This window comes from Neofelis nebulosa, chromosome 8 (genome assembly GCF_028018385.1).
Source record: "Neofelis nebulosa isolate mNeoNeb1 chromosome 8, mNeoNeb1.pri, whole genome shotgun sequence".
In the NCBI taxonomy this organism is placed as follows: domain Eukaryota; kingdom Metazoa; phylum Chordata; class Mammalia; order Carnivora; family Felidae; genus Neofelis; species Neofelis nebulosa.
The window spans coordinates 103,540,901-103,685,079 of NC_080789.1; the positions used below are offsets into that span (position 1 = coordinate 103,540,901).

Genomic DNA, 144,179 nt, shown 5'->3' on the forward strand with positions numbered 1-144,179 from the left:
ATACACCACATTTTCTAAAAAGAATGCATTTTTTAATACCAGAAGGTGAACTAAAACTGGTGGAGTTCTCGACTAATTCTTATTTTCTATCTTTTGCTGACTCCAGAGCATTCATTCATTATAGAGAAAGGCAAATAATTCTGTTTTGTTGAGTGCCCTCTCCTGATGTACATATCAGGGGCCATCATGATGTAGTGTCTAAAACATAAGCACAAAGGATTACAAAAGGGACATTATTTAATGGAAACTTTCAAAAGAAAGATGCCAAGAAAACTCACGTTGTTAGCTATATACTTAATTACTTCAGGCATTTGCTTCATACATTGATGGCCAGATCTCCTACATCCCATTGCCCAGGCTGTCCCAGAGCAGTGTGAAATCCAGACAGACCTGTGTTTATTTTATTTTTTTTTTTTTTTTAATTTATTTTTGGGACAGAGAGAGACAGAGCATGAACGGGGGAGGGGCAGAGAGAGAGGGAGACACAGAATCGGAAACAGGCTCCAGGCTCTGAGCCATCAGCCCAGAGCCTGACGCGGGGCTCGAACTCACAGACCGCGAGATCGTGACCTGGCTGAAGTCGGACACTTAACCGACTGCGCCACCCAGGCGCCCCCAGACCTGTGTTTAAATCGCTGCTCTGCATTTACTAGCTGTGTTTGACCTTGAGGTACTCATGTTCCTCTCTGAGCCTCAGCTTCTCATCTGGGTAAATACATGGGTAATAATTTAAATGATTAAATGAAGTGATGAGATTAAGTATATAACACTTTTGCCTGGTTATTAGTCCAGAGAACAAAACTCTCCCCCTTTACTCCCCACACCCACAACCACAAACAAAAAGATGTTAGCTCTCTTCTCTTAGGGTAATATTTTCAAATTGTGATTCTGTATCAGAATCCCTGTAATCCTTGTTTAAAATGCAGATTTGTAGACACATCCCCAGAATCAGACTCTCTGGTTGTAGAGCTTGGGAATTTACATCTTTTAAGCTTACCAGTTAATTTTTATGCTCACTGAAGACTGAGAACAATGTCCTTGAAAAGAGTTCTTTAACCCCCCTTCCCTTTTCTATGGAATAGGACATATTCCTTTTCACCTATGAGGAGTAGAAAGAATATGTTCATAGAATTCAGGGTATTCTTTGACATAGAATGCCATGAAGTTAAACAAGATTGCTCTTCTGCATATGCACCATTCCAATATAATAGCAATTGGAAACAAACTTTGTTTTCATTGGATTTGTTAATGAGAGACCTGTGCTGATGAAGTCAAAGTCATGCACTAACAGCCTTGTGAACACATTTTCTTTCCTCTTATTTAAAGGCAACTGGCTGCAGCCTTAAATACACCACTAAAGCTACTGTCTCAATGCAAGCCCATCTCCAGTGCTGAATGAATTAAAACTCAAACTCTGTACAATGTGTTTCAAGAGCTTTAAGAATGCCCAGTGTTAAGGGCACCTGAGTGGCTTAGTCAATTAAGTGTCTGATTTCAGCTCAGGTCATGATCTCTGGACTGCAGAGTTTGAGCCCCATATCCAACTCTCTGCTGTCAGCACAGAGCCTGCTTCAGATCCTCTGTCCCCCTCTCTCTCTCTGCCCCTCCCCTGCTTGTTTTCTCTCTCTCTCCATCTCTCAAAAATAAATAAACATTTTTTTAAAAAAGAATGATTACAGTGTTAGAGATCAAAACTTTATTTTCAAAGAATTATGTACAAAGATATTCATCAAATCCTTATTTATAATCCAAAAAATAAAATATTGTGTAACCATCCCCCCAAAACTACATTTTCAAGAATATTCACAAGTTCAGGAAATGATTTATCATTAAGTGATTAAAAAAGTAAAACACACACACACAACACATCTACTTATAGAGCTGTTTGGTCATCTATTTTTAAATAACAAACTGTAGAATTTAGCGGCTTAAACAACAATCATTTATTATTTCTCACCATTCTGTACATCAGAAATTTGCACAGGGATTAGCTGGCTGGTTCTTCTGCTCCAGGTGTCATCAGATGGAGTCATTTACTTAGTTGCATTTAGCTGGTGGTGGTGCTGAACTAGAAGGTCGAAGAAGATTTTACTCACATGTCTGGCACCATGGTGTTCGTCCAAACTCTCTCTCTCTCTCTCACCCTGTGTCTAGCTTAGGCTTCCTCAGAGCATGGTGGTCTCTTTACATGATAGCTGGCTTCCAAGCAGAAGCCTTCCAAGAATGCAAAAACAGAAGCTGCATATCTCTTAAGGGTAGGCCATGGAAGTTACACAATCAGCCATAATCTGTTGACCAGAACAAGTCATAGACCCAGCCCAGATTCCAGGGAAGAAGATATAGGCTCTACCTCTGAATAAGAGGAATGGCAAAGAATTTAACCCATGTTTAATCCATGACAATAGTGTTAACCCAATTTTTAAAATGTGTTTATATGCACTGAAAAAAGACCAGAAGATGAAATAACCCCAATACAAAACATGTAACCAAATCTTAGAATGGAAAGAAGAGTTAAAAAGACCTATATAGATATTTCAGAGCTATCCACCTTATCTTCAAACTCAGTAGTTTGAACATTAGCTGAAGGTAATGTAGTTCAACGTTAGTTGAAGATACAAAGAAATGGCATGGAAATTAAACAAATATACTATAGAAGTTGAAAGGAAGGAAGGAAGGAAAGAAGGAAGGAAGGAAGGAAGGAAGGAAGGAAGGAAGGTAGGAAGGAAGGAAGAACAGAAGGCAGGAAGGGGAAAGGAAAAGGGAAAAAAGCAAAATAGAAGCAGAAAAATAATCATAGCATGCAAATGACAGACAAAAAAAAAACCCAGTTTGGAATAAAATGCAACCCCAGGAAAAGAAGAAAATCCTTCACAAGTGTTTCACACTAAAAAACAACCTAAAGAAAATGTGAACTCAATAAAAACAAGAACTTAAAGATGAGATGATTTTTTTTAAAAAACAGACTAAGACAAAAAAAAAAAAAGAAGAGAAATTGTAGATCCAAGGAAACAAATAGAGAAACAAAGCAAGATCATTATAAAAGTAATAAATAGATAAGAAACAGAACAGATATACTACCTATGAGAAAATTTGTTACTGGAAAGGCTTGAGCTGGTGCCAGTGAATAAAGAACACAAAGATAAGAACCAACAGCAATTAGAAAATAAGAGATATGAAGGAAGGTGAAAGACAACTCAACATAAGATTTTTGGTGTCCCTGATGTAGAGAAGGAAATAAATGGAATAGAAATAATGAAGATATAATACAAGAATTTTCCCGGAAATGAAGGAAGAGTCAAATCTGCAGATTGAAAGACCACATTGATTTCATGAAAAACTGACACACAATCTTCAACACCAAGATACGTCCTATTCACTTATTAAACTTTAAGAATTCTCACACAACCTGAAAATGATATGAAATGTGAAATTGATATAACACAAGCATCAAAAATAGCTAAATAGTTCCCGACACTTGGGAAGTCCTTCTAAATAAAAAATCCAGGCATAAAAAAACAGTTCACCTCTAAGGAGGAAAAGTTGAGCTGACCTCAGACTTCTGAGAGCAGTGTTTAACACCAGAAAATAGTGGCTCAATATTTACAATGTTTTGAGGAAAAAAAATTGTTCCCAAAATTACAACCACCAAGAAGAAGTCACTTCACATAAAGGCCAAAACTCATAATTTCTCCAACCTGAAAGAATTTAAGAAGACAGCACCCAAGAACTCCACTTCGGGTGGGGGGTGACTATTTTAATACAATTTTATATATAAATATTAATCAAAATAAAAATTCAGGAAAGGAGAAACAGCTGGAAAAGTATTGATGGTAAGCACTGAAACGGTTAGATACTGAACAGACTATAAACAATTGTAGAAATTATGATTACACAAAAATTTTGACATTGTAAACTTTGATACGCTTTTGATAAATTTTGACAATTTAACAATACACTTAACAAAATTAGGGAGTGGTAAGGAGAGAGAGGACACATGAGAAATACTAATTATTTTCTTATTATTTAATTTTTTTCTTATTTCTTATTTTTCTTATTTTTCATAGCATTTACCCAATCAAAATTGCCTAATTTAAATCAGTTCCCCCAAAATATTTAGGCAATAATTATAATAACCACTTAATGTTTTTCATAATATTTTCATAATTTATTTTCTTAAATGTGAAAGGATTTTATCAAAACAACATCTTTTGTGCAAATGATACATTTAACTGAAGTTTACCAATATCTTCACCGGTTTCACCTCCATCTCTTCTTCTGTTAAATCCAAGGAATATCTAATTAAAACACTTTTGCTTAAAACACAAAATATATGGGCATGCCTGGGTGGCTCAGTCGGTTAAGCATCCAACTCTTGATTTTGGCTCAAGTTGTAATCTCGTGGTTCATGAGATCAAGTCCCACATTGGGCTCTGCACTGACTGTGAGGAGCCTGCTTGGGATTCATTCCCTCTCTCTCTCTTTCTCTCTCTCTTCCTCTCTCCATCTCCCCTGCTCACACGGGCTCTCTCAAAATAAATAAATAAACAAAAAATAGAATATATGGAATGATCCCATTTTTATAAAAGTTCTTTTGCTAACATTTCTACCTACTCTTCTGTCCATAAAGATTCTTACAGATATGTCTGGAATAATGCTCACTGAAGGATGGATATTTATAGGTGGTGGGTTGTCTTTTACTTTGTTCTTTTGACATTATTTTCTTAAATATTTATGAGTAACTTGTTTTCACAAAACAAAACAAAAAAAATATTTAAGAAAGAAAAATCGGAAGAAAGTACACCAAGCTGTAATTATTTACATTCAGAGAGACTGGATATTTTTTAACTCTATACTTTGCTATAGTTTCCAAAGTTGCTCATCTTCCAGATCACAGTATAGTCATCGTCACTTCCTCCTGGTTATTCACTGACCCCCGTGCCTGGATGGGACCCACTGCCACTCCTTCTCATGGGTCTGTGCTCTATGCCTATTATAACATTATCCCACTTTGATGATACTGTACTAATAAAATTATCTTTCTTCCCTGCTAACACTAACCATTTGAGAGCAGAGGCCACATCTTCACTTTTTTACTGTTAATGTGTCACACATAGCCACTCCAATAAATATTACATAAATTCACATGCTGAAGTTGTATCACAGAGCAAATACCACAGCCTCACACAGCAACAGCTTTTTTATATTCTAAATTGACTCCTTTGCTTTTGCCAAACTTATCAAGCTGTAAGGTATGTGGACATTTTAATGAGGAAATCATTATTTTAAAAAACTTTCTCTTCTTCAGAGCAGTGTTAGGTTCACACCAAAATTGAAAGGAAGGCACAGAGCTAGTCCATATGTTGTTTGCATAGACTTTCCCATGATTACTCTCTCCCACCAGACTGGAACATTTGTTAGAACTGACAACTCTACACTGACACATCATAATCACCCAAAGTCCATAGTTTACATTAGGGTTCACTCTTGGTGTTGTTATAGATGCCGTGGATTTGGACAAATGTATCAAATGACCTATATCCATCATTACAGTATCATACAGAGTATTTTCACTGCCCTAAAAATTCTCTGTGCTCTGCCTACTCATTCCTCTTCCCACCTTCCACCCCAACCTTGACAATCACTGATCTTTTTACCGTCTCCACAATTTTGCCTTTTCTAGAATATCATACAGTATGCAGCTTTCAGATTGGCTTCTTTCACTTACTAATATATATTTAAAAGTTCCTCTATGTCTTTTCAAGCCTTGATAGGACATTTATTTTTAGCATTGGATAATAGCCCATTGTCTAGATATACTACAGTTTATACTACAGTTGCTTCCAGGTTTTGGCAATTATAAATAAAGCTGCTATAAACATCCATGTGCAGGTTTTTGTGTGGACATATGCTTTCAACTCTTTGGGATAAATACTAAGGAGCATGATTTCAGGATCATATGGTAAGAGCATGTTTAGTTCCATAAGAAACTGCCAAACTGTCTTCCAAAGTGGCTGTGCCATGTTGCATCTCCACCAGCATAAAATGAGAATTCCTGTTGCATCACATTCTCACCAGCACTGGGTGTTATCAGTATTCTGAACTTTGGGCATGCTAAGAGGTGTGTAGTGGCATCTCTGTTGTTTTAATTTGTATTTCCCTGATGATAGAAGATCTGGAGCATCTTTTTTTAAATTGAGGTATAATTGATATATATATATATATATGCACATATACATGTATACATATATACATATACATACATACATACATGTATACATGTATACATGTATGTATGTATGTATATGTATATATATGTATGTATGTGTATATATGTATGTATATATATGTATATATATCTATAATTAGGTTAGTTTCAGGTATACAGCATACTGATTTGATATTTGTATGTAATACAAAATTATCACCACAATAATTCTAGTTAACATCCATCACTGTACATTGTTACAAAAATTTTTTTTCTTAGGGTACCTGAATGGCTAAGTCAGTTAAACATCCAATTCTTTTTTCAACGTTTTTTTTTTTTTTTTAATTTTTTTTTTTATTTTTGGGACAGAGAGAGACAGAGCACGAACGGGGGAGGGGCAGAGAGAGAGGGAGACACAGAATCGGAAACAGGCTCCAGGCTCCGAGCCATCAGCCCAGAGCCCGACGCGGGGCTCGAACTCCCGGACCGCGAGATCGTGACCTGGCCGAAGTCGGACGCTTAACCGACTGCGCCACCCAGGCGCCCCAAACATCCAATTCTTGATCTCAACTCAGGTCTTGATCTCAGGTTGTGAGTTTGAGCCCCATGTGGGCATGGAGACTAGTTAAAACAAAAAAAAATTTTTTCTTGTGATGAGATCTTTTATGGAACACCTTTTTGAATGTTATTTGCCATCATCTTTGGTGATATGTATGTTCAGGTTTTATGCCCATTTTTAAAATTGTTTATTTTTTTATTAAAGAGTTTTAAGAGCTCTTTGTATATTTTGCACAACAGTTCTTTATCAGATGTGTCTTTGGCAAATATTTTCTCCCAGTTTGTCACTTGTCCTTGTCTTTCTCAGAGCAGAAGTTTTCATTTTAATGAAGTACAGCTTATCAATTATTTCTTTTATGGATCGTGCCTCTGGTGCTGTATCTAAAAAGTCATTGCATACCCAAGGTCATCTAAATTTTCTCCTATGTTGTCTTCTAGGAATTGTATAGTTTTGCAGAGGAAATAATTTTTTTTTAATTTTTGAGTATAAAAGACACACAATGCTCCATTAGTTTCAGTGTACAACATAATGATTCAACTTCTCTATACATTATGCTGTGGTCACTACAAGCATAGCCACCATCTGTCACTATACACCATTATAATATCCCTGACTATATTCCCTATGCTGTGCCTTTTAATTCCATGACGTATTTATTCCATGCCTGGAAGTCTGTATCTCCCACTCCCCTTCACCCATTTTGCCCATCCCTCTACCCACCTCCTTCCTAGAAACCATCACTTTATTCTCTGTATTTATAGGTCTTATTTTGCTTTTTGTTTTTTTATTCATTTTTTTCAGACTCCATATATGAGTGAAATCATATTATCATATGATTTGTCAGTCTGACTTATTTCACTTTAGACCCATCCACATTGTCACAAATGGCATAATCTCATTTTTAAGGCTAATATAAGGTATTATATTAGGTAATATATTATATTAAGGTAATATATATACATATACATATATATATGTGTGTGTGTGTGTGTGTGTGTGTGTGTGTATACCACATCTTCCTTGTCCATTTGTCTATTGATGGACATTTAAGTTGCTTCAGGCAACAATTTTCAAATTGAAAATGTAGCCCCTGATTTCCCATTTTTCCGATTGGACAAGACAGTTACACATTAACCATATAAGTCTTCCTAAAGCTGAAAGCCTTATGATTGGAGCAAATGAGGATTGATGATGGTATTCCTTCAAAATTTTTCTCTTTGTTACCTGATAAACACATCATTTTCCTTTTGAGTTTCTTAACTAATTAGCCAGGAACAGCACCCTACATCCATTCTTATTATTGTCTTTCTGAACTTTAAAAATATCCACATTCTCTATTTTCATTTCCTATTCCTTGTACTATCCTTATGACACATAGTCTAGTCTCCAATCCCACTCCTTTGAAACAGCTCTTTGCAAAATCATGAATGAAAAGTGGCAAATTCTCGTCTCTTAGCTTATGTCTCCTTTCTGCAGCATTGGACATGTCCTCTTTCTGGAAATCTTGCTTCCTTTGGCCTCCTTAAGACCCCACTCTCCAATTTTTCTTTCCCTATTCTTAATAATTAGCACACTCTGATCTTGACAGGGAACTTAAGACTTCCTCTTCACTCAACCCTTGGGAATGGAATCTTGGATATAAGTCAATAACAAAATGGACTTCCTTGAGATATCACCTTACACCTGTCAGAATGGTTAGAATCAAAAAGACAAGAAATAACAATATTGGTGAAGATGTGGAGAAAAAGGAACATACTCATACACTGTTGGTGGAGATATAAATTGGTGCAGCTACTGTGGAAAACAGTAAGGAGTTTCCTCAAACAATTAAAAATAAAAATAATCATATGATCCAGTAATTCTACTGTTGAGTATTTACTGCACCAAAGTGAAAACACTAATTTGTAGGGTGCCTGAGTTCCTCAGTCAGCTGAGTGTCCAACTTCGGCTCAGGTTATAATCTCATGGTTCATGGGTCCAAGCCCTGCATCAGGCTCTATGCTGACAGCTGAGAGCCTGGAGCCTTCTTCAGATTCTGTGTCTCCCTCCCTCTCTGCCCCTCCCCTGCTTGTGCTCTGTCTCTCTATCATAAATAAATAAACATTTTAAAAAACACTAATTTGAAAAGATATGTGCATCCCTATGCTTATTACAGCATTATTTATAATAGCCAAGATATGGAAGCAACCCAAGTGTCCATCCATAGATGAATGAATAAAGAAGATATCACACACACACACACACACACATACACACACACACACAGTGTGTGTATACACAATGGAATACTACTCAGCCATAAAAAAGAATGAGATCTTGCCATTTGCAACAATATGGATGGACCTAGAGGTTACTATGCTACGTGAAATAAATCATAGAAAGACAAATATCAGGTGATTTCACTTATATGTGGAATCTAAAAGACAAAGCAAACAAAAACAACTTTTCAATACAGAGGACAAACTGGTCATTACTAGAGAGGAGGTGGATGGGGGAATGGGTGAAATAGATAAAGGGGATTAAAAGGTACAAACTTTCAGTTATAAAATGAATAGGTCACATGGTGACTACACTTATCATCGTGAGCACTGAGTAATATATGGAATTATTGAATCAATATATTGTACACCTGAAACTAATATAACATTACATGTTAATTATATTTCAAGTACATACATACGTATATACATACCAAAACAAATGGACTCCTTCCTTTGAGGGAGTCCTGAGAGTACACTGAGTTCCTGAGAGTAGCCCCTGGAACTTTTTAGTAGGGGGATTAAATAAACTACACATGGAAGCAGTAGGGGATAAATCAAACCATACCCACTGCTCAGCCACTAAGATCCCTTTTTTTCCTTCCTTTCTCTCTTGGCTCCTTAGAAACCTAGCAATCTTCAGGGTAGGGCTGGAGGGAGAAGAGACTAGATCAGCTCTGCTCCAGCCTTTTGGAAAGCAGCCATTAATTCTTCCCTTTATTGTAATACTTTTGTCTCTTCCTTTGGGAATTGGAGAGGTAAGTCCCCAAGGATCAAGAGCAGGATGGAGGCTTAGAGGAAAGAGGCCAAGAAAAAGCTGCCTTGTCTGTGTTTGTTCAAAATCTCAAGTTAAAGTTAGTGATGCCCTCAGGACTTATGTACTACCTGGGGAAGCTCACAAAAGTTCTGCCTCAGAATGAAGACAGTGCATTCACATGTCGCATTTTCTGTACATCCTCTGTTCAGAGTCCACTATAACCAAAGCTAGTTTACCCAGGAATTGGGTACTCAGGCTTCTCAGCTAAAACCCTGTGAGTAACATTTCTTGATCTCCTTTGTGGGCTCCTCTTCCTCCACTCTCTTCTCAGTTGTTGATATTCCCCAGATACCCAGGGCCCTCCTTTGTTAGCCCATGTGTTCTCTGGGGATGATCCATCCCTAATATTGTTTCACCTATCACTGTATCAGAACAACTCCCACTTCTCTACTACCACATCTGATCTCTCTCCCTAGAGCCATACATCTCCTGATGTATCCAAACCCAACAAGACCACACTCATCATCTCTCCTACCAAGACTTTGTAGTGTTTTCTTAGTCTGGTGATGATGCCATCAGCCCCTGGAGGCACTCAACTCAGAAAACCTGGGATGATCCTTGGCGCCTTCATTTCTCTGACCCCAAAGTACAATCATTTATTTCTTTCAGTTCTTCTTTCTACATTTTTCATAACCTTATTTTGTCTAGCCCCAAATGGCCTCTGCCTTAGTTCAGCCTGTTCTCATTTCTCATCTAGAATATTCTGAAAATTTTCTGACTCCCTACATGTTGAGTTGTTTCCCTCAAATCTATTCATCACACTGCTACCAGAGTGATCATCATGAAACACAGGTTTGACTATGCTGATTCCCTGCCCAAAATTGCCAGAGTGTCACCATAGGCTGAAGTTACACTCAGAATGCTTTAATGTGTTACAAAAGTCCATTTGTAATCCAACTGTGCCCTCCTTTCGCCTTATTTATCAATACTTCACACCTTCTTTTATGTTGTGGTCATTGCAATTCTCACAGCTCCCAAGGATGTTGTGTTCTTTTATGACCCTGTCCTTTCAATGTGATCTCCCCTTTAAAAATAATCTCCTTTGGGGGCACCTGGATGGTTCAGTTGGCTGAGAGTCCAACTTCAGCTCAGGTCATGATCTCACAGTTTGTGGGTTCGAGCGCCACGTCGGTTCAGAGCCTGGAGCCTGCTTCAGATTCTGTGTCTCCCTCTCTCTCTGCCTCTCTCTCTCTCTCTCTCTCAAAAATAAATAGACATTAAAAATTTTTTTTAAATAAAATAAAATAATCTCCCTTCTATCACACCTTGCCCACATGGCTAATTCTTACTCCTTTAAAACTCTGCTCAGCTGTCGCCCCTTCTGTGAAGCCCAACTTGACTTCCCCTGGCCAGTTTTGAGGATCTTCCTCTTGGCTCCCAGAGGTCTTTGAACACACTTCTTTCATGACACAAATCACAGTAGCTTTCTCTCTAGCAGGTGACTGTCTTCACTATACTGTGGGCTTCTTAAAGGCAAGGATAATATCTCTTCACCCATTTATCTCTGAATCTAGCACAATGTCTATATAAGGCATTTACTATATATTCATTGAATGATTGGATAAATATACAGTTCATCTCACCTTGACATATCTTTATGGGGTAGGAACAGAAATATAACATGCACACACTTAATCAGAGGCTGTTGGGTACTTTGAGGAAATACAAGGAATTAAAGGGAATGTTGAGAACCAACTGTGGGTCAAGTACTTCACGTATGAGGTCGATAGTATATCCCAATTTTACAGACATGTTAACTAAGCACAGAGAGTCCAAGTTACTTGTCCAAGATGGCAGCCAGTAACAGGGCAGGCAAAGATTGAAAACCTCCTGTCTATAAGACATAAAGTCAGAGCTCTCATGCCACATGGCCCATCAGAAGAACCCCAGTAATACCGCCTTGCCTTCAGGATTCGCCACTGTAATACTAAGAAGACTGAAGAACTGGGTACAACTCATTGGCTGACAATGAGACCTTGAGTCAGTCAATTGTGTTTTTCAGGTCTCAAGTTTCTCATCTATAAAATGAAGGTAATAACCCGTCTCTCCTCCCTCACAAAGCTGAGAGAGCTGAGATGAAGTTAAAGTGAGGTCATATGGCCTTGTTTGAAAGACACCAAGGGAGTGAGCGTTACCTCGATGGTTGCCATAAAGTCATAATGAATGAATTCCTCAAAAATATGAAAACAAGCCCAAAGGAAAAGGCTATGTCCTAACCAATGCCTCTCTTCAGGGAGCGTTGCAGTGCTGTGTGGAAGGAAGCCCTTGAGTGTGGACAAGGCTGGTGGGGATGGCTTCTTCCATGAGGTGAGTCGCCCCCGTTCTGAAGGAGGGGAGTCCCATGTTTTGAAAGACAGAAGGGAAAAGGAAGGGAGAGACTATGGCACAGCTAAGGCAAACCTCAGCTCCAGGAACATGGTAATGTAAAAGGGAGTTGAGTAGAACAAATCTGTCTTCCTGGAGTGGGAAATCTGAAATAACTGGAGACAAAGAGTAATCTGCGTGGAACCGCACAGCCTCTCGCTGCTTCCGATGCCATTTCACACCCTTTGAGCATCTGTCCCAACCTTGGGAAGGAGACTGGGCAGGAGCCATTATTCCCACTGACAAGTAGGGGACTGGAGGATGTGGGGAATGAGTGTCCAAGCTTAGCTGGTCAGGTCACAATGCTAGCAATGGGCTGCGGCTGGGATTTGAACCCAGGTTTTTTGTTTGTTTGATTTCTGTTTGCCTCTCAAGGTCATTGTCAAGCTGAGGAGGAATTGGTTCCTTCATTCAGTAAAAACTTCTTAAACACCTAAAATATACCAGGCATCAGAAATAGCTCAGAAATAACAGTAACTCCGAAAGTCCCCCGTAGGGAATTCTGATAGCAAGTGAGAGCCACGTAGGAAATACCTGATGCTGTGGCAGGAGGTTGGGGTTTGGAAAAGAAATAATAATGACAGTAAACATTTACCATATTGCCAAGCAGGGCTACGTGACCACTTGACATGAGATTACTGTATGTGTCATATGATTAAATCCTGTCAGTGACCTCATGAGGCAGGTACAATGATTATCTCCTCTTTCCATATGAGGACACAGAGGCCCCACAAAGTGCAGGAACAACAAAAACGGCAGGCCCGGTGTGGGGCATAGCTGGGCTCCTGACCCCGCCGTCTAACCCAGGGCTTGCATTAGCTCCACACCTCCGCTGTCGACAGGGGATGGGCTGTGGTGGCCAGAGAACAGAGAGCAAGGGCTGGAGGTGTGAGGCTGAGCTCTCGCTCACTCTCCCCTACACACCCAGCTCCTCCCAATCAGGCAGCCAGAGCATCCTGTCTGTCCCCCACCCCCACATCTCAGCAACCATGACCTCCAGCAGGCTGAGGGGAGGCCTGCCTCCGGAAGCCCCAACATCCTGCGTTCTGCTGAACCCACAACGTGTCAGGCCACTCGTCCCAGCTGCAGCACACAGACTGGCCTGACAGGCTGGGGCTGAATTACAGCCCCTCGGCTAGAAATAGCCCTCTGAGAAGTGCGTGGTGGCTACGTGTCCACAGGGAGGGAAGGAGGCAGGGCAGGGGAGCCAAGGAGTCCCAGGATCCTGAGATAACACAGGTCCGGATGTGCAAAGTCCCAAACACGGTGGGCTGGCCTGGGTCACAGGCTCAAAAGAGGTGAGTGGGAACCAGGATGTCTGCTCCCCGACGTGGGCTGCGTGACAAGCCCCAGGCATCCTGCGAGGGTGGGCTGGGTTCCGCCGGGCAGCCTTTGAGCACCAATCAAATCAGTCAGACTCTGTGTGTCTATGTGTGTGTGTGTGTGCATGTGGGTGCATGCAACAAATGTGCACACATGCACACACGGACACACACACACGCACAGCTCCTCTGCAGTCCAAAGTTTCTATTGTCCCTTCCCTGGACAGAATCCTCACTTTAGAAGCATCACTGTCTTCTCTCTGGTTTTGATCAAAGGTACAAAGTGGGATGACAGAAGACAGCTACCTGGCAAAGCCCTGCAGGCAGAGTAACCAGGGGCTCTAGACATTGTCCCTTCTTCCCTCATCTAGAAAAGAACAACTGTCTTCTGGTTGAATCCCTTTATTCAACGAGGAACAGAAATGAGGTCCCTAAAAGTTAAGATGAACTTTCCAGAGGCACACTTCCCCGACGCCTGCCTCCAAGGTCCGCTCTTCCCACCACATGACATGAGTCAGTAAGTATAACACCAGGGCTGGAGACAAAATAGTTGTGCAAGGAATGATTCCAAAGCCTTCACTGTTAACACTAAGAAGAATTAATGTCCCTGAGCTGGAGGAAAGTGAAACTATGGGAAACCACACTCTCCTACCGCTGGGCCAGCACCAGCACTATGGAAGGAAGCGTGGATCCGTTTGCAAATGGCTCATCCAGTGACCAAATGCAATTTCCTCTATTTCCACAGCATCTCCCCCTCTGAGGGCACACACAGCCACCACACCTTTCTCCACAGCTCCCTGGGTGGCCAGTGGCATGGACAGGGCATGAAATACCTGTGCAAAGGAGATGAAAAGAATCACCAGCTACTCATAAGGCAGCCTTGGAATCTAGATGGCCTAATCCCCTTCCAATGAATTTATTCCAATGAATAAATGTAGATGTGCTGTGGTGGAAGAGAGTCTTGCTGAGAGAGTCAGAAGCCTGATCTTAACCCTGAGCTCAGGCACTAATGCAGCCATGTGACCTTGGGCAAGTCATCTCCAGGCCTCAGTTTTCCTCATTGTAGAAAAAGGCTACAGTGAGGATCTCCAAGGCTCCCAACATCCATTATGAAGTCCTATGTTTCTATGATCCACATAAAGAGGAAAGTGGGGGAAACTAGTAGGGGAGGGAGGGGAAGAAAATGATGTGGAAAAAGAATAGATTGAGAATTCACAAAACTCTTAGGCTCAGAAGACTCCAGGTGAGCTTCTGATTCAGAAAGACATGAAGAGGAAACATGTGGGGGTGCCTAGGTGGGGAGAGCTCATGGGGGAGGGCTCACGGGGAGAGCTCAGTCACTCGGGCAAGAACTTCACTCCATGACATCTGGCCAGCCAAAGAGAGACCTGCTTTCCTATGACTTGTAGCAATAGACAAAGTAGATGTTTCTAAAAGGGACAAGTCAGATACCCATTATGAAAGTAGTTTTGAAAAGGTTTAAAGTTCTATTTAAACATGAAGCAAAAAAAGAAAAAGAAAAAAGATTTTCTTGGAGGGTAAGGAGTGATAAAGAGAAAGAGAGTCGAGAAAGCCCCTGGAAGTGTGAATATATGCAGGATTTGGCAAGGCGGGAGTACAAATGGACAGATTTTATGCCGAGAATCCTTATTTCAAAAGCTGTGTCTCCCACACTTCCCAGCTCCTCTGTCTGACCTAAGTCTTTGGCTTTGCCCTGAGTGGAACAAACATAACCCTGTGCTTATCACTCAAAGTGAACCTTTTTTGAAATCATTTCACACAGTCTGGGCCTCTCCCAACCCAGAACACATGATGTCTTATCTCCCTCAGTGGAGGTGGAGGCCAGGAGAGGGTTTCCAGTAAGAAGAAGGGCGGTAGCGGAAAGGAGGAGGGGTGAGGAGTGGGGAGGGAAGGAAAAGGGTCTGGAAGCTGCAGCTACTGCCCCTCTGTTCCCTGGTCTCAAGCTGTTCTCCGACCTCCCGGTCACCGGGGCTCCCCGGGGAAGGCACTTTCACCTCTTCTGACCTGCCGCCTAAGCTTCTTGTTCGGGCACCAGTGTCGAGGTGGCACAGCATGGATTTGGGTCATCTTACAGAAGGCATCTGTATTTCTTTCTGGATGGAGCATATAATGATTCTATTTATATATTGAGATTTACATTTGAGTACATCTGTTGCGCTGAGACTGCTGTAATAGTGACCCATGCTATAAATTATAAAATATGTATCATCATATTATGATATTAAATATTAGATTAAAGCATTTGCCTCCCCTGAGTTTATACCTAATCTGTCCACCGACAGAGAATTTAAACCCCTCCCATCCCCATCCGCAGGTAGATGGTCAAGTGTAGCAGGTGACAAAGCAGACAATTTGGGGAGGGCTAGGGGCTGGAAGACAAGACCCTGTCCTTCCTCCCGGAGAAACCCCCAGACATCCCACATCCCACCTCCCCAGTTTACAGCTAGAGAAACTTAGGTGCAGAGAGAGGAAGTGATGTCCTTAAGGTCATACAGATTTAAAAAGAAATGAGTTCTAGTTCTGATAGGGAAGCTTGCTCCATGTGACAGGGATGGCTGAGAGATTTGCTTGTGTCTTATTTAAATAAATTAAAGTTAACTAACTAGCTGGGCACAGTGAAATACTTGTTTTAGCGAATTTCGTGGATCTGATCCTGGAATGAATTTTTAGTGCATTTCACCGATCTGATCCTGGAATGACTCGTTCCAGGTAGTGACTAAATTTTATCACCTGTGGAGACGCCATTGCTGGCCATTTTGAAATTTTTTAACGTTTATTTATTTATTTTGAGGGACAGGGAGAGCAGAGCAAAAGAATCCCAAGCAGGCCCTGTGCTGTCAACACAGAGCCTGAGGCCAGGCTCCATCTCATGAACTATGAGATCATGACCTGAACTGAAATCAGGAGTCAGAGGTTTAACAAACTGAGTCACACAGGCACCCTGGTCATTTTTTAAAATATACTTTATTTTTTAGAGCAGTTATAGGTTAACAAAAAAACTGAGCAAAAAGTACAGGGTTCCCCTATACTTTCTTCTCCTCTCCCCCATCTTGCACACAATTTTCCCTATCATCCACATCTGTCATTAGGGTGCTACATCTGTTACAGTTGATGAACCAATACTGACACATGATTATAAACCCAAGTCTGTAGTTTACATTAGGGTTCCTGCTCTTTATGTTGCACATTCTACCGGTCTTGGCAAATGGTCATATCCTATGTCCACCATTACGGCATCATACAGAGGATTTTCACTACCCTAAAGATCCCCTGTGTTCCAGTTCTTTGTTTTGTGTGCCCTCCCAGTGCCCAGCTCCCCTGACCGTGTAGTGGCTCACACAGGGCACCATGTGACTCCTACCCACACAATAGCACAGAGGCCCCATTGTATGTGGTCAGCTCTAGGCCCTTGCAGCCTACGGAGCCCCACTCACCATGAAAAGCCTTGGCTCCTGAGGGATGCTCCTGGCTGTAATGGTCCTGAGGCTTTCTTGCTTCTTCTCATCCTCAGTGTATCTTCTGTCAACTGTCACTGAGCTCTGTCTTCCAATTCTTCTCTCTTTAGAATTCTGATACTCAGTATGGTTGTCGTATACTCTTGAAAAGCTTCAAACTTCTAAGTAAACAAGTACCCATATATGCTTAATGGGAGCATATTTTTAATTAGATATATGCTTATGTTTTCATTCAATACTCTCAAGCATTTGTTATTCTTATGAAAGATTTTCATACTGGGGCACCCGTGTGAGTCAGTCGGTTGAGCGTCCAACTTTCGCTCGGGACGTGATCTCACGGTTCATGAGTTCAAGCCCCACATCAGACTCTCTGCTGTTAGTGCAGAGCCCACTTCAGGTCCTCTGTCTCCCTCTCTGTGCCCATCCCCCACTCTTGCTCTCTTTCTCAAAAATAAATAAAAACATTTAAAAACTACTTTAGGTGTAATAAGTTCAAAATAGGTGGTGAAATTTAATGTCATGCATTTGAAAATCGAGGCTTATTTTCAAAAAGATCAAGTAAATAGCACTCAGGTGCCTATACTTCTCATCAACAGTCACTACCGAGCCATCAATGTCAATATTTATAAATTTACAAGGTCACTGGAAGCTTGGGGGTTTCTTTGGCAAGAGTGGCAGGAGAGGAGGCCATTGCCAGCTGAAACTTCTAGAAAAGCACGTCAACATTTTCTATGGTTTTGAACTCCTCTCTAGGCCTTGATGTTTCACTCTTGAGCTCTAGGCACCCTTGGAAAAGGGCCTGCCCTGAAGACACATCCTTCCAGGGGCCTTTGTTCTAGAAATGCTACCATGACAAAAGTAAGCTGGAAATTTTGTCTTGGGGAGGAGAAACTGAAACAAGTCATCTGGAAGGGAAGAAGGGAAGGGGAGGAGATTGGCCCCATGTGGCAAACCAGTTCTGGACTCTCCTGCGGTGACCAGCTGGTCCACCTCACAGGACTGTCGTGACTATCAGATGAGACATTAGATGTGAATGTGCAGGTTGCAGGTTGTCAAGTGCTGGAAAAATACGAACTATATTCTGCTCAGTGCGTTGTAAGCTCCTTGAAGATCAGGACTGTAATTTTTCCATTCTTAGGCTCCCCTAAAGATTTTCTACATAGCACTAGCCATAAAATTGGCTTTCAAACATTTATGTGTTGACTGAATGGATACATTAGAACAAGAGAGAATCTGCACCCTCTAGATGCAAAGACTTATGCAAGGCTCTTTCCTCACCCTCTCAGGCTCCTAAGGAAGCTTCTAAGGAAGAACAAGATGCGGGAATGGTACTTTTATGAAGACTTTTATGTGGCTCCTCCACACACAACTTTGAGAAGAAACAACCATTTGTCCAGGATGACTTGGATATCCATCTGTCCGAACCCACGGAGTGAACAAGAAGAAGATGGTGAAACCATTCCCGCAATGATGGAGACGAAGTCATGAAGAGGCAGGAATGGTGAGGGAGCAGCAGCCTATGGTCCTACCATCTATAGATGGAGTCTTTAGGCAGAGTATCAAAAAAAAAGAAAAAGGAAAACACTGAGTCACCCTGAGATTACTCCTCAGCTCCTGCTCTTCCTTCACCTTGATTCCTCCAACATTTTTTCTTCATAGCCTAGTAAACAGGATAATGTTTTCTGAAAATTTTTGCCGAGTCTTCCCATTGAGAGAGATATGACCTTGGCAAGATACTCCTCTTTAGTGCCTTCTCAGAGGGCTCTGAGAAAAAGAAGTCAGAAGATATGGGAATAGAATGAACTTGTGGGAGTAGAGTCCCCAATTCATATTTAAGCCTTTTCTTTTAAAGTTTAGTTATTTATTTTGAGAAGGGAGTTGGGGAGGGGCAGAGAGAGAGGGAGACAGAGAATCCCAAGCAGACTTCACCTTGTCAGTGCACAGCCCAATGCAGGGCAGGGTTTATGATCCCATAAACCTTAGATCCCACAAAATCTTAACCAGAGCCAAAATCAAAAGTCGGACACTTAACCGACTGAGCCCCCCAGGCACCCCTGTACTTAGAGCCTAGATCCTATGATTGTGAATGCAGGGACTGGGACAAAAGGCCCCCACAAAGTCCCCAGGGCAAGTTCTACTGAAGCCAGAGCAGGGGCTTCTAGAGCGAGCCAGAGAAGAGCAGGTGTGTCCCTACCTGCTTCTTTCCAGGCAGCTACCTGGGAACCAAGGACAGTGATACTCAAAACCACAAAGTGCTGGCCTCCTCCCTGATCTCCCTGCTCCCATCTGGTATCAGTGTTTCACATTTGGCTCCCAAGGTCACAGTAGCTCCCAGATTCTCTGACCTGAGCTGTGACAGCTGAGTCCCCCTTAGGTGGAAAGAACAGGAACCAACTTACTCTGGACTCACATCTCACCCTCTGAAACTTCTAAGGAGATGTCACACATATCAGGCTCAGGAAAAAGGCTGCTCAGGGTCACAGTGTGCTAATGTGGTGTTCGTTACTAAAATTTCCTAGAGAGACCCATTTACATCTTAAACTGCGCAGTTAGGCTGGAAATCCTGAAAGGAAATAAAAACTGAGCAAGCCACTGAAGGGGGGCTTGGTCTCTGTGCACTAATTCCAGTGTATGGCTGGGACTCAAAGCAATGCTTTGGATGTATCAAGTATATCCAGATTTAGTACAGATTTCTGCCATTATTGGACTCAAACTTGGCTTCCCAAATGTTGATTCCTGAATCCTACTACATATCTTTGAGTTCTGGAACCTGCTTGCCATTTGGAGAGAACTTTGGTCCCTCCTCTCAACTCCTGCCACCATCCACTGAACACCTGAAGAGTTGTGCATGACTGGGTTTGCATGTGTATACTTGCTACAGCTTTCAAGACCTTTGATTCCACAAAGCAAGGCCACAGAAAATTATCAATGAATTCATTACAACAATAGGGCAAATCATTATTCCTATAAGAAGTTTCCTTTCATTGAACAGAAACTGTGATTGCTCTGCACTGAATCTGCTTGCATTCTCCTGAATCCTGAGTGTAATTTCCCCATGTTCTCCTAAAATAGACCTTGTCTTTTTCAATATGCATCCCCCCTCCCAGCCCAGCATCCCCTATATAGGTGCACGCAAAGGGACCCTCATTTGAAGCATAACTAATTGATCAACTGTTTGTGGATTGTGATCCACCTTGTCACAAACCTAACCTTTAAGATCATCCCAGTAGCCTCATGTTGCCAAGAAGTTCCCAACTAGCTTGATTGCTACTGAGCAGACCTTTCAACTCCACAGAGAGGAGTCACCAACTGATACCAAACTGGGTACCTCTGAAGCCCCTAGTAAATATGTTTGGTGCATGGGTGTATGGGTACATGGATGCATGCATGGATCCATGCATGGATGGTTCATGCTCTTGGTCAGACCCACCAAGACAACATACCTGGGCAGTCTGTCTTTAATACATTTTTCTGAGAAGTTTTATAAGGCCAGAATATTAGAAGCTCAGAGTTTGAAAGAGTCTCTGAGTTCATCTATTCCAATTCTCTGTCGATATAGGAATCTTCTTGACAACCTCTTATTTCTTGAAAAGTCCTTCAGTATCATTAACATCAAGGAGGGTGGCAGGATCTCCCAGGTAGCTTTGGGGAAAAGTTTAATAGTTGGGCTTCACATTCAGTATGTCTAAGGTTAGTGTTGGGGTAGTTATGGTGATTCTAATGGGCAGGCAGTTTTGAAACACACTGGTAGGGAATTCAGCCAGAAGCTGCCATGTGTGCACACGAATAAATCCTCTCCTCCACTCTCAATGTTTCCATATCTCAATGGAAAGGATTATTCTAAGATTCTTGTACCCCCCTTTGCTTTTGCCAAGTGGAGAATGCTTCTTATTCCTGCACCCCACACCCCATTCCCATCAGAAATAAACTTATCATCCTCGGCTGTCTTCTACCTTCAGATCCAGTTGCTAGGCATTCAAGGCTTCTTCTTGGAGGGAAGTATGGAAATGGATTAAGTTGCCCCATCAATTCTCTTTCCTAATAAGACAAATTGAATCAGCCAGGGAGGTGCCCCCTCTGATCACTGCAGGAATAGAGTGAATAACCATGTACTCTTCCTGAGACACCTGCAATTGTCTTCCCACCGTGCTCTGGCAGATGTTGGCAAGTGCCCCTTCCCTGTCATCCTATCAGGCCCCCTCAAGTCTCATTTCCCTCAAAGCCCTCCTTGGCCACAGCATCCACCCACTGTGCTCTCACCCTTTTCTGAAAGTCATTAGCATTTCCTTCACATCCTGGTAATTTAGCTCTTCTCCCACAGTGCTTTGTATTGAGCAAGGTTTTCCTCTACTCAGTTATACTGTAAGCTCTTCGAGGATGTTTGTTCTGTTTTTTATTCCTGGAACTCCTTCCTTTCTTCTCTCTTGCACAGAGAAGATTCCCAGTATCTGCTGATTGTTTCACAGGTACTTCCCTTCTCTACATCTTGCAACAAGGAAAGGAAATATGGTGTTATCAATTAGCAAGTGTTCCTGAATGATCTGTATTTCAATTCTGAAACTTTACTATTCCTTCAATTCTCTAAGATGTGGTACTCTAGTTATGAATCATTCTGTTGCCGTTATTAAAGAAAGCTGTCTTATATGGCCTAGATCATCTACCTAACTTGGGGAGATAGCACGCCGTATCCTGGAGACACATCCTGGGTAAAGGCCTGTATTTACTAGAGAAATTGCTATTTGCACTTTCTTACCCAGTCCTGGTTCTTGTCACCTTTGCTCTAACATGTTGTGTGGGTTTGTACATCTAGCAAAGTCCTTAGGAGGTCTGGGTCTGGGGTCAGACTTCCCAGATTCAAATCCAACCCCTTCCACACACTGGCTGTACATCTTTGGGCACGTTATTCAAACCACATGCATGAGTTTCCTCATGTGTGTAAAAGGAGGTAACAGCATCTCCTCAAAGAGTTATGAAGACGGAATGAGTTGTTACAAGTAAAGCCCTTAGTAAGCTCTCAAGAAGTGTTGGTCATTGCTGGAGAAGCAGTCTAGGGAAACACATGGCCTTATCCTAGCTCTCCCATTTATCTGCTTTGTGACTTTGATTTTTAATTTTTTTAAATGTTTGTTTATTTCTGAGAAAAATAGAGAAGGAGAGAGACAGAGCACAAGCAGGGGAAGGGCAGAGAGAGAGAGAGAGAGAGGGAGACACAGAATCTGAAGCAGGCTCCAGGCTCTGAGCTGTCAGCACAGAGCCCACTACAAGGCTCAAACTCATGGACCATGAGATCATGACCTGAGCTGAAGTCAGAGACTTAACCAACTGAGCCACCCAGGCTCTCCCTTATCTGCTTTGTGACTTTGGACATATGAACCCATGATTGCCATTTCTCCATCTATACAATCAAAATATTGATAATGCCTGGTGGAACTATCTCACAGGGTTGCAGTGAGATTCAAATGAGCTAATACATATCAAAATATCTTATAAACTATCAAAACTTACACAAACGTAGGATAACAAATGGCATCTCTTTTGCCTGCACCTGTATGATTGTACATCCTATTATGCTTTGTGTGATACCTTCTTGTTTCTGCCTCCTCCATTAGCTTGTGAGCTCCCTGAGGCAGAGACCACACCTTGCTCTCTCATCTATCAACCATGAAGTCCAGCCTGACACCAACATGCATTCAGTGAATGGAAAATTGGAAGAGGAGCAGTCTCCTTGTGGGTTTATTTTTCTGATATGTGTTCCAGAAGTTTGCTCCCCATTGGACCGCAGGTGCTGCCACTATCGCCTCACATCAAATGTAGCTTCCCAGAGGGCACACCTGTGAGCAGGGTCTGCAGGGAAGTGTCCAGTGTCCAGTGTCCAGGAGCCAGGCACCCAGGAGACACTAACTGCAAGGACACCCTGTCCACTCTGCTCCTGATACCTTTCTGGGTTCCAATCCCCTGTGCTCAGTCCCCAGTCTTCCCAGCTTCATGAGGTCTCTGATTTAGTCTGTGTATTGTTGGAGGGAACATAATACCAGTTTAGTTGCCCTTAGGCAGTCCAAACCAGGAAAACTGAGAAATCAAACCTCAGAATTTCATAGAGTAGTGGTGACCTCAAGGCCTGGTTTCCTTTCTTCCTATTTTGAAATCTTCCCAAGGTGGCAAGTTTGGTTTTTGCACCTCTGTTCCCAGCTCCCATATCTTCATGAGGAGGGGTCTCAGAGGGTGCCCTCTGCCTGATGGTTTCCTGTATTATTTCTGCAACTTCAAAACACCCACCTGGTGCTGTGCAGGGAGAAAGCCCCGGATACATAGCTGCTGATTGGAATTAAAAGGACGGAGAAAACCAAAATGAGTAGACTCAATGGGAGATTAATTGCATAGGAGTCTGTTGACTGCATGACTGAAGCTGGATTTTTTTCGGAACCGCTGACTGCCTTCACATTTCCTGGTGGAAGTGGGGCAGGTCAACAGACAACCCAGAGTCGTAGATAACTTTTGCCCACACATCATTCACTTTTTGGAGCGTTGGCTTGAAATTGAGGGGTGTGTGTGTGTGTGTGTGTCTGGAACGACGTGCCTTCCGTGAGCCTCCGAGGTCTCTGCCTTCTCTTCCAATGGGCTGGTTACAACACAGAGGATGTGGACAGTGGAGTTTTTCCTGTTTGATGTCACACATCTACCCTTTAAAAATCCGAGGGAAAAAAGGAGGGAATCCAGCCTAGGATCCTCACGCCAGATACCCACAAAGAAGAGGAGAAAAAGACCAGGGAGTCAGGGAGGCAGTGTCAGGTTTCAAACTCTAGTCAGCCATTCAGAGCTCCGTGATGTCAGGGACCCGCCTTGGGCTCCTGGTCTCTGTCCTGTGCTGGGTAGTCAGAGCCTATCCTAACACCTCCCCGCTGCTGGGCTCCAGCTGGGGTGGCCTGACCCACCTGTACACGGCCACAGCCAGGAACAGCTACCACCTGCAGATACACAAGGACGGCCATGTGGATGGCACACCCCATCAGACCATCTACAGTGAGTAGGGGTTTCATCTGTGCTGGAAAGAAGGGGGAGCTCCTCTGTCCACCCACCTCCAAGGGGCCTGGGGAGGTCTTGGGCTAGACCAGAGGACTAATCCAGCCTCCTAGCTTCTTGCCTAGAATCTACATGTGTGTGTGTGTGTGTGTGTGTGTGTGTGTTTAAACCTGGGGAGAAGATTCTGCCACCTCCCCAATTAGTGTTTACTTGTTTCTCCCAATAATTTACTTTTTTTTTGAGAAAAAGAGAGGGTGCAAGTGAGCAAGGGGCAAGGGGGGTGGGGGGAGAGAAAATCCCATAAGGCGCAAAGAGAGAGAGAGAGAGAGAGAGAGAGAGAGAGAGAGAGAGAGAGAAAAGGGGCTCATGCTCACCCAAAGTGGGACTCGAACTCACAAAACCGTGAGATCATGACCTGAGCCAAAGTCAGATGCATAACCAACTGAGGCACCCAGGCACCCATAAATAATGTCTTAACTATAATCCCTCTTCCCACAAGGGCAGCTACTCTTGCTTTGTCTTACCCAAAGAGTCCAAAAGTGTACAGAAAGAAAGGCAACAAAGTGGAGAGGGAAAAAGCCAGGCAGGCCATTGACATCGAGTTTGGCTCATAAACTTTGGACAGGGCTAACAACAGAGGTTGTCAAGAAGATTCTTGTATCAGACCAAGGATTGGAATAGAGGAACCCAGGGGTTCTTTCCAATTCTGAGCTTCTAATAGTCAGGCCTTATAAAACTTCTCAGAAAAATGTATTAAAGACAGACTGCCCAGGTATGTTGTCTTGGTGGGTCTGACCAAGTGCATGAACCATCCATCCATCCACGCACCCATGCACCCATGCACCAAACATATTTACTAGGGGCTTCAGAGGTACCCAGTTTGGTATCAGTTGGTGACTCCTCTCTGTGGAGTTGAAAGGTCTGCTCAGTAGCAATCAAGCTAGTTGGGAACTTCTTGGCAACATGAGGCTACTGGGATGATCTTAAAGGTTAGGTTTGTGACAAGGTGGATCACAATCCACAAACAGTTGATCAATTAGTTATGCTTCATATGAGGGTCCCTTTGCGTGCACCTATATAGGGGATGCTGGGCTGGGAGGGGGGATGCATATTGAAAAAGACAAGGTCTATTTTAGGAGAACATGGGGAAATTACACTCAGGATTCAGGAGAATGCAAGCAGATTCAGTGCAGAGCAATCACAGTTTCTGTTCAATGAAAGGAAACTTAAAAAAAATTTTTTTAAACGTTTATTTATTATTGAGAGACAGAGAGAGACAGAGCATGAGAATGGAAGGGGCAGAGAGAGGGGGAGACACAGAATCTGAAGTGGGCTCCAGGCTCTGAGCTGTCAGCACAGAGCCAGATGCGGGGCTCGAACTCACAAACCGCGAGATCATGACCTGAGCCGAAGTCGGACGCTCAACCAACCGACTGAGCCACCCAGGCACCCCAGTGAAAGGAAACTTCTTATAGGAATAATTATTTGCCCTATTGTTGTAATGAATTCATCAATAATTTTGCTCTGGCCTTGCTTTGTGGAATCAAAGGTCTTGAAAGCTGTAGCAAGATACATGCACATGCAAAGCCATCTGGGCACACCTCTTCAGGTGCTCAGTGGAGATGAAAGGAGGGATCAAAGTTCTCTCCACATAGCAGGCAGGTTCCAGAACTCAAGGATATGTAGTAGGATTCAGGAGTCAACATTTGGGAAGCCAAGTTTGAGTCCAATAATGGCAGAAATCTGAATAAATCTGGATACACTTGATGTGTATTCATTTTTTTTGATGTGTACTCATTTTTTTTGCTCGTTTTTTTTCAATGGATATTTAACAGAATCTTTCACTGAAGGGAACCCCAAAAACATGTCCTTTGGAGCATGACATGGAGTAGACAGTGTTCACCGGCTGTGTGAGCCATGTGAGGTACAGTGTGTGTTGCTCAGCCTATGTCATGAAGCAGACAGCCTGAGTTGTAGAACTCAGCCCCAGAGAAGGCACTGATACTAATTGGGAATGAATTAAAATGACTGGGAAGAAGCAAAATGAATGGAACTGATTTCAGATTTTTTTAAAAAATAGAAATTGGTTTTTGTTTTGCTAGATGTAGATGGTGTCTAAGCATGTGTCTCTAGAAATTGACACAAAGCTGCATGGGGGCGGGGGGTCAGGGGGGTGGGAGGGAGACTTACTTTTCCCAGTTTATATAACTCTCTGTACTATTCAAATCAGTTACTGTGTGTATTATAAAAATAAATGTAGACACTAAGTTCAAAAGTAACTTAAAAAGTTAAGGGGAAACACTGAGACATGCAGATAGGTATCACAGGTAATTCACAGACTGGTGAAGGATTTGCTTTCACCCTGCTGGAAGGTGTGTGGTGTTTCCCCCCTCCTAATTATTACATATTTCTGGTGAAATCTGATTCATTTGATTATTGTGCTTTAGTAAATTCCTGATTAATAGTTGAGTGTCCAACCCATCTTTGAGTTGCTGGTCATCGTGAAATTACCTGCCCTATAAGATTCTATAACTTCCCTTGGGACTCACAGCACTGATGTCAGGGAGACTCTCTGACCTCTATGTCTCCTGTCCCACTAAGAAGAGGGCCACCTTCTCACTCCTCACCAGCCTTGCTTCGTAGAAACAGCAGAAGAGATGCTTAGTACCCCTGGTTAATATCACTCCAGAACTCCTGGTATATTTCCTTCTTCCGTCTTCCCCACTGGCACTTTTCTTTACCCAAAGCTGAATTATCCTCGGGCTCTTTCTTTATTATTATTTTTTTTAAGTTTATTTATTTTTGAGACAGAGAGAGACAGAGCATGAACGGGGGAGGGTCAGAGAGAGAGGGAGACACAGAATCGGAAGCAGGCTCCAGGCTCTGAGCCATCAGCCCAGAGCCCAACGCAGGGCTCGAGCTCACAGACCGCGAGATCGTGACCTGAGCCGAAGTTGGACGTTCAACCGACTGAGCCACCCAGGCGCCCCATCCTCGGGCTCTTTAAACTTACAAACTCTTCTCTTTCTTTTGGGGAGCTCGAAGCACTTTACATCTATCATCTCATTTATCATTTACTGGCTATGAGAATAGAACAGAGCCAATAATTTTCTACTTATAGAGCAGAGTGGAGGCAAGTGGCAGTAGTAAAATTACTAGCATTTAGAAATGTTTTTATTGTGGATAAGAATATTATCTCATGACATCCTCAAGATGACCAAATGAGATAAATGAATTCCCTACATATGAAAAACAAAGGTTAAAGAACTACACTGGCTTAAGTTCACCTTGAGGACACCCTGACCCCAACCCCATGCTTCTTCCACATGCCAGTCCATTGAGCCCACCTGGCTGCAACAGGTAGTGGTTCCAGTAGCCAGTGATTTGTGCCTTCCTTCTGCCAAATTCTGCTCTAGAATCTGTGCAGCCTGTGAAAACCTGCTTTCTGAATGGGCAAAGGGAAGGCAATCTGTCTCTAACATTTTCTGCGCTTTCTCGCTAGCTCATGTTGGTTTGATTCAAGTCTGTGCATCCTTTGTGGTGGCTGCTTGCTGTTCCCCTGCAGGCGGTTTCCTACTAGGACCAGCCCTGGAGCTCAGGAGCACAGGTGGCATGCACACTGCCCCCACTGCCCCCAGCATGAAGCCCTCGTGGCTGCCAGAGCTCCCGAGTGTCATAAATGGCAGACCAGCACATGCCACGTAATGCCTGCCATTTCCCAACGCTTTTTGAAGAAAGTCCCTTTTCCAACCATGATAGCATTTGATTCTGACTGGAACCCCACAAAGCAGGCAGGACCACTACTATTATTCTCTTTACCCAACTGAGCAACCCAAGGCTAGAGCAATGACTTGTCCAAGACTACCAAGTCAGTAAGTAGCATAGATGGGACCAGAATCCAGGTACCCCCATTCCTGGGTCAGCTACCCTGCCCGGACACACTCAGGGGCAGCGTGACTTGGGGTTCCCATGGGTCACAGCATGTGTCTGGCACTTGGTTTCGTCTTCTCAGGCTTGTGATGATTCCTGTTGGAGGCAAGCTGCAGGGTCATGGAAAGAGGATGTTAGAGTCACCATCCTGCGTTTGAATCCTGCCCTTAGTTCCCTTTTCACATAAATTGGGATGCTGCTACAAACCATGTTAATGCTAACATCAACAACATCATAGTTGTTCTGAGAATTTAAATATGTACAGTACCTAAAAAGTGCAACACTAAGTCTATTTTTTTCCCAAAGTGGGTGGGGCAAAAGCTTATATTTTACACATTCCTTTTGTTTCCCTCAGGGCTTGCCATAGAGTTAGCCATATATTTGAGACACATAGGCAGTCCTTGTTATGGAGCAATTTAAATACCCCCGGCACTTCCCATACCCCACCCCGCTTCCAGAAACTTCCCTCAAGGCTAACCCTTAGCAAAGCTTGAAAACAAATTAACATTTCTCCTCAACCATCTTGCTTTCTCTTCTTTCTGGGCTTGCTCCTGCCCTCTTTCCTTCTGTCCCACATCATTCTAATTTCTGTCCACATGAGGCTCTATACTCAGCTAGTGTCTAAGTATTGTTTGCTACTCTCCTCAGAAGTCTCTGTATTGAGCCGACACAGGGTAAGAGGGGGAGACATAGGTGTAAGTCATCCCATGAGGCTCCACCACTTACTGGGCACAGGTGCTGGACATTTACAATATCTCCACATGACATTTCTGAAAAAGAAACTTGAATACCTGCCTGGGGGCTGTGAGGCCAAAGGAGAACCATATGGGAATTCTGCAGTAGGCAAATGCAAGTGACCCCAAAGACTTAAAGAAATGATTTCTAAGCAGAAGATGTCAGGTAATTAAAAAGCATTTGGGGTTGGGGCGCCTGGGTGGCGCTGTCGGTTAAGCGTCCGACTTCAGCCAGGTCACGATCTCGCGGTCCGTGAGTTCGAGCCCCGCGTCAGGCTCTGGGCTGATGGCTCGGAGCCTGGAGCCTGTTTCCGATTCTGTGTCTCCCTCTCTCTCTGCCCCTCCCCCATTCATGCTCTGTCTCTCTCTGTCCCAAAAATAAATAAAAAACGTTGAAAAAAAAATTTTTTTAAAAAGCATTTGGGGTGGAAGTCTTGTTGAATTGTAGTCTTGCCACAAAACAGAAAGCTTTAGATCATACTTAATCAGTCCTTGCTACAATGCATCACAAATGGTTAAAATTGCAAGTCCCAATGAGGGCAGGGCGTCATCAGTTATTTAAAACATAGGTAGTACATGTGGATGTCAAGCTCTTGTTGGAGCCTGGTTGTTGAGTGGGGGCATGGAAAGACCATGAAGGACAGCACTGGAGGGGACACCACCAAATAAGAAAAGGACACAGAACAGCAATGAAGATCCAAGAAGAAATCACATTCATCCGTGGTATCTATTCGACATAGAAAGATAAACCCTCGGCTCCTAAACAGCTCACTCATAGGGAGGCACTTAGTAAACGTGGCTAAGGCAAGGTGAATGAAATGCATGCTGTAATGAAGGTGTGGGCATTAGTTCTGATTAGGGAGATTAGGAAAGTCTTCATAGAAAGTGACATCTGAGCTTGGCCTTGAAAGATGAATGACTTCAATAAGCAGAGAAGGGAGGGACAGATCGGTTCTAATACAGTTCTTGACACATAATGGGTGCTGGGTGATGTGTCACTGACTACTGTATACTTTCCTGGGTGGAGCTCAGGCTCTACATGCAAGCCAGATCCTTGAAAGACATCGCAGCATAGACTTAAAAATTACAAAAGCCCAGGGCGCCTGGGTGGCGCAGTCGGTTAAGCGTCCGACTTCAGCCAGGTCACGATCTCGCGGTCCGTGAGTTCGAGCCCCGCGTCGGGCTCTGGGCTGATGGCCCAGAGCCTGGAGCCTGCTTCCGATTCTATGTCTCCCTCTCTCTCTGCTCCTCCCCCGTTCATGCTCTGTCTCTCTCTCTCTGTCTCAAAAATAAATAAACGTTAAAAAAAAAAAAAAAAAAAAAAAATTACAAAAGCCCAGAAGGCATGGGAGAATGTGATGACCACCACAAACATTAAGAGGTATTAGCCAGGCAATGGGGAAAATAAAGAAACATGTGTCCAGCACAGGAGTTTGGAGTGCTCTGTACAGACAAGAGGAGAAAGTAGGAGGCAAAGAGTGGGGGCGGGTAGTTTGGAGGGGAGAATCCAAAGAAACGAAGCTGAACAAGTAAGTGCAAGAGGAGTGAAGTGAAAGGAAATCATCACCACCCTTAAAATCAATCAAGGGAGGGGCACCTGGGTGGTTCAGTTGGTTGAGCATCTGGCTGTTGGTTTTGACTCAGATCATGACCTCATGGTTCATGGGTTTGAGCTGCATTGAGCTCTATGCTGACAGTGTACAGCCTGCTTGGGATTCTCTCTCACTCGCTTCCTCTCACACACATGTGCATGTCTTCTCTCTCTCTCTCTCTCTCTCTCTCAAAATAAATTTTTAAAAAATTAAAGTTAATCAAGGGAGGTTTCATGGAGGTGGGTTTTCAAGAAGTGCCTGGAGATAGGAATTGGATGTGCAGCCAGGTTTCGACCTGGATGGTTTTCTCCACAGGTGCCCTGATGATCAGATCGGAGGATGCCGGCTTTGTGGTGATAACAGGTGTGATGAGTCAGAGGTACCTCTGTATGGACTTCAGAGGCAATATCTTTGGATCGGTGAGTTTCTTTTTGTGCTGGTCGCCATTTAGAGATAATTCATTTCTTCACCAGAACATAAAATCTTACAGCTTAAAGATTCCATTTTCAGTGCTTGGTGATATTGCCACCGAGTGATGTAGTCAATCTAAGTAGGAGATGCTCAGGTTTATACACGGGGGTTTGAACCCAGATAGTCTGGTTCTGGAGCCCGGGCTCTTGGCCTCTAGAGTGACTGCCTGTTGGCACCCACTTTTGTACCTTCACAGCACCTTGTGCGTAGTGAGAAGCCTACTCTAGTGAGAAGCCATTGGCTTCTTCCCGATTCTTTCACTAGACCTTCTTGACCTTAGGCCGGTCCCCTCTCTTCTCTGAATGTCAGTTTCCTCACCTGGAAAAAGTGAAGTGGGATCTCTCTGCAGTTAAAGATCTCTCATTAAGGATCTCTGTCTGCCCCAACTGTGGTTGCTGGTGGGTCAGATCGGCAAGCAAAGGATTTCCCAAACTACCGGTTGCAGGCATATTCCAAAGGGTTTTGATATCATACAATGGTAGGACCGCTCATCTCCGGAGCCTCTTACCACCAGACAGACCCGCCAGAAATACCATGATGGCAATGACTTTCTGTTGTGCTCGCTGCTATGTCCCAGCACCTACAACACTATCTGACCCGGAGTAGACAACTCTCTGTGGGACAAATAGAGGCACCGACTTAAAATATCTGCTGACCACATTTAGACCTACTGATAGTCCTCATCTGGTAAAACACTCCATGGAGTTAGAGGATTCAATGAAATCGTGTGTGAACGCCCTAGAAGGCATTCGGTGAAGGCCTGTACTAAGTTAGTGGCAGAGCCGGGGCTCAAACCTAGGTCATCGGTGGCCAGAGTTCACCCAATCTCGGATAGGAGTGCCCTCCCTTATGTTTGGCCCTACAAACTCCAGCCCCCTCCTTTCTCCAGGTGAGGAGGCAGACCCAAGCCAACTTTCAGCGGAAAGAGGGTTGAGAGGCAGAGGCCCAAGTGGCCTCCAAGTTGGCCCTGCCTCCAGAAACGGGCCCAAAGTGCTGCCCGCTGTGGCCAGCCCAGCCCCAGGGACCCCGTGCTGGCCCCGCAGACCAGGGCCACCGCTTCCCCCGCCCAAGGGAACGAGGGGTTCAAGACGCCTCCCAGACCGAGCCCCCAGAGGCCGGGCAGGCCTCACCGCTCTCGCTTTGCCCCTCCAGCACCTCTTCAGCCCCGAGAGCTGCAGGTTCCGACAGCGGACGCTGGAAAACGGCTACGACGTGTACCACTCCCCGCAGCACCGCTTCCTCGTCAGCCTGGGCCCGGCCAAGAGGGCCTTCCTGCCGGGCACCAACCCGCCGCCTTACTCCCAGTTCCTGTCGCGGAGGAACGAGATCCCCCTCGTCCACTTCAACACCCCGCGGCCGCGGCGCCACACCCGCAGCGCCGAGGACGCCGAGCGCGACCCGCTGAACGTGCTGAAGCCCAGGCCCCGCATGACCCCCGCGCCGGCCTCCTGCTCCCAGGAGCTCCCAAGCGCCGAGGACAGCGGCGTGGTGGCCAGCGACCCTTTAGGGGTGCTCAGGGGCAACAGGGTGAACGCGCACGCCGGGGGGATGGGCGTGGAGAGGTGCCGCCCCTTCCCCAAGTTCAACTAGGGAGACCAGGAGCGGAAGGCGTGGCCGAGCCGTCCTTGCGAAAGCCGCACGGCCTCCGGCCTCCGGCCTCCGGTGGGACCTGGGCCCTCTGCGGTCCCGGAGCGGGAGGGTGGGGTGAGGTGTGCGGGAGCCTGTTTCTCTCTCCGACCACCAGGAGGGCCCCGGGAATGCGCCTTTGAGGCCCGAGTGGTGGCGGTTAGCTGCCTTCCCCACCCCACCCACACCACCTTTCTGAACTTAGAAGACCAGAAAGAGAAACTAGAAGTTTCGCCCTCATTAAGGAGGGAGGGATTCATTCATTCCCACCACCCTGCCCCAACCAGGCTGGGCGGTTTCTCTCCCCTGTGCCTCTCTTCCTCGTCAGTCTAGCATTAAAAACCAAGCAATGGCTTCCTGAGCTCACTGCTGCCAAGGTGACGGGAAGAGCGAGTACCAGTTAGCTTCTCCACTGCTCCTTACATTTAGGTTACCTGCCTGGGCCCTGTTGGCATTTGAGTTTGCAACGCTGACCTAGGGCACTAACGGAGGAACTGGGCAAACGGCTAACAATCCTAATCTCAGGCCTTCGCCCTTCCTTAGAGCATCTCTGGAAAAGAGCTGTCAAAAAGGTTGGTAGCAGGCTGGTGAAAATGGAACTAGAATGCTCGAAGAACTGAGGCAAGAAATCAGGCTAGGAAATTCAACCTCCCTACGGGGCAGGGACCCCTTGCCACATTCTTTCCCCTTCTATGCAGCCAGAGCCTGGGGGCCCTGCCTGTTCCCAAGCGGTCTGTGATACAGCCCTATGGACCCCATCTTTGGCATTAGTGAATGTGGCCTGAGGAAGCGCTTTGGCATGGGCTCCTGAAAATCTCCCCTGCTAGGAAATAAAAATAAATATTTTAAATGGAAATAAACTGAAACTCCCCTAAGAGGCATGCGATGAAGCCTACTTCCAGGTCGAGTAGTACCGCATTTGGGATGACTTACAAAACTGTAGTAACACGAGGGGGCCTTGGGACAACGGGACTGCTCTGGGTTGGGCTTTCTGTGGACTGGCAGGCTGTGTCCTTATGTCTAAGGGAAGGGGTATCAAGGGCTCAGGGGGAAAGAAGTCCAGTAATCAGGGGACTCATGTGTAGGCATTCCACAAAGACCAAGCTGCCAGCTCTTCACTATACTCTCTTCACGGCTCTGCAGCAGTGGCTAGAGTTAGCTAAAACTGCCGGGCTGGCAGGAGTCCACTCGGAGTCTTTGTCCACTTGCAAATCCTGGGGGCATTACCTGAAGATGGTTCTCAGTCCCGGGAAAACCAAACCTCACTTACCAAACAGCCGAGGCGCCAGACAGGTGGCCCTGACGGCTCAGCCTCCCCCTACACGGCCTTACCACCTGCTTCACAAGGGGGCCCCATGTTCCTACCTCTGTTCCTCTCAACCTACAGAGCAGGATGCTAACAAGCAGAGGAGATTTAAACAAGTTTCTTCCCACTTTGTTTTCTTTCCACTGCCATCATGCACCCAGCCTTAGAAATTGATCCGTTATTTTACTTATGAAACATTGGACCACTGTTTTCACCTGAACTTGAAGGACTAGTGCCCATTCTGAAACACTAAAACTATATATACTACTATATAGCAGTGCATGGCAAATATTTTCTTGATAGTTTTCATTTCCTTTCATTCATATTATACTATATAAAAGCTATTGGAAGCTCCCCAATACTGACTAGATGTAAAATCCCAAAAGGACTTTGGTAGAAAATTGGTTGTGATCTTATAAACCCAATACCATTTATTAGGGGTTTTTCCTTTGGCAGGAGCCAAGGCAGTCCCCATAAATTTCTATGTTCCTTAGCATGTGGCAATATTTATTTATTTATTTGGAAAACTTGCCTATCGCTCGATATTTATAGATATTTATAAAAGTGTAACCCCACCTCTTTTCTTTCTTCTGTTTAAAAGAAAAATAAAATTTATCTCAGCTTCTCTTAGCTTTTCCTTTCTGTATTACTACATGAAAGCATGTCGGAATATGATAACGAAAGGGATTATGGGAGGGCAGCATTGTGAAAATCCAGATATAGCAATATTGAATTGGAAAAGAGTATCAGAGTTTTAAAATATTCAGTCCTTGCTATTCATAAATGGACTCAGCAGTTTTGTTTAATTCAGACAGAATTACTGAAAACAAGGAAACTTTCCTATCAATATTGAATTTCTGATCACTCTAGCTCTAAAGTGTTTTCTTTAAGGAGAGAATTTTTCACTTGGAAAATACCAACAGACGTAACCACATCAATATCCCAGTGAACCAGCTACTATGTACTTGACACAGACACAGTGTTCCTGCCCTGAGAGTCCAAGCCATGGACTCTATGTCTTCTCTTTTTGACACTGGTGTCCCCAGAATTTCTTCTTTAGTCTCTATCTGACCAACTACCAAAACAGGAAGCAAAGATGACAATTACACATTTATATCACAATTATATACAAATACACATTTGCATTCTAATTTACCTCAGCTCAAAACTAGTTTTTCCACTGCCTGATGTTAGCCTCTCCCTTGTAACAATTAACACAGAACTTAGTATTTCTGAAATAAAAGGCAGAAGGGGTAAGAGATTCTGTTTCATTTCTGGCCTGAAGGGCTTTAAAATCTGATAACCCAATAAAATGGAACAGTACCAATATAACCATTTTGCAATAAATAGGCCTTCATTCCATTATAGGAGAATTGAACACTGTAGAGAAAAGTTAACATGTGGACATATCCCCTGCACAAACTTGGAAGAGTTCTTTTCTGTGTCCATGAAAGCTCTCCCTAAGGAAAAGGAAATTTAAAACTTTTAACACAACATAATTAGTGGAGTAAGGATGGGAGAAGGCAAGTGAAGAAATCTGTACATATCACTTTCGTGATACATTATATAATCTGGCTGCTAGAAGCTTCAGAGATCTAAACATAGGCAGGATGCCCAGTATTTAAAGCCCAATCTTTATCTTGTCCACAGAATTATAAATCCTTGCAGGATAAAGATAGCATCATAACCCTCATACGTATTTGTACAGATACTTAATGTTTATACAGAACTTGCATACATCTTAACTAATTAAGATGTAACCACATCTTAACTAATTTAACATGTAACCACATAGCTGCCACTTCCAGCCATCACAGGGTAACTGGTAATGGATGTGCTGTCATGCCAAAACAACTATAAAACAAAATATATGGGGCAATTGTTTCCACATATGGAGTGGCACAAGACTCTGATCTTTGGGAGAAAAGAAACAAGTCCCATGATCATCCCCCTTCTCTGTCCTCGGAACACATGACAGGGAGATGGAACCCAGGCAGGGTGGCACCCGCACTGATCTGAAAAAGCAGCTGGACACTGGGGGGCAGGGTAGCTGACAAGAGAGAGGTCTGCATGAGCGCTCACTGCAGGTCTCTGGCCAAGGACGGGGCTGCACCTGTGGCAGGGCCAAATTCAGCAAGACCCTACAAAGACCACCTGCCACAGAACTGGGAGATAAGCAGTGAGTGATACCAAAGGCCATAAAATGCTGAGAAGTATCAGAAATCCAGCTAGGCCAGGGCACAGGGGCTCACTGAGCGCATCACCATTTAACTGAGATGTAGAAAGGCCACATCTTAGAAGGAGTGAGCCCCAGAGAAAAGGACGCACCCTAAAACTAAATTTAAAATGGAATGAAATAGGCCTGCTGTAACAGAGAATTACACCATGCCTGACAAGGCCACAATGGTCTGCTGCTAATTTAAGTGTCTTCCTGTACAAATGAGATGCCATTTAAAGGAAGATGACATAAACCAGACTCCATGCATGGTCTCATCCACACTCTATGAGAAATAAGGGAAAATGGCCCACAGTCAAGAGAAAATGCAATCACTAGAAAGCACCCCAGATCTTGGAATTAGCAGGCAAGAACTTTAAAGAGCTATTATAAATATGTTTAAGGGTTTTCAAGGAAAGTATATCAAGGAATACATAGATCAGGAATCTCAGGAAGTTTTTCAAAAATCTAGAATTGAGGGTGTCTGGGTGGCTCAGTCACTCAAGGCATCCAACTCTTGATTTGGGCTCAGGTCGTGATCTCATGGTTCATGAGTTTAAGCCCTGCATTGGGCTCTGTGCTGACAGCATAAAGTCTGCTTAGAATTCTTTCTCTCTCTCAAAATAAATAAACATTAAAAAGATTTTAATATCTAGAATTGAAAAATAATAACAGAAGAGAAAAATGTATTAAATGGACTTAATAGATTGGAGAGCTAAGAATAAATATCCATTTAATATAAACAATTAATATAAATTATCTAATCTGAACAAGAGAAAAAAAGTTTTAACAAATGTCCAGAGTCTCAGCAATCTGTGGGATAGTATCAAACTGCCCAAAACATGTGTAAGTGGAGTCCCAGAATGACAGTAGCAGAAAAAGTTTAAGAAATATTTGAAGATATAGTAGCCGAAATTTCCCCAAACTGGTGAAAAGTGAATGTACTAATACAAGCTCAGAAAACCTCAAGCAAAATAAACACGAAACCTCACTTCCGTGTATCAGTCAGACTGCTGAAAAACAAAGATAAAATCTTGAAAGCTGTTGCAGATTTTACATACAGGTAAACAGCTAGAAGTATGTATATGTACATGTATATATGGTATACTTCTTTCCCTTGGTTTCTTTACCACTTAAAGCAAAAATTATAATGTGGTACTATGGGGTTTATGATATAGGAAGGTGGGTACATATGGCAAAATTATCCCAAAATGGGAAGGGTAAACAAAATGGTTGCAGGATGATAGCACTCTATGTGAAATCATCACACAGTATGACCTGTATGGGGTAAGTTATGAATATTGCATACTGTAATTCCCAAAGAAACCACAATAATAATAACACAAACAAGTATTGGCAAAAAGCCAACGGATATATTAAAAGGGATTACTAAAAAAATATTCAATAATTTCAAAAGGTAGAAAAGGAAGTAGAACAAAAATCATATGGAACCAAAAGAAAAATGACAGTATAAATAAATCCACTCATATCAATAATTACAGCATATAAATAAATAAAAATACCCAACTATGTGTTGTCTATAAAGATGGATGGAAAGGTACTGTATTAGTTTGCTAGGGCCAACATAACAAAATACCATAGACTGGGTGGCTTTAAACAACAGAAATTTATGTTCTCAGAGTTCTGGAGGCCAGAAGTCTGAAATCAAGTCTGGCAGGGCCTCTCACTTCGGCTTAGAAATGGCGGTCTTCTTGCTTGTTGTCCTCACATGGTCCTCTCTCCGTGCACAGCCAACACTTAGTGTCTCTCATTGTCCTCTTCATTTAAGGACACAAGTCAGATTGGCTTAGGGCCCACTCTAAGCCAGTTGGCCTCATTTTAACTTAATCACCTCTTTTACAGGCCCTATGTCTAAATACAGTCACATTCTGAATTATGTGGGACTAGGACTTCAACTTATGAACTTGGGGAGGAGGGAAAGGGGCACAATTCTCTCAGTGAGTAAGCAAGGAGGCAAAGAAATCAGCAAGGATAAAAATATCTGAGCAACACTATTGATGAATCTCATATAATTTACATTCAAAGGCATTAAACCCAACAACTACAGAATACATACTCTTTCCAAGTACATGTGAAATGTCCATCAAGATATACGCATGAAATGTCCATCAAGATATATACGCTGAGTCAATAAACAAGTCTCAACTCAAAAATTCAAAATCTTACAGAAAAAGTAAAATGATTGAATAAATAAAAAAAATGAAGAAAAGTCCAGTCTCTCAGGCAAAATTCCAAAAAATTTATGTAAATACTCTGTCCTCAAGGAGGGGGGCATAAACCCCCACTGTGCACACTGACTTTCTCCCAAAGGGTACAGAGTATGGAAAAGGGGGAAAAAAGCACAACTTCACCATGGAGAAACCTCACAAGCACTATCTCAGCCAGGTGATAAAGGTCAACATCAAAATCAACATCAATAATCAAATGAAGTAAGTAATGTTCATAGTATGTACTCTTGATATGTGATAAAAATAATACTTTGCCTCTGTGTTCTTCTCTCAAAAAACTATAACCCAACTCTAATCATGAGAAAAAAATCAAATTCCTATAGAGTTCTGACAAAACATCCAACTAGTGCTCCTCAAAACTTCCAAGGTGATCAAAAAACAAAGTCTGGGCACCTGGGTGGCTCAGTGGGTAAAGCATCCGACTCTTGGTTTTGGCTCAGGTCACAATCTCTTGGCTTCATGGGTTCAAGCTCCACATTTGGCTTTGCGCTGGCAGCTTGGGATTCTCTCTCCCTCTCTCTCTGCCCTTCCCCCACTCAGGCTGTCTCTCTCTCAAAATGAATAAACTTAAAAAAAAAATCACTATTTAAAACAAACAAAAAAAGTTTAATAAACTGTCACAGCTAAGAGGGGCCCCTAAGGAGACATGACAACTAAATGTAACATAGTATGAAATGGGATTGGGAATTCTGGAACAGAAAAAGATACCTGGTGAAAACTAAGGAAATCGATAATGCATCAATAGTGATTCATTAATCGCAACAAGTGTACTATATTAATGTATGATATCAATAATAGAGGAAACTGGGGCACCTGGGTGGCTTGGTCGGTTAAGCGTCTGACTTCAGCTCAGGTCCCGATCTCACGGTCCGTGAGTTTGAGCCCCGCGTCGGGCTCTGTGCTGACAGCTCAGAGCCTGCAGCCTGTTTCAGATTCTGTCTCCCTCTCTCTCTGCCCCTCCCCTGTTCATGCTCTGTCTCTGTCTCAAAAATAAATAAACGTTAAAAAAAAAATTAAAAAAAAATAATAGAGGAAACTGAGCATAACATACATGGAAACTCTTGATATTACCTTTAAATTCTTCTGTAAATCTAGGGGCACCTGGGTGGCTCAGTCGTTTAAGCATCTGACTTTGGCTCAGGTCATGATCCCACAGTTCGTGTGTTCGAGCCTGTGTTGGGCTTTATGTTGACAGCTCAGAGCCTGGAGCCTACTTCGGATTCTGTGTGTCTCTCTCTCTCTCTCTGTCCCTCCCCTGCTTGTGCTCTGTCTCTCTTTCCCAAAAATAAACATTAAAAAAATAAAAAATAAACTTTTCTGTAAATCTAAAAGTTATTTTAAAAACAAAGTCTATTCATGGGCACCTGGGTGGCTCAGTAGGTTGAGCATCCGACTTCAGCTCAGGTCATGATCTTGCGGTCAGTGAGTTCCAGCCCTGCATCGGGCTCTGTGCTGACAGCTCGGAGCCTGGAGCCTGCTTCAGATTCTGTGTTGCCCATCCTCTCTGCCCCTCCCCTGCTCCCCTTCTGTCAAAAATGAATAAACACTAAAAAAAAATTTTTTTAAAGTCTATTCAAAACATAAGAGACCCTTAAATATGGAGAACAAACAGAGGGTTAGTGGAGGGGTTGTGGGAGGGGGGATGGGCTAAATGGGTAAGGGGCATTAAGAAATCTACTCCTGAAATCATTGTTGCACTATATGCTAACTTGGATGTAAATTTTATTTTATTTTTATTTTTTTTTTAAATTTTTTTTCAACGTTTTTTATTTATTTTTGGGACAGAGAGAGACAGAGCATGAACGTGGGAGGGGCAGAGAGAGAGGGAGACACAGAATCAGAAACAGGCTCCAGGCTCCGAGCCAACAGCCCAGAGCCCGATGCGGGGCTCGAACTCACGGACCGCGAGATCGTGACCTGGCTGAAGTCGGACGCTTAACCGACTGCGCCACCCAGGCGCCCCGAACTTGGATGTAAATTTTTAAAAAATAATAAATTAAATGAATACTTCAAAAAAAAAACAAACCCAAAGTCTATTTAAAAATGTGTATGGAAATACAAAGGACACGAAACAGCAAAAGAAAAGGAAAATAAAGAATCCAAAAATAGACCCACATTTACACGGTCAATTGATTTTTTAACAAACGAGAGCCAAAGCGATTCAGGGAGAAAGGAAAGTCTTCTCCAATGCTGATGGAATAACTGAATATTCGTGTCAAAAACCATCAACCTTAACCCCTTATACAAAAACTAATTCCAGATAGATCAAAGACCTAAACATAAAACAATCTCCACAAGCCAGGGTTAGGCAGAGATTTCTTAGAAAATAGGAAACCATAACCATAAAACAAACACAATGGTAAATCAGTCTTATGAAAATTCATAACTTCTCATTAAAAATACTACTTAGAAAAAAAATATTATGTGACAAATATAAAAAAGAGTATTATGGATACACAAAAGTATATGCTCACGCACGCACACATATAGCTGACAAAGAACTTGTATCTCTACAATATATAAAGAGCTCAATATCAAAAACACAATTTTAAAAAAACAGACATTTTGCAAAGGAAGCTAGCTATACATATAGGTAATGAGTATGTGACAAAATGCTCCATATCATTAGTGAACAAGAAAATGAAAAATTACCACCTCTAAAATTGAAGACTGAGGATATCAATGTTGGTGATAATGGAAAGCACCCAGAACTCTCATTACTTCACTGGTGAGCATTAAATGATACAACCACCCTGGAGAAAGGTCAAATTTTTTGTATATTAAGCATACACCCACAACTACCCTCCTAAATGGTTACCCAAAAGGAATGAAGTCATATGTTCACAAAAGACATGGTTAAAAAAAAAAAGTATTCTTAGCAGCTTTCTTATAATGGCCCACAAAGTAGAAGTAATCCAAGTGCTCAACAACAGAATAGACTGTGTATATACGCTGGAATTTAATGTAACAATAACAAGGAAGACAAGATTAGCAATGAGCACACCTGGCATCCAGATTTTGGTTTCTAAATGCCATTTCCGCTAAAAGGAACGAGGCTCTTTGGAGAAGTGGATTCCCAGGACTGGGGCTGGGAAAGAATATTCTGAGTAGAGAGCACCTTGTTATGCCGGAAAGTAAAGACGTGCTTAAAGAATGATGGGAACAGATTAACAGAACACAAGAAGCATCCTGAAAGGATTCCCACAGGACACATCTGGGACAATCTTGAGCACAAAATAACAACAGGACTGGATTCTGAGTCACTGAATATCCCTGAGTTTATAGTGATATAAATAAATAGGTAGGGAAGATGGGAAAGTTCTTTCTTTACTTAAAATACCAACTAATAAATACAGAATCAAAAATGGAGTTAGAAAATAATCAGGTGGAGGGGCACCTGGGTGACTCAGTCAGTTAAGCATCCGACTCTTGATTTCAGCTCAGATCATGATCTCAGTTTGTAAACTGAGCCCCATATCCGGCTCTGTGCTGACAGCACAGAGCCTCCTTGGGATTCTCTCTCCCTCTCTCTCTCTGCCCCTCCCCTGCTGGTATATGTGTGTACACATTTTCTCTCTCTCTCTGTCTCTCGAAATAAATAAATAAATAAAGATTTAAAAAAATAATCAGTGGAGACTAACAGAGAGAGTAGAAACTCACGAGGAATCACATAAATAGCAACTTTATGGTGGACAGACTTGGTGATACATCACATATGTCCTGATGAGACTCATCAAGGACACATCCTCTCTAGGGTAATTCCAACAAAAAGCACAACCTGAATCTAATAATGAGAAGTATCAGGAAAAAACAATTTTTTGTGTACACACACACAATTTTTTTTTTTTTAATAACAAAGTCAAGAAAGACAAAGAAAGACAAAGAAATGGCTCCAGACCAGAGAGGAATGAAGAGACCTGACAGCTAAATGCAGTACATGGTCCTGGACTGGATGCTGAACTGGGGAAAAATTAGCCATAAGGAACATCAATGGAATAATTAGAAAACTTTAGATATGGTCTGTGGACTAGATAATAGACTGTATCCATATCAAATCTCTGTGGCTTTCTATGAGAACATCCTTGATCCAGGGAAAACACAAGAGCCTGAGGTCCCACCTTACTCTCAGGTGTCAGGGGGGAAACACACACACACACACACACACACACACACACACACACACACAGTGAATGACAAAGCAAATGTGGCAAAATGTAAGCAAGTGGGGAATCTTGGTAAAGGGTATACAGGAATTCCTTGTATTATTCTTGCTACTTTTCTGTAGGTTTGACATATCAAAACCAAAAGGCTACCAAAGCAGATACACATGGACATACATTACTATAATTATTCTCCATTTAGTATAAGGAAACAGCAGCTCAGGCTATTAAGAGACTTGTTCAGCCACAAAACTACTAGGAGCCAGGACTAGAACTTGCACACAGGTCTTCTGACCACATACCTTTCCTGTGTCACTGACTGCTCCCATTAGATATTAATCAATCAACAAATGCTCTCCATAATCCTGAGCATAGGCCACAGGGTCACACCACCTCCCCATCCCCTTAGTCCTCCTCTGCCACCACTCTCCCAACTCCCCCTGCAGGTCAAACACGCAAAGCAAGATCCCTCCTCAGGGTCTCTGCACTCTCAACTCCCTGCCTAGGGTGCTCTTCTCCTGGAGACCAGCAGAGCTCACTCACGCCCTTCACAACTCTTGAAAACACCTTAGAAAGCCCCCTCGTACTTACCCTTAATAAAGCAGCATCCTCCCTCCCATCTTGATCCCCTTACCTTGCTCCATTTCTCTCTCCCATTGACCACACTCTGACATGTTACATATTTATCTGTCTTCCCTGAAAGACTATACACTCCTCAAGGATGGAGTCTACTTTTTGTCCATTTCTAGATATTTGCAGCTCTTGTAACAGTTCTAATAGTTCTTATAACACCTGGCATGTGTGTGCCATGCTTGAAAAATATGTATTGAGGGACCAGATAAATGAACAAATGCATGGGATTCCAAATAAATGTGCAACTGAATTTTTCTGGAAATTGATTCTTAAATGTATATGGAAGAATATAGGTGCACAAATAGCTAGGACAACTATAAAAATGAAACAAGAAAAATGGCACAAAAATAGCCACATATAGCAACACAACAGGAAAGAGTCCAGAAATCAACCCTACATATACGGTCAATTAACCTGTGACAAAGGAGTCAAGAACACGAATGGGGAAAAGATGGTCTCTTCGGCAAACAGTGACGGAAAAACAGCACAGCTACGTGCAAAAGAATGAAACTGGACCAGTTTCTTACACCATACACAAAAATAAACCCCAAATGGATTGAAGAACTCAAAGTGAGACCTGAAGCCATAGAATTCCTAAAAGAAAATATAGGCAGTAGTTTCTTTGACATAAGCCATAGAAACATTTTTCTATGTGTTTCCTCAAGCGAGAGAAACAAAAGCAAAATATAGTATCTTGCTGGACTACAGCAAAATAAAAGGTTTTTGCACAGCAAAGAAACTACCAACAAAATGACAAGGCATCCTCTCCCGAGTGGGAGAGGATATCTGCAAAAGATAATCTGATCGGAGTTTAATATCCAAAATATATAAAGAATATATACGACCCAACACTAAAATAATGAATAATCCAATTAAAAATTGGGCAGAAAACCTGAAGAGACATTTTTCCAAGAAAACATACAAATGGCCAACGGATACATGAAAAGATGTCCAACATCACTCATCATCAGGTAAATACAAATCAAAACTACAATGATGGGAAATGCAAGCTGGTGCAGCCACTCTGGAAAACAGTATGGAGGTTCCTCAAAAAACTAAAAATAGAACTACCCTACGATCCAGTAATTGCACTACTAGGCATTTATCCAAGGGATACAGTTGTGCTGTTTCGAAGGGACACCCCCATGTTTATAGCAGCACTATCAACAATAGCCAAAGTATGGAAAGAGCCCAAATGTCCATTGATGGATGAATGGATAAAGAAGATGTGATATGTATACACACACACACACACACACACACTGGAGTATTACTCGGCAATCGAAAAGAATGAAATCTTGCCATTTGCAACTACACACAGATGGAACTGGAGGGTATTATGCTAAGTGAAATTAGTCACTGCAAGACAAATATCATATGATTTCACTCATATGAGGACTTTAAGAGACAAAACATGACAATAAGGGAAGGGAAACAAAAATAATATAAAAACAGGGAGGGGGACAAAACAGAAGAGACCCATAAATATGGAGAACAAACTGAGGGTTACAGGAGGGGTTGTGGGAGGGGGGATGGGCTAAATGGGTAAGGGGCACTAAGGAATCTACTCCTGAAATCATTGTTGCACTATATGCTAATTTGGATGTAAATTTAAAAAAATTAAAATTAAAATTAAAAAAAAAACCACATGGCTGGGATTAAAAAAAAAAACAAAAAAAACCCAGTAGGTCCTTCTAAATATTTAAGAAATGTTGAATACATGAATTATATAGTAAGCTCTTTTATAAAGAGAACTACTTTTTTTGTTCATATTAAATTCTCAAGATTAAAAAAAAAAAAAAAGAATTACAATGAGATACCACCTCACACCTATCAGAATGGCTAAAATAAAAAGCACAAGAAACAACAAGTGTTGGCAAGGATGTGGAGGAAAAGGAACCATTATGCACTGCTGGTGGGACTGCAAACTGGCACAGCCACTGTGGAAGACATTATGGAGGTTCCTCAAAAAATTAAAAATGTAATTACCATGTGATCCAGTAATTCCACTACTGGGTATTTACTCAAAGAATATGAAAACACTAACTCAAAAAGATATCTGCACCCCCATGTTCATTGCAGCATTATTTACAATAGCCAAGACATGGAAGCAACCCAAGTGTCCATCAACAGATGACTGGATGAAGATGTGGTGTATATATGCAATGGAGTATTACTCAGCCATAAAAAAAGAGATCTGGTCATTTGCAACAACATGGACGGAACTAGAGTGTATTATGCTAAGTGAAATAAGTCAGAGAAAGACAAATACCATATGATTTCACTCATGTAAAAATTAAGAAACAAATGAACGAAGGGAAAAAGAGACAAACAAAAAAGCCAATACTTAAATACAGAGAACTGATGGTTACCAGAGTGGGGGGAGGGGATACGTGAAACAGGTGAAGGGGATTAAGGGTACACTTATCATGATGAGCACTGAGTAATGTATAGCATTGTTGAGTCACTATATGGTACATCTGAAACTAATAAAACACTGTATTACACTTTAATTAAAAAAAAAAAAAAGAAAAAGGAAAAAGAAACCAGAGGAGTTATTCACCCTACAAGAGATCCAGTTGCAAAGTTACAGTAACTATGATACTGTTATGGGAATACATAGCTCACTAAGAACCAAGTCCACAGACTCCAGCAAATATGGGCCCATGGGGGTATGAACAGAGTAGAACCACAAATCATTTGGAAAGTAGAGACACCTAATAATGATGATGGGGCAACTTTTTCACCACCCGGAAAAATAATACAAAATTGAATTCTTACCTTATGCCATACAAAAATAACCTCCAGATAATCTAAAGATTTAGCATTCAAATAATCATCTAAAGCTGTAAGAAAGCAGGAGGCCTACCTTTAAGAAGTAGGAAAGGCTTCTTAAAGACAAACCATAACAAAACAGGATACAGGGATCTGACTTAACGCAAAAACACTGACATGAAAAAAAGCTTGATAAACATATGTAAAAGGCAAGTAAATTGTAAGATGTTACAATGTTACCTCTGCAACTCACTAAGAAAAAGCCAAATTGTCCAACAAAGAAACCAAGCAAAGAACATATATATACCAGTGATTCATTAGTGTGGAGATCCTGTCAATACACACAAGAAAAAACACCCAGAGTCATCAGCAATCACACAAAGGCTCATTAAAACAGTGACATTATACTCTTCACTCATCAGAGTCAAAGGATTTCACTAGACAGTATCAAGTGCTAACAGAAATGAGGAAAATAGGAACTTTCGAGTATTGCCAGTAAGACTGAAAATCAGGACAGCCATTGTGAAAACCCATTTGACTCTTGTCAAATTGGAGACGCACCATTTTTTATGACACAGTGCAAAGAGAGATGCAGAAGGCTGTTTCTAGAAGGACATAATGAACACACCCAAATGTCCACTCGTAGGAGGCAAAATGAGCATGTGCCACATTTATTTAATAGAATACAGTGATAATAAGTGGATCCATACATACCAACATAGATAGAACCCCATGATATAGTAAGTGAAAATACAGAATACAGACTGGTGACATTTATGTACATTTTAAAAAACTCTGAGGCAACACCATTTCCTTACGATTGTGGGTAAAAACATAAAGAATGGATGCACATACACAGTCGCGTTGCGGTGGTGGCCTCTGCAAGGTACAAGGGGGCACTGAGGGAACTGGTTAAAGAATTTCACTTACATCTCAGTGTGTTACTTCTTTAAAAAAAACGGAAGAAGAGGGTAGTTATTACTTCTGGATGGTGAGAATGTGGACATTTACTATTGCTCGTCCTTTTTAATTCCCTTCCCAAGTTTTCCCTTGTGGAGTACTCCCTCTAGTGCTCAACCACATGCTCTCTGCAGGCAAGGGGCAGGGGTGGGCATGCTGAGAACACTGTAACACTGGATCCTGACGAGAGACTTAAGTGCTGTCCAAGGTGAATTTTGACTATATGTGATTTTAGCCTTAACTGACAAACTTGACTATTAATACTCTTGTAAGTTTAGACTCACAGCATTCATGAGCATGATAACTTAAAAAAAAAAGTGTAAAACACTTCAATTTAGGTAAGGACTTTTGAGCGGCCAATCTTATGTACAAAATTTAGTTAAATAAACTCCTGCTTCTCCAGTGCCATCTGGTGGAAAAAAGAGGCAACTGTACCTTCCACAAAAACCCACAATTGTGGTTATCAGAGCAAGAGCAACATTCTTTCCAAGGAAGAGTCTTTTCCTTCTGAGGTTACTGTGTACTACACTAGTAACCATGTATGTTCTTCAGAGCCTTCCTCAAACTAAATTGTTCAGCCTGTAAGTTAGATAAGAAAAGGCTGTTGTTCTTCTTTTGCTCAGATTCCTTCTTTAATGTGTCTTAGTCAAATGATGTTTTAAATTCTTCCTCACCAGACCAATCTGCAATCATAATCTTTATTCATCCGTGTTTCATACCCTCCGGGGTAAAAAATTCCAACAGCTGATTTCTAGATTAAAAATTTTAGTGTCATTCTGCTTTATATAAACTGAGGGTGGTTAAGAATTTTTAATTTAAAGACTTAAAATACAGTGTGTTCTCACTATAAATATGCAGTGGGAATTATAAATAGTTCCTTCTTTCAAGCACTGAACGAGATAGTAAAAAACATACAGTATCTTACCAAGAGCCAACAAAACAGGCTAGATTTTTTCAGATATTAAAAAAATCAACATAAAACAAAAACAAAAAACCATAGTAACAAGGTCATTAATACCTCAATTTGCAATACCGAATTGGTTGATCCATAAACAATCCAGAGATGTAACTGAACAGGGTGGTAAAATTACTTTGGAAAATGACGACTGTACTCAAGACAAAATAAGTCAGTCCTAAATGGTTTCTTCCCTTAGTGTTCTCTGTGGCCACGATTCCAGTCAAACTTCATAACCTGCTGTCATGGCTTTTTAACGGTTTCCAAATCAGCACTAGCAGAGGATGGAAATAAAGCCAAAGGCACTCCCTCAGAGGTTCAAAACTGCTAGATTTTGATGTAGACTTAAATTTAGCAAGTTTCAGTCATTCCACTTAGATGATCCTGTAGATACATGCAAACACACTGAACTGTTGGCTTCCCTTCTTGTCCCTTCTCAAAGTTTATGATAAAGAGACTAATCCCTGTATTGGGACTGACTGACATAAATTCGGATTTGTTCAGAGTTGTGGGTAAGGAACACTTAAGGTCAGTCAGAAAATAATTAAACAGGCTTTTCATGTAAGCGCCATGACTCACAACTAAGACACTGGCGACTAATCCTGGAGCACTGCTGTCTGAATTAGATTCAGAGGGACAGTTTTTTCCTAAGGGAAATATCTCTGCCAGAGAAGTTTCCAGACAGTTGCTTGGAGCTCCTCGGGAAAACTGTTCATTTTCACCTGCCTCCTGCAGAATCAGCTGACAAAGAATATCAAAAAAGTCTTTTCCACGCATTTTTACCTACAAGAAAAGAAAATACAAATTAAAATAAAGTGCCACTAATGATAGTCTAAAACACACACATAAAACATAACTGACTGGATTTTCTAATATGTCAATGTAAGTACTACATAAGCAGATGAGATGCTGTTTCTATGCATTCAATCAGTAGTAAATGCCCAGGTATTTCTGGAACTATGGAAGCACATCTAGGGGCAAAGATGAGTAAAATACCATTTCCAATTCTTTCCTTCAGAGAGAGCACTTACAATCTAATTAGGGAAATTTACAAGTAAAAAGAAGCCCATAAAAGAGTGTGCCTAGGAAAGGGCACCTAGAGCCACCACAACAAGGACAAAGCTCTTCTTGCCTTTACTAAACAGAAAGTCTTTAGGAGAAAATTATGAAAATAAAAAATGGTGGTGGGGGGGTGGGGATCACCAACAATGCAGTTTAAAAGCAGGACACTTCAAAGAAATTCAAGCACAGTGATGATGTCACTTAGGGAGCACTGAAGATTTTGAGACCGCAATTACTTTGCCTGCCGCTCTCACTGAACGGCACTGCACTCACCTCCTTCCTCTAGTACCACTGCGGGAGTTACTGCTTCATATTCAAAGAGTTTTCTTCAAGTATCACCTTAACACACATCCTTTAAATCCATTATTGGCAATGACTGCCAACTTAATAAATAAGAAAGACAGCTTAAAAAGGAAAAATAAACACACCATATAGAATTGGTTTATGAACCAAACAACTTTCAAACCACTCAGCTGAGATTTAGAGACATCTCATTTATAAAACAAACTCAGTATTAGGTACTCTGACCTTGGCAGGTTCATGCACGTGGCAACCTGCCCCAGGGCTACATACCTGGTCTAATGTCTCTCCTCCAGGTGGTGTGAACACAGGGCATTCTTCCCCAGCTGCTTTGGCCATCGCCCTTAGCTCACTTAGTGCCCTGCCTTCTGCAACCCCGTATTTCTGCAATGGTCCAACAGACAAAAGTGCCTCAAATCAATTTGCAATACAAGTAAATACATGTTTATGACAAACTTGGAATAATCATTCTGGCAAGAAGCCTGGCTTCCTTTCACTGACTTCATTCTATCTTTTAAACCAATAATGAGAATATACTCAGTAGAGGGCCGTGAACCCTACAAAATACAGCTGACACCTTGAACTAGACACTGTGTCTAGATGCGTTATATGGAACAACACACTCAACTAGACAGTGTGGCTTTATTGGACAAATAGATCTGCACAGATTCCAGGACCAGAGACTAATGTATGCAGCAACCAAGTCAGCCACCTCACATGCCATCTCATCTGGTCCTAATAATAGCACTCTGAGATGGGCATTTTCATCACCATATTTATGAATGGGAGAGCAGAATTTCAGAGAGGTTAAGCAACTAGCCTATATTCCTATATCTAATAATCAGCAAATTTGAAATTCAAACCCCGATCTGTGTGATTTCAAAGGTCATTAACTTTTTAGATTCCTAAAGAATGAGCCATAGCAAAGGACACAGAAGTCACAAACGAAATACAAATGGCCAAGAAACTCCTCAGGAATCCATAATGTGAAAATTAAAATGGTACCTTTCGGAAGCTATTAAATTGGAAGACCAAAGAGACTACCAGTAGCTACTGTTTATGTGAGAAAAACTCTCCCTCATCATTCATGGAAGTACAAACTGGCACAGCTTTTCTGGAAGGAAATTCAGCAGTGTGTGCTATAGGCTTTTCAAAAAGTACACCCTCAACAATTTCGTCTCTAGGAAATCTATTAGGCATGTGTATAAAGAACAACTACAAAAAGATGTTTATTTTAACATTATTTACATCAGTGGAAAATCGAGTCACAACCTAGGTGTGCACCAGTAGTAGCAGCCAAGCTATATCCATTTACTGGAATAATACAGTCACTAATCAGGTGGTCGTATCCACATGCATGTTTGGGCACTGATAGACACAGGGAGAAAATCTGGTTAAAAACCAACATATAGAAGGGGTATACTTAGAAAAATACATACACAACCAGACAGACAGACAGACAGACTGACAAACATGAAAAAAGCCAAGAGCACACATACCAAAATGTTCACCATATTTGGCATGGTAGAAATTTTAGCTGTATTTTTTCCCAAACTATTCTTACTTTTAGTTCCCCACAATGACAACAGATTGCTTACAGAATAAAATATTTAAAGATAAATCATTATTTATGGTTTATACTGATGATGCCTCAAAATTCTACCACCACCAGACAGAAGTCCAACAATTAATTAAATGTTATTTATAGGAACATATGCACATTTGTCAGGTGCTCTTCCAATTCTTAACTTCAAATTCTTTTTCTTTAAGTGTATTTATTTATTTTGAGAGAGAGAGAGTACAAGCAGGGGAGGGGCAGAGAGAGAGGGAGAGAGAATCCCAAGCAGGCTCTGCGGGGCTTGAACTCATAAACCATGAGATCATGACCCGAGCCAAAATCAACAGTCAGACGCTTAACTGACTGAGCCACCCAGGTGCCACTCAAGTTCAATTCTTATATCTTTAATTATAACTGGAACAACCTCTTTTATAAAGGAGAACATTAAAAATCATTAGGTCTATAACCATGGACTGGACCTCTGTGTGCCTTGGTTTCTGCAACTGTAAAAATGAGGTTTTAAATCTTAGGGGTATTGTGAAGATTGTCAAACCTGCAGTTCTGAGACCCTTGCCAGAGTGTGGTGGGCACTGTGCAAATGCTCACTAATACTACTAAGGCTGGGCAGTAAGTACAAGGAAGGAGGGGGCAGATGGGAGAAAACAGATCATATCCTACACTATGCTGACAGCCAGGCTGGAGCTTGGATGGGCTCCGAAGGTAAAAGAGAAACAGTGAATTGTTTTATACAGGAATGCAGCAACCAAGTTTTCCAAAGATTACTCTGGCTGCAGTGTGGAGATTAGATCAGAAAGCGAGAGCAAGGCAGAAGGCAGGAGAACCACTGCTCCAGGTGATCCAGGTGACAGGGGACACTGAATACAGTAGGATGGCAGCAGTGGGTTTGCAGAGGGATGAACGATTCAAGAACTATTACACAGTGGCCAAATTGACAAGATGATGGTAGGATGTGCAAGTGGGAAGCAAGGAAGTCAAGAATGCGTAGTTTGAGTGACTGGGTAAAGCAGGAGCTACGTGGAGAAAAGATGCTGTGCTCCACTGAGCTAGAAGTAGATGTGGGGCACACACACAGACATCAAAAGTAGGCAGTTTGATATGTGAGCTCAGGCAAGAGATCTAAGCTAAAAATATATATTTGGAAATCAACTGAAATCACAGGAAAGGATGCAGTGATTCAGGGAGAGAGCACACAGAAGAATGGCCCGGACAAGGAGACCGTCTCTCTACTGTGCGATTGCAGGCCTCGTCCAGTGTTCCACTGAACTTGTAATGCTTGTATTAACACTGCAGCACTAGTTCTCAGGCACAGAGTGAGCCTTTCCAAGCAGCACCTCTGCAGGAACTCTGGTATGTATTTTGGACAAAAACAGAGAACACAGGCAAATTATGAAAAACAATTCTCAAAGATGCCCTAGCCATCGACACATCTATCCAGGTACAAAAGAAATCACAGGGCTGACGGGGACATTAGCCAGCTCATGGGCCCATAGTGAAGAGCAAAATTACTGCTCTGGGAGGACAAGCTCAGATCTGAAATTGAGATGTGGCTTTAGCTAAGTCACTATCTCAGCAAGTTTCATTTCTGGTATATAAAATGGACACAAGCCAGTCTATTCAAGCTTAAAATTGGGAAGTAGGATGGGGAGGCCAAGAAGAGAACTTTGCACTTTACCTCACACTCTTCTGTACTAGTTCTTATGAGGAGACCTTGCTTTTATAATTTGGGAATTTAATAATTAAATATGATACTATCAGTGAGAGTCTGTAACAGCCACTGACGCATAGCAGGTTCTTAACATGTTAGCTGATTCCACATCCCTATCAGGAATGCGTCTGACAAACTGAGCTGGTTTACTGATGACTTATTGTGAAGAACAATATGTAAGTACGTTACTTACTCTTTCTCGAAGCCTTGAATCATACTTTACTGTCATATCTTTGCAAACTTTGCTCTTCTCCAATATCCCATGCACAGTCTGAAAATGGAAAGACAATGGTTTCTTTTCTCACAAAAAGAGTCATTCTAGCCAAAATGTCAAAATACATCATAGTATATAAAAAAAGAACTAGAAATAATTTTCCTTTGTGAAAGTTGCCTCCCTTCACACAGATCTGGGTATTTCCTTGTGACCGATCTTCTAGTTTGCAGGTCAGCAAATCAGAGCCCAAATCTAGACCACGGCTTGTTGTCATAAATGAGGATTTATTAGAACACAGCTATTTATGTATTGTTTGTGGCTGCTTTCACAGTACAACAGCAGAGTTGAACAGTTGTGACAGAGACCATACAGCCCATAAAACTTAAAAAAACTTACTATTTGGCCCTTTACAGAAAAGGTTCTGGTTCATTAATTCTCCATTCAGGTGTTGCTACATTGCTGTGAAACCCATCTATTGAGTCTTAATTTCAGTTATATTTTCAGTTCTAGAATTCACACTTAGCTCTTGTGCATAATTTCCAGTTCTCTGTTGTAATTCCATATGTCATATTTTAATCTGTGCATTCAATAGTTATTTTAAAGTCCGTGTGTGGTAACCAGCTATCAAATAAATCCTGAGGCTTGTTTCTGTCATCTTTTGTTTGGGCTCATTTTTGTTCACGTTTCCTTCTCTCCTGGTGTGCCTGGTTATTTTTGATTAACAAGAAACACTGTATTTGCAAAACTAGAAATAATTTAAGTCCACAATCTGACTTGTTTTTTAACCCTCTCCCCACAAATTAAACATTATCATCATTATGGTTCTATATTGTCACTATTTGTTTACATTTACCCTTACTTTTACCAATATCTTTGCTCACCCATCTTTTCTGAAACTCAGACTTCCCTTCTGGAATTATTTTCCTTCTTCAATTATCCTTTGAAAGTTCCATTACAGCCTGTTTGTCTGAAATGTGTTCATTTCACCTACACCCTAGAAAATGTTTTCCTGGGTATAAAACTCTAGGTTAGTCTTTATTATCTCTTCAGTGCATTAAAAAAAATTATTACTGATACTGACAAATTTGTTGATAGTCTAATACTGGACATTAGTGGATGACGTTTGTCCTTAATCTTTGGACTTTGCAATTTTGTTATTTAAGTGTAGATATGGGTTTCTTTTTATTTATCTCCACTGGGTTTGTCACACTTTTTAGATCTGATAATGTGTTATCTTTCAAAAGTTCTGTAAAATTATCAACTGTGACTTCTTTGACCCCTTTCTCATTCTAACATCTCCTTCTGAAAGACACCAGACCTCATATCGTGTTCTTCATTTCTTTTAAACTCTCAAATGTTTAATCTATTTATCACATTGTGCTACATTTCAGTTATTATTTTACATTTACCTATGAGCTAATGATCATTTCAACTATGTTTAATCTGTAATTTAGTAAATCCACTGATGTTTTCATTTTTGGTTTATCAACTTGTTCTGTGTTTTTAAATCAATTTCATTGAGGTATAATTTACAACAAAAAAAAATACCTATTGCTAAGTGTACAGTTCATTGAGTTTCGAAAAATGTATACGACTATCTACATACCACCAAAATCAAGACATGGAAGAATTCTATCACTCTAAAAGATTCCTTTGTGTCCTTTCTAGTCAATCCCTCTCACTCCTGGCCCCTGACAAACATGGACCTGCTCTACATAACTGAAGATTAAATTTATCCTTTCTGGAGTCTCATATAAATGGAACCATACAATATGTACTCTTTGTGCCTGGCTTCTTTTGTTCAGCATGTTTTTGAGACTCCTCCATGTTTTTGAGACTCCTCCACTCCTCCTCACGTTGTTGCTGAGTTGTATTCCACAGCATGAATGTATCACAGCTCATTTATCCATTCACCTACTGATGAACACGGGTGATTCTGCTCTTTGAACAGAAGCTGTTCAAATGAACAAAGCTGTTAATTATGTGTACAAGTCTTTGTGTAAACATATGTTATTTCTCTTGGATAAATTCTTAGGACCGAGATTGCTGGATCATATGATTAGTGTATACTAAAGTTTCACTGTTTTCCAAAGTAGTTGTTCCACTTTACATTCTCACGAGCAATGTAGGAGTCCTAGTTGTTCCACATTCTTGTGCATTTTCAAATGTTCATGTAATAGAATCTCACTACGGTTTTCATTTGCATTTCTGTCAAGATCAATTATGCTACACATCTTTCAATCTGCTTATTGACCTTCCATATTCTCTTCTTTGTGAAGTGCCTGGTCAAATTCAAATCTTTTGCTCATTTTAAAGTGTTATTCTAATTACTAAGCTGGAAAAAATTTATAAATATGGCTATATACGTATTTATCTACATAGACAGATTTGTCAGATACATATATATTATATATAAAATAAGATCTGTATCTTGTTTATGCCTTGCACTAAGAACCTTTATAAAGATTTTTCTCTTGTGTTTTCTTATAGAAGATATATAGATTTAGCTTTTATTTTTTATTTATTTATTTTTTTTTTTAATTTTTTTTTTTCAACGTTTTTTATTTATTTTTTGGGACAGAGAGAGACAGAGCATGAATGGGGGAGGGTCAGAGAGAGAGGGAGACACAGAATCGGAAACAGGCTCCAGGCTCCGAGCCATCAGCCCAGAGCCCGACGCGGGGCTCGAACTCACGGACCGCGAGATCGTGACCTGGCTGAAGTCGGACGCTTAACCGACTGCGCCACCCAGGCGCCCCAGATTTAGCTTTTAGATTTGTGCTGAGATCAAGTGTAAGTTAATTTTTGTGTGTTATATGCAGTAAAGGTCAAAGTTCATGTTTTTCTATATGGATAGTCCATTGTTTCAGCAGCTTTTATTGAAAAGAATCCCTGTCAAGTGCTGTATTACCTTGGCACCTCTGTCAAAACCCAATTGACAAAAAAAGATTCAGACTTCCAGGGAAGATGATGGAGTAGGAGGACCCTAAATTCACTTCCTCCCAGGAGTACTACTAGATAACATTCACATCAGTATAAATAACCCAGAAAATGACCCAAAGACTGGCAGAACAAATGCCACAAGTAAAGGTAGATAAGAGGCCACAATGAAGAGGGTAGGAAGGGCAAAGACACAATGGGGAATTAAACAGACCCATGGGCCAGCCATGCGCAGGAGGGAGGGAGCGGAAGGACTGGAAAACAAAGAGAAACACACAACAGTAAGCCCATGTGGGGAAGACAAATCCCCATTGCATTTGGCTTTGAAAACTAGAGGGGTTGAATTTTCTGAGTTCTTAGAATCAGCCGGACTTAAAACTTAGAATTTTAAAAACCAGGGGGTGTGGCTCTGGGAGAGCCTGGAGGACAGAGGACACAGAGAGACAGCACAACCAACAGCCCAAGATACAGCACAGAAGCAGCAGTTTGAAAACTGCCTGGGGTATACAGGAGAGAAAGTTATTTACTAATCTCAGAACATGTCCAGAGGCGCAGCAGTCACAGGGACACTCCCCCAGGAAGAAAGAAGCTGGCATGCAACATTTCCCTCCCCTGCCCCACAGAGTACACACATGGCCAGCTGTGAGAACCAGTGTGGCAGACATTCACTATCTAACTTGCTAACACTGCCACCCACCCCCCAGCACCCCCTCAAATTCAGCAGATTTCACCCCCTCAAATACACTCCTGGCCCGAGCCCATCCAGGGCACTGCCACAAGCCTGGCAGTGTGCAAGTAGCTCCTACAGTGGCCAGCACCACTCCAAAGTGACTCTGGCCCTAGGGAGAGGGAAAATACCACCAGCACCACCCCCCCCACGCCCCCCCACCCCCCCACCAGACTGTGGCCCTAGCAGTGGGCTGGAGGCAGACAACTAGTCTGACCGCAGGTCCTGTCCACCAATAAAAGCTTCTCAGGGGACAATACAGGGAAAGTGCCCTGCAGTTTGGTGCTACCACACCTCTGGAAAATGCCTGGTCTGACTCAACTCAGGCCCAAGGCAGCCCCAAACTGGCCCACTAGCAATAAAGGGACCAAACCCTGCCCACAACAGACAAAGAGAACCTCTGCAGATGACTGGACTGGCTCAGCCATAACAGCCAGGTGCACATAGCACACATAGTAGACACCCCTGCAGTGTCAGGTTCTAGCAAACAGGGGACGCTGCACTGCAGGGCACTACAAGACCTCTTCTTCACAAGGCCACTACCTTCGAGAGCAGGAGACACAGCTGACTTTCCTAATACACAGAAACAGACACGAGTTACACACAAATCAAGAGTCAGAGAAATATGTCCCAAATGAAAGAACAGGACATAATCACAGCAAGAGATAAAAACAAAATGGAGATAAGTAATATGCCTGGTAGAGAATTTAAAATAATGCTCATAAAGATACTCACTGAACTTGAGAAAAGAGTGGAGGACATCAATGAGACCCTTAACACAGAGATAAAAAAGAACCAATCCAAGATGAAGAACACAAGAAATGAAATTTAAAATACACTAGATGGAATAAATAGGCTCGAGGAAGCAGAAGAACAAATCAGTGACCTGAAGACAGAGTAATGGAAAATAATCAACCTGAGTAGGTGAAAGATAAAAAAAATTATGCAAAATGAGAATAGATTTAGGGAACTCAGGGACACCATCAAGCATAATGGTCTCATTAATGGTCATCAAGTATAATGGAGGTCTGACTCCTTTTAGACCTAAAGACACATGCACACTGAAAGTGAGGCAATAGAGAAACATTTATCATGCAAATGCATGTCAAAAGAAAGCTGGGGTTTCAATACTTATATTGGACAAAACAGACTTTGAAACAAAAACTGTAACAAGAGACAAAGAAGTACACTACATAATAAAGGGGATAATCCAACAAGAAGATACAACTATTATAAATATTTATGCACCCAACATGGGAGTAGCCAAATACATAAAGCAGTTTATAACAAACATGAAGTAATCGATAGTAATACAATAATAGTAGGGTACTTCAACACCCCACTTACATCAATGGACAGATCATCTAAAAAAAAAATTAACAAGGAAACAGTGGCTTTGAATGACACACTGGACCAGGTGGGTGTATCAATACAGAAACAACATTTCATCCTAAAAGAGCAGAATACACATCCTTTTCAAGTGCACATGGAACGTTCTCCAGAACAGATCACATATTACATCACTAAACAAGTCTCAAAAATTCAAAAAGATCAAAGTCCTACCAGGCATCTTTTCTGACCACAACAGTATGAAACTAAAAATCAATCACGAGAAAAAATCTGAGAAGAACACAAATATATGGAAGTTGAATTACATGCTATTAAATAATGAATGAGTCAACAACAACAAAAAAAAAAATCAAAGAGGAAACTAAAAAATACATGGAGACAAATTAAAATGAAAACACAATGGTCCAACATCTTTGGGATGTAGCAAAAGCTGTTCTAAGAGGGAAGTTTATAGCAATACAAACCTATCTCAAGCAAGAAAAATCTCAAACCACTAAACTTACACCTAAAGGAGCTAGAAAAAGAACCACCAGGAGCTTAAAAACAGCAGAAGGAAGAAAGTTATAATAAAGAGGGGAAATAAATAAAATAGAAACTGAAAAAAAAGAGAATAAAACAGATCAATAAAACCAAGAGCTGATTCTTTAAAAAAATCAACAAAACAGATAAACCTTTAGCCAAACTCATTTTTAAAAAATAATAATAAAATAAAGAGAGGACTTAATAAGACCAACTGACAAAAAACAATTGAGAGGAAAAAAAACCAAAACCCACAACAACAAAAACAACCTGGCCATGTAGGTGTGGGTCAATTTTAGACCCCTCAATTGAGACTCCTTTTTTCCTTTTTTTAGTCTTCTTTCTTCCTTAATTTTGGAATGTTCTGTTTCTATAACTTCATGTTCACTGCTCTTCTACAGTGTCTAACCTGCTGATAATCCCCTCCTGTGTAATTTTCATTTCAGAATACTGTTATCTTTGATCTGTAGATGAATTTGATTCTTTTTTATTTCTTCTATTTCTTTCCTCATTATGTTCCTCGAGCACAGATGAGCTTCACTGTTTTTTTTTAATGTTTATTAATTTATTTTGAGAGAGACACAGAGAGCGTGAAACAGAGAGGGCCAGAGAGAGAATTCTAAGCAGGCTCCACACTCAGCACGGAACCCAATCAGGGTTCAATCCCATGACTATGAGATCATGACCTGAGCCAAAGTCAAGAGTCAGATGTTTAACTGACTGAGCTTCCCAGGCACCCCATTAATTAATTAATTCATTGTTTAAGAAAGCTCAATGCCCAACATGGGGCTTGAACTCACAACCTGGAAATCAAGAGTTGCATGCTCTACTGACTGAGCCAGCCAGGCATCCCAGCTTCACTATTAAGGTGTGATCTTTCTGAAGTGTCCACTGTATGCTTGATGTACTTAACAAAGTCTCTCCACTTTGGGTGGAAGGAACACAAATGATTCCCAACCTGTGTGAACACTTGAAATTGTCTGGCTTCTGGTTCCCCAGGGACTGTTCTCTCCTGGCCTCATGAGGTTTCAACTACGCATGTGCAGACTGTAATCTACCAAGGATTTAAGGGGCTTCCTATACATACTTTTAGAGTTCTTTCTCTGTGTTGCTCCCTCTTCCAGCACTCTGCCCCACGATCTTTATTTAACCTCCCCAAATTCCAAGCTTTGTCTCCTCAACTCCCTGAGACCACTGCCTCTATCTGGCCTTTCCTGCCAGCATCGGGAAATTACTTCAGGTGGAACACCAGGACAATCCAAGGGTTGATGTTACTTGTCTCACTTCATTTGGGGACCACAGGCCCACACTATCTGAAGTCCAATGTCTATAAACAGTTGTTTCACAAATTTTGCCCTGTTTCTCTAGTTGCTTTTGCAGGAAGACTATATCCTAACCCTGTTATTCCCTCATGGTTGACACAAAGTCCCCTTCCATTGAGTTTTTAGACATTTATTTGGTTCCTTTTTAATTCCCTGGGGTCATTTTTATAGTCCTCTGATCCCTAAAGATATTTCAAACGTGTCATTTATTTCTCTACAGTCACATAGTTCTTTTTTAACCATGTCTGTATTCTACTATTTGATGTCTTTGTGAGTTAAATTCTCCTACCTGGTGTTCCTGCTGGCTCTCTCATAAACCTTCTTTGTCTTTTTAAAGATATTTCGTTAGGTATTTTTCCCACGCTACTCTAATTTAAAAATTACCAAGGGGCACCTGGGTGCTCAGTCGGTTAAGCGTCCAACTTCAGCTGAGGTCATGATCTCACAGTTCGTGAGCTCGAGCCCCGTATCAGGCTCTATGCTGACAGCTCAGGGCCTGGAGCCTGCTTTAGATTCTGTGTCTCCCCCTCTCTCTTCCCCTCCCCCACTCAGGCTCTGTCTCTCTCTCTCTCAAAAATAAATAAAAACATTAAAAAAAATTAAAATAAAATTACTAAATCAAAATAAAGTACAAAAGTAAAATGAAAAGAAAGAAGTTCTGTTGGTGGGGGAAGGAGAGGATTGGGGGTGTTATCTGCATGTGATTTAATTTTCTACGATTCTGGTAGCAGTTTTCAAGGTTATGACTGTTGATACTCTTGACTCATCAGTCTAAACCTTGACTGTAGAACTTACCTGCCTTGTCCTTGTGAGGTCACTGGAGAAAACATGAGTAAATTTCACATTATTAAGAAATATGCCAGCAGCAGCTGCTTGTTTAAATCCAGTTTCTGAAAGAGGCTCATCTACTCCTTGTCCTGTAATAGTAAGAGAAGGAACAATAACATTCAAATATATATACATAAGGGATGCAAATAAAATCACATGTAAGAGAATATAATTTATCTACACCTTATTTAAAATATTTCTTTGGAGGGGCAAGTGCATGGCTCAGTCAGTTAGGCCTCAGACACTTGATTTCGGTTCCGGTCATGATCTCATGGTTCGTGACACTGAGCCCTGCGCTGAGATTCTCTCTCTCCCTTTCTATCTGCCCCTCCCCTGCTTGCACTTGCTCTCTCCCTCTCAAAATAAATAAATAAACATTAAAAAAAATATATTTCCTTGGTTATTTTTCTACGTAACTTTTTTTTTTTTAATTTTTTTTTTTAACGTTTATTTATTTTTGAGACAGAGAGAGACAGAGCATGAACAGGGGAGGGGCAGAGAGAGAGGGAGACACAGAATCTGAAACAGGCTCCAGGCTCTGAGCTGTCAGCACAGAGCCCGACGCGGGGCTCAAACTCACGGACTGTGAGATCGTGACCTGAGCCGAAGTCGGACGCTCAACCGACCAAGCCACCCAGGCGCCCCTCTACATAACTTTTCAGAGAACTGGAAACAAGTAAATTTAAGCTATAATCCTATAAAGACTCAGGTATTCAAATGTTTCCCAAAAGAATGTCTGCCTAATGGGAATAAGATGATGAGAATTCAGTTGTCTCCAGCTCTCCCCTCTCTTGTGCGTGTCTGCCCACCCCTTCGTTACCTGTATCTTATTAATGCTGGCTCTAATCTTATGTTCTCCATGCAGGTGCTTCATTTGAATGGTAGGATCATAACCTAAAAAGTTTCCTTTCTTAATCTCCATTGCCCAAATGTCCAATATTGTATTATTCCCTCTCTTCCTTCTTCCCTTCCCCCTTCCTTCCTTCTCCTTTAAAAAAAAGGTTGGAACCTCCATTTCCAGGAGAAAGGCTGATTAAACACTCTGAAGGGTCCTCCCATAACAAAAGAACCTGTGTTCTTTGCGCTGTGTGTGTGTGTGTGTGCGCGCGCGCGCGCGCGCGCGCGCGCACGCGCCCCGCTCTCAGGGTATAAGGAAACTCTCCAAGAGGAGATGCAAAGCAACCAAAATACTCTGAGTTGAAAGCTAAATATAAACATTAGAAAACAGAGATGACTTGGTAATCAGCACAAGCAAGGGAGTGTTTGGGGGAGGGAGACTGCTATGTGGAACAGCGAGGTAGGAGAACTGAAACTCCACATTCCTGGATGCCAGAGATCCTATAAGGAAGCTAGTATAGTTTCAGGTCGGTAGTAAAATCAAATGCAAATTCTCTTCAGAGCAAATCTGACTTAACAAAGGTTAAGAAGTTTTCTACTAATTTATACTTAATAATAATTCAGCCAATGGAGGCGCCTGGGTTAAGCATCTGACTTTGGCTCAAGTCATGATCTCCAGGTCCATGAGTTCAAGTCTCTCATTGGGCTCTGTGCTGACAGTTCTGAGCCTGAATCCTGCTTCGGATTCTGTGTCCCCCCTCTCTCTCTGCCCCTCCCCCACTCGTGATCTGTCTCTCTCAAAAATAAATAAATAAATGTGAAAAAAATTTTTAATAATTCAGCCAATGACTTAACATACAAGAAAACAATCCTCCATGAACAAAAGTCACCAGAAACAACAAATAACAGATTCAGAATAATTAATACTTTAGACATTGAAATCAGCATATAAAGACTATAAACTGTGACTAAACATAAAGACAGAGTAACAAAAATAAGCAAGTAACAAGAAGCCATCCAAAACAACCAGACCCCTTTCTAAAAGAATCAGACAGATCTTCCAATAACGAAAAATAGAATTGCTGAGGAGGGAAACAATCCTTCAGTGGATGAAAGGAGATTCAGTAACAGAAAGGCTTAATGAACTCAAAGACAGGGCTCAGGTTTTTACCCCAGATGCAGCACAGATAAAGGAGATGAAACACATCTCAGATATATTAGAGACACAAAGGAGAGAATGATATTCCTTAACATATTTCTGACTGGAACTCCAGAAAGAAGAAAATGAAGGAGAAAAAATATGAAGAGATAATGGCTGAGAATTTTCCAGAAATGAGAGAAGATATAAATCTACAGATGAAGAAAACACCAAGCAGGATAAATTAAAAGGGGGAAAAAAAAAAATCCCCTCTAGGTATAAGAAACTGCAGAATACCAAAATCAAATAAAAGATTTTAAAAGCAGTTACAGAGAGAGACAGATTGCCTACCATGGAACATGATTTGGCTGAGAGAAGACTTCTTAACAGGAGGAATGGAAGCCAAAAAAAAAAAAAACAAAAACAAACCAGCACACTAATATCTCCCAAGTGCTAGGAGTTCTGTCAGTCTAAATTGTCTAGGCTAAAAAAGGTTGAATAGAATTAAAATAAAATTGTCTGGAATGGAAACAATTAAAACTCTCTTTACCACCAACCAATCTGCACCATGGGACCTTTTAAAGAAGATACTTCAGGAATGCAGGTCTGAGATGCAAAAGAAACTATGAGGAGAGAAACTGGTAAATATATATGTAAATCTAAACAAACATTATCTAAATAACAAATTAAATAATACCTATGTCATGTGGTTAAAAAAGGATAGGACTAAGATACTAAGCGATAATCATACAAGTTCTTTGTATTGGGGGGGGGGAAGAGGTATAGATATTATACTTCATTACGTATGAATGGTAAAAATTTAAAGGTAACCATTGAATGAATAGGTGGGGGTTGAGAGAGGGGAAGGAGGAAGAGGAAGAGGAAAATCAACTATGTAGTATCTATGAAGTAACACTTAAGGCAGCACAGAAAGGTTAAAAGGAAAGCAATGGAAAAATATATACCAGGCAAATTCCAACCCCCAAACAGCTGGAGAAGCTATATTACAATCAGAAATGCAGGACTTTATGACAAAACGATTGTGAGGATTACTACAAATAATCAATGATCTAATTCACTGGAAGAATGATTTTTAAACCTGTATGTACCTAATAAAACAGTCTGTAACTATACAGGAGCAGAACACATAAAGCACAAATTGATAGAATTTCTGGTATTAAAGGATAAATTGGCCATCACAGTGGGATATTCCACATCTCAACCATAAATTCATATTTAGGTCATGCAGGCAAATCTGTAAATTGACAAAATTAGCAAAGCACACAAGATTTGAACAATAAAACAGAGGTTGCTTATTTGACACCTAACTCCAAACCCAACAATTAGAAAATACAGATTTTTGTCAAGCATAGAATGGTAGATTTATAAACACTGACCATGTTAACTGATTTCAAAGAGATATCAATAAACCATCTTGTCAGAAAGAATACAAAATATAATTGGAAGTCAACCAAAAAAGATGAACAAAAAAAAAAGCTTAGCCATTTGGAAATTTAAAAGATAGTTCTAAATATTTCATGGGTCACCGAAGACAATTTAAGACACCTGATGCCGATACTTACAAAATTACTACATTATCAAAACTGTAGGTATGCAACAAAAATGGTACTTGGAAATACATGTCTTGAATGCTGTAACTTAAAGAACTAAGCATTTAACTGACAAAGTTAGGAAAAGAACACAAATGTGGAAACAGGTGTGACCACAAACACTTTTATTCCGGCTCCACTGTCAGCGTGGAATGAAATGAGACAAGTACTAAAGAACCAGGTGTTAAATCCAAAGGCTAATTTGGGTGGGGCACGTGTCACCAGAAAACAAAGGTTCATTTAATTATGACTAGTTTTCAGAAGCGGGAGTCAGGCACACTGGGTATGAAAATCAGTTTCTGCAAACTCCAGATGTCCCTAACCAAAAAAATAAAATGAAATGCTTTTGTATATGTGCTGCCGAAGCGAGCACTAAAATGAAATGCTTTTGTAATCACCGCACAGAAATAGTACGTCTGACTGAGAGTTCACCCAAGATATACACGCTAGACTTGCTGGATCACAGGGAGATTAAGATCTGAACCCAAATTAGCAGAACAAGGGAGGAAGAATCTGTTCAGAATAAAGCAACAATCCTGTATGAGAGCAGGAATTCGCTTTTTAAACCTCTTCTTTGTTACTACTAAAAATAATATAACCACCTTAGCAGAAAAATACCATTAACTAACTAGCCAGCAAACTTCATGTTTCCAAATATGAAATCATTTTAAATCACAGCAGTTACATTTTAAGACCACTAGACCCAACATAACTCTTTAATCAGCTGACTGGGCCACTTTGAAGCTACCCATAAGCAACTTGGAATCCTGTTCTTTACATCCAGTTCCCTTAAGAAACTTATTCCTCCTAGTTACCATCTATTTCTATCGTATTTCTGTAACCATGATGCTTTAATTCTTTAATACTGCTCACAATACAGAGCTGTCCCCAGGCACCCCTCCCCCACCAACTCTGATTTGCTTACATATCACATTAACACTAGAGGAGACAGCTAAAATAAAGTATACTAACCTTGAATTATTTTCTCCTTGTTAAATCTTGTTTCTCCACTAAAATAGAGAGAGGGGGAAAAAACCTTTATTACCAAATAGGTTATTTTTGAAATCAGGAAAAAAAAAAATCATCAATGAAAGGTAATGATATTCACAAAGGGAGCATATGAACCTTGTAGCATACTTCACAATCTAACCTATAAACATAAAATTTGTTCTAAATTGATATTTACAAGCATCTACTCTAATGTACTTAGTTGATTTGGGCTAAGAATTTCATACTGACCCAAATTAAAATGTATAAATCATGAATCAATCATAATTGTAAGTAGAATATTCTATCAATATGTATATATAATTTTCATTAAATAATCTTGTTAAAATAAATGTTAACTAAAACTCCTTTCACAAGCAGCAGGAGGAAACCATGAGAGTTGGTTTATTGCTGGATTGAAGGAGCAAGTGCGAGGGAACCCGAATGTGGTGGGAAAGAAGTGGACAACCTTTCAGATGCCCTGGCTTCTTCTGGTTCCTAGATCTCCACCTGTTCCTTTTTGTAATGCTTACAACTATCTCGGAGAGGACACTAAAAACGGAAGTTGGGGTACTATGCTTTTAAGAATTAAAAAACCAAACCAATTTCAAAGCAACTGTTAAGAGTGAAGGACTGGAAACTTTGTCACAAAATAACCATCAACTGAGGCTGGAGGGAACACAAAGTGGAAGGGGACAGGGATGTGCTATCTGGACGAGACCGGACAACAGTAAAAGCAATCAAATACCTGAAAAGCTATCAAGAACTGAGTTCAAAATTCTTTGAGCTCTTTTTATGTGCTAAGTACAGTGCTAGGCACTGGAAAACAGAGATGGGAAGGACTGGTGGCTGCCCCGGGGGAAAAAGGAGTTGACTTGTTCTGTGTAGACACTGAACACAGAACTGGAAGGGTGGGTAAAAATAGTAAATAGGTTTCTTTGGATCAAGTTGTTTCCTCATTTGGTACCAAATGTCTACAGCTCATATTGATATATTTCTATGTCAAGGGGAGATGAAAATCCTTCGAAGTAAATTTCATTGCCATATAGCAGCCTGAAGAACAAAAACTGCTTTGGCTATATACTTAGGAACTTGGTTAAGCTTGAGTGCCTCTGTTCTTTGTAAAATGGGGATGATAACAGCCCCCATTTCACAGGGCTCTTGGGGTAACTGAATGAATATAGATGAAGTGTTTAAACACTGTTCAGCTTTTAGTAAGCACTCAATAGTTCTGTTTATAGGTCATTTTTGGACAGAGCTATACAGAAATCGAAGATTCAACTTAATGCATTTAAAATCTTGTAAAAATCGTGAAATAAACAATGTAAACAAATAATATACCATAAAGTCAACACCCTGGTGACCCCACCCAAGTTAACAGATCACCACTGCCAGCCTCCTAGAGTGGGTCTCTTTCCAACCACAATGTCCTCCCACCCCCAGTGGATCCACTACCTGGCATTTATTTAGATGCTCATTTGCTTTGCCTTTCTTCATAGCTTTCCCATGCAAGTACAGCATAGGATTAGCTTGCCTGTTGTTTAACTTTATAATGAGTTGCTTCTTGCTGTATGCAGTCCTGTGTTGCTACCATTCCTCAACATTGTTTGGGAGATACACCACTGTTGTGACCGGTGGCATACTCTTACACTCTCATTACTGTGTAATACTCAAGAATTTCCCAGTGTTATTTATATTGTTGATACATTGTTTCCAGTTTGGAGCTAAGCTGCTGTGAATAAACATGTTTGTATAGAGCACATCAGATTCTCTAGGGCAGTGGGTGGCAAAGTGGGGCCTCTGAACCAGCATCACTGACACTACCTGGGGCCTTTTGGAAATGCAAATTCTCAGGCCCCACTTCAGACTCCCGAATCAGAAGCTCAGAGGTTGTGGCCCAGTTCATCTGTTTTAATAAACCCACCAAGTGATTCTGATGCACATTCATGTTTGAGAACTACTCAAAGACCGGCACACGATCTTGGTAGAGTTGTACCGGAATACAATCATACCCATTTGTTTACATGTTGTTTATGGCTACTTTCACACTATAATAATGGAACTGAGCGGTCCAGACAGAGTGCATGGCTTGTAAAGCCTAAGCTACTTCCTACCCCTTAATTAAGTTTGCAAAGCCATACCTAGTGATCTAGGCCTAGCCCTAGAATTGCTAAGCCACAGAGTATGCAAACATTTAGATTTATCAGACAATAGCGAAGTGGTCACAGCAATTTACAACCCCCAGCAGTGTTCCACATCCTCTCCAACATTCAGTAATGTCAGAGTTTCCCATTTGTGCCAATGTGGCACAGAACAGTTCATCTCAGTTTTATCTGACTATATTTCCCTGATTACTGTGAAGGCTCAGGCTCATCACCCCTGCTTTGTTTTAAACAAAGCACTAGTTTAAAAAAAAAAAAAAAAAGCCTTCACATGGATTGATTTACACAGTCTAGAAAGGAACTCCACCAAATCTTAAGAGTCAGAATCACAAACCCGGGCCTCTGCCTGGAACCTTGTCCCTCATTTACAAAAATAGTTGTCTGCCAACCTCTGCCTAGAACAGCGTTTCTCAAACTTGAGAGTGTATCTGAATCCCCTGGAGAGCTTAATGAAAACAGAGACCACTGGACCTGACCAATATGTTCTCACTCTTCCAGACCCAATACAGACAAACAGCCTGCTCCCTGAGGAAGCATTCCCTCCCAGGCACCATTCCCCACCAACCTATCCCATTTAAACACACCCAGGCTACACTCCCATTTCCCACCCTCCTCCACTCCCCCCCCCAGTACTGTCAGTTACCACCCATATGCTAATTAACCTTTTTAGATGTGTGTCTAACCAGGTTCCAGCTCCTTAAAGGCACAGCCAGAGGTTGCCTTGCCCTAACATACTCATTGCCTAGAGAAAACCCAGGGAAATAACAGAACCTCAGTGTACGTACTCTGCCAATGGAAGGTCATCTGGAAATATTAACCAAAATAATAAATGTTTGCCCTTTAATACAGCAACCATAATACTGGGAATACTTGCATTCAACCTTATTTAAAACAGTATCTGCCACAATATTTTTTCTAGTAGCAAAAGCTGGTAAATAACCTAAATATCCACTAACAGAGAACTGGTTACATTAACAAATAAATGGTGGCATATATACATAGTGGAATACTAGGTAATTGTGTCCCCTAAAAAAGAGAATGATTTATGGAAAGGTTTGGAAAAATTACCAAAATATATTAAAGAGCAAAAGCAAAGTGCAGAATAATCTAAAAAGAATGCTATCTTTTTAGAAAGGTGGAAAATAAGAATAAACATTTGGACCTGCGTGCACATGTGCACACAAACACCAGAAAGATATGTAAGAATTGTTCTGATTTCTAAACATGTGGATGTAACTTTAAAAAAATGTATGACAAATATATGAAGATTTTCATAACTATTTACCACTGATCTGCCATTGTCATCATTGTGGTTAATATTAATAAAATATGTCTTTTACTCCAAAATTCATTCAAAATCATACACAGTGGATGTGAAAGAGGGTATTAATCTCTACCATTCAGATAAAGTATCCATGGTGATGATAGAGAAACTGCCGTTTAAAAAAAATTCTTTTTGTTTATTTTTGAGAGAGAGAGACAGAGAGAGAGAGAGAGAGAGAGAGAGAGAGAGAGAGAGACAGAGACAGGGACAGCACAAGCAGGGGAGGTGCAGAGAAACGGGGAGAGAGAGAGAGGGAGACACAGAATCCGAAGCAGGCAGAGCAGGAATCTAGAAAGAGAATTTTTTCCCAAAAACTTTCATAAATATTTAGTTTTACAGCTATCAGCTTTATCAAGAGGTTTGTATAAATCCTTTAGGCAACTGTTTAAAGTTTGTTTTGGGAGTGGGAAAGAAAATTAGGTGGCTAAAATAGTTTTACTATTAATCTACTTCCCTTAACCAAAGTGTGGCTTGTGATAGTGGCAGAGGTGGTGGAAGGAGCTGAAAGGTCAGAGGAATATATTTTGAAAGAGTCAGGAATAACACTACTCATTTTCAAAATCTCCAGTGTGATCCATTTCCAAAACAGAACACCCGACTCTGCAAGAATCTAAATGCTTATGCCAAGAAGTTAAGTCTTATGACCAGCATTTATAGGTCCCACAAATATACATCATTCATTTTGTAGGTTATTACACTATTCTTCACTTTAAAAGATTTTATTTTGTTAGTTCTCGTTTATATTCTATGGCATTTCTTTAGAAGTCATTTAGAAAGCTTAATTTCCCGATCATATTCTTTTAAAGAATTCAAATTCAATAGATGAGTACTGTTCGCCACAAGACCAAGGCAAATCATGGGAAATTAGTACAGATTTGGGGCATGTTTTCAAAATAGATATGCTTCAGTGTACATGGAAATGCAAAGCCTCACCTGATATTTAATCAAGAATACAGCTTTATCTTAATTCCTCTCTACCAATTAATTCACTCGAAAATATAGACAATTTCGAGGGCTAGTAACATGGAAACCGTCACTAGATGGTCGGAGTGGGGGTGGGGGACGTAACACCCCCAACTCATGATATATTTTTATTTATATGTCAGTCCTAGTGGTAAATGCTCTCCCAATTGATCAATCCTATTCTCAGAAAACAAGTATCACAGTAACATAACAACTAACATGTATCTTTATAAAAATTCACAGGTGCCCTAACACTTACTTTGCTTGCTTTATTTATGACCAGAACAATTATTGGCATTCAACAAAAAAGTAACTGCCAATAGAGGTAGCATAAGAAAAGCAAATCAGTTTTGCTATCATTAACTTTACTAATTTATCATCTTTAGGTCATTAAAAGCGAATTAAATGAGTTTTGTAAAATTTTTTGTTTTAAGAGCTAGTTAAAAGTGGAAGTGAAATGGGATGGTTTTCCAGGCAACTAATTGCAAACAGACACAAATAATATTTCAAGGAACTGGGGCCTTCAATGGGTTATGTAGGTGATGGAATTCCCAATCTACATATATTGGAGTTTTCAACAATGCTGGACTAGAAGATCAGAAGTTATAGTTTAATAATACTAAAAGACTTGAAATTTGCAATCTTGGATATTCTATTCCAAAATGATACTTGTGAGCACAAGTATGTCGAAGATAAACGCACAGGTAGTTACAGCATAAGATTCATAAAGGATTTGGTTGAACTTACAGAAACTGCATTTTAAAAGCTTTCTGGAATTATCTGAAGAGGCACTGTTCACTAAAATTATTCATCTCTTTAAAAATACCGATCATTGGGGCGCCCGGGTGGCTCAGTTGGTTGAGCGTCCAACTTTCGCTCAGGTCATGATCTCACAGTCCGTGAGTTCGAGCCCCGCATCGGGCTCTGTGCTGATGGCTCAGAGCCTGGAGCCTGTTTCCGATTCTGTGTCTCCCTCTCCCTGCCCCTCCCCCACTCATGCTCTGTCTCTCTCTGTCTCAGAAATAAATAAACATTAAAAAAAAATTAAAAAAAATAAAAATAAAAATAAAAAAAATAAAAATACCGATCATGCTATCAGTTTCAAAGCACTGGACTATCTTAGTTATACAGAATCAGATAATAGAAAAGTCAAGTGCTATTCCCAATATTATGCTAAATGACCCAACCCTGTGGATTCATTATATTTAACTATGGTGATTATTAATCAAGTTTGCAATCGTTTCGTTTCCTGAAAGCGTCATTAATTCTTAGCTTGGAGAATTTGGAAGAGGAAAGAGGGATGATTCAGGCAGGAAAGGCAGCTCACCATAACCCTATCAATTATTTCAACACTTTAACTCCACTTTCCCATGAATAAAACAGAACAAAGCAAACTATTTTTAACACTCTTCACAATTATATTAGCAGAAATAAAAAGTAGCCACTAAAATGGCTGGTGATATTCAAGCAATCTACAAACACTAGGTTTTAACTCAATAAAAAAGGAGGCAGAGAGGACAGTGATTAAGAGGATGGGATGGGCTGTAGAGTCAAGCTCCTTTGCTTCAATTCCACCACCCCACCAGCCATGTGACTTCAAGCAAGTTACAGGACTTCTGCACCTGTTTCCTCACCTGCAAACTGAGAAGCAGTCCTCACCTCACTGCACTGTCAGAACTTAATTACAACAGTGCCTGGCACATAATAATGTATAAAGACTTACTTTTAAATTGATTCCTCAAAGTATTTCTATAAGGAATCAGTTTTTTAAACCAAGCCCTTTTTTAAGAAGCACAGAGGAGACAAAATCCAAATTCATGTAACTACTGTCCATAAGAATCTAAATAGAAATCACCTTACTATCAAGGGATGGTTCAATCCAGATTTCCTGCGACTTGTGAACTTCAATTATATGTCAGACACAGTACTGGCTGAGTTCAGGCATCCATAAGGTGCTCAAACACTGGGAAAAGAAGGGCTCTACTTCCTGCTCTGCTACCAATGAGCTATACAAGACCTTAAGTAGGTCATCAAATGGTCATAAAGCAGTCTATAAAATGGAAGGGTGGGGAAGAGACAGAGAGGAACTCAATTTCTAGTTTAGTCATCAAAATCCTGTGAGTCTTACAGGGATAATTCTGATGATTCCTAAGATTATCCTCCCATAAAGGAAGAACAGGACAAAAAAAAAAAAAAAAAAAAAAAAAGATACCAATTAAAGTCAGCTCGACAAGGTTAAGTCCTATTACTGTTCCTTGTGAATTCTGGAAGTCAAAAACCGTATCTTATTTACCTGTATAATCCAGTCCACGGGCACCTAGCACATATTCAAAATGCGGGTCTGATAAAATTATACATACATCCTGAGGACTCACTACATTTTTATTACAGATGCTCTTACAGAATTAGAAGTTATTTAGTTCTTGAGACACATTTCTTCCCCTCCGTTGCACTATGCACTCTGCCTCACACTAGTGAGGCAGGTATTTTCACTACCCCCATTTTATGTATTAGCAAACTGACGTCGTAAAGATTACGTTAACGGAAGCCGCGGTTACAAGGTTCCTCCTAACCAGAGCCCGGATTCTAACCCAGGTCTATCCTGCTTGAAAAATCTGTGGTCTTAACCACCCTGCACTGCACTTCCATTAACAGTCGGCAAATAAGCGTTACGAAGGAAAAAGATAAGACACATGAAGACGTAGCAGCCTTCAGCTCCACCGTGGAATGTTATGATAAAAATATTTGTTCGGAGTGATGCGGGTTGCAGAAACGAGGGTGGAGGCCCTCCGCCGCCGCCAGCAGTGTGATCTCAGGAGGGAAGAACTAAATCTCAGGTCCACGCCTGCGGCTGCCCTGGCAAGCGAGGGGCGGGGGTGCAGCACAGATGGAGAGAGACAGCGGCGGAAGGCAGCCAGCACACAAATACGGGCCTGGGACGAGCTATCCCGCAAACTCTTTAGGATCCGTTGGGGGGGGGGGGGGGGGTGGCAACCAGCGGCGCACGAAGTCCGGAGCCAAGGCTGGCTTTTTTCAGCTTTAACTCCGCCAAGTGGCTGCGAACCTCGGCCGTTTACTCCTCCGGACCTCAGCGTGCTCATCTGTAACGCCGGACTCCAGATATTTACGACCCGCCTTCCCGGCTCAGGGGCGCCGGGGGAAGAGGGGTCCAACCCTCCGAAGGGCAAGCAAGCAGGGAAGAGGAGGGGTGACAGGTCAACGGTCTCTTCACCCACTCCTCAACAACTCCCTGACGAGAAGGCGACAAGAGCACCCTGCGACGGCAATACTCACTGCCGCACAACGGTCAGCGCGAAGCGGGTCATCTTCCGGGCGCCCGGAGGGAGGGGAAGTGATGGCCCCAGCGCAGCTCGCGTGCCCAGCACCCTCCGGCGCGAGGCTTCTCCGCACTGCGGGACACCTCGCCCACACCACTTCCGCCAAACCGGCCGGCCGGCCGGCTCCGCCACCATAGGCCGAGGCGGCCGTCTACGTCATTCCAGGAGCGCCAATCAGGGCGGCGAAAGGCCGACAGGGCGGTGGAGAATGGTAAGCAACGAGGCCCCGCCCAGGGCCGTGGCGCTTGCGCCCCTGCGCGCAGGCCTGTGATTGGCGCGTGGCAGGTGCTTGCGGGGCCAGCCCTGGAGTCCGCAGTGGAGGCGGTTCTTGCCCGGGCAAGTTTGGATCCTGGAGACTCCGGATAGAAGGGTGAGCTGGGGCACGGATGTGGAGTTGATTTCATTTGAAGCAGGAATGCAGCTAGTAGTCTTACTTCCGGAGTGTACAGCGCCAGATACATTGGGTCGTATGAGGTTTTACTGTTAACCCGTAATACTGGGGATGTAGGGTCAGCAAGTTCTGCGGATTTAGATCCACCTAGTTCCTCTCCCCGCCTCGACAGGCACAGTCCTGCAGCAAACTGAAATCAGATTTTTTTTTTTTGAGCGCTCTTCCAGACTGGGCCTCATTCTTGGCCTGCTGAGCCCGGTTTTACCAAAGACTTCTGCGAAGCCAGTTTATCAAGAATCCCCTTACCTTTAGTGTCTGATCAAGCTCCTCTTCCTCCACCCTTGGTATTTAATGGAGCTCCTCTTCCCCCTCAACCTTGATATCTAACCAACTTCCTGTTAATAAGTTTCCATTCCCTCCCTCGCCCTGACCCCTGGCAATAAACCCTATTGGTGCCTGTTGTACTTGGAGTTGAATTCAGTCTCTCTGACACATTGCAATAGTCTTGACCCCAGTTGCAATGGTCTTAGGGTTCCCCTGTCATTTTTGAAGAGCATCTGGTGAATAATGTTTCTTTTACAGCTTTCAGGGTCTTGAGAGAGCTACTTAACCTCTCTCTCAGTTATATGATAAGTAAAATGGGATAACAGGTAAAGCTTACTCGTGTTAGCTTTACAATGACAAAGTTTAATGATGTTAACTTTTACATTGTTTTCCATGCATTTTTACTTAACTTCTCATATATGATAATGCATTTCTCCCCAATTATATATGAAAAGTTGGGTTTAAAGAACTTAAGTGATGCATGGGATTTATAGGCACACATTTCAAATGTTTTAGATGTGTGATCACATTTGCCTCTCAGAACAACTCTGAGGTAAACAGGGTATCTTCACTTAAGATACAAGGAATCTGGCCTAGAGAGAAACTAAGCAATTATTCTAGGCTTACAGTTGGTCAGTGGTGACACAGGACTGATTCGGAGATTTTCAAACCTGCCTACACATTGGAATCATCTAGCACCTTTTGAGTGCCGCACCCCAGAAAATTAAATCTGAACTTCTGCAGGAAGGATCCAGGCATCGGTATTTTTTTTTTTTTAATCCCCAAATGTTTCTACTGTACAGCCAGCTTTGAGAACTAGAACTTTAAAACAGTGCTTCTCGAACTTGAATGGGCATACAAATAACCTGGGGATCATCTTAAAATAAGATTCTGATTTAGTAGATTGGGAATGGAGGCCAAATTCAGCATCCCTAGCAAGAGCCCAGGGAACAGTCAGTTTTGGAATGAGAGAGGAGGGATAATTCAGAGTTCTAAAAGGGGGCCCAAATTACCATAGGGATACATTGCCTACACATAGTAGGTAGTTCATATAAATGTTCTGAATGCCTGAATGAATGAAGCAGTCCAACAGATTCTCCTGGAAGTTTGAACTAGAAAAAGGAAATTAATTAGGTAGAGAAACCATAAGATTTAACTATAAGGGAGCATGCAGATTGAAGCTATGAAGAAACAAACCACAAATAATACAAGCTTGAGAACAGATTTACAGAGTAGGGAGTAAGAACAGGCAAAGGTAATGGAAGAAATCAGAAAGAGAAAAAAAAAAAAAAAGACAGAAGTAGACATAAGTGTGTAACACAGAGACTACCTGGCCCCTAGTCCCGCAGGCTGCCATAATACCAGATACTTTGAAGGTTCTATTTTTACAATAAAATTTCTTTCTCTTTAAGGTAGTCTGAGTACATTTCTTTTTTTTTTTTTTTTTTTTTTAACATTTATTTTTGAGAGACAGAGAGACAGAGCACGAGCAGGGAAGGGGCAGAGAAAGAGAGAGAGACAGAATCTGAAGCAGGCTCCAGGCTCTGAGCTGTCAGCACAGAGCCGGACACGGAGCTCAAACCCACAAACTGTGAGATCATGACATAAAGTAAGTACTGACCATGTTTCATTCTCTCCCTGGCTCCTATCAAAATGTTTAAAAGACAATAGAGACTAAATTAAAATTTATTAAATGAATGAATGAGGTATATTTGTTATGATCAATTTGTCAAATGAATCATACATCTAAAAAATTAGCTGATGAATGGGAGAGTATTAATCTAGGAGAAATTTAGAAAATTATAAAGCACCAATATTAACATAAAGAATTTTCCAAGAAATGTGCATAAAAAGAATGTTTCATAAACTTTAAGAATCAGAAAAAGAAAATAGGTGAGAGATGAGGATCTTGGAAAGAATGGACATAATCTTGCATTATTCACTCAACAGTTCTGGAATTGCTCTTCAGCTTCTAAAATGAACAAGGAATTTGTTTAAACTTTGTTTCGCTAGAAGTTTTAAATAACCACTGATATACTTTTGTTGGCAACCTATCAAATCACATATGCTCCCCCCCTTTTTTTAATGAAAAATAGTGCTTTGTTATGGTATGGCATATGACGGAATTCTGAATTAGGATCAGCCAAGGTATGCTGAGGTAACAAATTAACCCTGAAGTTTACCATGGCTTAACACATAATAATAGTTTCTCTGTCATGTAACATGTCTAACATGGATCAGAAAGGGGCTTTGTTCCATGTAGTTACTCAGAGATTATGGCTGACAGACATCAGTTGCAACACATAGATTCATGATTCCTGGGGCAGGAGAGGAGAACAACTGAAGGTCTTGAACCAGTTCTTAGATGCTTCTTCCATGCATTGTCCAGAGCTATTGACATGGCCCTATTTAACTGCAAATGTGACAGGAAATGTGGGGAACACATAAAGGCCTGCAAGTGGACAATGCCATAAATACTGTGCATGTTGGCGTATCCCAGGATTCTGCCCTTAGCTCTCTTTTTCTCCTTAACTATGCAGTCTCCTAGGTGATGCTATCCAGTGTATAGATGTTATTTATTTCTCTAGCCTGCAAGTTCCCCCAATCTCCACCTACATTTGTCCAGTTACCCACCCAGCATCTTCACTTGGAGCTCCAACAGGCCTCTGGGGCTAACTTTTCCCACACAGAATCTTTAATGTTTACCTCCTAAGACCACTCACTCCTCAAGTTTTTCTCATCTCATGGCAGTACCCAGTTGCCCATGTAATCCTTGAATCTATACCTTAACCTAACACTCCCCATCAAATTCACCACAAATTCCTGTAGCCTCTGTAATGCAGGGAGTGCTGGACTTTTAGTCATGTTTTCAAATAAAGATTTAATTATAGTCTTCACTGAAGATGCACCAAGTGTGAAAGGGCTTGATCTACTCAGAATGTAAGATCAGGGAGGAAAGAGAGCATGGGTTTCCCAGGCACTTAAATACTTTCAACAATAGCATTAAGGGTGAAATTAATTATACTGGTACCAAATGCTGGCCTGTTGGTTAATAGGAGTCATGAGATTTCTATTCTTCTTGTTTATAAGTTTTTTAACTAAAGGGTTTTTCTTTTCTTATTCTGAGATTAACACTAAAAGTAATAGACTTATATCTACAGTACTTCAAAGGTCTTTGAAGATGCACATCTTTGAAACTTTAGAGACTCATTTTTGTCATCTAGTCCGTGGTCGTTTTGTGTAAATGTCTCATGTGTGCTCATGAAGAATATGGGTTCACTCGTCATTGGATGCAAAGCTCTTTGCATGTCTAATTAAGTTTATTTATTGTGTTGTTCAAATCTTCATAGGTCAATACATAAATCTAAAACTTAAAAAAAATTTCTATGGGGTTTATCACCAAGTTATGTGTTGAGTCCATCACTCTTCCCTCTTCCTTGTGACCTTACTACATCCTGTCCTGAGCTTCGTTGTCTCTTGCCTGGATGATTGTGAGAGCTTGTTAACACAGCTCTGCTGCCTGTGCTCTTGTATACCATACACCATCTCCTACTCAGCTGCCAAAGTGATGTCTTTATAATCACATCGTGCCAGCCCCTTGCTGGAAAATTCTCTAATGGAGTCTTATCGCCACTAGAATAAAGTCCCACCTCCTTATCCAACCTCCCACAAGGCCAAGGTGACTTGGGTCCCCTCTAGATCTCTAAACTCATTTCCCTATTCACTCCCCCTCCCCACCAAGCTCCAGCTATAATGCTTCTCTCTGTTCCTAGACCATGACATGCTCACTCATGTCTCAGGGTCCTTGCATTTTTTGTTACTTCTGCTTACAAAGTTCTTTCCCAAGACATTGAGTGCTTTTCTCCTTCTCAGCTTCCCAATCCTAACTCAAGTCACCTCATCAAGAGGGCTTCCCTCAAGCAAAGTAGCCTGCCAGTCACCATCTATCATCGTATTTTATCTGGAACTATATCACTTATTCACTGTTTTTACAGGTTTATCACCTGTCTCTGCTAGAATATAAATTCCTTGAGGCTAGGGACTATCATGTTCTTTTTCATGTCTTCAGTGCCTAGAACAGTGCCAGACACAATTTACGAACTCAATCAATATTTGCCATCATTGGAAATCATGTTCCTAAAGAATATCTAATAATATGGTAACATTCCCCTGATAGGTGAATAAATGGAAGGTGGGGGCAGTGGCGGGAAGGGTAAGATAGAAAACTATTCACTGAGACTGATTTTATAAGAAAAAATTCAGGCATTTAAAAAAAGACAAGAAGAAACATGTTATTTGTGTCAAAGATTTCTCTAGGCAATATTTATAATGTTAAAAATTCTTGTGCTCTTTTATTACTAAAGGATTTTTTTCCATAAATATATGTGAGAGGTCTTTCACAAAGAAAATTATTCAGAGGGCGGATGAGAGAGAATGTATATATTGTTCTTTGTATGTAGCCACTCACATGCTAAGGCAAGCCAATTTAGTATTATTACCATTTAATAGAGTAGAGCTGAATATTCAAAAAGAAATCTGAGTTGATGGGTATGTGTATTCTTGATTTATTCTGTTTACTTTTACAGACTTTGGCTCTGATTATGTCACTTTATGATTCTAAGATAAAGTTCTTTAAGACCAGAATAGAGACAAGAAAATTTTAAGACTAAAACTGGACAGACAAAACTGACATCAGATATCAGTACAAACTGAGAGACTCCAGGACCAACTGAGAATTGTGGTTTTGCAATTACCCAAGTTATTTCTAACAACACTACTTTGCTTTGTCCCACTATTGCTTTCAAGTTGGAAATTACAGTGGTTTATGCAAATTTAATAAAAGAGAAAGTCTTCAACTTTTACTGGCAGGGATTTTCTTGCACCACCCACTGTCATAATTGATTACATGCTGTACCCTGATGGAAACACAGAATTTCTAGGCCAACACAAAATCACAAATACATGGTAAACCATCTGCTTTGTCCAGTGACTGAGAAATAATAATGTGACCGATGATCCGAGTGAGAAGGGGCTGCCAGTCCAACTGTGCCCAGTCCTCCATCAGCTTGATGTCTGAAGGTGGAGGGAGATTTGTTTTGGCAGCCGCTCTGCCAGCATCTGACATCTGTCACCCATAGTTCTCCATTATTGCTCGTTCCAAAAAATCATATCTGTCAGTCAAATAGCTTTTCTACTGATGGACAGTCGAAGGATGCCTTCTCAGCCTGACGTGCTTCTGGGGAACTCCCCTTTATTTGAATACATGTATCCACTAATCCCTTTTCATGCCTTGCCTTTGAGCCTGTCACTTAATGGGGAAAAGAAGTCTCCCCAAGCCCAAGTTCATTGCTATTTGGAAGAATGGCAGCAGCACGGAGGGGATACAATGAAGGTTATAAATGCTTACAGTTTCACTGCTATGGTATCAAGAGTACTCTCCTCTAGCAGGATCCACAGAAAAACAACATTCCCCCCTCCACTGCTGACCTTTTGGAAAATTAACATATGCATATATAACACCTTTAAAAACAATTCACACAGTATTGATGTGTTTGCATGTATCGGACTAGCCCATTCTTGTTCTTGCTGTGTAGTACACTTTACATAGACTGCCTCACTTAATCCTCTTAATCCAGCGAGGTCTCCTGTTTTATAAAAGAACAGTCTCAGAGCTCATACAGTGGCAGCCTTGGGATCCAAAGGCAGATCTTCTTGCTTAAGTGAGACTCTTTCCACTATGGCACCCTGACTCTCCCCATCACAATACACATGACAGTCTGTATGAAACATACAAATGTATGGTACAGTCAGTAGTACTCCAGGCAAATAGGAAGTACTAGGGAGGTGGCGAGTGGGAAGGTCAAGGCTCTTGCTTTTGCCACAGCCTGGACAAAATGCTAAGAAAAAGAGAAAACTTAGGACCCTAAAATCTTGGTCTCTTGGTCCTAGTATCTAGAAAGATGTAGAGTGTGAAGCAAGTAAGGCAGTAGAAAATGCCATAGCAAAGCAAATTTTCCATAGTGTCTTCATTTTGATTTTACAGAGACATATGGAAAATGTAAGTTATGATTGCTTTTTCTTTTCCTTTATTATTATTATTTTTTTTTGTAATCTCCACGCCCAACATGGGGCTCAAACTCATGACCCCAAGATCAAGAGTCACACACTCTTCCAGCTGAACAAGCCAGGTGCCCCTGAATGATTGCTTATACGATATCTAAGGCATCAAGACCTTCCAGGAAAGTATTGACCAAAATGCCCAGAGGCTCATTGAACTGAGCCATGAATATAAAGTTGCAGAAGCCCGAGTTCTCGGACCACTTCAATGCCTCCCCTGCTGGGCAACCCTAACCTAAGAGTGTCATGGACCCATGAGGGTCCCCAACTCCTGCATCCCTGGTAGGATGGTATTTTTTGAAACAGTACTCAGTGTTTTTCCTCCAGTATTTGTCCCCTGCATTTTTTGGTACTTTATCCTGTGTCCCCTTTTTCAGGAAAGGGAAAGTGACAATAAAGAGCCTAGGAAAATAATCTCTCCCCCAAGGATAATGAAATAATCTTGACAGAAACAAAGGCTTACACAAAGGTGATGAGAAGGCTCCCTTCCCTGAATGAACTAGGATTCTCCATATTGGTGGGTCCCTGAGAAATAGGGACAAACTAGTGACGTGATTTTTTTAATTCATTAATTTTTATTTTTAAGAGAGAGAGCAAGGGGGGAAGGAGGGAGGCGGTGAGGGGCGGGGACAGAAGACCCGAAGCAGGCTCTGCATTCATGTCAACAAGCCCGATGCAGGGCTCAAACTCAAGAGCCGTGGGATCATGACCTGAGTCAAAGTCAGACACTTAACTGACTGAGCCACCCAGGCACTCCATGGTGATGTGATTTGTAAATGACATAAGTTTTGGGGCTTGGGGGGAAAGGATCCCATGCTCCTTTCCCAGGAGGAGCTCCCCAGGTCAGGGGGAGAGACCCCCAGAGAAGCGGTAGTTGTGCAGTGCCCTGGACAGAGCCCACAATAATCTTTTAGTTCCAAGCCCCAGCATCATGTGGGAACAGCAGAGTATTTCTTTTACATCCAAGAGCAGCAAAACGTCACCAAGAAAGGCCCATTTGCAATGTCTGCAGTTTTCTTTAAACATTATAGAATATATGGCCTGTATGGGTGATTCAGGTAAGCTATAACCCAGATACCACAAGCATTCTGTCTTGGTTGGCTCCAGCTGCTGTACCAGAACACCACTGACAGGGTGGCTTAAACAGCAGATGTTGTTGATCTCTCACCATTCTGGAAGCTGGACATCCCGGGCTGGGTACTAGTACAGTCAGGTTCTGGAGAGAGCCCTCTTCTGGGCTGCAGACCACCTGTTTCTCTTTGTATCCTCACAAGGTGGAGAGAGAGCTAGCTAGCCCTCTGGCTTCTTCTTTCAAGGGCCCTAATCCCATCCGTGACCCAATCACCTCCCAAAGGCCTCACCTGCAATACCATTATACTGGTGATAAAGAGTCAACATATGAATTTGGGGGTGAGGGGGGACACAAACATTTAGTTCATAACACATCCTAATCAAGGATGTACAATCTAGGGGTGGTCCACAGGTATCCTTTTTTTGTTTAATGTTCATTTATTTATTTTTCAAAAAGAGCAGAGGAGGGGCAGACAGAGAGGGAGACAGAGAGTCCCAAGCAGGCTCCAGGCTGTCAGTGCAGAGCCCCATGTGTGGCTCGAACCCACAAAACATGAGATCATGACTTGAGCCAAAATCAAGAGGCAGACACTTAACCGACTGAGCCAACCAGATGCCCCTGGTCCACAGGTATCCTAATCAGAAGAACCATAGTCCACAAGAACTTCAGTTATCTGAGTCTTGATTTATAATGGATACTTTAATTAATATCCTGAATTTCAGAAATGAGATTGTATTGGTGAAAATAGCCTGTCAACTCTAACAGTGCAAGTTAGTTATGGGCCTCACTGAAATCCAAATAGGTATATTAGACACTCCTCACCTCCGAATAAACAGAATGAGGGATCTAGGGGGACTGGCCTAAACCCTCAGGGTGTCATGGAACCTCATACGTTAAACAGCCCTCTGTCCAGCCATAGGATCAGGAGGCCTTCTGGTTCCTTTTGCTGACTCTAAAGGTCAGATAATCCTACCTTTGGAACATTTACCTAGAGGAATGAAACCTTCATGCAAGGTAGTGGTAGAGACAGAACCCTGTGCTGTTACAGCACTGGAGGACAGACGGTGTGAAGCATTTAGGGCCTTCTGTGTGTCTGCTAAATGTCTGCATGGATGTGCTGCAAAATTTAGTCCAAGGTTTGCTTGTAAGTGGATAGCAAGGTTGCAAGGGAGTGGCCAATACTCACACACTTAAAATTTTTTAATGGCTACAAATATCAACCAAGACTTTGAGAATCTACTTACTTCGGTATGCAGTCATTGATCCCGAAGGGGCTCTGCAGGCTTGAACTGGAGGCCTCAGGGTCACTTCCACCCCACCCCTCCATCCCACCCTGAGTGCTGGGGCTAGGCAAACCCAAACAAGAATGCAAACCTAGGAAGGCAGAAAGCACACTAAGAACGGCCTGAGAGGCAGAGTCTTCCGGTCAAAACTAGTTTTAGGGAAAAACTATTGCATTCCTGCTCCTGTGAGCTCTGGTTGACAATCGCAGTGGCTACACTTGAATAAACCACATGTACTGAGAGGAACCTGAACAGAATCACTGTGAAGAATAACCAAGAAGCAAGGCAAAATGCTGGGAAAGAAAATGCTATTTCCAGGATATAAATCCACCAAAACTTCTCCTTAGACCGTAAGGCCCTTTTCTTTCTTCTTGGACCTTGTCTTCACTGAAGGTGACATTCCACCTGGCGATTTCAACAAGCAGTATCATCCAATCCACCCCACCTCGGCTGAAAGTCTCACTCTCTCAGCTCAATCCTCAGTAAGCAAAATACAAATAAGTCAAGCAGCCCGGCGTGGCAGGAGATATGTGGTATCTAAGTGAGCCACATCCGGGTTCTGGTCCTACTCTGATTCCTTATTGTGAGCTGTGTGACCCTCAAGTCACTTAGCTACAAAATGAAGTATCAGATGCATAGCAGGTTGTGAGGATTACATAGGATGCTCATGAAAAGCTCTTTTAAAATCTCACAAAAAGCACTTAGCTGCTAGTTATCTAAAAGCCTCCCTCATCTCAGTGCCTATGTTGGCTGTGTTGAGTAGCTAAACAATTGGTACCTGTGACATTAATTTTTCAAAAGACCGAATTAGGTGCCTGTCTCATATGCCACTTTAGCCTGGGGACTGCTACCGTTCATCAAGCTCTGGCTGTGTGCCAGGCATGAGGAAGTGCTCCAATGAGTTAACTCACGAGGTACTGTTATTATCTCACCCCATTTCACAGATGAGGGAACAGACTCACTGAGGGGAAAAGTGACATGCCCAAGGCTACAAAGCTAGTGGGTAGACCAATGGGGATTCCAGAGCAGGCAGCCCACGAGACCACCCTCTTCTTTGCCACCACGCTCAAGTAGCAGCCGTTGTGTGACTTCTCTGTTTCTGCCATTAACCACTGAGACCAAGCAGTGCAGGGACGTCGCTCCTGGAAAAGCAGGTACTGAAGAAACATCTGTTGAATGAAGTGTTTGGTGCAGAATGCCTGGCATCTAACCAGCCCCGTGCAGTCTGTTGGAGGAATGAGCAGTGTCCAGGAGCCCCACATGTGAAAGGAGGGGATAAAAAGTCATCATTTTAAGGGATAGGATACTGAAACAGCCATGGTATTTGTGCTTTTCCTTTTTGTAAAAAATTAATTTATTCAAGTAAATTTATTTATGCCCCACACCCAACGTGGGGCTCAAACTCATGACCCTAAGATCAAGAGTCGCATGCTCCTCTGACTGAGCCCCTGTACTATTTCAACAGATTGAAAAATCTTACAGGTGCATCTTCTCATGGGGTCATTGAGGTACCATGAAAATGAAAAGAGCCTACAAAAACAAACAAAGAAAAAGCTGATCTTGAACCCTGTCCACCTGGCCCACCTGCAGACCCCAGTGTGGACTGAGCACAGGGGTCTCAAAGGAATTTCAAAATCTGGCCCAGCCCCTGGTTATCTGATCTAAAAACCCATAAAGAGAGAAAAGCAATTCTGAAGGCTCATGGGGAGTAGAGGTCTTTATTTGGGGCAGAAGAGTGGACTAAGGATCCCAGGCCTGTTCCACCTGGGACTTATAGGGGTCTTACATCATAGCAGAGAGGTTAAGACTGACATATTTTAGGCTGCAGAGTGGCAAACACAGTAGGGGACAGGCAGGTGACATCAATGAGTGAGTCAAGCTCAGTGGATGCTAGGGGGCAGAAAACGGGTCAGACCATCATCGGCTGCAGCCCTTATTGTCCCTTGGGCCTGTCGTTGCTGGGACGTGGATTTAGCAAGAGTAGTTAAAATCCTGACTTTTATGTGGAAGCTCTCATCTTACATTGGCAAGTAAGTCCAAGGCAATTTAAATCATGGTGAGAGTCAAACTAAATGTGTCTGCAGGCTGCCAGTTTGCCAATCACTGAAGAGAGTCAGAAGTCATGAATCACACCAGCCCCTTCCAGATGGAGTCAGAATGTAGTAGTAACAGAGAAGCAGGTGAGGGAATTGCTGGTCCCTCTGGTGGACGGAAACAGGGGTTCCTTCTGGGCAGTCATCCTACACCTGTTCACACAAGCATTTTTTTCTAAGTTGTTCCTGTCTGTGGTATTAGTGCCACCTTGTGGATTTCCCAGGAAGCACCGCATGTTTAGACCTGTATGTTGACTCCTACAAAGGCCGGAGGGTAGTCAGGGATGGGGGTGACCAGTTGAAGCCAGAGCCAAAGCAAATCACCACACATGAAACGGAAGCCATGTTTTGGATAAGCAGAAACTCAAGGCTCCAGTGGGAATACTGAGGTGGGGCCAGAGGGGCCAGCGGAATTCTGTCTTGCTGTTTTTTCAGGCAACTTAGTTCTGGACTGAGCCTTGGGTCAGAGCTGATAGACTCTGCCCCTCCTCCGTGTTGGGGAGGCCCTCAGAGCCCAGAGCATGAAACCCTCCAGTCCATCATCTTCAAAGTGCCAGCCTTAGTTCTTTAAGCCTAGGAGAAATTGGGTAGGTAGGACTCAAAAATGAGTGTCTGTTGCCATGTTCATCCTGTTTCGTGAGGACGGCGTCTGTTTACGGCATTTCAAATTCATTATATGTGTTCTTACGCTTTTTGAATATTTTCTCTTCATATTTTAATGTGCGTTACTCATTCTCTTCCCATCCCCTTATTTTTTGGAAAAGGCCAAACTGTTGTTTCTACTGTTTTCCAAACTATGCTGCGTCTTACCAAAACTGTTTTCCTAAACCTCATTTGTTTGAGGAAACCTGTCCCATCTCAGAAAGTGTCCCCTCCCACACTTGGGGCGCCCTGGCCTTTGCTGTTAGAGCTCCACGCAGTCTTATCGGTTATGTGTTTTGTTTCCCCATTGAAAGCTCCTTAGCCACAGGGCACGGGTTTTTTTTCTGCTCTTCCTTAAAGACTCAGCATAGGCCTTGCACAAGTGTTGGCTACGGATAGGCTGGACCTTCACATTCATGGTCACCAGTTGTTTTGCTGTCGTTACTGCTGTAAGGGCAGGGGAGAAACAGTCTGGTGCAATATTCAGTTTTGAATACTCGCTTCATGACAGTGTGTTGAGAAGATTACTAAGCCAACTGGAACATTTTATTCAGGTGTTACCTCTGTGTCCTGCATAAAACTTCCAGATCTTTGGAAAGTCATAAGAAATACAAAAGTAGTCACCAGAGCACAAAAGACCTGAGATTTCTGGTTCTTCACTCCATCACAAACTTCCACTTTCACAAAGGGCACTTGTGTCTCAGGTTAGAGATTTTTCAAGTGTAGGATGAAATGGCTCTGAAAGAACCTGTAAAGGGGACCTCAGATTTATCAATAGCCAGCTGTGTGGAATGTAGCGCCTGCCTTGTCTTCTTCCCACACTTAGACATCCACAGTTCTGAACTGGAGAAGCCCTCGGGGTTACTGGAAGGCATTTGGAAGGAGTGGTGTTGTCCTGTAACAGACAGGCACGGTGACACTGCAGGACAAACAGATGGGGGAGGGGTGGGAGGGAGGGACCTGGCTGTACAACGGGTCTTGCAGAAGAGAATTCCAAGGATGGTTAGGAGTGGCAACTGGGGTCCTTGGAAACTCCCAAGAGGCCTTACGGACTCCACTAGGCAGAAACCCAAGAACAAAGTTATTCCTGCTTGTCTCCAAGAATGGTGGGTATCAGTGGGGGAATGGAGACAAAGGGAATTTTCTAGGGTCCTTGTAAGATTAGAAATCCTGTTAAGTGGAGTTGGTGGAGAATAACTGGCAATGTCTTAATCTGACTTTCCCAATGACCAATTGCAACTCAGGTCAGAATTAAATGGGAAAACAGCCTCTAGTCACTTTGAAAAGGACAGGGATCTATAGAGAGCATGAGTGTTTATAGCAACATCAAAATGGCCATGAAGCCATTGCCTTTTACATTACCCTCAGAAGCTGGTCTGAGGAGCTGTGGTCCAGGAGCAGCTAGGAACAGAGCCTGGCAATTCATCAAAGTGTGGACTCTCTCACCCCCTTCCTAGGCTCTGCTGTACCACCGCCCCCCCGCCCAAAGGGTAGCTATGGCCCAGTCCTCCTGGGAGAGTTATCAGTGGGGTGCCACGAAGAGTAGCAGAATGGAGTCAAGAAAACTACAGAGGTGGAGTTCTTCACATCCCCCCTAGAATAGAATCTGGAGATGGCGCTCAGGGCCTCTGGTGCCTCCCAAGGCAGGGATGCTCACTCACAACAGGAATGAACAGCTGGCAGAAGTCAGGGATAAGCCCAGTCGTGATAGCAGGGACCTACCCACCTTAGGAAAGAAAGGTGGGCTGAGGCATCTAGTGCGTAAGATGGCTACACGGGGGCCCCAAAAGGGAAAAAAAGATTACTTGTCTTGTGATAACACAGACACATGTAGATTTGTGTTTTATGCCACTACCAATTGTTGCCAACAGAGTTCTCACATGAGAAAAGATATGTTCTATTCCGAGGACTGCTGGTCTAGAAATAAGTCGAAGTGGCCAGAGAATTAGGTCAAGGTGAGTTTATTGTCCAAATAGCATAACCTAATTGCATCCAAAACCATTTGCAAATCCATCTTTAAGCTAGTCAAAATAACAGGCCATTATTTTTAAAAATCACTTAACACTGAACAGACAGGACCTCTTAAAAGGCAGCTGACTATACCATGTCACCATCATAACCAAGAAAACACTTTTGCCACACTTCCTAAAAAACCTTTTGTTTATACTGATCATGCTACTTTAGCACTTGCTAGCATCCTGACCAAATAAGCACCCACACCTCTTATAGAGTACATTGTGAGAGAATAACATTGACTCGATATGGCATCACACTCATTTTAAAGCAAAAAAAAAAAAAAAAAAAAAAAAAAAATTATAATAATAATAAAAGAAGTCCAAGACGAGAAACTGTAACTGAGAGAGAAAGAGATCTGAGGTACATGGTACAAGGGTAATGAACATAATGGAAAAAATCCAATGGCCCAGTGATTTGCTGGGGATTTAAGAGTTGGCCAACGGTAAGAACAAAACCCAATTAAAAGAAACAAAAACAAAACAAAACAAAACAAAACTTTTTTTTTAAAGGACAGGCACCTGTCAAAATACATTGGATGCTGTAATGTCTACAGTCAGTAAGGCACTTTTTTCCCCAAAGTAGGCTGCAGGCAGAGGAAGGCATGCTGCAGCTACAGTGTGCACGGATACAGTTGCTGATGGCTTCTTGAAACCTGAGCCAAGAATCGGGTCTGATAGTCCAGCCAAGTCTAAAAGCAGAGACACACAAATGTCTGGCTGAAAGGACTGTTCTGGGCTGTTTAGAATCCAGAACCGTGAAAAGCCACATGGTATGAGAAAGTCATAAACCTCCTCCTGAATCTTCCTGCCCTGTTTTGTACAAACGGACGACAGCACAAGTAGCTCTTAAAAACTGCTCCGAGCCCACACCACTAGAAGCCTGCACTCACTCGTTCTATAGCTACAGTTTGTTGGCTTAAGGGGACTTTACCGTCTCAGCACTAATTTCCCTTTTAAAGCTATACTCAGGGTTGGACTGTCTCAAAGATAAACAAAGAGGAATCCTTTTGGCTTAGAAGCCAACTGGCTTACTCAGACTTCCTCCCCATTCCTCCCTCCCATTCCCACACTACCAATATTATCTTCTTGAACTAGAAAATCATTATTTACATGATATAAGGTGCAAGTCTATTTCTTCTCCCAGCCCTGCCCCCTATGGCCCATGGAGAGAAAATTCCCCCCACCTTCTTTGAGAAAGTCATCCAATCCTGCCTAATGCTCTTTAACCTCATCCTCAGAGCCCCTGGGGTAGTGTAGAAGGCCCCAAGGGTGCCAGACTGCAGGAAAGCAACAGTTCCCCATGAAGAGGAGCCCATCCTGCTGGCGAAGGGACGACAGCGTGAGGGTTGCTTTACCTGACCCGCCTCTTGTACAGAGCACATAGACCAAAGGGGATCTGGCTTTAAGACATGGTGAACTCTTCAGTGGGGTCCTGGGGCAGTTCCAGAATAAAGCCTCCCCTAAGACAAGCTCCTTGCTCTGAGGAGCCCTCCTCTCAACACGGGAAGACATTCTACTGAGGGACCTGTCCCCAGCTTCCACCCTGCAGGGCTTCTTGGCTGTTACAAACCTGCATGGAATTGAATTATGCTTAGCATATATTTTTGGCATACTAGGATTTCTCCCCCGCCCCCGGGATTTGGCCAAACTAGGGGAGGGAATAAAATTTGGCAGGCTAGGGGAACAACTTAGCCCCCACTGATGGAGAAAAACAGTAATAGCAATGACCAAAAAAACCAAAAAAACAAACAAAAAAAAAAAACCCAAAAAACAAAAAACCAAAAACTGAAACAGAGAGGAGGAAGAACAGATAGAAAGACAACAAAGTAGAAAAAGACCAATAGGTTTGGAACCCCATTTGTGGGAGGTGAGAAAGAGGAAAAAAAAAAAATCTGTGGGGGAGAGCTGAACTCCGTCACATAAAAACTCCTACCAAGGAAACCAAGATCTAAGGAGAGGGCATTAGCTACTTTAACAAATCTAGGCTTCCTTCTTTTAAGGAGGGAGCAGGCAGAAAAGCCAAACAAACTAGCACCTTCCCCATCAGCCACACCACACCTCCCATCACACCAGGCCCCGAGGGCAAGAAGGAGAAAAAGATCATCCCAGTGGCACCCAGGAAGTTACAGACTGCAGGGAGAGTCTGCAGGCCTGTTCCCTTCCTTATTCATCAGGTTCTCTCATTTGCTGCTTCTGTTTGAGCCAGGGACAGTCACTGTTAAGTGACTTCATACCTTGCTTTCTTTAGGCTCCAATACTCCCAAGGACTTTAGGGACCACGTATCCTTCCATCCCGTGTTACTCCTCACGGCCCCAAAGAGTATCCTGTGCAAAGTGAGCTCTTGACAAAACACTGGCTGCTCAGCTTTCCTCTCCAAAACTTCAGAATTCACAACTCACCGCCCTACCAGAAACTCCCTAGAATTTTAGGGTCATGCTAACTCACCAAATCCTAAACCCTTCCAAACATACTTCAAGAGAGACTGACTCCTCTGGAATGGCATCTCTGTAGAGACACAGCCTCTCCACCTCCCTTCCACTACCACTCCAATACTTATCTGACCTATTTTCCCAATCTTGCCAATTCAATGCAATTTAAAACCTGAAGTCCATGTAGTGCCACTCAGCAGAGGGGCTGGCTGTGCATAGTGCCAGCCTGCTGCAGTCTGAGACAGGTAGGGGAGAAGGAACCCCCACGATACCACATGCTGCAGATTCACATGCCCACAGATTCAGATCTAGAAGAGCCTCTGAGATTATCCTACACTGGGGATGCCCATGTCAGGGAAGGGGAAAGCTAGAGGGGAAGCTTTCAAGATGAAAGGACCCTAAGCAGATGAAAGCCCTGCTTTACGAAAGGGCCACAAGATGAGGGTCTCCAAATAGCCTGCTGGAATTCTTTTCAATCTGTCTCCAGATACCTGGTACCTAAGTGCAAATTATGACTTCCTAGTTCACTGCATAAAGGTTTTGCTGAATGTCTGCCTTGGGGGGGGAAGGGGGAAGGGAAATCCCTTGGTTCAATTGTATTTTTTCCATCATGATGAGGATACCGGAGTCAAAATGGAAGCCTGATGACCTTCATGACTGAAAAGGTCCCTGGGTGTGAGACCCAGGACCCAAAACCACCCTACCCTCCACTGAGAGGGGCTTGAAGCCTCCTCCCCAACTTCTTTCCCCACACTAATGGCTCCCAAGCAGAAACTATGCGGCTGTGAGGTATTATGAAAACAAAAATGTGAATCATTTTCTTTTGTAGCTATTGATTTTGTCCAGTAAACCTGAGGTAAAGAATGTTCTGTCTTTGAAGAATGTGATCAGAGAGAGAGAGAGGGAAAAAAAAAAAAAAACCAAAAAACCCAAATGGAAAAAAAAAAAAAAACAAACCAACAACAACAAAAAAAACCAACCATGAATACGCTACCAGAAGAAAATAAACTATGGAAGGGCTTTTCCAGTACGAAGAACTCCTATCTCAACCATCTACTTCAGGACTTGGGATTTAAGCAGTAAAATAATATATTATAAAAATGTTTATAAAATAGCAGCACACTCTGTGAAACATTACAGCTAGGTACTGTTAATGTGAATAAGGATGAATGATCTTAGCTTCTTAGCAGCGCAAAAAAAAAAAATAATAATAAAAAACTGAACACAATAAAATGAAAAATAAGAGACCCTTAGATTTTTCTCCATCTTCAACCCTCATACTACGAAACAAGGCAGAATCTGTGTATAAAATAATTCTTCAAAGCAGCCCTGTTCTGATTTTTCTTTTTTACTCAAAAAGGCAAATATTTTAATAGCTTCATTACCTGTCAATTATAATTGTGCAAAAAAAAAAAAAAAAAAGTTGTTGCTCCAACCTCTTTGCTAACTGAATGCCTCCAAGAAGTGGAGAGGAAAAAAAAAATTCAAGTACGCTGAATACAACTTTGCAATGAAATTAACAAAAAACGGAAAAGGGAACACAATGCCACACTCTGATATTCATATTCAGCTGTCTGTCTGCACCAGCAATAACTTTTCTTTCCATGTCCAAAGGAGAAGTATATAGGTGGGAATTCAGATCCTTCTGTGCCATCAAAATGTAACAGCTTTTTGTTTGTAGGCTTTATGGAGGAATGTTGTGACAGGGATGTTGGTGGAAAGGGGTGTCTCTTGAGTCCTGGTAGGGATACCAGAACTGTGTACCAAAGAATGTCAGATACCAGAAGTGAATAGTCACCTGACTGAGGGCTGGAGGGGAGGGGCACAGGACAAGGGAGGAGTCTATCCAGCATGATTTGCATAAACCATCCCATCTATCCCTCAGGAACAATTTTTCAAAGTGCTTTTCGAATGGAATGGTTTATAACAATGCTAAACTGTGGACCAGACATGCCAATCAGCACCAAAAATCAGTTGTTTTTTTTTTTAATAAAGGATGCCAAGGTCACATTACCCTCTTCAATACATTAAGAGAAAAGATTCCATTCCAGATCCCACCCTCGGTCTCCATCTGCCTCCATTTCATAGGAGTTTTGGTTATGGCCCAAAGCGAAATTGCCCCTTTTGATAAAAACACGGTGGTGTCTGCCACGAACCATGTTTGGAAGAAGAAGCATGATGTCAAAAAGACACGTGAAACCCAGGACCCCATCACCTGCGTCCGACTGGCAAAATAAAACCTCCTCTTTTAGGTAGCAGCTACTGTAGACAGCAAGAGTTCGCAACTAGAGATTCAGCTATGCTCCTGACTTAGTGACAAACAGGTGGTCGAGAGCAAAGGTGCTTCCACGTCCAAAATGGTTCGACCGCGTTAACAGATTGTTTTGTCCTCCCTGCCTCCATCATGTCCCTTATTTCTAATTCCTTCTTGAGTTCATTGCTTCGCAATCTAATGACGCCATAAATGGCACACGCAGTTCCTTGAAATTATCCTAAAAGGGGTGTGTACGTGCTAGTTCATAACATGAAAAAAAAAAAAGCCTCCTCTAATTTGTTCCCATATTTGCAGGCGTACATTTTTCTCTAGCTACTCTGCAGGGTCTCCTGTAAGCATTTTACTATTACTTTTAACATAATCAAACAATAACTGTTCGCATATACAAGGGATTCCCTTCTGTTGTACTTCAAATAGGCACCAAATGCTTTTAGTTATTCCATTTATATAGGACCTTTTTCTCTCACTTCTAAAAGATCTTTCAATATGATCTAGGTGGGGGCAGAATTTTTTTTTTTTTTTTTTTTTTTTTTTTTTTTAAGTTTCATCCTAAAACATAAAGAACAAAACACAACCAGAGAGAAGGAGAGAGCAGATGTGAACGCGTCTCTCCCATTCGGCCCGACTGCATCCTCACAGGTCAATATCCCGCACGTCTGTAGGGGTGCTGGCCTGGTCCAGTTCATCCTCCGACTTGGACCCATCCCCCTGGTCCTGACGGAACTGCTGCAGGCTGTTGAGCAGCACCACCTCAATCTGCTCCTGGCAGGCTTTGAGGCAGTCCTAAAAGGAGAACGGGTCAGACCAGAGCTGTTAGCAAGATCAACAATGTGCAGAGCGTTTCTGAAGAAAATGTACACAATGTAAGCCTTGCATATTGCATGCTAGTTTCCCAGTGGTAAGAAACGTGAAGTAAAGGAGATGTGTCCCCGTGGTGCCCTGGGACCACACTGACTCATGGGGCGTCCCCAGCCGGCCGCGTCAGTACCACCTGGGAGGCTTGTTGCAAATGCAGAATCACAGCCCACTCCTGATCAACCTATAACAGAATCCGTGTTTTAGCAGAAGGCCAGGAGAGTCGAATGCACGTGAGAACCTGGCTAAGGTGACGAGCCACTTATGGACACACAGCACCTGGTAATCAAGGTGCCAACTGGATGCTTTCTGCTTGTGGACACTGGGAGGTGACGGAGAGAGAGGAAAGGCCAGCACCACAGACAGCTACAGAACTAGGCAAGGATAGCACTGGAAGAATGGATACAAAGAGAATGGATTGAACTGTACTCACACAAACCAGGTCTAAGTTCTTAAAAAAAACATTTTTCTGCTTACTTACCACCCTCAATTCTCATAAAAATGCAACACAGAATGTTTACAAAACTCCGGACACTTGAACCGTCCAATTTGGAAATAAGTAAGAATTTGCAGCATTGTTTGATATTATAGTCTATATTTGGTAGGGAAAACTCAGAGTGGGTTTGCCCCAGGCAGATGCTTCTGTTAGCCGGGTGCCTTGGAAGGCCAAGGCGACTCCTGGCTGTCACTAGGGAGGGGCTGGTTGCTCCAGCAAGTGGGGTGGGTGTGAGCTAAAGAAATCATTCTTACCAGACATCTTCCCCCACTCCTTTGCAAGGCTGCTTTTCTGCACTCAAGCAGCATATACATATGGAAAATACGTTAACTGGATTCTGCTTGGGTCTTTCCACAGCTTAATCTATGCTTCCCTTCTGTTTGTTTCACTGAGCAAGTTTCACTGCCCAGAAGTTACTGTTTGCCAAGCACAAAAGCATTATCTTTATTTTCCGAAGATCTAAAATAGAGTTGGAACTAACTACTCAGGGACACGGTTTCCATACCCCCCAAATTTTCCATTCGTATCTTGTCCATCCCACATTTCAAACTACAGCTTTTTACGAAAATGAAGGTTAGGAACAACAGCTATCACCCAAAATGTAAGAAAAATGAAAAGAGGGACGGTAATATTTGCGACCACACACCGCACTTGTAGGCAGCGGCTACGTTTCGTCCACTTGTAAAGTAAGGATCAAAAATGCTCACAGGGTAGGGGCGCCTGGGTGGCTCAGTCGGTTAAGCGGCCGACTTCAGCTCAGGTCATGATCTCACAGTCTGTGAGTTCGAGCCCCGCGTCAGGCTCTGTGCTGACAGCTCAGAGCCTGGAGCCTGTTTCAGATTCTGTGTCTCCCCCTCTCTCTGCCCCTCCCCTGTTCACACTCTGTCTCTCTCTGTCTCAAAAATAAATAAACGTTAAAAAAAAAAAATTAAAAAAAAAAAATGCTCACAGGGTAAAGGTCAACTGAGATCACATATATAGGTTGTTAAACTCAGTAAATGATGACAATTTATTATGGAATGAAGATCATTCCAGGCCTGGAGTCTGGAAGAATTCTTTAGATTTCTTTAAGATGTGGTACAGAGAAGCATGTGCTTCAGACTGGTAAAGGGAGCACCATGCGTCTGCCACAGGAGGTGGATTGTGCCACAAGACATACAGAACCTGGCCGCAGAGGTCTGCGTGCCACCCCAAACAAGCTGAGGACTCAGGGACTGGCAACCAAGCACCCAGCAACCTCTCTCAAACTTCTGTGGCATGGTCACATCCCCCACCCTGTCTGACCCTCTCTACCTTCCCTTTGTTCCTCCTCCAAGACCCAGCCTCCAGGGGCTGTGCTCCCAGGTCACCTACCACTTGCCCAACATGCTTGGGGGTGAAGGCCAAAGGCATAATGTTTCTTAATTTTTTTTAATGTTTATTTATTTTTGTGAGAGAGAAAGAGAGAGAGAGACAGAGACAGAGCGTGAGTGGAGGAAGGGCAGAGGGAGAGGGAGACACAGAATCCAAAGCAGGCTCCTGGCTATGAGCTGTCAGCACAGAGCCCGATGCTGGGGCTCTAACACACGAACTGTGAGATCATGACCTGAGCCAAAGTCAGATGCTTAACCGACCAAGCCACCCAGGTGCCCCTAAAGGCATAATGTTTCTAAGGGCACTTATGTTTCAGTGAGGGTTTCTGAACACTGTAAAGCCACACAATCTAAAGAAAACTGATCATAAATAAAGTCAAAGCTAGTGTGGGGATAAACACAGCAAACAAGTGACCATCAGCAAACCATGGTCGACTGTCCCTTGGGAAGGTTCTGTGTCAGAGATGGAGAGCAGGGCCCACTCTGCCAGTCTTCCTTCCAAAGTTGGAATTAGGTTGCTCTGTTCTCCATTTGAGCACCATCTGAAGGAGCTGACTTGTTCTTTTTTTTTTTTTTAATTTTTTTTTCAACGCTTTTTATTTATTTTTGGTACAGAGAGAGACAGAGCATGAATGGGGGAGGGGCAGAGAGAGAGGGACACACAGAATCGGAAACAGGCTCCAGGCTCCGAGCCATCAGCCCAGAGCCTGACGCGGGGCTCGAACTCACGGACCGCGAGATCGTGACCTGGCTGAAGTCGGACGCTTAACCGACTGCGCCACCCAGGCGCCCCGGAGCTGACTTGTTCTTAAAGGCCGTGTTGGCATAATACCATCTTCACACACCCCGTCTCACATCTCCGGCTCCTTCAGCCCCCTCCTCATTCAGAAATGCAGGGTGGCAGAATTTAAATGAACATTAATTTCCTCTTTCTTTTTCCTTGCAGAGAATAAGAAGTTGAATCTAGCCAGTTCTTATGGGACGCCCCTCCACTACAGAGGTCCTTCAGGAGCTGTTGAAGGTTATTGTACAAAAGTTTCTTTTCTGGGTGGCTCAGTTGGCTGAATGTCCAACTTTTGATTTCTGCTCAGGTCATGATCCCAGGGCCATGGGATCAAGACCTACATCGGGCTCCACACTGAGCATGGAGCCTGCTTGGGGTTCTCTCTCCCCCTGACCCTCTCCTCCACTCATGCTCTTTCTCTCTCTCTAAATAAAAAAAAAATAAACAAGTTTTTTTCTAGGAGGCAGGGAGAATGAGTCAGAACCCCTCCACACCATAAGGATGGTAACCATATGTTTGCCTCCATGGAAGACAAATCCTATCCAAAGCATATGGCATAAAGGAGCTTTTTTTTTTTTTTTTTTTATTAAATCTGAAGTATAATTAACATACCGTGTCATATTAGTTGCAGGTATAGTGTAAAACAGCTTTTGTTATCCTCACTTCTCAGCCTTTCGGCTAAGATCAAGTGAAGAGCTTTTGTTATCTAAGGAGGCAGGATTCTCAGCTGATTGAGAAGGGGGAAGGGGCAGACAATAGCTCTGAGCCATTAAATTAAAAAAGAAATGCCTGTCAGGTGTCAGGAATGAGGCCTCTTTAAAAAGAGGGCTTCCCATGGCACAGCCATTTGCTGAAGATTTCCTCATGTCAAGTTTGTGTAGAAAACCTTGCCCACACCACCACCCCCTCTTCCCCTCCCCAGGAAACCTCATGCCCCCTGGCCAATCGTATCCAGCATTCCTTCCTGTATTTGGGTGTATTTGGGTGCCATGGGGAGGTAATCAGGATCAGCACACCTTCCACCCCCAAGATACGACCATCTCAGGATTCCATGATCATCACTGCATTGGCCACACCAAGCATCCCTGAGAAAGATCGTCCTCCAAATGAGACAGAGCTCAGGAAAGCTAAAGAACCTGATTTCAGGCCGTACAGAGTCTTCCCTTGTGGGTCACCAATGTTTCTACTGTTTCTGGTATTTAGTCTTCCCCTCCAGCGGCCTGAAACCGGAAAGAAAGTTCTGGAAAAATCCTACAGGGAAGGCTGGGACATTTGGCAGTCACTTCTACTGGACATCAGAGCCAAGGGCCTTCAAGATATGAAGTGTCACATTTATAGAAGTTCCAGCCAAAAGCACGTGTATAGGCTTTCCCGAATAAACTGAAGGAAGTTTTCGTATAAAACACTTCTTCAACCCTGTTTTAATTTTAATCTATACTGTTACTGATGATGGCCAGCTCTTGACCTTTGATACCTCTTACTTGAAGAGTTAAGTAATGACTACAGCAGTTATCCCAGAAATGAGGGACCCTGAACCCCATTCCCTGTTCTCTTCTAGATTCACCTGGGACAGAGCAGGAAGTTAAATGTCTCTGGGGCCACTCATGTCCCCGCTCCTGGAAAGCTTTCTGGGGCCTCTGCCTAACCCTGCTCCAGGTTCCCCTTCTTCACAACTTGGCTGTTACCAGCTTGACTGTTAACTGCAGATACTACCACCCTTATCTAGATGAAAAACTTCAGGGCAAGAGCCTCTCATAGGAACAGTGTCGAACAGTCTGTGATGGTGGGAACAGAGAAATCAGCACCCTCCTGCCCAGACACAGAACTCACTCTCTGTATTTTTAATGCCTGCCTTTAGCATATTGTTAGGAGCCCTTCTTGGGCCTGCAAAGAGCATGAGGACTTCCTGTGAGCTGATGAAGAGGAAAATGTGTGGTGGCAACACTACCTGTGGCCAGACATGCCTACTTCACACACTCCTGCCCAAGGAGCCCCTGCTCTCCCGAGCAGAAGGGCAGGACAGTGCATGGGCCTGGGGTGGGGGAAGTGGTGACCTGAAGGGAGGGGTACCCTGCCACAAATCCAGCGGGGCCTGGAAAGAAAAAGGAGGCAGAGCCAGAGAGGAGCAGAACTAAGGTCATTTGCAAAGGGCAGAACTGTGGGACAACACACACAGGCAATTACAGAATCGGGGAATTTGGGGGTCTGAAGGGCTTTTGGAGCTCAGACAGCCACATGCCCTCATTTTGCCGCTAGAGAACAGAACTAAAGCCTGCTTGTCCCCCAGTTACATCTAGTTAAAAGCTAAGCCTGGCTTTAAATGGGCAAGCCTCCAGCTTCAGAACTGCTTCCCCTGATACCCTGTGCTTCTTCCCAGCTCTAAGTAAAGACATATAGGGCAGAGAATCTCCAAGAGAGGGAGTCATAGCCCAAGTGGCTGAGGCGGAGGGGGGCACGAGTGGGGGGGAACCAACAGAGCTTCCAGTGAAAAGATGCTACGTGCATGCAAAGTGCAGCGGCTCCGGGACCTCTGCTTTCCGGCAGCCTCCGAAAGCACCAGTCATTGTGTTAAGATGCCCCAAATTAAGCTGATTAAAAGGAAAGCCATAATGCTCGTCTGTCAGCCCGGACAGGTGGCACTCCACAGTGCTGGAGGTCGGGCAAACCTCCAACTTCGATGATGATAGGCCCCCTCCCTTGGCCCTGCATGCCCCCCCTCCCCCCCCAGCCCCGGAGCCCTGACAGCAGTGTTTGTGATCTCCAGCTCGTTACACGGGCCTCCGACTTCCTCTGCTTGCTGGCTCGGGCTCCGCGCCCTGCACCCTCCTCGGCCTCCATGAATGGGCTGACGGAACTCCTACCATTAGCCCTCAGTGTAACTGCATCACTCCATTGTCACCACACACGCACTGCACTCAACAGGGGGACAAAGGGCTGAATGAACCCCAGACCCGCAGCCAACTCAGGCAGAGACAACTTAGGAAACTATCTCATTCTTCCTTTCTTCACAGGCTGTTTGGCTATTTCCTTGCATACCAAATGAGGCCCGCAGAAAAAATAAGGCAGGAGAGGGAAGCATCAGCCTCCACTTCTATCCCGTCCCCCTCCCCACCCCCAGCCTCCCTTCCAGCCACTCTTCACAGGGTTCCTGACCACAGGCCCTGTGGAGTCTGCAGAGCCCCAGTCCTACAGGGGTCTTTAGGAGAAGGTGCTGTGAAGGTGTCAGTGCCTCTCACTAAGCAGGACAAAGACACGATGCTGGGGACCCTGTGAAGAGCATGTAGCCAAAATCGAGACTTCTTCCACAGCAGAGCTGATGGGTTTTTAATAGCTCTCGGACAACCAAGATCCTAGCATGCCAGGATGACCCTAAGGAAGGGATGTTCTAGAATCTTCTCTGGGTGATATTTAAGAATGCGACAGAGTTTGGCTGTAACCCAGGCAGAAAAGGATGACCTTAACGATCAGGTGACTAGCGTCTAGATCTTCTTCTGTTAAAGATCTCTGGGTAGCTTCTCAGCATCGTCATGGCCCGGGAGCCCAAGTTCTGCCCTTTTTATTAGGCGACTTGTAAAACCGTGTCACGTGAAGGTGATGTGATTTGCTCAGGACCCTGACATGTAATTAGTGCTAAGAAATCTCAGGCTTTCCAAAAGACCTGGGGGAGACCAAAGAATTAGAAACCCACTCGAAGCCCATCTGCCTGGCCTTTGTCTGCCGTTCCTTCCTTCCTGCTTCCCTCCCTCTCTTCAGCATCATTCCCAAGACTCTGCCAGGGGCTCTGGATAAAGAGCGCAGTAAAAGTTGGGTCCTGTTCAAGAGGCTCTATAGACAAGCGAACAGAGAGATAAACGCTGGCACAAAGCAGGAGCCGAGCGCAGAGGGGACGGAAGAGGAGCCCCAAGTCTGCCTGGCGAAGCCGGGAAAGGTCCACTGGGGAACCGGGACGCTCGGTCCCTCCTCTCAAACTCACCCCTGGCAACGGAAGGCCCGGTAGAAGTTTCCCCCAAAGCCAGCACTGCCTCGCTGGCTGGCGTCTGTTTTTAGCAACACTTATAACTGGAAGGAAAAAGTACTTAAAATATACCACCCTCTGAGACTTTTATTCCCTGTAAAACTGTCAGGCTTCTCACTCAGCTTTCTCTTTGGAATGAAGCGTTCCGGTTTATTTTGGCAACCAGAGGGAGCAACAAAGACCAACCTTCTCAGAGCTGCATGGGTCCCTCCTGTCAAAGCTATCTGCCTCCAGCCAGTGACCCAGAGGAATCAGGGGGGACTGGCTGTCTCAGAGGAATCGGGGTTGTGGGGGGGATGTGCTCTCAGCAGTTTGACCCCTGACAATGCACAGACAGAAAACACCGTAAGCTTGAAGACATCACAAATAACGAGGTGCACTGGCGAGTGCACCACTGTGGGGACTCCAGCGTGACACGTCAGCTCTTTCTGACTCCTGTCTGTCCTATCTCACCAGAGCCCATGTGCAAAACGTGGTGCTGTGTACTTGACTTCTCCATGGGAGAGCTCAACACAAACCTGTGGGCATTTCACAGTGTGGGTCTGAGAGCATTGTGTGTGTGTGTGTGTGTGTGTGTGTGTGTGTGTGTGTTTTAATTGTGGCAAAATAAGCTGAATGTAACATTTACCATCTGCATCATTTTTTAGGTGTACAGTGGCATTTAGTGCGTTTACTTTGCTGTGCAACCACCTCCACTCTCCATTTCCAGAACCTTCTCATCATCCCAAAGTGAAACTCCATACCCATTAAATAACTTCCTCTTCCCCCCGCCGCCGGGGTCCTGGTAACCTCTATTTTACTTTCTGTCTCTGTGAACTTGACTACTCTAGGTATGGCACACAAGTGGAATCATGTATTTTTGTCTTTTTGGGTCTGGTTTATTTCACTTAGCATGTTTTCAATGTTGTAGCCTGTGTTGGCATTACACTTCCTTTGTAAGGTTGACTAATATTCCATTGCACTCACTAAGGAGAACACATCTAAGGAGAATACATACCACATTTTGTTTCTCCATTCCAAGGACATTTTCTATCATCAAGTGGACTCTGCCAGGAGGCCTGCATTTTACAGTAGGCCTAGTAAGCTCCTTCCTCTACATTTAGAGTATATAACACTGTAGCATTCATTTTCTTATGATCTTAATTTGCTAGGATTTTGCACATTTCACTCTCGATTTGTCTTAGGATCGCTAAGTTCCTTCAGGCCCGGAACATCAGGTCTCATCTTCCATGCACTACCCACCTGCCTCCACTTCTACCTCCAAGCCATCCAGGCCTTCCTCATAATGCAAGTATGCGGCTAGTGCGCCCTTAGTCAACATTCCCAGGAATGAACGGAGAGTCAAGGGCTTCAAACACCCCACCTCTCAACTCATGAAATAGTAAATGAGCTCAGGAAACAAAACTTGCCTCCCTCCAAATGCTAATGCTTCCTAAAGCCACTCCTTTCATTTTCCTTCACTCTCAGCCTCAGCACTTCAGACAGCACAGGCAGACAGATGGGAGGAGACCCAGCAGAACTCACGGAGGGCTCAAGTGGTTATCTGAAAAAGTGCTATGGATTTTACATTCTCCTCTGCTCATGCTTGGTTTTTGTTTTTTGGGGGCTTTTTTTGCTGTTAATTTTTATTTTATTTTTGAGAAAGAGAGAGACAGAGAGACAGTGCTAGTGGGTGAGGTGGGGGAAGGGGGGGGGCGGGGCACGGTGGGCAGAGGATCCAAAGCAGGCTCTGCGCTGAAAGCAGAGAGTCTGATGCGGGGCTCAAACCCACAAGCTGTGAGATCATGACCTGAGCCAAAGTCAGAAGCTTGACCAACCGAGCCACCCAGGTGCCCCTCATGCTTGGTTTTTAAATATTAAGATATGTAACTGAGGGCCCACCGCTAAGCATGTGACATGTGCATGCAAGTCCAGTGCAACAGCTGGGATTTCTAAGAGACCTCTGAGCGGGTTTGCATCCATTTAACTCAGTCTGACAGCTAACTTGGATGGACTGGCTACATAGTATCTGAAAGGGGCAAGCACTTTCTCCAGTTTGCCATGAGAAACTGATTTGCAGTCTTGAAAAGCACCCCAAGAGACTCCCAAGAGACTCCCAAGAGACTCTTGAAAAGCACCCCAAGTGGCACCTCAGGAGTGACCTCTGTCCATCTGAAACCAGTAAGGGGTGATAAAAGGACATGTGGAGAAGGCAGGAGACCCATGGGGCAACCGGCCAATTGGAGCAGATCTATAAATATCTTAAAGAGGTTACAGTGCCTGGGGTCAAACTGTTGTCACTGACATTCTTGTCTCTGGGGGGCGAAGGAAGAGCTGGTCTTAAGCTGGTTGCTGCTCAGGACTCCTTTTTGTAAGGCAGCCTTAATAGGAGATATTCAGAAAAGGAAGGAAGCTTCTCATTTCTATAAATGTTAGGTCCTGTCCACGATTTGTCTCTGGAGGATTAGAAAAGCATTCTGCACGTGAAGCTGCCTGGAGGGGTCTTTTCAATCTCTATTTTGGAAACCATGTTTTTAAAGCCTATGTTTTGGACCTAGAATTTTAAAAGCCTAAGAACTGCTTCACAGCAGGCCCCTAGGTTCCATGAGGCCCTTTAACACCTCCCTGCACTACTTCCTTGAGATGGTGATAAAGGCCAAGGCAAAATACAGATACGTAGGTGAGAAAGCCAGGAAGCTGCAGCCTCACACTCTCTGAGCTTCAGCCTTCTGCTCAGCATCCCTGTGGGGCATCAGCCACAGGCCCACAAACCACATTCTCTCTTAACTCAATATACTCCCACAGCGGGGCATTCGGAATCTCCCTGGAACATCCAGAGGGGGCATCTTCGTGTGGACTCTCCAGGGCCTCTGAGCTGACACACCTCTCAGAGTTGGTTTGGAGCAGAGGCCCTTCCCCAAACAAAAAGCTCTGGGAGCAACCACAAGGGTGGAGCGCAGAGTTCCCAGGCGAGGAGTCTGAGCTTCCTGGGTCCAGTCCCAGCTCTGCTAGTGCCCCACCCCCAGCTGCTTCCCTCAGCCCTCCGCATGGAAAAAGTCCCCAATGGAAGACGAAGGAACTGCCTCGCTGACCTCTCAGAACCACCCCGGCTCGGACCTTCTAAGGACTGCAATTTCCTACCAGCTGAATCAGAGCCTCACTTGACCCTGGTCTCTCAAGACCTTTCCTCTAAAGAGCTTCAAATTCTGGCAAGCAGAACTGCAGCCTCTGGGCAGTCCACGGGGCACAAGAATGGAAAAATCTATAGCTAATAATAGTTATTTGAATTACTATGGCTCTTTATTCTTTCAGAAGTACTTTTTAATCCATTACCACATTAAACAAAAGGGAAGTGAGAGGCGGGTGGGGTTGAGAGGTGTGTCAAGGCCAGATACCATTCTCGTGGCAGGGCACCTCTTAGATCCCCACCGCCCCCAGTGCAGCAGAGCCAGGCTCTAGTCCCCTCTCCATGCTGTGTCTCCACCTTAGTGGCTGTAAGCAGAGCAGCACACTGTGGGGGAGAGGCAGCCTGAGGACATGTACATAAATGGAAATGAAGCAACAATTCAGACCCATGGGGAAGCCCACACCATGAAGGAAAATTAGTAAACAGCCCTCCTCCCACCTTGTTATCTGCCTGCTAGGCTCTTTTCTCTATTTAATGGCACACAGGCTTTCAAACCCTTAAGAGGAAGCCTCATCTGTTGGATTTTGTACTACCTTGGATGTTGATCTTGGAAAACAGAAACCACCAACAAAGAAAAATATCTCCAACACATCATCGTCAGGCCAACTGTCTCCCTCCCTGGGCTGAGAAAAGAGACATCTGGTTTTAACCAAGATGGCATCCACCTACCACATCCGTGTTGGTGATCTTGGCCAGCAGATCTACCAGGGCATCACCAGTGAGCGAGCTCACGTCCTCATCCTGCTGGAGCCCACAGATGGCGGCTCCCACACTTCCAGTTGCAATCATCGATGGCGGGTACATGGCGAACTTAAAGTCTGTGAGGACAAGAGGCAGAAGGTCAAGGCACAGGAAGAATCTGGATCCGGGAGCTCCCCAGCTTGAAGATACTCAGATACAGGGTGGTGATAGATCAGCTGCACAGGTAACCCCTTACCCCACAGACACAGTCTCTTTTCAGTCTTCCTTCACAAGATGCCCTTTATTTATTTGCCATCCCTGTGGCAGGTCCAGAGCTAAAATGGGAAGACTGAGGCAGGGACGGTAGAAAGCCTATCTGAGTGCACAGTGAATTCTCAGAGGATTCAGGTCCCCCAATCCCTCATTCCACAATCTTGTGAGGGGTTAGCATATGCAAGGGGCAAGAAACATAGTCTCCTCTGGGGGTCATGGCAGGAATAGAGGAGGGAGGTCTGAGACGAGTCCAGACAAGGTAACCTGTGTGCCACAGAAGTGAGACAGACCAGGGGATCTAGACGGTGGAAGGCAGGAAAAGTGTAAGTTGGTAACATTTTATAAACAATAATCCTGATGTGATCTTGCCATATTCTGTGGCAAGTCAACAGGGACTGACATGGCCCATAACAAAACAACAGATGATTTCATTAAAAAAAGAAAAAAGGGAAGTGAGAGAAGCAGTAATGCAGGAGACAGTGCTGAGGGCCAAGTTTTGCACAATCCTCAGCTTCTAACCCAATGCCAAGGGCCCTAAGAATATTAGGAGGGAAAGCAGGCACCCAGTATTAACCACTGCATCACACGGATGACTTGGTTTAGATTTTATGGTTCTTGGGCCCTAAGATCGCATTTTCTTGCTGGAGAAAAAGAGCGGTTTGCTAATGAGACGTACACCAAGATCGATCGGAGGAGCTCAAACCCTCATCCACTTCCAGTTCTCCACAAGCAAAGAGAGGGGAGGCTCCTGTGAGGCCTCAGCATGGGAGACCGAACGCCTCGGTTTCCTCTGAGCACTCCCACAAGCTCTCAGGCTGGGGGATCGAGATCAGCCACTGCCCAGCCATCAAGGAGGAGACAAGGACACCCACACCTTACTCCCGTTGCTGCTGCTACTAACTGCTAACTACCCACGTGTACAGTCCCTTCCGGGCTATGTCCCAGTTAATCCACACATCCACCACATAAGGTGGGCACAAATGCCCTAACGTTGCGGATAAAAAAGGGCAGACTTCTGAGAACTTAAACTGCCTTTACCAGTGCCTTATGTTGATAGGTTAAAGAGGTTCCTTCCATCACTCACTGTCGTCAGTCCTGGAGTGGGGTAAATCCTCCAGTGTGCTACCTCTGGTTCTAGCATCACTCCAGAGAGTTTACTGTACAGAGCAGTGCAAGGAGGGGGGTGGGAGGGAGGGACAGAGGGAGGACATAGGTCACACTTCAAATTACAGCATAAACATTAGGTCGAAACACAAAGTTCAACCTAACATTTCCCCTTTTACTGTAAATGCCCTATTACAACAGCATATTCCATAAAAGCACTTTTATAGGTGATCCCATTGTCCAGCGTCACGTTGGTGGTGTTGTCAGAAACACTGCTGGAGCACTGAACCACGCACACACCTCCCATGTTGGCCGAATCCCATGAACAGAGCGAGCCTGGCTGCCTGTCAGTCTGTCTCTATCCTTGGCTTTCTTTCCTTCGCTCGCTCACTATTTCTACTTCTTGAAGGATGTATACTACAGTGTTCTGGCCAAAGCCTGCTGTCCACTAACCCCTTCAGTTCCTTCTCTAGCCCCATGGATGGTGCCAAAGTCGGCCTCCCTGCCTCCTGCTCTGCTGTAGGTCTCTTCCACATGGGCTCACAGGAGTGTTTCTCTGCCCAATAACCTCGTTAGCTTCCCCCTGTGACATTCATAATGCAGAGGAGGCAGCCAGCCCATGGCCTTGAGCCCACAAAGGCCCTGGGTGGGAGCATCTGGCAGGGAAGGACAGGAGGATATCCCTGGCCCTCCCTTTCCTCTGTCCCAGGCCTCAGACCGGGAAGCACACCTCATACATGCCTGTCTTTTGTCACGCTGCTGCACACAAAACTCACTTCCAATTTTAGCAAACTAATTAACTTCTGGAAGCCAGGGGGTATTTACAGGGTGGTCCTGGGGTGCAGAAGGTGCTAAGGTTGCTGTAAGGACTCTACGTCCCTTCTTGTTTTGCTAGGAAAATGCTGAAGGGCATCCTCCTAGGGATACGGTCCTCTGCCTCCTGGAATTGGGGAGCACCATGGACAAGAACACAGCTGCCTCTAGGCAGCTCAGACTGGGGAGTGCTCCCGCAGCAAGGGAAGAGCTGCCGGAAGCTGGGCCAGTCACTGCTCTTCTCCTCTGCCACCCACCACAGTGGCAAACCAGGGTCTCCTACTAGATTCCTGAGCACCTGCCAGGCTCTCCTGTGGGTAAGTCCAAAGGAGGTGACATTAGAACTGAAAACCAGATCCACATTGTGGGACCTTGGGTGAGTCACTTCCTCCTCCAGTCCCTGGCACTCCCATCTGTCTAATAAAGGGTGGGGTTGGATCGGTGTTTTTCTGATTTCCAGTGTTGCAGCTCATTGTTGGGTCATGAAACCCATTTGTGGGTTGTTTTTGTTGCTGTTTAACGGAACAGAACAAGATAGAAAGTACCAGGAAGTAATCATGTAGTAGAAGTAAATATCCTCTTGAAAAACTTTTGTATCAGTCTGATGTACATTTATGTACATCCTGAGTTACGTTATAAAATGTATTTTCTTTCTTCACAGCTTAGGTCAAAAAGTTGGGAGACAGCAGCCTGGCTCATCTCCCAGGTGCCTTCCAGCTCTACTTTGCTCTTCCTTAAGGATCTAGAAGAGCCACCCCCGAGAAAAGGACAAGCGAGAATCACTAGAACAGAGCATAGCTTCCGTCAGCCAACAAAGTCACGAGGCATCTCTCTCCACAGACAGCAGTGCTAGTTCCTCACGGCATCAGGGGCTGCCCCAGGACTAGGCTCAGGGACAACCCCTCTCTGCTGGTGGGGGAAACAGCAGAGGAAGAAAACACCAGAATAAAACATCTGAAGGGTCGTGTCCTCATACTAGCTCTAGTTAGCTAACCTCCATGCTCACCCGCGGAAGGTTTCACCCAGCCCATTCAGCCACTCCTGGAAACCATAAACTTTGCCTTGAAAAGTGTTCACCAGATCCACTTGGGCAGGGGGGCTGGACAGAAAAATCAGATGGCATGCACGCTATGACCAAGAATACAACCTCCCAGAAACATCTAAATAAAAGTACATACATGCACATGCATGTGGTTGAAGCAGGAGGATTCACAGAAAACATTTTAAACTTTCCCGCAGTTAGATGGAAGAAATGGTAAGCAATTTTATAATACTTTCTCTTAATATTATTCTATTTCAGCAAAAAAAAAATACCAAGTAAAAATCTCTTAGAAATCTCTACATGTCTTGGTCAAAAATACCAACAGGTTGTATCTTGGTGCAGAGGCATATTCAGGGGCAAGGGTCTCTCTCTAGCCTCAGTTGCCCACCTGAAAAGGTAAGAGGTGGCATCCTGAGCACCCTCCTTCCTCTGCAGCAGAGTGAGAGGCAATGAATTGACCAGTGATCCATTCTGACAAAGCACAAGTGTTCCTCCCCGTTCCAGGCAGCATGGATTAATCTGCCGCCCCAGCTGAAAAGCATAGTAATATAATACAGCACGGTGCCTTCTAAATGGCTAAGTACATACTACATGCGTAGCTTATAAAAAAACTTCTCAAAGAAAGCGGGTGGTCAAGGGGACAGGAGCATGAAGATACTTAGGAGGACACTCTCCGAGGGCATGAGAAGGATTTGGGCCAAGCAGCTGCAAGAACTGTAAGATGGAGAATGTGGAGGCCGATGACCCACCACCTACCAGCCGTGTGAAGATGGACAAGTTACCTGAACCCTATGAGCTTCCATTTTCTCACCAGCAAATTAGAAGAATAATTATACCCACCTGGTAGGGTTGTTCTGAGGACTCAACTAAAATGATCCATGTAAAAGCACTGTGCTTGGCTCATGGTAAGCTATCAAGTGTCATCACCATCACTATTCTGACCACGGGAACCTCCAACGGAACCGTGAAGGGGAATTCTGACTGTTGGAGATTCTGTTTAGCATCGGCAGGGGAGAGGAGGAAGGTGCCCAGCATCCCTGGGCAACAGGCGGATGCTGACAGCAGGCCAAGGGCACCAAGACCGCCAAGAAGAAAGGCTCTGTGCCGCCTGGAGAATCTTTCACTGTCACTTGTGTTGTGGGTCCCAGAAATGACCTCACTGAGTCCCCGAAGCCTCATGCTGGTTTGTCAGGAGTGGGAGAAAATGAGGCCCCCATACGATGAATGGAATACAGAAGTTGGCAATGGTCTCCCCGATGTGCCCCATATCCACTCAGCTGCGGTCTGCCCAGAGCCAAGGAGCAATGCCCACATACCGGAAGCCTCTGACATGATGTTCCCCCCTCCCGGGGAGGTGGTGGAGGCAAGGGGCACACCTTGGGGGAACCCCAGCTCTACTGGTTGCTTACTCATCCATGTAGCAGTAGTGGTGAGGTATTAATAAACTGTAAAACTCATCTGTTTCAAAACACTTCCTTTCACAAGTGAATCAATGAATTCTTGAGAGGTTAGGTGACTTGTCCCATGTCCAGTGCTGGACCTGGGGTTAAGGTCGGGACTTCTGGACTGTAGACCCAGTGCTCTTTATAACTTACCAGAATGTGAACAGCTCCTCAAGGCCACCTCCCACATCCCACTAAGGAACACAGGGTGATTTTCCTATCAGAAGCGGGAGAAAAGCCCCCAAAAGCAAGCCCTAGCTCAGGAGTCAGAGAGATAGGTCCTAGCCATGGCACCCGTGATCTGTGTGGCCTGTACAACCCACTTAACCTCCCAAGACCACCAGAGGCGCTCTGGGGGCCCCACTGGGCTTCTTAATCTGGGCAAGGGCAGAGAGGGCTCCATATTCATCAACTCACTATCTGCAGGTCTTGGTAAAATTTCGCTGAAGAAAGAGTCTGAGCTAAGCAGGTCTAAAACCACAGATTAGATGGCCCTGCACGTAAATTTAGTGCAGATTGTTTTGGCTACCATGTAGAGGCCTTGAAGCAGAAGAGTGATGGCCTTGCTTCTGACCACCACTAGGGGGCGGGAGATACTCGGTCTGAGGCTTAAGACCAACAGGGAAGCCCCCCCCCCCTTTCCCATTTCCCCCATCTCTCCCCCTCCTCCCACCTACAGCAAGGTGGAAGGTTAAAAGGCCAGAATCCCAGATGCTCATTGGCCAGCAGGTGATGGCCGCAGCACACACCTCACCTACCACCCCTGGAATAGGTTCAGCACACCCTGTCCTTGTGGGGAAGGACCACGGTGACATGGAACACTAATATAACTCCAAAGGCCTAGGTGGCAGGAGGAGGGGAGGGAGACGGCTGGAGAACAGCAAGCAGCCTACTCCTCATTCATTGTCCGGCCAGAAGGAAAGTGAGATAGCCCTGCCACACTGCTGGTCCCCACGAGGTGCGCCTGCAGAACTGACACTGTCGGCTGCCCACGCCACTTCCCCTCAGCTCCGCGCCCTGTCAGCTGTGGGGAAAACACAGAGACAGGAAGGTGGCTTAAATTCTTCCCACCTGGCAGCCGCCAGGGCAAACCTTTTTGGGGTAAGGGGCCAACCCACCTACCTTCTCCGGGCCCCGGCTATAATTCTATCTTATGATAGAAGGTTATGAAACGCCTTTGGGTAAAGCCAGGAAGGCTGGAAATACAGCAGTTATCATCACTGGGGCTTCACTGGGGCTTCATTGGGGCTCCAGGGCTCAGGGCTCAGGCCTCAGGGTGGGGAGCCTTGGGCGGGGCTACTCAAGTGCACGCTGCAAAGAGCTAATAAGCAAAACACCTTGAGGTGGGGCCCGAGGCAAAAAGAGGGAGATGTGGGATACCACGCATAGGTAGGGAGGTTAAGCACCTCCACCCCACCCCCACACCAAGTTCAAACTCAGTATCATTGGCGTTTCTAGACTAACTGGAATCATCTGTTGAGCGTGAGATCCCGCATCAAGAATCCTCCAGTGCCAGAGTGCGATCTTGAGTCGTATTAAACGGTACTTCTTTCCTCATTTGCAGACCTGGGGGACTCTACCATCACACCTACGACCAGGGGGGCACTAAGGCTCAGTCCTGCTTCCCCAGGATCAAAAGCTCCAGGAAAGGGAATGCCAGGGGCTGTCAGTTATGAAGGTCTCCCTCTCCCTCCACTGCCTTCACTAACCATGACTGGCCCAGAGAGGGACACCAGGCAGGTGGAGGCAGTCTCTCCTGCCAGAAGCCATTTTGAGATGAGTGGTTGGGGGGGGGGGGGGGGGATGGGGGGAGAGAAGGGCATCTCTCTGCCTTGCCACCATCTTACCCTCTAGCCCCTAAGGAAAACTGCAGCCTCGCTCCCCTTCTCATGGCCCCTCTCTGCTCTCCTGCTCTCTCTTCCCCTTTCACACACACACATGCACTCCCCGCACAGACTGAGGAACTACTGCCAGCTCTTTCACAACCAACTTATCCCATAAACTAGCCACACAGCCTAGAGGATTGGCTACCATCTCCTCCAGACCCACTGTAAGTCTGCAAGACCCCGGCCACAGGTGCCTCTTGGGCTTCAGGGCAGAATATCCAGGATTGGGGGACAAGGACAGAGGCGTGAGGTGCAAGGAGCAAACTGGACCTCCTCGGTATCACCTACCTTTGGTTCTCAGTTACCTTGTGCCTGCAGCTTGCCAGACAGTCCTAGGCACTCAACCATTTGTCACACCCTGGCCCCAAAAGGAGGCATTTCATCTAACTGGAAGGTGTTTCCTCCAAGAAAAGTAGATCTGGGCTTTTATACCATCAGGCCATCTGGTATAAAACTCCACAAAGTGAGGATTCTATGTAACTTGGTCATTCATACGGACTCAAGCACAGATCAAGAAAGAAAAGCCTTGTGAGACACAGCCATCCTTCCTAGACTCAGGAAAGTTCTGAGGAGCCCCCTCTGCTCTGACCAGTCCACACCTAAGGCTTAGTACATGGCTGGTGGTCTTCATTTAGTTGGAGTTATTCCCTGTATCCTTTCTTAGCCCTTGCCCAGAGCTAGCTCATGGCTCCCCAAAGGCAGTCTTCGTGACTTCCTGTGCCACTCCTTGGACCTCTGTCCTCAGTGCCTGAGTCCCAGCTCCTTATTCTGGCCCCAAAGTTGGCAGCCACCCCAAGGATCTGGGCAAGAAGGCCAGAAGTGGGGGGATGGGACCCCCCAATTTTAGAGAATGGGCCTTTACAGAAGCTGGGGATCTGCCCATGCCTGGATAATTCCACCTACCATCCCTACCCCAATCAGAGATCAGAATGGGGGAATGGGTGGACAGACCCCAAAAGATCTGTCAGTCAAGAGACAAGGTCAAAGCAGAATTCTGGCTAACAGCTGGGCAATGGGGGAGCTTCGGGTCAGAGGGTCGGGGGTCCAAGGGCTAGAGAAAAAAGGACTGGTTGACCCCTCCCCCACAGTGAATCATGACAATGGAGACGAAGGGACAGCAGGGCCTGGGAGACAAAATGACAAGTCAATGAGGGATTGACCTCTAGGGCCCCAGGCCAGACAGCAAGAGAAGCGAGGAAGCAAAAGAATGGCTACTGTCTAAAAGTCAGCAAGGTATCCACGGGGGCTCTGAAGAATGGCCCCCTCAGGGCTGCAGGAAGGACAGCTTACTCTCTCATAAAGGGGCACAGGACACATTAACATGGCCATGGGCCCAGTCTGGATCTGGAAGGGCAGGACTACAGAAAACTGGTGAGAAAAAATCTAAGCCCTAGAATCAAATGTGGGTGGCTGGGAACCCTACATTCACGCCAGGGAAGGCAGAGAGTAAGGGGTCCTGTTGAATTGGATTAAGGCAGTTGCAACACTTAAACATGGAGATGGTGGCATTTTCACAATTAGTACCACAACACATGGTCTACACGTTCCTTGGTTCATAAAGTACCTCTTTGCACATTGTCTCTTTCTGATTTTTGTTTTCCTAACCACCCTGAAAAGGCTGTTAAGATCATGTATCAACAGGTGTGTTTTGCAGATGAAGCTCAAGTTCAGAGAGGTTAAGCGGCCGTCCAAGGTCATCCAGTGATAAGTAGCAAAGCCTGAACTTTTGACTGAGAACACAGAGCATATACACTATCGCATATTGTGTGATCCATTTGTACATACTTACAAATAACATGTAACAAAACATTGGAAAAAGTTAACCCAGGAGTCCCATCTCTAAAATTCAACAACTCTTAGCGAACTTGGGCTGAACCCTCTGGATACCACCCCCCCAACTCCCCCCCAACCCCCCCTCCACCACAAAACAAAAGACCTGCCCAGTCAGTTCTTTACCTATGATGTCTTTACCTATGACTAAGGTTTCAGGGTCTCTCCCATGGCCACTACCAAGGAACAAAAATAGTAGAAACTGGCCAAGGCTCAGTTTAATGAGACAGTTGTCAAACCACTGCCTTTAGTTTATTAGGGAAATGCAAAGCAAATGGGCCAGTAAGAACTATGTATCAATTGTGGGATCAACGTGGTGGGTGGAAAGCTTTTAATACGAAAAAGCCACTTGCGCTTGCTGGTAAAGGCTGCAACCAATTCAAAACAGCAGCACTTAAAGAGAGGGCATCAGAACTTAGTGCTCAGAAGGTGAGTCCTTGATGAGAGCCAGCCAGGTTCACTCCCCCATCCACCAGTTACCCAGCAGTAAGTGCCCTACAGTAAAGAGAACTCCTTCAACCTCCCTTACTGCTTATCAGGGCAGGCAGCGTATTTATCAAGACAGTGTTCCTTTAACCTATATTTGCCCCCACCCCCCACCCCCAAATTTCCTCTTGGCCTTATCTCCAAGCATCCTTTTCCTCAAAAGATTAAAGATTTAAACACAACCAGAGAGCAGTATATATAATCTTCAAAGAGCACTTTAGACATCATAAAGAATATTTTAACAGGCACTTTTTTTTTTTCCGCTTACCACACCTGTCCTCATAAACCATTTATGAGTTTAGTAGAAAAAAAGAATACACCAGCTCAGATAAAATAAAGAACACACAGCCTGGGCATGAAAACCCTGTACTCTAGATTACTTGGGACCACCCCTCTCCTGAACCCCTATGCCCATGCCAGTTAGTACCCCCATCAGTCTCTCCCTGACCACCCCCCCAAAGGGCTCTTCAGCCTGTGTCCCCGCCCCCCACAAGGCCCCCTCCGGCTCCAGCCTGCTCCTACCGGTAGCACACAGAGCAATGAAGGTCTGCGCATGCTTGCGGATCAGAGACAACTTCTCGCTGGGCTGGGGCAGCTTGCGAAGGATGTGCTCGATGAAGTCATGAGGAGTGACAGCCGCCAGGTTCCACTTCAACTTCCCCAACACCACCAGCTCCCACTCCTGATGAGGGAGGGAGGGAGGGAGACAAGAGTATAAAACCCAAAGGCTGACCTGGTGTCAGGGACCAGGGGCTGGGGTCCGGACCAGTTCTAATGTTGTTCAGGAGGATGCTGCTGGATCCTGAGGTGGGCCCATTTGTCCAAGCCCCCCACCCCCCACCTGCCCCCCAAAGCCTGGAAGTCACTGGCGTCTCTTCTTCTGCCTCAAATGTGAGGCTCCACCAAAAATAATGAGAGCCCAGGTAGCTGTTGCCAAGATTCTACTTTTTCCTAGTTCTTTTCCTCTTCGGCTCCCCCCACCCCCCTCAGCCAACATGGACCTCCATGCAGTCCTGTTGCCCCCCCCCACCCCCCCAGAAAGCTGAACTTACAAGGCACTGCCAAGGTCATTGTGGCCCTTAGGTAGTAATTTATTGTACAGGTCTCTATCGCTGGATTAATAGTCTTTTTTAATCCTCAGGGGAAAATGATGCACACAGATAAAGCTAAAAATAAGGTTCCTTGGCTCAACTCCTTGGCAACCAATTTACTTGTAATTGGTGCCAATAAGTGCCACTTATCTCAGCTTTAAAACTTTCCCCTCGACACATAATGCAGAAGTCTTGGGGAAATGACATTCGGCCAGGAGAGTGCCCTTTCCCCTACATGTTTCATAGGCCTCTGTCACCGAGACTGGAGGACCCACCAGGATGGTCATTAGCAACCCCATGCTGCAGCTGGAGGTTGAACAGGGCAAAGTGAAGGTGCCTGGGCAAAGTCATGGAACCCCTCAGTCCAAATGCTGAGGGGGGACAATATGACCCCCTCTCTCATGGACTTCTCACCATTGGTCCACCTAGTGAAAATCCTTTTTTCTCCCTTACTGAGATACATTTGGGAAATTGTGTTCAGAGTCCAACAGGCCAGAAAGGAAACTTTAAAACTACGTGCGATCAGAGGGAAAACAGGCCTATCCATTAATCATCTTCAGAAGAGATAGGAAGAGACCACCGTGCCAGTGCACGCTACTCCTCCATTCACCCTAAGAACCCCGGCTCTCTTGCATTTGCTACACCAGCAACCAGAGCCCCAGTCCCCTCCTGTAGTACTAGGTGGCTGTGTGATCTGAGGGGACTCCCTTCCCCTTCCAGAGCCTCAGATTTCTCATAAGTAAATAGGAGGATTCCTGTACCTCCCACCTTCTGGGATCAAGAGACAGGGAAAGGGGGACAAGGCAGGGTGCTTGTGAAGCAACATGAATTGGCTTGGCCGGTCCTGGAAAAACTGGGGTGCCAAAGAACACCACGACCCACCATCACGTTGAAACAAATGAGCCAAATGGAAGATTCATTTTCCTGGTTTCCCGTTGAGAAAAACAAACTGGTGATGAACTCTAACGACTTTTCCTTTACATGCTTTAAAGTCCCCCTTGGTTTTTTACAGAGGATTGGGGTTTAAAAAGGGGAAAAAAAAAAAAAACTGGTAAAATTACTACACAACCAGTGTCTTCTAAGATGGCTTGAAATTCCAGCCCTTTCTTCTCACAGGGGAGTGTGAAATAAACCACTCGTCTTGTACTATTATTAAAGGAAGCAGATCTCCCAGAAGAAAGCACCTTTCTGGGCCTCCCGGACCAAACCAGAAGCAGCTGAAATCTGGCAGCGGTTCAAAGGTGAAGTCATTCATGCCCCTCTCTACATTCCCCGCAATTCCTCCCCCATCCTTGCACATGTCTGCCACTAGATGGCAGCACAGCCCCAGAAAGGAAGGCCTTTTCACAAAGAGCTCAGTTCTGGGAGCCAGTCCTAGCCCTGTGGACTTTGTGCAGGCCTTCCCAGTAGGAAGGGGGAGGGGCGATCAGAAGGAGGTGGGGGAGGGGGCTCTTCCAAACAGTGCGGAGAAAAGGTGTGCAGACCACAGAAGGTGGGTTTGGGAACCACTCTACCATTCCACACTGCTGCCACATGGACGCCTTGAGTGTGAAGCTGTGGGGAAAATGAGTTAGACTGGGTGGGGAAAAGGTTTGCTGTTAGAAAACCTGAGTCAAGACAGGACCCCTGTCACCATACAGAGGTCATCGCCCGCCTCCCCGGGAACCAGGCCTCAGATTCCTCCAATTAAAGGACAAATTCTGACTTCGCTCAAACATCAGTGAGCTGATATTTAGTGAACAGCTACTATGTGCAGGTATCTTGAAAATTTATAGATAGATAAGACATTACCTTTGAACTCTGGATTCTTAGGAGACGCACCACAACACCCTTTTACCACGGGAACACATGCCTACCATGTGGGAAGTTGAGCTATTTTCTCAAAATTCAGTGGTTGAAAATTTGGAATTTAATTAAAATGTGATCACCGTGTTCCAAGTCTCCCCTACACACACCCATGCATGCACACACGTGCGCACACACAAGTGCAAATGAATTCCCCCAACACAAATGTCATGGGGATCTTATTTGTGGATGTAGCCTTAGGGCTTAGCATGGTGGCTGGCACGCAGTAGGAACACAAAAAAATTCATATTAAAAGCGGTATCTTCTAAAGTGTGAAAATCCCAACGATGTGGTAATTTGGGATCCTAAGGATTCCTTTGGGGAGCAGTGGGCAGAAGCTTATCAGGACAGGAGAGAGCAAAGAAGGAAGGAAGAGCAGAAAGGGAGAAAAGAAAGGAGGTAGGCATTACCAGCAGCTCCTGAGGCTTGATGGAGTTGTCGGTGTAAATGCATAACTTCTCTGCTGTCAGAGGGATGGTCTCTTTGAGCTTGGAGGCCAGGAACATGCAGACAGCACCCAGGAGCTGCAGATGGGTCTTAGGAGTTGGGACCCCAGCCAAGAAGCGGTCCAGGTAATTCATGGCCAAAGGGAAGACCTCTTCTTCACACTTCTGTTCCTCACAGACCTACAATGGGAGTGGGGAAGGGTTGGGGGGTTGAGGGAATAGTGTCAGGAAAAGACAAAAAAAAAAAAAAAAAATGAAAGGCACAACCTATGGAAACAAGCAAAAATATTTAATTTTTGAGTGGGGAGGGGGAGGGGAGTAGGCTATGTGATAAGAATAAAGAGAAGGAAAACGGGGTAAATCTAAATAGTCCATCCGTGCTGGGGTATTCCCCAAGAAGGTAAAAAAAAGAGGTGAATTGAACATCCGAAGCCAGGAGGCAAACAAATGCGCAGTAGCCGCCCGGCTCGGCGACGCTCCCTTTGGCTACTGACTTCTTTGCTCACTCTAACTCGCTCACACTCTTTTTTGGATTTCGTCATCTTTTCAAAAAATCAATAAAAATATTCTGGAGGCTCCGGGGGTCTTCTTCTTGGTCTCATTCGGATCCCCGGACCCTGCTCTATCATTCCCGACAATTGGAAAAAATGTCCGGGGGGGTCCCTGCGGCCCAGGCGCCGCTATTGGGGGGGTGGGTGGGGAGAGGTGGGGAAGAGAGGGGGAGGGAGGAGAGGAGGAAGAGCCGCAGCCTCGGCGGCTGGACTCGGGAGCATGGGGAGACGGTTTCAAAAAATAATGAAAAATCGAGGAAATATCCTAGAAAAGCCCTTTTGGCGTGAAAACCCCAAAGAGGATCCAGGCTTCCCGAAACGGAGGTTTCGGGTGCCGGAAAGGTCTGTATCTCGACCCCTGGGGCTTTGGATCCCGAGGGGAAACTTGGAGGGGTGAGCGCCGCGGCAAGAGTGTCCGGCTGCGGCCCACAAGGGCAGAAACTGGGGATCATGGTGACGAGCTGGGGGAAAGCCGAGGAACGGGGAGCCTCCAGAGAGAGGCACGGGGGACTCTGACCTCTCCTTTAGGGGTGCCCCGACATCTCCCCCCACACACACCTCCTCCCCCCCCTTCCTACCCCACCCAAATCTCCGCAGCGAGGAAACTGGAAAGCCAAACTGTAAGTAACCTTCCTGAGGTGGGGGTTGGGGAAGAGGGCACTATTACAAGTGGGGTGGCCGGAATAATGGGGTGCGAGGAGGGAGCGGGCGACGTTTTCCAGCCTTTCCAACCGGAGTTTGCAAAGCAACATGGCGAAACCACGGCAGGTCCAGAGCTGTGCATACGTGGGCACACGGCTTGCTCGGCAAAGATTTGGAGCAAGGGTAAAGAAGTGGTTCTTTTGGGTTCCCCTAAAACACATGTTTCTTCAATGCGACTTCCGGGGCTCCTGAATTCTCCGGTTCTCTCCTCCTCCCTCCTCCCCCTCCCTCTTTCTCCCCCCCCCCCCCCCTTAAGTGCCAACGCGGAGTCGCGACCACATGCGGGGACCTGAGGCTAGGACGAATTTTCTCTGGCTTTTGGGGGGCTGCTTTTTGGCTTTTTTTACGTTTGGGTCCCGATTTCACGCTCCTACTCCCTTCTTCACTGCACCGAAAGCAGTGGCGGCCTCGCAAAAGACAGGTCGGGCTGGGGGTGGGAAGAAGAGGCAGCCACATGCAGGCACACGCGCGCGGGATGCTCCCCCACCCCCGCTCCAGGACAGCCTCGTTTATCCCAGATTTTCCTCCTCCCTTCCCTATCCCCTTCCCCCTCCCCCAGTTAGCCTTGCATCCTGCAAGGAACAGAAATGAAGCCACGCGTCTCGCCAAAGGGCTCGGGGTAACCTCGCGCACAGGAGCGGGGAGGCGAGCGCGGAGCCTGCCCTCTCCAAGTTTTAGGTTCCCTGCGCTGGGGTGGAGTGGGGTGGGGGGAGCGAGTATCCTATCTGCAGACCTACCTCCAGCATCCAGGTGGCCACCATCCTGCGCATGTAGGGCTGGATGTCCTTCTGCACGCATTTGAAGTAGGAGCACTGGGGAAGGTAGCGCTCCTCGATGGTGAGCAAGTTCTGCAAAACGCGGTCATCGTAGAGCAGGTTGGCGTCCGGCACGGCCCTGCGGACCGGGTCCACCTCGCAGCACAGCAGCTCCATGGCCAGCCGGGTGCCCGCTCGCTCCCTGCTTTCTCCGGACTGGAAAATTGGGGGTTTTTGGAGGGGGGAGGGGAGAGGGTTCCCCTTACCTCCTTCCTTTGGCTAGGTAGGGGGTTTTCGGGAGAAAAGTTATGGGGCAGAGAGAGAGAGAGAGGCTGGGGGAGAAGAGAGGAAAGGGATGGGCGGTGGGAGAGGAGAGCCTCGGGGGCTGCTGACTCTGCCTGCCCTCCCCTTCAAAGTTGTCTCGCTCTCCCCTGCTCGCTCTTCTCTGCTCTGAGAGGCAGTGACGCAAACTGGCTGGGCAGTTAGTTCTCCTCCCTCTCGCCTCGCTCCCCTCTCCGGTTCCTCCTCCCCTTCCCTCCCCTCCCGTCCCTCCCCTCCTCCTTTCAATCTCTCCCTCCCTCCCTCCTTTCCCCTCTTGTTATTAAGGAGAACAGCAGCTGGCCCGACCTAACTTCAAACGCGGTCCCCCGCCCCCCCACCCGTCTCCTTAGCTCTCCGAGGCCCTCTCCCTCCATCCAGCCCGGCATGCCAGGGGCCCCGATAGGGGAACCCACAAAAAAACCCACACCGATTCCTCTTTAGTCCCTCTAATTTCGCACATTCTGTAGGTTGTATCATGCCAAAATACGACCAACTTGGGCTTTTTCAAAATTGATCCTTACACTCCTGCCCCTGTATGTAAGATCCGAGAATGACGGGTAGATTACTGGAAGATGGGGTAGGCTCGTGCAATTTTGAAACAGATCCCTTAAGTGAAAAATAAGGAGAGCGATTTTAGAAAATAGCAAGCTCGGATATCCAGAGATAAAGGTTATATCCCGGACGTTTAAGTTCCTGATCACTGCAAGGCTGTTTCAAAAGTCCGATTAAAGGGACCAGAACAACGTCCCCCCCCCCCAGCCCCCACGCCCGCATTTGTGTGTGGAGAGGAAGAGGAGGAAGGGGTGGGTGTTAGGAGGGAGGGGGCAGCTTCTTCGACGTGATAGAATGTGACCCTATAGCAGAAACCAGCCCATTCTTGGGGGCGCTACAGGCGCCTTGGGGAGCAGCGGAGAGACGCCCAGGGCTGCCGCAGGCCGGCGGGGGGCGGGGGGGGGCCGGTTTGCAGGGCTACCATTGGTTCCTCCGCGGCCGGCGGCCACGCAGGAAAAACCCGCTTCCTCGCCCCTGCATCTGCTGACAAGCTGCCCGAGGTGTCTGCGCCGAGCGTGGCCACACTGATACAGCTTTCTAGGAAATAGCCCGGGAGGGGGAGGGGAGGGGAGGGGGGCAAGGGAGGGATTAGGTCTGGCTCCCCCTCTCTCCCCCTGCGCAAACAACACCACCCCTTCCTTTCCTCGGAGGCCCAAGACTTCCACCCAGTGTCCTTCGCTTGCATCCTCGCCGACCCCTCGGGGTTCACGCCTCACCCGCCAGCCAGGGCTTTCTCCCCGGGAGCGGGATTGTGGTGGAGATGCTGCCAGCCTAGTCGGCTCAGACATGTGCTCAAATGCATCCCGGGGTCAACGCTGCTTTTATAGGGGATATAGTGGCGTTTCCTCATCTCCTTCCTCCCACCACCCCCGCCCCCACGACTTTCAGTGTTATTTCACTTTGGGGGGATGGGGAGGGAGCCCAGAGCCCCCAGCAAGTTGGCCGAACTGGCACGTGCAGCGAGCATGGCGTGGGTCAGGGCCCTGGAAACACCATGGTCAGCTGTGCACCTCCTTCACCGAGAAAGGGGGCCCAAACCGGGGCGTGGAGAGTTAGCAGGGCGGGAGGGGGGGGCGAGCTGGGTGAGCTGTTCACTAGATTCCCTGAAAGAAGGGGCCGAAGTGGAATAGAGAAGGCCGGGAGTGAATAAACCAGAGGTGCAAGCGATTTGCTCAGGCCCTGAAGCGAGCCCCTTTAAACGAGGGTGGGGCGGAAGGGGTGGGGGGGGGGGGACGAAGGGGGGGCATATCTCTTTAAAGTGTGAGTAAGAGTTTGGGGCGCCGTCTCCCCTCCCTCTATTTGCATAGCCAATAGCTCTGGGGCTCCTGCTACTGCGCGCTGATTGTTACCGGGCAGATTACTTTTTTTCTTTTTTTTTTTCTTTTTTTTTTCTTTCTTTTTTTTTTTTTTTTTTTTTTTTTTTTTTTTTAGTAGGACGCGTTCCCCGCTACATCAAAAGGAAGCCAAGGGAGGGCGGAGGGAAAGCGGGGACTGGGGCGGGCGAGGGCTGGGGAGAGGCCGCGGTGCCTCCGACCTTATCAATAGCCGCGGGAATTAGTATCCAATCTACCTTAGGTAAAGAAAGGGGAGGGAAGGGGGCGGGCGAGGAAAATGTCTAATTGCTGTGGAAGCCATTAGCTTTCGGGAAGAAAAAAGCTCAATGAGAAACCCAAGTTGCAACTCAAAATGAAACAGCCCTGCACAGCGGATGACACTCCGGCTAAGTACAGTGTTCCTCGGAATAGAGTCGGTCCCTAACAATTACCTATTGATTTTAGTCAACTTGGACTTCCCGACTGCAGCTTGAGTCACTCCGGATAAATATATTAACTTACATTTTAAGACCCCATAAAGGAATTACTCAAACTTCACCTCAGCCACCAATGAGCGGTTCAAAGAAAGCTGCTGGGGAGGTGGGGGGGGGGGCAGTGGGGGTGAGAGAGGTATTTTTAAAGTATAAATCTAGCCCGACAGGCAAGGACAGAAGTCGGCGAAGGCTTCCAGCCTCTTGACATCACTTGATAACTAACCAAGCACGGTCTTCTCTCCACCTCCCGGCAGGGAAAGCATCCCCAGCCCTGGGGCTCCTGAAATGGGGAGGAGGGGGGAGGGGAAGAGGCGGGTGGTCGTCCTCCCGGCCTGGCCCACCCTGGGGGGGGGGGGGGGGAGAGCCTGGGTGGCGACGTCTAGAGTCTCAAAAGCAAGCCGAGGGCCCCTCTAGCCCCTTCCCTCCCCCCGTACCCCTACCCCTACCCCTGTCTGTCTTCTCGGAGAAATTCCGGCGGGGCGCGGGGCTGGGGGAGCGGCGGCTGGGAGGGGAGGGGCGCAGAGGGGCGCGGGCGGATGCCCCCTCTCCCGCCGGCCTTTGCATTCACTCAGCCCCACGCGGGCGGACGCTTCCCGCGTGGCAGGCTTGCTTCTTCGTGTTCCCCCATTCACTTCCACTTCCTATTACGGACTGTTCCCGAACATTAACCTCGCTTCGAATCCGTCCCCCAGTTGGGTTTCAGTCTCCAACGCACGGGGTGGGGCGTGAGAGGGTGCGGAGGTTGGCAGGAATGTCTCCGGGAGGCTTGGACTGGAAACTGAGTTTTCCCTTTCGGTCGCCACTCCGACCATGTGTTAAAACCTTAATTTTGCTTGTTAAAAAGCACAGCACCTAGCACGCGGGAAAAGGCACGTTGCCTTCTGGGCAAATGTGCGAATTTTCTTTGAGTATAGACTCGGGTTTGCGGGGGGGGGGGGGGGGGACCCAAGCGCCTGTGCTCTGCCTTTTAAGTCAAAACTGGTCCCTGTGGAAAAAGGGGGGAGGGGAATAATGTTGGTTTTTCCTTATCCCCTTTTCACCCTCAAGGAAGAAAAAATCCTGTCCTTCATAGGATCAGTGATAAACTCTGGTGAACATAAGTTTTATTGGACTTTTATTCCCTCCCGTGCAGGCTCCCCACCCCCTGTTCCTCGCGTTTTGGAGTTTCGGTTGGAAAGTGTACAAAACCCTGTAGGTGTAGGGTGCAGCAGGGTGTTGGGTGTTTATAGGCACATTTCTGCAGGAACCTGCAAACACTAAGCACACACACTCCCAAGCTCACCTGGCAGATGCCCGCAGGCCAGGTGATCACGCCGTCGGCTCACAGCTTCCGAGCCGCGCGCTAGTTCGAGCCCCGCTGCTGCGTCGCAGGGGCGATCTAGCCGAGTTGGGGGAGGGGAGTGAGTTCAGGCTCCGGAATGGGTACCATCGCCCTCCCCCGAAGTCCCTGAAAGAGCAGGGCTGTGTCTGTGTTTCTCCATTGAAGGATGGTTAGACAATGAAAACCAAAAACCCGACGGTTACTTCAAAGTAGGTGGCAAGTGACCTAGTCTCAGTTCCCGGCTCCCGGGACACAGGAAAGAGCTAGAGAAGGGAGAGAAAGAGGAATTGGGGAGGGGGGCGGTCACAGGAAAAGAGTGAAAACAAACTGAAAAAACGTGTGAAAGGAAAAGGACAGGTCGGGAACTGGAGGGCGCAGAGCGAGGAAGGTGGGAGGGGACGAGCCGGAGGAGGGCTTCCCAACCTGGGCCCTGGGACTCCAGGTGTGAATACACTTCCGGGACCCTGCTGCCGCGGCCCCCACGCCCCCCGCCCCGCCGGTCGCCTCTCTGGGGCGCCCGGGGTCCAGCGTGGGGGGGGGGGGCAGCGTCGGGCCCGGCCCGTGTGTTCAGACTGCCCTTTCGGTGTTTCAGCTCGGACCGGGGCTGTGTGTCTGATGCAGCAGATGCGATAGGCGTGGGTCCCGACGGCTCGCGCCTGCCGTCTGTTCACCCACCTAGCATCTCACTCCCCTCCCTTGGAAAAAAAAATAAAAAATAAAAAGACCCGAACTTCCCCCTCTTCCTGTCTGATTCAGCCGCAAGACACGCCTCGAGAGGCCGAAAATAGATCTGGAAATGCATTAGCTTTATAAAAGTGAATTTTCCAATAAGATTTGGGGCGGGGGGCGCCTGGCTCGCGGCGTCGGCGGCGCCCTGCCTCCCCGGAGGAAAAGGAACCGGCCGTCTCGGTGCTTCGCCCTCCTCCCCCCTCCCCTCCCCGGCGCGCCCGGGAGGGGGCCGCTGGGCGGCGGAATCGCGCCTCCGCTCGGGGAGCCACCACGCGGCTTTTTCGCGGAATTTTGACGTCACCCACACGTGGGGGGAAGGGGCTGGGAGAGCTAGAGGAAGCGGCGGGGGAGGGGGCCCGCCGGCAGGGCAGCGGCGCGGGGTGGCTGCGGCGTGTCCGGCACAGCGCGGTGGGCGCACGAGCGGCGGGGCAGGTCCGCGGCCCCCGGCCGGGGTGGGAGAGGCGGTGCGGGCCTGCCCGCGAGCCGGGGCGGCGACCCTCCTTCCGCACCCTCCCCTCCCCGCCGCCGCCTGCCACCCCCTCCGACTTTATTTTTGCACTTGGAGGTCGGGAGCAGCTCTTGGCTGCAGAAAAAGCTCATTGCTTTGGGTCGTGGTCCGGTTCCGCTCCGTATCGACACCAGACTGAATATCACGACTCCTAAGTCGCGACGCCCCGCCACTCGGCTATTTTCTACCCTCTTTCCTGTGAGGGAGACGGGACAGTGTTTTTCTGTTCTTCGGAGCATGAGTTCTGCGTTTGCTTTTACGCCAGGAGTTTTTCACGCGCGGCATATTCGTTCCTGCCCCCCGCCCCCTTCACCATTTAAACACCAGCTGGGTTGGTCGATGCTCTGCCTCCCGAAAATGGACATGAGCGATATTAGATGAATTTTACTGCACGAGGAGCGAATCCGTCCAGAAATATGCTTGTCAAAGAGTTCCACAAATAGACCGGCAAAAGTGCAGGGCGACTCCCCTCCCACTCTCTGGGTACCCATGTGGTGTCCGTACTCATGAAGAACCTTCTAGACTGCAGGGGCTGGAAACTCCAACTGCAGGCAGAGCCCAAGCACCTTCAATTTCCCCTAAATTTGGGCAAAGCCTTTTTAATCTTTGAGTCCGGGGAGGGGGGGTGAGATCTAAAATATGTCATTTTCTAAACCCACAGTGATAATCCTGATTTTATGCTGAAATTTACAAGGAACTGTAGTGGGATGTGTTTGGGGCGGTGGCGGAAATAGTAAATGTGAACTTGCTTTTACCTCAATGAGGTAGAGACTGTTGAAAGAGCCAGCTGCAGAAAGCTAGGGGCTTCTTTGAAAATGTGAATTTGAGGTGCAATTATTTGTCTCAAATGTAAAGGAAAAGCTTTCTGTCCCAATCAGATATGAAGTGTGGAAGTGTTTCTTTTTTAAGATGACAGAGTTTGGTTGTGAGTATTACTTTCTTCATTCGTTTTAATACATTCCCTCTATTTTTAACTTATTATTTATTTCTTTTTCGTTTAATGGTTGCTGATCTGACCCAAGACACTTTGTTTTGTTTCTTTTGAAAAAAAGAGAAGAGTTAAAATTAGTGATAATGTCAATACTTGCTGTTGAAGTTCAGTCTGAGTGAACTGTATGTGAGAGGGCTTGCTTCTGGGTGCCTGATTTTATAGACACTTGGTTTGTTTATACAAAGGTAAAAAAATAGAATAAATTATTGGGAAAAAAAAAAAAAAAAGGAAAGACCCAGAGGAAGTGCTTAAAAAACTTAAGAGATAACTGCCCTTTAAATTTTGCTCCTGCTTAATTTCAGACACCTAAGTTGTGGAAGGTCAAGTTAAGCACTTTGTAGATCTAAATTCTTGGTAAAATGTCAAGACTACCCCTACCAGAAATTTTTTTCGAACAATAGTGATTTTTGTTTTCTAAACACTTCAGTTTTGTCCAAGTTCATTCATTCCCCTTTAAAAATCCACTTTCTGAATGTGATTGAATATTCTTTTGATTTCATGGTTTTATTCAGCTGTGGATTGGTTACAACCAATTTGGAGCAATATAAAATATTTCTAATAAATATTCCTTATTTCATATTTTATTTGGCAATCATTAAACACAAGGATTGCCAGCATCTGCTAGTTCAGTGTATAACATAATTCTACAACATGCTGAATTCATATTCTCCAAATTTTTTAAAACTAATTAATAAAAACCGGAGAAATAGTTTTCTTGTTGAGGCTTTTGGGATTTATTTGTTTGTTTGTTTGTTTGTTTTTTGCTGGTGGCAAATTTCAGGGGGCAGATTAAAAATTCTTCTAAAATTATTTTCTTGGTGGTCTTTCAGTGGCATTAAAAGGAATGAGTTTTGAAATGTGAAAACAGGTTGTTTTAAAATTTTTATAATTTTCAAAATGTGCACCTCTGGAGAGATATATTCTTTCTATTTTAGGACTGACCTGAAAGCAAGCAGTTTGTATAAGTGTGCTTGACAATCCAAGTGAGGTTGGATTTAGGCTCTTAGGAGGAATGCACTTCCTCTTTGCTCAGCCTTACTTAAGTAAGGGCATCTGCTCTTACATGAACTTGAAACAAAATCTGTGCCTGTGCATTGTGTAAACAACTTAGGAAAGCACAAATCCAAAGCAGAGGGGTTTATGTGGAAGGTGAAATTAGAGCAAAAAGTCCTAATTTATTTCTGCTGTTAGCCATCTCATATCACACTTTCATTGTGGTCCCTTTAAGTATAAACCAAATACTTCTTTCTTTGTGATGTACAGAGGTGAGTTCCTTCAAGCTCTATTTAGTGATGATGATGTTGATGATGATAAGAATTCCCCTGTCTCCTTCTTTCAATGAGTGTATGTGTGAGCCTTCACATTATTTTTCTCTAAAAATTGTCATCAAATTGTAAGAAAAAAGTTATGAATACTAAGTGAAGTTTTTGTCCTGGGAAATAACACCAAAAGCATTCAGTTTTGCACTTTTGAAAATAAAAAGTCACCAAAATTTAGTAGACCTATTGCTTAGGGGGAGAGAAAAACATACAAGATTAAAAAGGAGCAAGAAAATTCCTTTGCCTAACTTCCAAATCCTTTCCTTCATCGTGCCCACATATGTTTCCATTTTTGAGAGCAGCCAGCCAGTCCGTCAGGCAAATGCAGACCCAGGACCAAAACTTTTTCCTGGTGTCAAGGAAGATGTCCTGAAGAAAATGGTTTAGGTTAGTTTACATAAGATTTCAGATGAAATGTCTTACATCTGGCCACCAATTATTTCAGGATCATGAAACATTATTTTAAAAAAATATTTTGAGAGAAGGGAGTCTAGACCTGTACAGGCCATTCTGTGTGGGGATCTTCCTGAAATCACTTAAACTCAGGAAATTTAGCTGTATCAAGTAACAGTGCACGAGATCGCTACTGTGTGATTCCAATAAACTGGGCTAATCGTAAGTTTTTCTGCCCCCCCCCATTTCTGAATATGTTTTTCTAGTGCTTCTCTTTTTAAATAAAGTGGTGTATCTAATTAAAAATTTCCCTAACAAAATACTGAAGAAGGCTCAAATTTACTTGCCTTTGTACGAGAAAAGTTCATATAAATACTCTTTGTAGTGTAATTGCCAGCAATTTTTTGTCATCTAGCAGATGATGTAAGTCAGTCAGTAATGGAACTCTGGTGAAATTGGCTACACTTGGGATGAAAATCATACTTACACCAAGAAATCAAAATCTCACCTTCTATTTAGACACTTAAGACTCTACCTAGGCTGCCTGTATGTTTCACTGAACGGAAATCTTTCAGATTGAGGAAAGCCTTGTTCTCTACTGTAGATTAGATGCAGTCTTGCTTAGAAATGGGAATGTACTGTAGGACCTCATGACATTTTGTCCAGTCACAGAATATGCCTCTGTGTCTAGGAGCCTGCAGTTGAAATTCTATATTGTATTCATGCTGAGCAATCACATATGTGTTAAACTGGTAACATCACAGGTCTGTGCACAGATATATCAGAGCATGTTGGGGGCATGCTTCAGATTTGTGAGGTAGAATTTTAATGGTTTAAATGGAGGAGTCAAACATGTAGAAGTTTCTGTGCTTTGGAGAATGTCTTTAGCTTTTGTGATTTATTCATTCATATTTTTAAATAAAAACTGAGTCCTTACCACGTGCCAAACAGTGTGCTAGGCATTGGGAACGTAGTGGGCATACAGTTAGACACTCAGTGAATGTTTTGGAAGGCAGGCATGAGAGAAAAAAGAGTTGAAGAATACAGTCCCTAACTCTGAAAAGTACATTTTCTAGTGGGTAAGCATGAGAAATGAGTGCTTTAAAAATAATAAATTATAGAGCAAAAGACATAGAATAAGATGCTGTGTTTTACCCATCTTACACAACCCACCTTAAGCCGGGGACATGGAAATTTATCTTCCCTTTAAAACTCGGTCTAATCAAGTAGTTATTACTTGAATTACATAGTGTTTTTTACAGTGTTCTTAAATTATTCTTAAATTATGCTCTTAATTTGTCTATACTCTACTGGAGCTAGTTGGTTGGATGTCTGGGTTACATGTTTGGGGTCTGGTTAGTCCTTTTAAAGTTGCCAAAGATAGAGCTGCTTTCTTGGTCCATCATTCTGAGAGCATTCCTTTCTTGGAGTAGCTGTATTTCCCAGAGCATCTGTTTCTCGTCTGAATGAATCCTCGTTGAATCCGACAGGGTATTGATTAGTGTTTCACTCCTTTGGTTAAGAAGTTGAGGTCAGAGTAGCTCATTTACTTGTCCCTAGTCACCCAGACGTTGATAGAGCAAAATATAGACCTCTAATTAGTAGCCTGGATGTCTTCTAAAATTGATGCATAAAATAGTGTCCTCATGGCATCACGTTGGTGAAATGGCACTAGGCTAGAATTCAGAATATTTGCATTCTGGTTCCTACTTTGCTACCAAGCAGTACCGTGACGTTCAGGTACCTTAAATATTTCTATTTTCACAGCTCCCCATCTACAAACTTAGCTAGCTATAGTAAGTGATCATTAAGATCCCTTTCAGCTTAAAGTTTTTGTTATGTTCCCATGGCTTTATCATCACCATCGTCATCATCATCATCATCATCATCATCATCATCAAAATAGGAATTATATCTTATAGCATCTTTTATATATTTTATGTTTTACATAACAATTCTTAAATTGTGCATTTAGGCATAGTCTCCCTCCCTAAGTATTCGGGAGTTGTTAACTCATCACAGATTGGAACCTTTAAAATTCAGTTCCCCTTATAGGCAGGCACTTTGATGCATGTTGTCAGCTAATAGAGAATACCGTTTTCCTAATCCTAAATTAATAGAATAGGATGGCAGTCTTCAAAAAATATATGGAATGTAAAAATATATAGAGGATGTAAAAATACATGAAACATATATCTGTTCCAGAGTGCTTAAGGAAATCCTAACACATGGCTTAAACTAACCAAATGCTTTATTCCTACAACTCAAACACAGTCCCCATTAGAGCACATATAAACATATAGTTTTGAATGGACCCTAACTTTCAGGTCCTTCTTTAGGTAACTAAGAGATGGCTCAGAGCCTTATGGGAATCTTTAAATGAGATTTATTCTGAGCTATGCATCAGATCTCATGTGCATCAGGTGGCTTCTTTGGTGGAAAAGGAGTACAGCAAATTTCAAGAGTTGCCATCTTTACACAAGATACCCATCCCTGCTTTCTGGAATGTCCTAATAACTAAGAATGAGCAAATAAGGCTTTCTGCTGGGTCCTACTTTTCTTCCTCACTTTTCAAAGCTTTGAACATGTGAGAAACTTCATTCTTTGGGATTATTTGTACTCCAGTGAAATCTACTTAGAGATTTAAACTATCGGGGCGCTTGGGTAGCTCAGTCAGTTAAGCATCTGACTTTGGTTCAGGTCATGATCTCACAGTTCGTGAGTTCGAGCCCTGCGTCGGGCTCTGTCCTGACAGCTCAGAGCCTGGAGCATGCTTCCAAGTGTGTGTGTCTCTCTCTCTGCCCCTACTCAGCTTGCACTCTGTCTCTCTCTCTCAAAAATAAATAAACATTAAAATATTGGTTAATAAAATGATTTAAATTATCTGCTCTATAAAATTATGTGTTTGTAGACATGTTTCCTTCTTAAAATGTGGCTACTGAGAAAGAGAAACTTGTAATGAATAAACAGATACACTTGGAATAGTTTCTAGACAGTGTTCTATATAATTTTTTTAATGTGTGATATGTGGGCTGGTGAAGAGAGCACTGGGCTTGGAGATGGAAGGGGTGGGTTCTGTCCCCATTGTGCCACAAACTATGTAAATTAGGGCAAGACTTATATGGGATGACAACATTTTAGGGTTGGAAGAGACCTCCATGGGTCTCCCAGTCCATACCCTATCTGTCATAGAGGAACCTCTTTAGAGTGTCCCTGAAAGATAAAGATGATGCCTTTGCTCAAACATTTCTGCTGATGAGAACCTCATGTCCTCTAAGGTATCTTCATTGTCTATTCTATGTTTATACAGTGCTTTCATAGGTTGGACAAGACACTTCAAAGGCTAAACTCAGTAGCATTGGTGTCTACTTACTATCAGTGGGTCTTGAACTAGGTCCTTTGCCTTATAGGATATTCCCAAGAACCATGTGCCATTATGATCCCAAAGGATAACAGATTAAATGACTTGTTGAAGATCACAAAGCTAGTCAGGTGCCCAGAATTTTCTGCTTCCTGGAAATTTCTGCCCACAAATGGTGTCTTTGACCTCTGACACAAGGCAGATTGGCCATCTTCCTCGTTTATGCTGACAGTTGGTCAGATACTTGAAAATGCCATCCCTTCATCCATTCTCCCCTAGGCTAGGTTACTCTTTCCCTTCAGCTCTTCAGTAGGATGCTAGTCCCTTATTAGCAGGCTGTCCTCCTCTGGATCCTGACTAGGTCACTGATATCCATCTTACAGTATGGTGTATTTCTTAGCATGTGACTAATGAGAAGAGCAAAGTGGAGCAAGTCCAGAAACCGGCAGACCATTAGAGTGGTTACGATGAAACACACTAGGGCCATGAGCCACATTTGCCTTCCCTCACCCACTTTTCTGGTACCACTTTTCTGGCATCCCCAGTACTATTGAGGCATACTAGTCTAGACAGGAAGTAGAAAATGCTTATCTCATCTTCTGGAGGCTGGTTTTGTAATGAAACCCACAATTGCACTCCATTTTCTCATCTATAAATTGGGTGAATTAAACTACAGATGATCTTATGTTTTGTGGCCCCAGGGAACAAAACTAATGTCTCTGATAAAACATCAAAAGGAGGAAGATTTCTGCTCATATAATGAGCTTTCCCTACAATACATTCCAACACAGCAAGGGTTACCTCCCAGGATTAATTAAAGGACCTATAGGAACTCATTAGGGTGTTACAAGAGTATTGATGAGTCATTTATTTGCTCTGAGCTTGGGTTTCCTCATCTGTAAGATGGGGATAATAACATCTAATGAGGAGACTGATTGTAAAGAGTAAAGGTTGTGTGCTTAGCACAGTGCCCTGGCATACAGTAAGTGCTGAGATCAAGCTAAGTCAAACTCTACTGCGTCATGTTCTTTTAGAGTCAGTTCAGCTCTGGTAGATGGTATTATTAATGTCTTTCATCTACTCTATGAAATCATGAACCTTTCTGTCCCAGATGTCAGCTCTGGGGTATCTCCACCCACTTTTTACCACCACCATGGGTCAGTGACTCAGTGGCTGCTGCCAACATGGCTTGGTCACACATGTAATCATGTAGTCACATGTAGTCCATAGTAGACTCCAAAATACCTTGTCCTCAGAGAGACACATACTGAGAGGTAACCTTCCAAAGTGAATAGGAAGGATAGGGGAAAACCCATCCACACAATCATAGATGTGGAAAGAACCTTACACATCAAACCCAGTGTTTATTAAAGTGAGGTAGTTGAGATGAATGGATAAAGAAGATGTGGTTTCGGGGGCCTGGGTGGCTCAGTCGGTTAACCGTCCGACTTCGGCTCTGGTCATGACCTCACGGTTTGTGGGTTCGAGCCCTGCATTGGGCTCTATGCTGACAGCTCGGAGCCTGGAGCCCGCTTCAGATTCTGTATCTCCCTCTCTCTCTCTGCTCCTCCCCCACTCATGTTCTGTCTCTCTCTCTCTCTGTCTCAAAAATAAATAAACATTAAAAAAAACTTTTTTTAAAGATGTGGTTTATATGTACAATGGAATACTACTTGCCAATGAGAAAGAATTAAATCTGGCCATTTGTAGCAACGTGGATGGAACTGGAGGGTATTATTGCTAAGTGAAATAAGTCAGGCAGAGAAAGACAGATACTGTATATTTTCACTCATATGTGGAACCTGAGAAACTTAACAGAAGACCATGGGGGAGGGGAAGGGAAAAAAAAGTTACAAGAGAGGGAGGGAGGCAAACCATAAAAGACTCTTAAATACTGAGAACAAACTGAGGGTTGATGGGGGGTGGGGGAGAGGAGAAAGTGGGTGATGGCCATTGAGGAGGGCACCTGTTGGGAGGAGCACTGGGTGTTGTATGGAAACCAATTTGACAATAAATTATATTTAATATGTATAAAAAAAACCAAAGTGAAGTAGTTGGTACATGGAGGACCATTGTGTATTTTAATGGTTTGATATTTATTTTAATGAGTATTAGAAGAAAATGTAACATATCAAACTGATGATTTGGCAAATACTATATTAGTGTCGAGAAAAGGAATCAGTTTTTGTATTATTTATTTATTTATTTATTTATTTATTTATGTATTTATAGTTTTAATGTTTACTTTTGAGAGAGAGAGAAAGAGAGAGAGAATGCAAGTGGGGGAAGGGCAGAGAGAGAGAGAGGGAGACATAGAATCTGAAGCAGGCTCCAGGCTCTCAGCTGTCAGAGTAGAACCCCACACCGGGTTCAAATTCATTAATGGTGAGATCATGACCTGAGCTGAAGTCAGAAGCTTAACCAACTGAGTCACCCAGGTGCCCTGGAATCAATTTTTTTAAAAGTTAAACTTACAGGGGCCCCTGGGTGGCTCAGTCAGTTGAGTGTCTGACTTCAGCTCAGGTCACAATCTCATGGTTTGTGAGTTCAAGCCCTGCATCAGGCTCGCTGCTGTCAGCATAGAGCCTGCTTCATATCCTCTGCCCCCCTCTCTCTCTGCCCCTGCCCTGCTCTCACACTCTCTCAACAATGAATAAACATTTAAAAAAAACTATAAATAAAAATTAAATTGACAAAGTGGGATATAGATATGGGGAGTTTAAAATCAGGAAGGTTGTATACAAATAAAGTTTGGGAGACAAACTCCAAACTCTGTTTCTTCCATGGAAAACTAAGGGATAGCATCTCACTTACACCCACAATCATGTGGCATGTTAGTGACAGTGCTGGGATTAAAGTAGCACCCTTCACTTTAAAAACTAAAGAGGTTAAGGGGTGCCTGGGTGGCCTAGTCTGTCAAGTGTCAGACCCTTTGTTTCAGTTCAGGTCATGATCTCACAGTTCATGAGTTTGAGCCCCATGTCAGTCTCTGTGCTGACAGCATAGAGCCTGCTTGGGATTTCTCTTCCCCTCTCTCTCTTCCCCTCCCTGGATCGCTCTCTCTCTCTCTCTCTCTTTCTTTCTCTGTCTCTCTCTCAAAAAATAAATAAACATTAAAAAAGTAAATAAAACTAAAGTTAATACTTTGCATGGATCTTTTCATTTAAACTATATCGTTACAATTTCCCTATTCTTGTTTCTTCTGTCAGTATTTTATTGTGTTTCACAAACTTATTCTGTTCTCTGAATGGCCTTAGATACTTATTGCTCATTTTAATTTTAATGATTTTCCCGACTTTGAAGTTTTGCACTGGGTACCTTGCTTTTTACCAGATCATAACTGCCTGTGACTTTTGTCTGTCCAAGTAGGTTTTCCTTTTGTCCTGTCACCCGTCCAAAATTCTCTGCCTTTAAAAAGGCAGAGAAATGTCATTATTTGACTTATTTGGCAGTTCTCTGGAAAAGCTGCAATCTCAGGGTTTGTCATTATCTGACCTGAGTCAGAGCTTGCTTTCTGTGAACAGCCTTATCGCCAGCATGTTCGTCCAAAACAATCAATTGCAGTCGTTTAACATTCCAACCACCTGAGGTGGCAATACCCATTGGGTTTAATAAGAGGCTGGCTAAAAAAAATTAAGGAACACTGGAACATGTGCTGTCCACAGGGGCTTTGAAAAGCTCTGATATGTTCTTGGGAATCTAAAAGGCTACATTCATGTGCATGGCTTTGCATGTGCCCAGGAAAGACCTGAGAAAGCCCTAATTACTTGCCACCAGCTGATCTTGAGCATCTGTGCAAACAGAAAGTGATAGCTAAGGTAGAGTGTTAAACTGCCTACCAGATTGTTGAAGGTATGCCCACACATACACTAGAGTCCCTTGGCAAAGGCTAAGAGACATATTGGTTCAAGGCATTTAAGGAAGTCCCCGTCCAATCATTATTTGACCATGAAGCAAGCTAAACAGACTTCCATGGTTGGGCATGACCAGGAATACAGATTTTACAGAATTAGTCAGGAAAATCACTAGGCAAACAAACAGCAACAAAAGCAATAAACCTGGCACCATGTGTGTGTGAGTGGTGGTGGGAGGATCTGATTTGCAGAGTTGCTACCTTATATTATTTCAGATGTCTAGTTTTCAATAAAAAGTTATAAGACACACAGAAAAACAGGACAATACGACCAATATACAGGATAAAAAACAATCCATAGAAGCCATTCCCAAGGCATCCCAGATATTGCATTTATTAGACAAAGATATTAAATCAGTTATTTAAAGTATAAATAGGTTCAAAGCACTAAACTATCTCTAAAGAATTAGAGTATAAAAATAGAAAATATCAATAAAGATAAAAATTATTAAAAATATGAATTCTGAAGTTGAAAACTATAACTAAATGAAAAATTAACTAAGTGGCTTCAACAACATATTTGAACTAACAGAAGAAAGAGTCAGCTAACTTGAAGATAAGTCAATTGAGATTACCCAGGCTGAGAAACAGAAAGAGGGATGAAGAAAAATGAGCATCTCAAAGACCTGTGGGGTATCACTAAGTATACAAACATACACATAGTGGGAGTTCCAGAAAGAGAAGAGAAAAAGGGGCAGAAAAAATATTTGAAGAAATAATAGCTGAACACTTCCCAAATTTATTTTAAAACATTAACCTATGCATTCAAGAAGCTCAAAAAACTCTAAATAGACTAAACTTAAGGGCAGTCACACCTACACACTTCGTTGTCAAGTTTTCAAAAGACAAAGAAGGAATTTTGAAAACAGCAAGAAAAAAGCAACTCATCCTATACAAAGGATCCTCAATAAATTTAACAGTTGACTACTTATCAGAAACCATGAAGGCCAGAAGCAGTGGGATAACATTTTCAGATAAACAAAAACAGAGAGTTTGCTGCTAGCAGACCTTCTTTGCAAGAAATACTAAAGGGTCACCTGGGTATTGAGCATTTGACTCTTGGTTTTGGCTCAGGTCATGGCCTCATGGTTTGTGAGTCCTCAAAAACCCTGTGGGGCTCCATGCTGACGGTACAGAGCCTGCTTGGGATTCTCTCTCTCCCTCTCACTCTGCCCCTTCCCTGCTGTGCTCTCTCATTCTCTCTCTCTCTCTGAAAATAAATAAACTTAAAAAAATACTAAAGGGAGTTCCTATGGTTTATTTTATGTATGTATGTATTTATAGAGAGAATGAGCAGGGGAGTGGAGCAAAGGGAGAGAGAGAGAGAGAGAGAGAGAGAGAGAGAGAGAGAGAGAGAGAATCGTAAGCAGGCTCTGCACTCGGTGTGGAGCTCCATATGGGACTCGATCCCACAAACCTTGGACCATAACCTGAGTGAAAATCAACAGTTGGACACTCAACCAACTGAGCCACGAGGCACCCCTAAAAGGAGTTCTTGTGGTTTAAATGAAAGGACACTAGATAGTAACTCAAATCCACCCAAATAAATAAAAAACACTGGTAAATGTAAACACAAAGGTAAATAATATAGATGTCAGTTTTTTTCTTTTTGATAATAATTTTCTTCTACCTAATTGAAAAACCAATTGCATAAAGCAATAATTATAAAACTGTGCTAATAGGTTTATAATGTATAAAGATGTAATTTGTATGACAATAATAGCAAAAAGAAGTGAAAAAAACAGTACTAAAATTTTGTGTACTATTGACATTTAGTTGATATTAATCAAAACCATATTGTTTTAAGGTAAAATGTTAATTGTAATCCCCAAGACACCCACTAAGAAAAGAATTTTTTTTAAAAAGGAAATGAGGGGCACCTGGGTGGCTCAATCAGTTGAGCGTCCAACTCTTGATTTCAGCTCAGGTCATGATCTCACAGTTTCATATGTTCAAACCCCACATCAGGCTCTGCACTGACAGCATGGAGCCTGCTTGGGATCCTCCCTCTCTCTCTGCCCCTCCCCCACTCATGCTCTCTCTGTCTCTCTCAAAAAAATAAACTTAAAAAAATTTTTTTTTAATAAAAAGGAGAAGTGCCTGGGTGGCTCAGTTGGTTAAGTGTCTGACTTCAGCTCAGGTCAAGATCTCACAGCTCTTGAGTTTGAGTGCTGTGACCTAACAATTATAAACATATATGCACCCAATATAAGAGCACGCAAAATTCATAGAAAAAAAATCTGTTTTGTATTGAGCAAAACCTACCCCCATTGCTTTTACTTGTTGGTCTTATTTCTGCCATCTAGAGCCTCACACAAAGTAGATCTAATCCCTATGTGACTTGAGAGCTGTTCAGATATTTGAAGACAACTCTCATGTCTTTTCTCACTTAATTTTTTTAATATGACCCTCATCCTTTCTTCCTTCCTCCCTTCCTTCCTTCCTTCCTTCCTTCCTTCCTTCCTTCTTTTCTTTCTTCTTTCTTTCTTTCTTTCTTTCTTTCTTTCTTTCTTTCTTTCTTTCCTTCTTTCTTTCTTTCCAATTTGGTTATGTCCTATAATAAAGAAAGTTACTGCAGTGTTAAGAGTGGAACCTACTTTCATAGACTTGCAGAGTTGGAAGGAAACTAAAATTATTTTTTTCACAAACCTCTAATTTTATAGATGAGTGAATGGGAGCCCAAGCTGGTTAGATCCAATTGAACTGATTAATGGCAGACCAACATCCATAATCTAGACTTCCAAACTCTCTTCTAATGCTTGTTGTAACATTTTCCTTGTATGATCCTTTTCCCCACTTTGGGTACTAAGAAGGGTTTCTGGCTTTGGATGAGTAAGCAGCTTTATAACTTTTCTTTCTCCCACTTTCTTCAATAGAATTTGGCATCCTTCATCTCAAATTTGCCATAGAAGAAAAAAAGCTAAAAGTAATGGAAGGAACTACACTGAGCACTAAGAAACATAGGTGCTCATGTTTTTTTGGTCACTAACCAACTTCTGAGATCTTGGTTAAGTCACTTCAAAAGTAATAAGGATTACTATCTGGGTGCCTGGGTGGCTCAGTCCGTTGGTCATCTGACTCTTGATTTCAGCTCAGGTCATGATCTCACTGTTGGTGGGATCAAGCCCCCTGTCAGACTCTGCACTGACACAGCCCCAATCCTGCTTGAGATTCTCTCTCTCCCTCCCTCTCTACCCCTACCCTGCTGGCACACAGGCTTTTTCTCCCTCTCTCTCAAAAATAAATAAATAAACATTAAAAAAAATTCTTATCTATTCAGTAACTACTGTTTACCAGGCACTGTGTTAGAAACTTTACCCACAAGCCTCTATATTTGTGTTCAAATGTGTCTCCTTTCTTGTCTATAAAATAAACTGGATGTATTACATGTTGCCCACTGACTCATCCAGTTCCAGAATTGAGTGATTGTGAGGGGCTATCTTTATTAGGATATTCTTATAGTTCCTGAGGCTCCACCTTATTTCCCTCTTTCCTATTTCTTAGCTGGCAGTGTGAGCTTGCTGTTGAATAATTGCTCCAGACATATCACTATAGTGAGTCCATGGGCTGTGGCTTCTCACCCTCTACCTTCCCAAAGGGCTTTCCATTTTCTGTAGGAATTGACGTTACTCTTACTGGCCCATTTCAGCGTTTCCAGGGTTGTATTCTCTGCCCTTTTCTCTCTTTAGATTCTCCTCATAGGCCTTTGTTTCACTCTGATGACTTCTTACTTCACCTGAGGGCTCAGAGAAGTCAACTTGGAAAAGGTCACTCAACTTATATCAAAGTCGCTGACTTGGCAGCTGCTGACATCATTGCCTTTGTTATTTCTATGATTCCTGTCTCTAAAAGTTCACTTGTTCTAAGTTTTTCACACTTGTTTAAGACCTACCTCAAGCCCTGCCTTTTCTATCATCACCTCACTCTGGCCAAGTGCTCTTCCCTCTCAATTTACCCTGCATGTGTTGTCTGCACTACCCACACAGCAGGTGCCGCCTTGGGACTTCTGCCTTGGGAGCCTCTATGGTCTAGTGGTTATGAATGTGGGGTCTGGAGTCAGTGAGCCAAAGGATGAATCTCAGCGCTACTACTTATTAGCTGTAAAACCTTGGGAAAATGACTTAACCTCTCTGGGCCTCAGTTTCCTCAACTGCAAACTGGAGATGTTAATAGCACATACCTCATAGGGTTTTTGTGAGGATATATGTGTAAAGACAAGTAGAGTGGTGCCTAACCCAGGAGAGAAGTACCCAATAAATTGATTCCATCTCCAGATCTGGGGATGAACCCTCACTGGCTTAAGCTGATCAACAGAATCCCATCTGTCTTGCCAAAGTGGTTGAGTTAGGGATGGGTACATGAACTTGACTGGTCCAGAGGAACTTTCAGGACTGTAGTTTGATGATGTGGTCTCAAAATTGAGAGCAGAACAGCTGGAGCCATTTTTTTTCTGCTAGCAGGAAGCTAGCCCAAGAACAAAGCTGACACCTACAATACGGCAGAGCTAAGAAAGCCAAAGAGAACTGGAACCACAGTTCTGATCTCCTGAGGTGCCTCAACCTCTTGAATTTTCCATTGCTCCAAGGCAATTAAAAAAGTTACTATTCAGGGGCGCCTAGGTGGCTCAGTCGGTTGAGTGTTCGACTTTGGCTCAGATCATGATCTTGCCCTTTGTGGGTTTGAGCCCCACATCAAGTTCTGTGCTGACAGCTCAGAGCCTGGAGCCTGCTTTGGATTCTGTGTCTCCCCCTCTCTCTGCCCCTCCCCTGCTTGTCCTCGGTCTCTCTCTCTCAAAAATAAAATAAACATTAAAAAATTTAGTATTCAAGATACTTTATTAGTTTCTTTAAAAAATCATTTGCAACTAAAAATATCTTAATTGATACTCCATATTATTATTATTACCTTCCCATGTGTATTCAACCCTTTGTCATGAGATTATAATGTCATTTGGAACAGAAACTAACTTACTAAGCACCATGTTGCCGTGCCACTGGGCACGGTGCTGTCACATCACAGGTTCTCATTCACTTAGGATTTATGCCATGATATTTGCTCCCCCTGGTATTTCTGGACTTTGAGCATCTATGAGGCAGAAAGAGACAGTGGCCAGAGTCCCCAGCAGAATGATTCCCTGTTGCTTCTTCATCTTCTTACTGCACCATAATAATAAGAAAGTAAAATACTTCATAGATTAGCTAAAGCTAATCTTACTACACTCTAGGCATTATATACACAGAATGATCTTTTTTCCTCTCAGTCACCCATGGCTGCTTTTACTGATGCTTGGCGAGGTTATTTAAGCATGTAGTTCACACATTTTCTACATATCATCATTTGGGATCCTGCATTCAAATGACTGTATCCATGTCTTTAAGTTCCCATTCCACTTCACAGAAAACAAAACTGGAAATCAGAGACAATACATAATGGGTGTGGCTTACATGTGAAAAATGATGTAGAGCTCTGTGTCAGATGCACGCTGAAAAATGCTTACGACTGGGGAACCTGGCTGGCTCAGTCAGTAGAGCATGCAACTCTTGATCTCAAGGTCGCGAGTTCAAGCCGCATGCTGGGCGTGGAACCTACTTCAAAAAAACATGAGCTTGGGGTGCCTGGGTGGCTCAGTCAGTTAAGCATCCGACTTCGGCTCAGGTCATGATCTTACTGTTTGTGAGTTTGAGCCCTGTGGCGGGCTCTGTGCTGACAGCTCAGAGCCTGGAGCCTGCTTTGGATTCTGTGTCTCCTCTCTTTGCCCCTCCCCCATTTGTGCTCGCGGCTCTCTCTCTCTCTCTCAAAAATAAATAAATGTAAAAAATATTTTTTAAAAAAACATGAACTTGGGACTGATATCAAGAGATGGATAAATAAATGCATATTAACTTCAAAGAAATATCCAAGGTACATGATTCATTTTTTAAAAATAATTTCTTCCAACATTTTCAGGTAACCCATCACCTGCTCAATCGCATCAGAGATCTTTACTTTTGGGTATATTTTTCTTTTTTTTTTTTTTTTTAATTTTTTTTAACGTTTATTTATTTTTGAGACAGAGAGAGACAGAGCATGAACGGGGGAGGAGCAGAGAGAGAGGGAGACACAGAATCGGAAACAGGCTCCAGGCTCTGGGCCATCAGCCCAGAGCCCGACACGGGGCTCGAACTCACGGACCGCGAGATCGTGACCTGGCTGAAGTCGGACGCTTAACCGACTGCGCCACCCAGGCGCCCCAGGTATATTTTTCTTTTGAATAAGAGTTTAAAAATCTAAATAGGACCATGCCAAACATACTATTTTGTAACTTGATTTTTTTTTTTTTTTTTGTAATTAACAATAATCTCAGGAGTCTTTCTATGCCAGTACATACAGATGTACTTCATTCATTATAAATGGTTTTCAATATCAAGAATGTATCAGAATAGGGGCGCCTGGGTGGCGCAGTCGGTTAAGCGTCCGACTTCAGCCAGGTCACGATCTCGCGGTCCGTGAGTTCGAGCCCCGCGTCAGGCTCTGGGCTGATGGCTCGGAGGCTGGAGCCTGTTTCCGATTCTGTGTCTCCCTCTCTCTGCCCCTCCCCCGTTCATGCTCTGTCTCTCTCTGTCCCAAAAATAAAAAAAATAAATAAATAAAAAAGAATGTATCAGAATGTAACCACTTCTTACAATTAATAAGCATTTGAGAACTCCCTCACCAATTTTTTGCTTTTATAAAAAATGTTCCATCCAGCATCATTGTACTTTGCTTCTTTATTCGTTCAGGTATCCATGGGAGGAGAAAAATCTTGGGGTCTTGATGTTATAAATTAAGTGGTCTGAGATAGAAAATGAACATCTTGGGGTAACTGGGTGGCTCCATTGGTTCAGCACCCAACTCTTGATTTTGGCTTAGGTCATGATCTCATGGTTCCTGAGATCGATCCCCATCTGACTCTGTGCTGAGAGCTCTGAGCCTGCTTGGGATTCTCTCCTCTCCCTCTCTCTCCCTGCCCCTCCCTCTCTTGTGCTCTCTGTCACTCTCTCTCTCTCTCTGTCAAAATAAATAAATAAATAAACATTAAAAAAAAAGAAAATGAACATCTTGAGGTTCCTATCTTCAGCAACCTTATAGTCTATAGGGGACCAGACACATGCATACATAATTTTCACATTAATATAAGGGAGAGGGAGATGGGGTCACCTCAATGTTATGGGAGTGCAGGAAAACAGAAAATAAAAGGTTTGGTCAGGTGGATGAATGACAAGGCGGCATGGAGGAGGTGGCCCTGAAGTCTGGGTTTGGAGGATAGGAAGGTTCTGAGGTTTGGTCTGCTTGTCTTCCTATCATCCCCTGGCAATGTGCCTGTTATTTGTCTGGACTCTTTGTTCGACCGTCTGGTTGGATGAACAGTGACAGAGATGGAAGGGAAAGGTGCTCTGGAGAAAGGAGACAAAGCTCAGGAACAAAAGTGGGAACATGCATGGTGTGCTCAGAGGGCAAAGAACAGGCTGCCGTGGCTGGAGCACCTAGAGTTTCAATTACCTCAGGGGAGCGAGGGGCTGGACAGAAGTCGGGAGTTATCAAGGGCATGGACTAAAAAGCAGCCAGGAAAGGGGCGCCTGGGTGGCTCAGTCAGCTGAGCATCAGACTTTGGCTTAGGTCATGATCTTGTGGTCCGTGAGTTCAAGCCCCGCATCAGGCTCTATGCTGATAGCTCAGTTCCTGGAGCCTGCTTCAGATTCTGTGTCTCCCTCTCTGTCCCTCTGCCCCTCCCCTGCACATGCTCTGTCTCTCACTGTCTCAAAAATAAATATAAACATTAAAAAAAAATTATTTTTAAAAAAAAGCACCCAGGAAGAACTTAGGTTTGCCTGGAAGAAATTTTTCTTCAGGGTGTGGGATGAAGGTTGGATAGAGAATTTCAGGACAGAGGAGACAGCTCTCTGATCGGGATGAGAGGAGCCAGAGAGACGGATCGCTGTCATTAAAAGTAGCCCTGCAGCTCCAGGTTTTACTGAGTCTGTTACTATGACTATGCTTAACTTTCGGGGGGTTGTTTCTGCTCTGAATTTAAATGAAATAGCTATGTGGAAGAAAAACTGCAAACTTCTAGAAAAGAAAAAAACCTACCTACTTTCAGCTGCCACTGTGTCCACATCCATAAAAATCCCCTCCACTCCCCATGGATTTCAACACGCAGTTTATCTCATTCGTTCAATAAAACATCAGATGCAACGTTAATGGCCTCACCCCAAAAAGATAACTGGACAGCCCTCAAACATTCAGCAGCATTCCAAATAACCTTTTGCTGGAGCCGGCCTTCTACGGGGCCGTGTGGATGTCAGACACACACAACGTGAGTCACGCTGACATAGCTGAGATGCCTGGGTTGCGATGGCATCTCAGGGGTACCAATCACAGGCCAGAGAGAAGCCATTGGCTGGAGGAAACAATGCCAGAGCGTTCATATCAATGCAGAAGGAGAACTGGCAATAATGACTGCAGCCAGAGGAAGACGAGGACCCCGAAGCAGGGTGGGCACATGTTGGGGATGCTGGCCCCACTGGGCAGATGCATTCCAGAGGCTCAGGCCATGGTCACACGCCCTCCTTACTCTGGACTCGCACCCAGAAAAATGAAGAAGGCACAGATTTTCCCCCAAACGACTTCCTGAACAGAATGCCTTCCCATCTTCTGGGGTTCAGAAACCCAGGGTTGATACCAATAGCCCAAATCTAGTAAGCCCTTACATCTATCAGGCACGGTGTTAAGGCATCTGGCAGGTAACCCATTTAATTAACTCACAACTCCGGAGTGAGATGATTTTCACAACTCCCGTTTTATGAAGGAGGGAACCGAGGCTAAGAAGGATTAAAAATTTACCCAAATCCCACAGTCAGTATCTGGCAGAGCCGCCACTCGAACCACAGTCTTTCAAAAGCCAAGGCCTGGGCTTCTGACCGCTGCGCTCGCAGCCACGTGGCCAGTGCGTGGCATCTGCACCACCCACAGCAGCTGCCCTCCCAGATGGCGGAGCTCTGAGCATTGGGCAAGCAAGACAAATTTTAAGAGGGATTCTTTTTACACTCCTGGTCTCCTGGGGGTCCAGCAGGCACGTTTAAGGGTGCCGTTCACTCTGCACTGCTTTATTTCAGTACCGAGCTGTTAGAGTGGCCAGGGGAGGCAGGGCGGGAGCAGGGGGAGGGGGTGAGGGCGTGCAGGGTGGACCTGGGTGTGGCAGCTCTCAGGAGGAGCTGCAGACTGCAGACAGTGTGGCCGGCTCCCGGATTTGCAAGGCCAACTTGCGAGATTCTTCCATCTCCAGCAAGTGCTCATTACTTTTCTGGCCTGGGTCTGTCTTCATTTGTTTTCCTTTTTTTTTGTTTTCTTAATTTTTTTGATGTTTTTATTTATTTTTGAGACAGAGGGAAAGCACGAACCAGGGAGGGGCAGAGAGAGGGAGACAGGGGCTCCGTGCTAACAGCAGAGAGCCCGATTTGGGGCTCGAACTCACAAACTGTGAGATCCTGACCTGAGCTGAAGTCAGATGCTTAGCCAACTGAGCCACCCAGATGCCCTGTTTTCTTTCTTTCTTTAAATATTTTTTCCCCTTTATGGTGTAAACCTTTTTCTGGCATTATGTATGCCAGGTACTGGTGCTAAATCATTCACATTAAACCCTCCGTAGGCAGCATCTCGTTTGGTCCTGTAACAGTAGAATGAAGTAGGTACTGTTATTATTCCCATTTTCAAATGATGAAGAAACTGACCCTCAGAGAGGTTAAGTGATATCTCCAATGTCTGCCTGATTCCATGCCCTGCACCCTTAACCTTGATGACGATGTGCCGACGATGAGTTGTGCCCTCACACCGTACAAGGCACCGTTTCAAGTACTTGTCTCGTGGTAACTCATTCAGCCCTCACATCACTGTGATAAGGACCACTATCATCTCTGTCCAATAAATGGGGAAACTGGGCACAGAAATTTGCCTACCCTCACCCAGCCTAGAAGTGGCAGAGCTGGCTGGCATTCTATTTGACTGCTTATATTCTGTGATAAAATGGGAAGACATCCCCTGGTTTTTGTTTGGCTTTCCACTTGAAATCTCTAGTGATAGCTTGGACGGGGAAGCCAAGGTGCTGAGAACAGAGTATCTAGGCTGGACTGGAAGAGGGTGCCAGTGACGCTGCATCCCTGCAGCCCCGGGATGGGGGCAGCAGAGACAGCAGCCACAAGCTGGGGGCCCTGCCAGGAAAGGCCACAAAGCCCACTGGTGGGTTGGCACCCCTGTGCTGGGTGGTGCACAGGGACGAGTCGTGGCTTCTAGAAGGCCAGCAGAACATGGTCTTTGGGAGAGGAGAGAACCCAAGGGAAGGGCTGGTGTGACCTCAGCATTCAGATCTGAGAAGGGCTGCTCTGTGGGATAGGGGATGTAGGTAGCGGCCCTCCCAAGAGCCAGGCGAGAAGAAGTAGGTTTCTGTTTAGACGACAGTGAAGACGTTTCGGGAAGAAAGCAGGATACATCCCCAACGGGCCATGGAGCCTGTGCCCAGAGGAGGGACTTGTAAGAGAGAGGAGATGGTCCACCCTGAAGCTAATCTCTTCATTATCTCTGCCCCTAACCTTCTGAAACCCTATCCATTTTTGGAGTTTTGACTCCACTGTCATTTCCTCCACACAGCCCACCCTGACTACTCCCCACACACTTGTAGAACTCAGTTTCATTCAGGGGACAGAAAGACTAAGTATTCTGAGGTCTAGGCTAGTCCACATTCATTCAGAGCAGGGGTCCCTCCCCAGTGGGCTGGGGCCAGTCATTCAGGTGACTGATGCCTCAGACACTCTGGAATCCAGCCCAGTCACTCCTGGGACCTCTTCTCCCAATAAGCCCATTCTCATGGCAAATATGCCTTCTCTGCTGTTCATTTGGGCTTGGACGTTGGATGCCTGTCACCTCTCTGGGATGGTGTCTCCTGGTGTTAGCAGCTTCTTGCATACATATGTGCATTTCTCAGGTGCTCCTGCCACACTTATTGAGCACGTACCATATGCTGAGCACTATTGTAATGGCTTTCCAGGGGTTATCTCATTTAACCCTCCCAACAACCCTGGGAGTTGATGTTATGATCACAGCAAGTCACAGAGAAGGAGATAGACACCCAAATCCTCAGCAGCTAAGGAGCAAGCCCTGGCCCAAACACAACGTCAAAACCTTGGGCATCAACATCTGGGATTTGTTTCTGACTTGTCCTCAGTAAAAAGAAGTCAAAGACCTTTGTATCTCTCCTAGCAAGTGTCTGTGCATAACAGTTATTCCATAAGTGTTAGCTTATTGACTGTGCAAAGACATTTATCATCTGCTTTTTCCATGTTCAGTGAGTGAAAGTGCTTTTGAGAGGGCAAGAGAGTGTCGAATCCTTGCTAGACAAACTCAGGTACTTCTTGAAGAAGTGAGAGATTTGTAGGCAGTGTCCTAGAAAATTGTGTTCGAAGTCATTATAGGAGCTGTGATATAATATAAAATTGATATTTGGTTTTTGTCCCTGGATCCTGACACAGAGTTCCTAACTCCCTTGGAATTTCCTCGGTGAGGGGAGTGATTGGAGCATTCTTTGTTCTAGGAAGACCACTCTTGGTGGCCCCTACATAGCTTCAGGATGGAGGCCTGTCACCAAAAAGACACAGGCATGATTAGAATGTTGGAACTTTGAGCTCCTTCCCCCAGCCTCCTGAGAAGGGAGAGGGGCTGGAGATTCAGTCAGTCACCAACGGCCAGTGATTTAATCAGTCATGCCTAGGAGTGGGGAACACCCCAACTCCCTGGAGACAGAAGCTCCCGTGCTCTGGATTCTTCCAGACCTCACCCTATGTACCTCATCATCTGGCTGTTTATTTGTGTCCTTTATAGTACCCTTTATAATCAACTGGTAATAGTAAGTCAACTGTTCTTGAATTCTGTGAGCCATTCTACCAAATGATCAAGCCCGGGGAAGGGTCTTATGGGAACCCCTGAATTTATAGCTTGTCAGTCAGTAGTGCAGTTGGCAACCTGGAACTTGTGACTGGCGTTGGACATAGAGCAGTCCTGTGGGGCTGAGCCCTTAAACCATGGGGTCTGTGCTAACTCTGGGGAGTTAGCATCAGAACTGAATGAATCCTAGGGCACCCAGTCAGTGGGAGAATTTGTTGGTTTTGGG

The 144,179-nt window shown here is 43.9% G+C and overlaps 3 protein-coding genes and 2 long non-coding RNA genes across 5 annotated transcripts; 3 read left to right on the top strand and 2 right to left on the bottom strand.

Annotated features, from left to right (window-relative positions):
* The first annotated feature begins 14,694 nt into the window (after positions 1–14,694).
* LOC131484067 (uncharacterized) lies at positions 14,695–23,454 on the top strand. The gene is made up of 3 exons (XR_009247997.1): positions 14,695–14,768; positions 18,288–18,502; positions 22,611–23,454. It is a non-coding gene; the product is annotated as an uncharacterized LOC131484067 (long non-coding RNA).
* A 238-nt stretch (positions 23,455–23,692) lies between these two features.
* On the top strand, positions 23,693–34,250 carry FGF23 (fibroblast growth factor 23). Its single transcript, XM_058743982.1, has 3 exons — positions 23,693–24,021; positions 30,593–30,696; positions 31,901–34,250. The coding sequence occupies exons 1-3, from the start codon at positions 23,826–23,828 to the stop codon at positions 32,336–32,338; spliced, it is 738 nt and encodes a 245-aa protein (XP_058599965.1). The 5' UTR covers positions 23,693–23,825; the 3' UTR covers positions 32,339–34,250.
* Positions 34,251–46,355: 12,105 nt separating this feature from the next.
* TIGAR (TP53 induced glycolysis regulatory phosphatase) lies at positions 46,356–72,726 on the bottom strand. Its single transcript, XM_058743983.1, has 6 exons — positions 72,489–72,726; positions 64,731–64,768; positions 60,141–60,262; positions 52,467–52,544; positions 49,263–49,373; positions 46,356–48,410 (listed from the first exon to the last, which is right to left on the bottom strand). The coding sequence occupies exons 1-6, from the start codon at positions 72,665–72,667 to the stop codon at positions 47,979–47,981; spliced, it is 960 nt and encodes a 319-aa protein (XP_058599966.1). The 5' UTR covers positions 72,668–72,726; the 3' UTR covers positions 46,356–47,978.
* LOC131520159 (uncharacterized) lies at positions 72,615–107,212 on the top strand. The gene is made up of 3 exons (XR_009265951.1): positions 72,615–72,743; positions 94,824–94,898; positions 105,380–107,212. It is a non-coding gene; the product is annotated as an uncharacterized LOC131520159 (long non-coding RNA).
* Positions 86,400–117,270, bottom strand: CCND2 (cyclin D2). The gene is made up of 5 exons (XM_058743984.1): positions 116,772–117,270; positions 114,746–114,961; positions 111,922–112,081; positions 102,512–102,660; positions 86,400–91,957 (listed from the first exon to the last, which is right to left on the bottom strand). Exons 1-5 carry the CDS (start codon positions 116,964–116,966, stop codon positions 91,808–91,810), a joined length of 870 nt encoding a protein of 289 aa, XP_058599967.1. The 5' UTR covers positions 116,967–117,270; the 3' UTR covers positions 86,400–91,807.
* Between the last annotated feature and the right edge of the window lie 26,909 nt (positions 117,271–144,179).

What these genes read in the sequence shown, in the direction of transcription:
- FGF23 (XM_058743982.1), top strand. Translation starts at nt 23,826, where the DNA reads ATGTCAGGGACCCGCCTTGGGCTCCTGGTCTCTGTCCTGTGCTGGGTA. An exon ending in ACCCCATCAGACCATCTACA is followed by an intron (nt 24,022 to 30,592) that starts GTGAGTAGGGGT and finishes TTTTCTCCACAG; the next exon opens with GTGCCCTGATGATCAGATCG. An exon ending in GAGGCAATATCTTTGGATCG is followed by an intron (nt 30,697 to 31,900) that starts GTGAGTTTCTTT and finishes TTGCCCCTCCAG; the next exon opens with CACCTCTTCAGCCCCGAGAG.
- TIGAR (XM_058743983.1), bottom strand. Translation starts at nt 72,667, where the DNA reads ATGGTGGCGGAGCCGGCCGGCCGGCCGGTTTGGCGGAAGTGGTGTGGG. An exon ending in ACCTCACAAGGACAAGGCAG is followed by an intron (nt 52,545 to 60,140) that starts GTAAGTTCTACA and finishes TTCCATTTTCAG; the next exon opens with ACTGTGCATGGGATATTGGA. An exon ending in GAGGAGAGACATTAGACCAG is followed by an intron (nt 48,411 to 49,262) that starts GTATGTAGCCCT and finishes CTTTTCTTGTAG; the next exon opens with GTAAAAATGCGTGGAAAAGA.
- CCND2 (XM_058743984.1), bottom strand. Translation starts at nt 116,966, where the DNA reads ATGGAGCTGCTGTGCTGCGAGGTGGACCCGGTCCGCAGGGCCGTGCCG. An exon ending in TGGCCACCTGGATGCTGGAG is followed by an intron (nt 114,962 to 116,771) that starts GTAGGTCTGCAG and finishes CTCCCATTGTAG; the next exon opens with GTCTGTGAGGAACAGAAGTG. An exon ending in AGATCACCAACACGGATGTG is followed by an intron (nt 91,958 to 102,511) that starts GTAGGTGGATGC and finishes TTCTCCTTTTAG; the next exon opens with GACTGCCTCAAAGCCTGCCA.